General features: G+C 40.9%; 2 protein-coding genes across 3 annotated transcripts; both read left to right on the forward strand.

The window, feature by feature from the left end:
- The first annotated feature begins 14926 nt into the window (after positions 1-14926).
- On the forward strand, positions 14927-15775 carry LOC147462251 (uncharacterized). Its single transcript, XM_086509639.1, has 2 exons — positions 14927-15550; positions 15636-15775. Exons 1-2 carry the CDS (start codon positions 15187-15189, stop codon positions 15698-15700), a joined length of 429 nt encoding a protein of 142 aa, XP_086365765.1. The 5' UTR covers positions 14927-15186; the 3' UTR covers positions 15701-15775.
- A 478-nt stretch (positions 15776-16253) lies between these two features.
- Positions 16254-17769, forward strand: LOC147462252 (two-component response regulator ORR3-like). Of its 2 annotated transcripts, none has more exons than XM_086509637.1 (5): positions 16254-16419; positions 16762-16853; positions 16939-17016; positions 17120-17187; positions 17278-17769. In XM_086509637.1, exons 1-5 carry the CDS (start codon positions 16254-16256, stop codon positions 17486-17488), a joined length of 615 nt encoding a protein of 204 aa, XP_086365763.1. In that variant the 3' UTR covers positions 17489-17769. The 2 variants fall into 2 exon arrangements, with proteins under 2 accessions (XP_086365763.1, XP_086365764.1); XM_086509638.1 differs by having other exon boundaries at positions 16774-16853.
- Positions 17770-144179: the final 126410 nt, after the last annotated feature.

Below are 144179 nucleotides of genomic sequence, written 5' to 3' on the forward strand. Positions count from 1 at the left end.
CACCAACTGGGAAAACGATGCACTGTACTCATAAAAACGCATGCCTGGAATACCGAAATCCACCAAAAGCCCATACGCACAGGCATAGTGCTAATCACACTGTATTGTTATACCCAAGGACTCTCATCTAACCTACACATGTAGCAGTATCCTCTCATATACACAACATACACACGCAAGGGGATTGCTACCCGGCTCTTCTCTTACATAGTGCGTAACCTGCACACACAAACACACACACAATCACATACCTCTTGCGTCATACTACCCCATCGCACAAAAGCCAGTGTATCATGATCGGTAGCATCTTTGGGTGGCGGCAAAACAACACATAAAGGTGTGGTGCTACTCCTCATATCTAAAAAGGTAATCAAACAGTGGTTTTTATGTTTTGTTCTTTTAACACTTTCCATTTAATATATTTTAAAGTAGTGTGATAGACATGTCCATAAAATTATGATAAACTGGGAGTATGACTTTGTTCTGCATAGCATTCCTTATACTTGTTGAGTATTTGTATAAAGGCATAAGAAGGGACAACTATTCTAATTTGAAACAAATTTGCATGGTATGAAACACTGTTCGCATGGTCCCGAACACTATATAATCCGCAAGGTACGGAACACTATATAATGAATCTCTCATCTGCATGGCAGTAGACATTAGATGGGGATACATAGTTGATAGAAAAACAGGCAAGTAGCAGGCCAAACTAGCTCTTGATTTTCCAGAATAGAACATTCAATAAGGTAAAGAACACATTGGTCGGAAAACAAAAGTGAAGTTATGCAAAAATGATTGGCATGGTGTAACAAGAAGTAGGATATATGTTGTTAACCCATGAACATGCGTATGATATACCAAGTTTTTTGTTTTTTTTGGTATAATACAAAGTCTGAAAGATAGTAAGAGTTATCTTGGGAAGAACTTGGCAATTAAGTATATACATAATGTTCATACTTAAAGTGAATTTTTGAACATTGTTTGCCTGTATGTCACATAATGGTGAACATCTATCCGCTCATGAAATAACATCTTGTATGGTCTTTTTGGCAGCCGTACATTGGAAATCATTTGTGACGGTCTCAACACAAAGCATAGGGATGACGACCCTGAGATTTCAGGTAGACTTTCGGTCTACTGAGAGGATGTCCAACCAAAATTTGGCATAAGTTCTTTTTAGGTTTTTCTAGACACTATAATAAATAGGTTTGTAAACAAAGTTACTTTTGAGTGTTGGTCTTGAAATAGTGGAAAGGGTTTGCTTTACATTTTTGAAGGTTGACCTAAAAACTTGTAAAGTAAGTTATAGTGGAAATGGTATGCTGGCTGGTATGCGCATTGAAGAAGAGGTTTCCAATTTTTTTATATTTAAAAGAAAATCCTGATGTGAGGCTCCTCAGAGAGGAGGACATGCTTAATTTGAAAAACGGACCTAATTACAAAAAAACTTTGCCAAAATTTTGGCAAAATATAAAAGATAGAAAATATGCTTTTTACTTAAAGGTCAAGTCCTGCATAAACTTTATCCATAAATTGAGATAAGTACTATAATATATTTTGTCAAGTAATTTTGGGTTTATCATTTAAATCCTCATGTGAGGCTCCTAAAGAAGGAGGACCTATTTACTTATTGAAAAATGGGTCTACTTACAAACAATACTCTGCCAAAATTTTGGTAAAATAAAGTACTTCTAGATTAAAAGGTAATATACATCTTATCCTTTGAAAAGATCACCCACAGATTTTATGTCCCCAAACTTGATTTTTTTCCCCTCTCTCTCTATCTTTCTTCCTCTCTATAGTCTCTCAAAGTTCTCACTCTTTCTACCTGTGGGGTGGGTTTTCTAGTTTCACATGTAAGCTCGATACATAAATGCTACTTCCCTCCATATCTATTTCCAGCTATTCTTAGAAGTTATTATTATTAGCATAGACCACTAATAGACAATAATTGGTTTATGGAATTGTAATACAAGGTATGGTGCTTTCTTATCGGAAGCCCATCTACGGGGGATATATCGTCCTTTGAGAATGCAAGCCCAAAAATTCGCAAGTGATGTTACCTTTCCAATGGAAAGCCACTTCCTTATGCTATATGTAACTTTTCAAAAGGGTACAAACCACTTTTTCTCATCAAACCAAAAACAACCATCGTACCAATTGAAACTATGATAGAGAAAAATCTACCAAACAAGCCTATCGTAGAAAATGCCATTACAGAATAGATCATGCCCAATAGAGAAGCAAAGAGAAAACTCCCTTGAAATGCGTATAAGGAGAGTCAAGGGGTTTAAGGCTATGGGATAGCAATAACAAGCAGAATAGACTATTTGGATACCTGTCTTCCCATTGATATTGCCCATGTGCTAACTGGCTGCTTGTGTTGGATGGTGATAGGTATGGATTTTGAGGCTCAATTAGTCTCCTACAAGAACCGGATGTACCAGCATAATTAAAGAATTTTGGCTGATGTCTATTTTGTCTTTGTATATTGTCTACTGTCTTTTATGTCTTGTCTATTTTGGTCAAATATCAATATATGGTTCTCTAAGAGGGGATATCAAATTTAATCTCTCTCTCGCTCTCTCTCTACCGTCCCTCCCTCTTTCCTCCCTCTCTCTCTCTCTCTCTGCCTGCCCCTCTCTGTTTTCCGTCTCCCCCTTCTCTTTCTCTCCGTCCCTCCATCTCTCTCTCTCTCTCTCTCTCATGCTCTCTCTGGGATGAGAGGGAAAAAATGGTGGGTGGGTGGGGAAGAGGAAGAGAGAGAGAGAGAGAGAGAGAGAGAGAGAGAGAGAGAGAGAGAGAGAGATTGATTTTATTATCATCCTCAGAGGTCAAATATGACCTAAGGGACCAAAGTTACATGTGATGTAGTATGTGTCTGGCTGATGAGTGACTCTCGATGCTCCAAAATTGTGGTAATGAGAGTCGCAATGGAGAGCCCACAGTGTGGCTGGGAGAGGAAAGTGTGTAGGTCTAAGTTATGGTTAAAAATGTGAGAGAAGCAAGTTTGGGTGTGACCAAAAGTTGAGCAGTCTAGTAGTGTGTGGTATTCAGACTCTCGAACTTGCTGTGAGCATAATGTACAGAGTCAATTTGACTCTTCTCCATTTCCCCAACACCCTATCTCACATCGAAGGAAATGGGAGCTAAGCCAAATGGCTGTGATAGTGCGTATCGCCAATAAGGGGATAGGCTCAAGCATATAAGTGTGAGGACGGTTTCCTCTTTCAATGAAGAACATGGTTTTGTAGTTGGGGGCAATATGGGTGGTGTAATGTATGAAGCGTGACCCACTGGATTTCTCCCAAGCCATAATACATTGGCGTTGTAGAAAAGCTTCATTCACTTGGGAATCAATTGAAGCATCTTGTAGCAAGTCTAATGCATCCCATCTCCTAAACCACTTCTTTATGTCTTGCATCCATCCCGTGCTCAAGATCTTCCTTTTATGCGTCTTTTGAATTTTTTTGCTTGCTTCCCATTCAATTGTAGGAAGTTGATGTGAGGGGTTTTGATGCATCTTTATCATGTACTCCACAACCCTTTCCATGCCCATAACCTTAATTGGAAGAGATCCCGACTCAAGAAGTAGGAGCATATATGGTGTTTGTTTCTTAACTTGGAGAAAGTTTGGAAGAAAATGCTTTTGGACATTCTCAAACTCTTTCCAAGTAGAATTTGAAATACTCCCGCCCCACACTTCTATTACCATATACATGTGGTAGTGATATCTGTGAACACACTAGGACCGCCGGGGCATTTTTTCCCTCTTTAGGAGGTTTTTTCCCCCGTGCATTGGAGGCTATCTATCTTTCCATTGCACACTAAGAAACACACTCTCTATTGTGTGCTTTGAGCTTCCTTCGTCTTCTCCAAGTGTGTGCATTTCTCAGCAACCCTAATTCCAACAGTTTGTATCAGAGCAGGTTGCATCCTCCCGAACTTAGTTTCCAGCTCCTCCAACACACGCGTGCTCACTTTCTTTGATTTTTGTGAGCTTTGGCAAGCGTTTGCAGGTATACAAAAGATTTGGGAGAAGTCTAGAGCTTAGTCTGCTCATATTTCTGATTTGCATACAATTTTGGCATTTTGTGTAGAATTTTTTTCCAGTGCCAAATACTGCATAACACATCCCATACAATCTACTACGGGTTGTGCTATATGGCACGTGCTGGTCTCAATCAGCTTCTCCTCATTTTGTGCAATTTTCACATCAGGTGCAAGCATTTTCCATGGCTGACAACAACACATATGTTCAACAAAACCTGCACAACAGGCTTGGGATATTCTAGTGGGTCTTTATGCAAGTTGCAATGAGGCTAAAATTGCTTTGCTGCGTAAAGAGCTGGAATCAAAGATTATGCATGAGGAAGATGATATGGACACTTTCCTTGTTGGTGTCAAGGATATCAATAAGCACCTTATTTTTGCAGGTGAAGTCATTTCAGACAGTTCCCTTGTGCAGACTGTTCTTAATGCCTTACCAAATTCTTACCAGACTTTTGCTAGTACTTGGAGACTTATGACCCAAGGAAATCCTGAAGTTGTAAAGTTTGATGCATTATGCACAATGCTAATGCAAGAGTCACTTTTAAGAAAAAAAAGGACTAGGAAATGTGCAGCTGAACAGGCTTTTACTGCTTCTCAAAGAAAGTGTGGTAACAATAATGCAGCCACTTCTTATGGTTCTGCTGTGAGTGGAAAAACATATGTTCCTAATGCTTTTACTGGTAGCAATTCGTCTAGAAATTTTGGTGATAAGGGCAAAAAGAAGATATGTTGCCGTTATTGTAAGCCTAATGATCACTTGATCACGCAGTGTCCTAAGTTGAAGGCCAAAGAGGCTAAGAAGAAAGAGGGTGGCTCCACTGCAAATGCTGGTTCCACTACAAATGCAGCCGTTGTTGAGTCTTCTGTGAAAGGAGACTGTGATGTTGATGTTGATGCAGAATGGGCTTTTAGTACAGAGTCCACCTACAATCCTGTTGTCTATGATGCATGCATGTCAGTTGCTGCAGATTCACATGTGTGGTATTTTGATAGTGGTGCTACAAAGCACATTACCTCACATAGTGATTTGTTCACCTCTCTTGAGTCTATCCCTCATGGGAATTTAGTAACTTGTGTCAACAATGCCTCTTATCCGGTTTAGGGGGTTGAAAAGCTTGTGCTTATTGCTGCAAATGGTAGTTCTTCTACACTTGTTGATGCACTTTATGTACCTGGGATCAAGAAGAATCTTTTGTCTGTATCTGCACTTGCTAGACTTGGACTTGTAGTCAAATTTGTGAATGACAGATGTACAGTTCATGATCTCAGTTTTGGTGATAAAATTGTTGCATCTGGCCTTTTGTGCCGTGGGCTGTATAAGCTCACTTTGTATGACAAGTGTGGATAAAATTTTGCAAATGCAATTGCAGATTCAAGGACTATTTCAGATGCAAAACTGTGGCATGCACGTTTTGGGCATATGAATTTTACGAGTTTACTGTGTTTGCAAAAATATGATATGGTTGCTTCTTTGACGCCTCTTGAAGCACATGTCAAACATGTTTGTGAAGGCTGTAATTTGGGTAAGATGTAGCGTTTGAAGTTTCCAAAGGATGGTTCAGTTAGGGCCACATGTAGGTTGCAGCTTGTGCATAGTGATTTTTGTGGGCCCATACAAACTCCATCCTTGGGAAATTACCTTTACTTCGTGACTTTTATTGATGATTACTCCAAGCATGCATGGGTATTTCCGCTTAAAGCGAAGTCCAAAGTTTTTACGTGCTTCAAACAATTTCTGGCTATGGTTGAAAACGTATCAAAATGTACTATGGACATCCTCCGTTCCGATCGAGGGGGGGAGTATATGTCTCATGAATTTAATGCATTCTTGGCTAGTCATGGGATAAAACACCAATGTACAGTGCCTTATACACCTCAGCAAAATGGTGTTGCTGAGAGAAAAACAGGTCACTTACAAAAATGGCACGATGTATGGTCAAAATTCAAGCTTTGCTGCATTCTTTTTGGCTTGAGGCTATCATGTGTGCCACTTATGTACTTAACAGTTGTCCTACGAAAGCTTTGCAGTCTATTACTCCATAAGAAGCATGGCATGATAGAAAGCCTTCTCTTAAGCACATGCGTGTTTTTGGCAGTTTGGCATATGCTTTGGTGCTACAAACACAACACAGAAAATTGGATGATAAGGCTGTCAAATGTATTTTTGTTGGTTATAGTGCTGAAAGCAAAGGTTATGCGTTGTATCACATGCAAACAAAGTGTATTTTGGTTTCATGGGATGTAGTGTTTGTGGAAGATTCTGTTCAGCCCTTGCTATCATGTACTAGAGGCAGTAATGTCAGCTCACAGGACATCTATGACACTTTGTTGCCTCTTTTCAGTGGTGGAAGTTTGAAAATAGATTCCAATGAGGAAAATGTACAGCCTATGGGGGTTACATATCAGGTTATTACCGATGCAGATGTACATGATGTACTTGATGAGGAAAGGGCTGAAAATGATCAGGCTAGAGGTATGCCAAAATGGCTGGTCCATATGTTGCTTGACAGTAAATTGGATGCACTTTTGTCTAGTTGTACTCATTTAGGCTCTGGCCATGCATCAGATTGTTATGCTTTGGCAGTGTCTAGCTTACATGATGCTGAGGAACCTCTATCTTTTGATGAAGCACATTATTTAGAAAATTGGATGACTGCCATACAATCAAAATATGATGCACTTATAGAAAATGACACATGGACTTTATGTGATTTGCCTCTTGGCAAAAAGACCATTGGTATGAAGTGGGTTTACAAGTTGAAATGCAAGCCAGATAGTGAAATCGATCGTCATAAGGCTCGACTTGTTGCTAAGGGTTATGCAAAGCAAAAAGGCGTAGATTATGAAGAGAATTTTGCTCCCACTGCTCCCACTTGTCGTATGACTATTGTGCATTTTCTATGTGCATTGGCAGCTCATTTTGGTTGGGATGTACATCAATCAAACATTGTTACTGCTTTCTTGAATGGTGACATATTTGAGGAAGTTTATGTAACGCAGCCTCACAGTGTTGTCAAGAAAGGACAAGAGGACAAAGTGTGCAGATGTAAGAAGGCTTTCTATGGGTTGAAGAATCTCCTCATGCTTGGTATGAGAAAGCTCACACTCATTTGGTCAAACGAGGCTTTTGTAACAGTCCAACAGAATGCACATTGTATGTAAAGCGTGAGGGTGATGTACTTCTCATTGTGGTTCTTTATGTAGATGATTTACTGATCGCTGGACCAAATGAGAGACATATTGCTGAATTTAAGGCTGATTTGAATGCTACTTTGAAGATGAAAGGTTTGGGGCTATCGCATCATTACTTGGGCATACAATTTAAGCAGTGTGATGGTAGTATTGCCTTGTTAGAAAAGTTACATAGAGACATTGCTATGTAAGTTTGGACTTGAGGATTGCAAACCTATTGCCACTCCCATGGAAACAGGTTTAAAATTGAGTCTTCATGATGCTGGTGATCTTGCAGATGTCACTCTTTACCAAACTGCTATTGGATGCCTCATTTATGCATGTAACACAAGCCGGATATTCAGTTTGCAGTCTCATAGGTCAAAATATTTATGCATAGTTCAGGGTCTAAGCATTGGCAGGCTGTGAAGAGGATTTTGTGCTACCTTAATGGCACTTTACATCTTAGATTGTTTTATCCCAATGGGGGATCATTTCCACCAGACTTACATGCTTTTTTGGACTCAGATTAGGCTGGTTGTTTTGACAGACAAGTGTCCGTAAGTGGTTTTTGTTTCATGCTTGGTAGTTCAAGTATATCATGGTTGAGCAAGAAGCAACCTAATGTGGCCACTTCTAGTTGTGAGGCTGAGTACAAGACAGTCTTCAGAGCTACGGTTGAGTGTGTATGGCTCAAACGGCTTATGGATGATTTGGGTGTTGGACAAGACACTGTGAACAGTATCTACATTGACAGTTACAGCACATTGGAAGTTGCAAGGAACCCACTTTTTCATGCTCACAAAAGTCACATTGAGGTGCATGACCACTATGTTAGGGAGAGGCTCTTAGCAAGAGAGATTAGGTTGGCTTATGTGCCAACACAAGAAAACCTTGTAGACCTTTTCACAAAGGCATTGTCTTGTAAGAAGCTCAAAGCTTTCCACAAAGCTTTGGGCTTACTCCCCTTTGTGGAATGATCATGTCCTCAGGGCATGGCACTTCCCTTCACTCATGTGCCAGCTCTCGTTCACCGCATCACTCCAAGGGGGATTTGTTACCATATACATGTGGTAGTGATGGGTGTGAACACACTAGGACCACCATGACATCTTTAGGAGGGTTTTCCCCCCATGCATTGGATATACGCCCATCACTCTAGGGCTATCTATCTTTCCATTGCACACTAAGAAACACTCTCTCTACTGTGTGCTTTGAGCTTCCTTCATCTTCTCCAAGCTGTGTGCATTTCTCTTTCAACAACTTCAACTCCATAAAGAAAACCGGTGTCACCAATGCATCAAAAAAATACTTCTTAAGAACCCAACACTCGATGTTTCCCGCATTACACATGTTCTCAAATGCATAATATGCTCTCTTTCCCGCTTTCCAATGATGCATAGCACATTCATTCCACTTGTGATTTGACAAAACCTTAAGGCCAAAGTACTTAAAGCTCTCAACAACTTCAAGTGTCTTATTGTTGTACACAATGCATGGCGACCTCTTTAATGCCTTCTCTTTTCATAAAGTCAAATACCATTTGTTCCAACTGATCGATGCATAGACCAAAGAGATTTGGTGACAATGGACATCCTTGTTTAACCCCAATAGTGCTTACAATTTTTTTTTGCAATTTCTCTTCCCATGCGCAATTGACAAATCACCTTCTCATAGATTTGAGAAATCGCAAGCATAAACTCACTTGGCACTTGGAGTTCTTCCATCCTTCTCCACAAATTGCTATGTGGAATAATATCAAAGGCTTTCTTAAAGTCCACAAAACAACAATACAATCGCTTGCCTTTCAACCAACTTTCCTCCATGAGAACACAAAGACTGACAAGATGATCAATGGTGCTATGGCATCGACAAAAAACCGCTTGTCCCTTTGCACACTTGTCATTCTCTTCAACCCAATCACTCAATTTCATCTCCATTATGCACCCAAATAACTATGCCATAAGAGACCCAATCATTTTAGTCTGGTAGTTGTTTACTTTCTTTACGTCCCCTTCTTTATGCAAAGGCTTAACCCAATCAGTACTCCAATCATAAGGCATACCATGTTGAAGTGCAGGGTTGAACATATCACACATCTACTCATGGGTAAAATCTCTCGTCAATTTGATCATCTCTGACTTGATACCTTGAAGGTCTCCCGCTTTGCGAGTGACCAACTTTTCAAGCCCACCACATATATCCTCACTGATAGTAGAAAAAGAGGGCATACATGGGAGTGAACCATAAAATGGCATTATTGCAGCATTTGCTTGCTCATATAATTGTGTGTACATATCCACATGACTCAACTTACCAAAATTCTCAACCCGCTTGCCCTTCAAGTTTCTTGCACATGCATGTGCTTTTTCTTGGACTTGAAAAAGTTGTTGCTTTACCTCCCATATTCTTCTCTTCTTTTGAATCAATGCCTTGTATGTATACAAATGACTTTGATAGTTGTCTTTGTCCATAGTTGCATCAAGCTTTATCAAGGACTTGTGAGAATCTTGACATTCTTTATCAAACCACCTTTTGCATGATCTATCTTTGCTAATACCATGGAGATGCTTATGGCAAAGCATTCTTCGGCACAAGAACATATAAATTTCTTAAAAGCTTCCCATTTGGTTTCCAATGGTGCATCACATTGAAGCTTTGTCATCCATAATTTTTGCTCAACCATTTCAATGTACATTGGTGCCCGTTTGAAATCCATACATAGTAATAATTTCTCTTTCCTTTGGCTGAGATTATCATGCTTAGTTGCTTCTCCACATGAAAGGTCAATACACATAAGGTGCAATGGTCGGATTCCAAGGTCCATTGGCCAAACATAAAACTCTTTATGAGAGAGAGAGAGAGAGGAGAGAGAGGAGAGAGATGAGGGGACAGAGAGAAAGACAAGGGGAAGAGAGAGGGATTTCTTGAGAGACAGATGTAGGGGACATATAAAGAGAGAGATAGAGAGCCTGAAGAGAGAGAGAGAGAGAGAAGAGGAGAAGGGGGAGTTTTTTTTTGGCGAGCTTTTATTTTGAGATTTTGAAATCAAAATCAATTTTGTGAGCTTTTTGACTTTAGATTTGGAGCCTTTTCTAATGACACAAAAATGTTAACCAAAAGGAGACATTACTCATATGATACACACCCAAAAAAAAATGTAAACTTTTCCAAAAGTCCTAATTTTGAGCTTGAACATTTGGCAAGATATGAGCCGGAAATCATTTATCTATATAGCAAGAGGGATTCAAAAAAAATTTCAAAGGGTGGAGAGAAGTAGTTCTATAGCTTATATACATAAGAAATGACTCCTTTGATGCATAGCTGTAGACCGTTTTCTTAAAGGTTTAGGTTCACTACATCACATGGTTTATCTTGCGGGTTTGCCCCAACACAAATGCGAGGTCCATTGGAGTTAGTGCAGCTTGATGAATGACCATATGCTCTTTTGGTTGAATTCAAGTATGTGCATGTACACATCATACATGTGCTTACATGCTAGAAAGGCTTTATGCATAGCTTCTAAAAATCAGGGCAAATGCAACTGGATCCTACCTTTATGTGTACATCATAACAACTCTCTATCAAGCTGGAAATACCATGTTGCGTTCACTTTCCAGTTTCTCTTCCAAGAACATTGCTACCATACATGCAGTGAACTCCAATCTCTTTTGTGCTTCTTTGGAAATGCCATGCCTCCACTAGTGTTTCCTATTTCTTGAACATTCTTTCATAACACCAACAAACATATTGTTGGTGCTTTGTAGTGGTGTTGCAAAATGTGCAAATCAAAAATCACTTTGCACTAGGCTAGTACTCTCTTGCTTAGTTAAATTTGTCCCAATATCCACTCGCCAAAATGTAGGAACTACAAGTGAGAATTTAACTTACCTCTATATGCTTTGTGTATGTCTTGTGTCATGATTGCATAACCATATCCACCATGCAATGGTCTTGACTTTGAAGGTTTTCTCGTACCAAAAACGTGGGTGCAACCAACCCCAATTGACGGCTTTGTAATTTGTTACTACAATTTTTATTCCCTTCCATACCAAAATATTTTTCCACGCAATTGGTTGGCATACTTCGTAAAGTCCACTTTTCATGTGCAACTTTCACATCTCGAATACTCCTTGCTGAACTTTCTCCTTGCTTCATAGGTATGCTTGACTCTTTCTCTTGACTCTCTCTTTGAGGACCATCCCTATCTCTCACACGGACAAAGATTAGTAATTTCATACTTCAAGATTTGATTTGGATTGATACCAGGAGAACATGGATACAATCGACACAGGAGTTGGGCACAAAGATGACTTTCTATAGAGAATATCTTCTCCAACTATTAGAGGATGGATATGTGATTAAAATAGCCTATATGCATATCGTATCGATCCTATGGGATATGATGTGCTATTTATCAGACGTGCATAACATTGCATCAGCTAGAGATTGAGACTAGAAAAAATTATGAGAGTACCAATAGAGGCCAGGATATGCCAGTTGTGTCATATAGAGCCAGAGATAGAGTACACCATAATTGTCATTGTCCGGGATACTATGAGAGACGAGGCCAGTTTTATTTTCTATCTAGAGGGGGCTTGTACCATTGACTAGAGTCATGAGATATCAAGATGAACGGGTTGTTTCTGCTAGAGCTATGTAGACACAAGGAGAATCTCTTGAGGAGATCAGTGAGTGTGAGACATTCATAGAGGGACATCATTGCAGAGACTCGCCAGCCACACAAGCATGCTTCATGACACACTTCAAAGCCCACCTAAAATTAGTTGACAAAGCCATTGAGCTCAGGCGAGCTAGACCCCCATGTCTATGAGGACGACCACGACATGGACAAAGGCTCAATTAGAGTATCAGGACTATTCTAGCACGACATGGGAGATGCACAATACGACTATCTACAAAGGCGGACATTGATGAAGCTCTTCATCCATTGATGCAATACTTTCTCGGAAAACACCCGATTCCAAGCATCCTCGGGCATTGATGGTGATGTTTTTAGTCTCACTTTACTTCATTTTTAGTTTGTACCCAAACATTGGATTAGATCCACCAAGATTGTATCAATTTGGTCTCATAGGTCATTTTTGGCCTTTAAAGACGTTAATATAACATTTTATTTTATTTCATTTCATTTCATTCCTTCTTGTTCTTCTTCTACTCTCGTGCTCAGCCTGGCATGGCCATCCCGTGTGAGGCCCCACCACCCTCCATATCTCTTTTGTGCAACAACTCCTTGTGCAAGCGAGTCGGGAAACCTCTCTCTCTCTCTCTCTCTCTCTCTCTCTCTCTCTCTCTCTCTCTCTCTCTCAATAAAAGAAGAACCACATTATCAAAATACCAGACACAACGCTTCAATAAGAGGGACCCTGATGTCAGTAGTTTTGTGTCTACAAAAAATTGGGCTCATGCAAGTAGGATTGATAGAGCTAACCTAAATATACAAAACAAGGAGGTAAACCAAGTGACTAGAGAGTTAAAGATCTACTGAGGGTTGGAGAGGGGGACTCGGGCATATTGAAGACTCAAAAGGCTCCAAGCATTGATCGTAGAATAGTGAGAACATCGCCAACCAAACTCCACATTACACTAAGAAAGAGCCCACAATGCCAGTTGCCAAATCTTGCACCACGTACACGGTTCTAGTGACCAATTTCAACGCAACCAGTGACGTCTTTGACGAGCTAAATCACCTTGCCCGGCTCTTCTAGCACCACATGCAAGATTTGGCCCATTGCCAGTGTCAAATTCTACAGCGACAACACAATCGTCACCTTCATGGATGCATGATTGAAGAAAGTTACATTGTTGGTGCCCAACCTGCTGTTGTCCATAGCTATCATGGCTAAGAAAAGTCCACACTTCACCATGGCTCTGGCCATTGCACTTAAAGGCCTCCTACACATGACTAGCCCTCCTCTGTCTTGTTCAAGAGCAGCCGCTTTGCGGCTCTTCCTCCCTCCACCATACATGCTGCTCCCTTCTATTCTCTCATGCATTTCCTTGTAGCCAGCTTCCTTTGATATGGAGATGTCCTCCAGGATACTTGTTGCAGCCCTGCTTTCTCCAAGCCAGTGCTTCTCTTGCCTTGAAGCCTGTGGCTCTTGATACTAGCCCTCAGGCACACCAACTCATGCTACCCCTACCCAGTAGGGTTTCTCTTTCATGCCCTTCATATAGTCTGCAAATGACCTTCTAAAGCATCACCCCATATTGATTTTGGTGATTATTCCCTGTTTGCAACCAAGGCCTTCTCTTCTCCAGCATACTTGGCTTGTAGTACTAGTAATGCCCCTTTCCTGCAAGTCCCTACCCCTGTTCAACTCTTATCTTTTTTCCTAATCCCACTCCTTTCTCCAGTCTTTGCGGCCCTCTGACCTTCGATTTGCGGGGTATGGGAGGCCCGTGATGAGCATGAGATTGGATATACAAAAGGGAGTGCCATACCTTCACAGTCAGGAAAGAATGGTACAGCATAGTAAAGAAGTGCCACTCTCTCTCTCTCTCTCTCTCTCTCTCTCTCTCTCTCTCTCTAGTACTCAGAATTGTGTTGCATTAACACCAAAAATAATTTCAATAACGGCCCTGCAAAAAGAGTGACACAACATCCATAGACCAATTCCTATGACCATACAATGACTAGGAACGCGAAAACAGCTAGAACCGGAGCCACCCGATAACATCATATATATAAATCTGTAGAAGAGGGTTATGAAGCTCCATCACCTCAAGCACAAGCCAATAATGGCAAGAAGAGAAAACCAATCGGGGTTGCTAGCTCTACTTGCAACGATGTGTCAAAGGGGCATCCAAAGCTTCAGCCGAAGCTTTGAAAAAAGACTGGAGTATCAACGTCACCACATGAACCAAAGCTTCCGGACCACTAGCTCAATCAAATCATCTCCAAGAGAATAACTAGCAGCCTAGATCTTAATGACCAATTCCATCATTTAGATCCATCACAGTAGCATAAGATAACGTCTGTCAGCGTCACTCAAGGAAGAGAAGCCCTCTTGCCTCTTGCATACCATGCCTCGTTGGGAGGGGTGCTATTGATGCATGGAGAGCATGCATCATTGTGGAGTTTGGAAGATACTACGGATTGTGCAGGTGGCTTCGTTCTCTCTCTCTCTCTCTCTCTCTCTCTACGCTATTGGACGGGCCCTCTCTATCTCTGAGCGTCCCATCTAAGAAAAATGGGGAGGGCTGGTGTCCCCCCATCCTCCGCGCGCGCGCGGACGATGGGGAGGCTCCAACCCTCCCTTTTTTTGGCCTGCCCAAAGGGCAAAGGCTATACCGATGCAATGTCTTTTTGCTGACTAAAATAGAAAAAATAATTGAGTTGTATTTTTAAGCATTTTTTGCTAAGCCAAAAATGTTGATTGGTTGAATTAAGATAGTGATTACTCATTTAAATGAAGAGTGTGTAACTCTAATGATGACATGTCTTGAGTTTTGAAATATTTAGGATTTTGGGCTGCCTCTAATGAAAAGAACGTGGGTTTAGGTGAGTGCTGAAGTGAGCACTCATGAGAAAGTTTGGAGTATCAGTGAGTGGGTGACAATGCCATGTTTTCTCTCAAAAGATATTTATTGAGATAAGATTTTCTTTCAGATTATATAATTGAAATTAGAGCTTGGCTCCTCTTTTCTCATGCAACCTCCACGACGAGCTGTCCGGTTTGTAAAAAATTAAAAGGGTTTTGAGAGTAAAATCTTTATAATACATATATTTTGGAGAGATTGTCTCGTAAGTTAGTGGGCACCGGGCGGTGGGCACAGAAAATGATGCAGCCCCTCTGAAGTTGTTCGTGCACGGCTCTCAATCCAGTTAGGGCTCTCCAACAGGCAGTTAAAGATGTGGTTTGCCACAGAAGGCTGAAGGAGAGGAAATCTAAAGGGGAAGATGAGGAACATGGTAGCTCAGACAGGAGCCCACAGATGTTTAACGAAGCTCTTGCTCCCTCATACAGACATTCTGCGTTCTTGATTTCACCTCCGCGAAGATCAGATTACCCTTCACATAAGGAAGAACAACTAAGTGGAAGCAACTATCATTCTCGGGATGATTTTGCTTGGAAATTCCGAAAAAGAGTGGACGAATTCGGCGAGAGAGATTTTGAGATTGCCAGACGGAAAAGGAGCAGGCAGACAACCTCAAGTGGTGCAGATTCTCTGAGAGTTGCAGAACTACAAGCCATAGCATCTGTAGAGACACAGCTGGGGGAGCCTCTCAGGTGGGACAGTCCTTGCTTGGGCATGGATTTTGATCCTCTCCCACCAGGAGCGTTTTCTACACCCGCTGGTATCCCACTCAAACTTCACTCAGCGCAAGACTCATGATGACAATTTTTGAATCATCTTACATAGCACACTGTGTGTTTATGCAGTTTCTTTTCCACATTGGAAGCCATCACCTCTGAGAGACATGGAGAGTTGGTACCCCGCACTGTGACATTTGCTTGGGGGAAGGTAACCGAAGGTTTGTCTGTGTGTACACACACAGAATTGCAGATTTGGAACTCATCGGGGCCCGGCAAGGAGGTGGAACGTGCTACTCTACGACATTCAACAACTGTGGATGTGGAGGCGCACCAAGGACCCCAAATACACGGACGCCTTTGTCACGTCCAACGGCAGCATCCCCACCTACAACCTGACGGGAGTATAATCTGGACAGCATCCGCTCTGGCACGGTCCTGCTCTTCTTGTGGGAGCAGACGGGCAAGAGCATGTAGCCAGACAGAAGAGCTTGCCGATCTTCTCGGTTTTTTACTTCCTTGCCATTGCAATGCATCAGGGCTCCCAGCAGGTCCCTCTCCGCGTGGCATTGCCATTGTCGAACGTGCTGCTCCTGTCTCTGTGTGGCGTTGCTCCCGTAGCGGATACACCGGCATGATTGCTTCCTTTTTTCCAACAATGAAGCATAAGCCCTCTGGATTCATAGAGAAAGCGATAACTGTTTTCCTGCATCGGAGATTGAAGCAGTGTTGAGGGTTCTCGCAATCATGGCAAGAAATGAGGGCTCATCTGCCTGCAAATCTAAAAGTGGCTCAGGTTCGATGCCCGAGAGCTTGGCTTGTTACCCTGCGGAAGTCCATTTGCTTGCTGTTGATGACAGCTTGATTAACCAAAAAGTGATCAAAAAGCTTCTTAGGATCTCAGCTTACAAGGGTGAGAAGCTTCTTAGGAACTCAGCTTACTATCCTGAATCCAATATGGATGATACTTGTCCATGTCAGTATTGAATGTTATGGATATGGTTGCATGCATGCGCGGAACAGCACATTCATTATTTCTGTGGCTCGAGAACATTCCAACTTATACGCTGGTGATGGTGATCATTAATGAGACAACATCTTGATGAAGTTAATGTATAAACCTTTGTTTGCAATGCTGTTTTTTTTTTGTCTCTGGTACGATACATCAACATCCCGATGTGCGAATTGGTAGTGAAATGGCCTTGCGATTTGCATTTTGTAGGTTATGGTTCTTAATGTCTTATAAGTTTACTAGTTTTGCTAGCAGTGACTGCCGTCGATAGCAGAAGAAGAGCTTTGGAGATTCTTGGGCTCAGTGGAGAAGCCTTCACCTCTGTCAGTGCTAATGTGAGAACTTTCATCCAACATTTGTTCTATGCATTTGGTTTTGTAAAGGTTTGTGAAGGCCCTAATACGTGTTACATTTTTTCAGGCGTTTGATATCAATCTCATCATCACCGACTATTGTATGCCAGGCATGTCTGGCTATGATCTTCTCAAGAAAGTGAAGGTGATATGACGTTCTGCAATCTAGAAAAGAATTAGAGAGAGACACTGTATGTTTTTTTTTGCGTTTTTGTATTGAATATGGATGAATGTATGTGCAAATGCAGGAGTCGTCAGTCTTGAAGGAGATACTAGTTGTAATAATGTCATCCGAGAACGTACCCAATCGGATAAGGTCAGAGGCTTCCATTTTTTTCTGATGCGCTGATGAAACTCTTGCTAACGTTGAGCCGCTTATTGCTAACATGCTTTTTGTTGGGGTCAGGTGCCTTGATGAGGGGGCTGAGGATTTTCTTTTGAAGCCGGTGAAGCCTACAGATGTGAAGCGTCTTCGCGGCCATGTGCAGCCACAATCTACAGCTAGGTGTGATGATGAGCCTGAGGTAGCAAGCTCCAAGAGGAAGTCTCCTTCCGAGGGCTTGCAGGGGCAGTGTTCAGAAAGGAGGCCACGCTTTAGTAGAGCCTTCATGTCTTGATAGCAAGCAAAATATATCAAACTGTTCGGGCTAAGGGCGCGACGCTCATGAGGGGATGTGGGGTTATCTGTCATGTGCTGTTGCATAGAATGTCCATGATATATATGTGATGGGCCTTGCGGTCAAATTTGCCAAAAGATGAGGTTTGTCATGTCGAATGCAGAATGTTGGCAGCAGGCCTTCCTTTGGTTTGTTCCTTCTCGTAAGCCACAAGAAAAAAACGATAAGACGAGGTTTTGAGAGGCTAATAGTATGTATTTTTTACATGTTTTTTTGTGCTAGTTTTTGTGTTGAGCTAATTGTCCCCAATGAGTATAAAAGTTCCTATGACAACATGCTTATAGCATAGATCTCAAAATGGCAGGCCTTGTGATTTTATCACTTGTTTCTTTTTCTTGAGACATTTGCCTGCAGCAATGTTAAGGAAAAATTCAAGGAAAAATATTCCTCTAATTTGTGAAAATTTCCAAAATACCCTTCAAATTTCAATTTTTTTTGAAATTCCCCTAATATTTTGTCATAAATTGCCAACATGTCCTTCAAATTTTCCAAAATTCTTGAAACTCCCTTAATTGTGATATTAAATTTCTCCAAAGCAAAACAATTGTAGTTTTGTATAAGAAGGTTGGCTATCTATCCATACAAGATGCTAAAACTAGAATTTGAGTTTCATTATTTATTTAGGCCTCGTAAATGAATTGTTTCATTATTTTTTTTTAGACACACTAACCTTGGAAATGCCCTCCTTCTCCCACGAAAGACCTCGCTACTCATCCGTGCGTGTGCGGACGAGCTGCGAGCTCATCTGTGAGAGGAGCAGGGAGGGCCTTCTTTATTCAGCATTTTCCAGCTTTGATCATTCGCGTTATTTTCCAGCTTGCTGATTACGTGTTCATCTGATCCACAGCTCTGATCTTTACCGAATTGGGAGCTTGTCATCAAAGCTTATGGTCGTTTTCTGGTTGGCTCTAATCCCATTCAATATTTAAGTTGTTGAATGTTTACGGTGCGGGATGCAAGGAGAATCTGTTGCTTACTAGGGAGATTCCATTTCTGTTCATGTGGAGATTACTTGGGGCATTTTGGGAATTTTCAAAATTTGAGGCAGTTTGCCAAAGTAGTGCTGCTCTGGGGACTTTGGTAGAACTTTGACCATCATGTCTACGGACACATCTTGCAATAAGTTCAGGCTTTTGAGATGGTGCCAAAATTGCATTGGTAGTAAAAAAATGTTTCCCCTTTGTTCCGCCATTGATAAGGCCTGCGTGTTTGTGTGTGTGTGTCTGTACAACCCGAAAATGATGTATGTAGATGCACCTTCAAGCATGGATTCCAGCCCTCCTCATGCAGAGTGTCTAGTCCTATAGATCCATTTGAGGGTGCTCTGAAGACATAAAGCAGCGAACATATCCGACAGGTTGCAGGTGTGAATAGCTTGGGCAGCTACAGTAATGGCATGGACGGAATGCCCTGTACTTCTAGTCATGAGTCTTAGAGGAGATCTAGGTCAAGGACAATCTCAGCAGCACCAAGGAGCTTTTCAAAGCTTGAAGAATGGCCAAACTTCTTTGAAGATGTTGTATAGGTCCATGCTAGTTTCATAGGTTACTTGAAGTAGTAGAAGATGAGATCGTGGTGAGAGGTGCTGTTGAGCATGTGGTGTTTCCTATAGTCATTAATTGGCTCCTAGATTGAACATTTGGTGGAAGTGGCTAGAGCTGTGCAGACACTGTCATGATTGACGACCCACAGCCAGAAGGAGATAGGAGACACATGTCCGAGAGGACTTATGGCAATGGAGAAGTAAAAGGACATTGGCAAAGGGATATGCCTCGTCATAGTATCGAGTAAACTTGAAAACTTGTAACAAACTTGAAAAATCAAGACTTTCTCTTTTCATTTTGGAGTACTTGTGCTAGCTTAGTTTTGTTTAGTTGTTTAACATGTGTCTTTGAGGAAGTCTTGACGTAGTCGATAAGCCTTTCGTCCTCTCATAGCGTCTCCTTCACCCGGTATGTCTTCTGACTAGCAAATTGTTTCTTAAATGCTTTTTTGATTGTACTTTTAGGACCATAAAGTGAAAGTGAAACATTAATTAGCTTAGTTTTTTTGCTTGCTTTCATCTATAATAAAGTAAATTTTGAGCTCTTTGATCATCCGCTTGCATACGGATGATAAAAGAGCTTTTATATCTATAATGAATTACATAAACAATTGATTTGATGCTTTATAGTATATTTCTAATTTTAAACTCCAAGTCTTGAATATTTTTATTATACAATTTCAGTAGTGTATTCAATTGTACCTTCAAACATAGATTAATTTTGTTGCTTATTTTTAGAAATTGTGTTTAAATTAAATAAAACATAGGACTTGTTAAGCTCTCTGATCATCCGCGGATGGTAAGAAAGCTTAAACATCTACTACATATTAAGTACTTATGACAAATTGTGCCTTAAAAAAGTGATTTGAAATGTATTGCTATTTTGAAAAAGAGATTAGTTTTGGTGACCATTTTAAACTATTGCATCAAAATTACATAAAACATAAGAGTTGTTGAGCTCTCTGATCATCCGCTTGAAAGTGGATGAGTAGATAGCTCAAACGCTTACTATATACTAAGTACTTCTGAAAAATGGTACTTTGAAATAGTTATTCAAAGTGAACCATTGCCTTGAAAAAGAGATTAGTTCTAATGGTTAGTTCAAACTATTGCATTAAATTTACAAAAAACATAGTTGGCGTTTGAGCTTTCTAATTATATGCTTTCAAGCGGATAAGTAGAGAGCTCACACACTTACTATATACTAAGTACTTATGAAAAATGGTTCTTTGAAATAGTTATTTGAAGTGAACTATTGCCCTGAAAATGCGATTAGTTTTATTGGTTATTTTAAACTATTGCATTAAATTTACAAAACACAAAGTTGTTGTTTGAGCTCTTTGAGCTCTCTAATAATCCGCTTGCAAAATTTACAAAATACAAAGTTGTTGTTTGATCTCTCTGATCATCCCCTTGCAAGCGGATTATTAGAGAGCTCCAACATGTTCTACATATTAAGTACTTATAGGAAATTGTAACGTGAACTTGTGACTTGAAGAGTATTGTTATTTTGAGAAAGAGGTTAGTTTTGGTGGCTATTTTAAATTACTGTATTAAAATTACATAAAACATAGGAATTGTTGAGCTCTTTTATCATCTGCTTGCAAGCGGATGATTAGAGAGCTCAGACACCTACTATACACTAAGTATTTATGAATAATGGTGGGTGGATATAGTGATTACAGAGCTCCACCATCTCCTACACACTAAGTTTTGAAACGTATTGTTTCCAATTGGAAAATTTTGAACGTCCTTAATCTCCTATGGATGGTTTGTTTATTTTGTGTCATGGAGTTACCAAAATTAAGGAGAATTTATAAAAAAATTGGTGTCTTGATTTTCTTGATCATTGCTTTGCTTTAAATTCCACGTGGAAGCCCAACATAGGGTGGCTTTGATGGTTCTTTTTTGAAAAATGGTCTCTAAAACAAAGGAGGCTCTGTTGAAATAAAGGAGACTTTCTTCTCTCATTACTTCTAGTTTTCCTTGTTCTTTGATAATTGTTATAGGTGGATTTTGCAATATGTTGAAGAGGAAAGATTGGGTGAGATTCTGAAATTGACAGGAGAGTGGATTGATGTCGATGATGAGAGTACTACATGTATTCTCCTTTTCTTCTTGAGAAAAATTTGACACCATGGGAAGCACGGTTATGTCTTTGGTGGCTAGATTATCCGATTGGTGTAATCCAAAGAAAAAGAAGGATCTTTATGAGAGTAAGTTCTTAAAACCTCGTGAAAGATTAATTCATGAATGTATAAAAAGATTTTAAAGCCATGCATATGATGATAGAAACAATGATGCTTGTAGGATTTAAGCAAGAGACCCACAATAGTAAAGAAGTTGATGTACTTACTACACCCTCTTCTATGGAGCATCAAGCAAGCGAAGGAAGTGCGGACATTGAAGCTAGTAGGGATGCCACAAAATCTGCCCAAGGTAAACAGTCCAATGATGTGGGAACTACTCAAACAACCACTAGAGCTACTTATTCCCCTTTTGTTGGCATTCGGGACAAGAAAGGTAAAGAAATTATGGAACCTCCTAGCACCTCGAGTGATCTAAAGTGGATGAATGCGGCTGAGGTCTCTCTAGCGCCTACTATATCCTTTGTTGCAGAGTCCTCTCTAGGTCGAGAGAGTTGGGAGAGACGACCTATGACTCGTTCTATTGGTAAGTTGTCTCAAATGAATTTGATATTAAAGTTGATTGCATGCAAAGACTTTGAGAAAGTTACCACTATAAATTATTTTTGCAAGATTCTAGTATCAGACTTTCGTGATGCTCTACTTGTTGATGTGACCCAAATTGATAGATTTGCTCTAATTAGGTAAATGCAACATCCATGAAACATTAAATTAAGTATGTTTTTCAATATATGACTATGGAATGTTTTTTAAATAGAATCAACAAGTTTTTTGCAACTCAAAAGACACATCTTTATAGCAAAGATGGAGTGCCATGCCGAAAGATAGCTAGATTGATACTTGCAGATTTTTCTACTGGCTTATTGGTGGACTCCCTTGGTCCTATCCCGTGGGGTAAGTAAAATTTTATTATTTTAAAGGGTAATGAGAAAGTAACTTGTCCTAACTTTTATATAGGGCATGACTATTCCCAAGAGGAATACATTCTTGTCGGGTTTGATAATAGGTTGCATGGGTCTTGCTTGTGAGTATTTGACCAACGAGGGCTTCTTGGTCACCATGTGCTTAATTGAGCACATAGGGAAGCTCCTTGTAGATGCAATGAGAGTGTGTCTTGTGCTTCATCGTACTTGGATGATATGTGTGACTCCAAAGCATATCAACATCCTGTCACTAGAGAGGTTATAAGGTCACTAATGTTTTAATGTGATCTTGTTTTCATGTATTCTATGGCAAGATTTTGAATTTGGTAATATCATATTTACAATTTGTGTATTCAAATAGATGCTTGATCTAACAATGTGTCTTTGGCATCGTGGGAAAAAGATTTTGGAGAGGTTGTTTTCAGCATATTGTAGCTATGTATTAGATGATTGTGTTTTTCCCACAGAAGTTGATGGTGAAATCGTTAGAGGTCGTGCGGAGAAAAGTAGTGTTTTTTTTTGTAAGTCACTAATCTTGTATGATGTTGATTTGAATAGTCCTTAAATTAATTAAGTCTGACATATTTTTGGCACTTGCAAGAGTAATGGTGTTTATTTCTATGTTGGTGACATGGTCAGGTGGTTGCTAGCAACATTCACAAAATGTTGCAACGATATCCTAAATGTGTTTGTAGGGTGTGGTGGTTTGGGGAAGGCGAGCATGCATTTTCTCTAGGTTTTTGATTCATATTGTTTACTTTTGGCCTATAGTTTGTGCACAAATTTTTTCTTCAACAAGCTCATTTATTCCATGTTGCATTGCAAAGGAATGAAAAACTATTTGAAGGGTTTTTTGTTAGTATTTTCATTTTTTTGAACATCCTTAATCTCTTGCAGAGGCCTTTGTGATAAAGGTGGAGATGTACTTTTTGAAAATTTTAAGCTAAAATAAAAGAAACTCTGACAATGGTTTTTGCTTACTTGTACTTGAAAATCTGGTTTTGGATTCATACTGTTTACTTTTGGCCTATAGTTTGTGTGCAAGTTTTGTCTTCAATAATCTCATTCAGGCCATGTTTACATTTCAAAGGAATGAAAAAATAGTACTAACTTATTTGAATGGTTTTTTGTTAGTCTTTTCATTTTTTTGAACGTCCTTAATCTCTTGAAAAAAATTCATATTTATTTACTTTTAGCCTATAGTTGTGCGGAAGTTTTTTTTGGGACGAGAGGGAGTGCTGGAGAGAGAGAGAGAGAGAGAGAGAGAGAGAGAGAGAGAGAGAGAGAGAGAGAGAGAGAAGAGGGGAAGGACTAGGAATTGTGAGAGGAAGACAAGGGGGAGTGCCTTGTTTTTTTTTCAAGAGAGAAAGAGTGGGAGTGAAAGGGGTCTTTTTTTAATTAAAAAAAGCCCTCACAAGCATAAGCATTAAAAAAAAACCCCTTTCAGTCCCACTCTTTCACTCTTTAGAAAAAGATATAACAAGGCACCCCCCCTTCTCTCTCCCTCTTTTCCTCCCGCCAGCTCAAGTCCCTTCTCCCCCCCCCCCCCCTCTCTCTCTCTCTCTCTCTCTCTCTCTCTCTCTCTCTCTCTCTCTCTCATCCCTAGCACTCCTTGTCTCATCGACTGCAACCCTTGCTCCCTCAGACTCTAGCTATCTTGTGGGGAGGCATTAAGCCATAGCTCCATCCTCTAACCAACCCACAACCTTGGCCCCCATAGCCCTATAAATTGCACATCCCACTGCCAACAACTTGCACACTACGAGTGTTAACCCTCACGGCTCACGGACACCCCATCAACTACGACGGACGTGTATTATGTATTTGGTAGAGTCAGGTACCGGGCTTGTCGGACCAATAGGAAAAGGGTAAGAGTGATCGCCGATGAGAGGCGCACTCTAACTGGGACATTCAAGGGATTAGTTGGCTAAGCATGGGCGCCCAAGTATGAATGGGGTGAGCTCATATAAAAGCCAACTAAACCTAAAATTCACTCATTCTCTCATTTGTGCAATAGAAGAGTGCTCTTGCTCCATCTCCATCTCTATCTTCTTCTTCTTTACCTTCTCCTGTGTGTGTGTGAGCGGGAGAGAGAGAGAGAGAGAGAGAGAGAGAGAGAGAGAGAGAGAGAGAGAGAGAGAGAGAGAGAGAGAGAGAGAGAGAGAGAGCATTGCGACGGCACGACGGCGACGAGGTGGTTGGGCGCAGCGTAGCGGCGTTTCCTTCTTCTTCGCAGCGAGGAATCCTCTACGGCAAGAGCATAAGGCGGTGAGTGACACACCATTGCCCTCTTTGAGCTTACTAGTGATAGCCGTTTTTTTTGGCTCTCTGTAATTGCCATAGTGAGTTATCTCACCCTATCAAATCACTCAAACACTGTGGTTACCCTCACCCTTTCACTGTATATAGGTGCGTGTGAGTTAGGGGACTTTTCCCATATCTCCTTACTGAAATAAAAAACCCTCAATTAGCTAGTCATTGGGCAAGTTGAGCCAAAAAAATAAAAATAATAAAAAATATAAGTATATTATGGCCCATGCGTATGTAAATATTTCTTTGTATATAGGGCCTAAATAAAAGATTTTTTTCATAATTATTTTGCTATTTATTTAAATATTTCTACCTAGGTGTGTGTTATTTATGCTCTGTACATTGCCTCACCATTACCACAATTTTTCTTACCATTTTTCATACTCTTTATTCCATATAGAAATATTTTCATGTAAGCTTCTTTTATATTTGGTGTAACTCCATCCCGACAAAAATCCAAAAAAAACTAGTTTTATTTATGTGTATATTTTTTCACTATTGTGATTTTCCCTTCCTACATCTATTTTGTTTTTTTCTAAAAAATTAGAACACCAAAAATATTTATCTTTTTATGGTAGCCTCATAATGAGAGAGATTTCTTTTGATCCTTTTATATTTTTTCCACTTATATTATTCATATTTGACATGTACATATTTTTTAGACCCCTCAATATTTGATTTTCTTAGTTGTACTATTCACTTATATCATGATCTCAACAATATCTTCAATTATAGACATACCAAATAAGGTCAAGGGTAGGTGGCATGCATACATGCACTATGGAGGGCTCACTCTTGGAGGTATTCAAAAGAATCATCCAAAGAAGGACCCCACAAGGACCTTGTGCAGTGGAAAAAAACGGTCGGTTTTGCTGAATTTTTAAAGTTCACTTGCTCTCTGAATTTGAAAAGGTGATACAACAAAAGTTGTAGCTCGTGGGCTGAACTTTTGCCTCAAATTTTTTCATATTTTTTTGAGCTACGAGCTGTGAGCTATGATTTTATTAGTGGACCCCAGTTTTCTCATGCTATGCAGCCACACTCTCTCTTTCACTTTATCATTTTCCTCTTTCACACACAGTTCTCCACTCATCATCCCCACCTCTCTCACCACTCCTCTCTGCACCCTACTCACCTTCTCCTCAACCTTGAAGAATAAGAGAAACCATGGTGAATTCATACCTCCCACACACAATTCCATTCCAAAATTGACCACCTAGTCTCATTTTTCCTCCTCCAAATTACCCATATCTATCAAAAAAACCACAAAATTCAGGCTCTTCTCTTAAAACACAGCATCATGGTGGTTGATTACTCAGCTTCAATTACCTTGTCTCTCAAGGAAGGTCAAGAGTGGAGAAAAAATGTACCGTCAAAGTTAGTGGACCGTCAACAAGCGTCAAAATTGGCCCTACTCAAGACACTTGGAGCATCAACCTTGTAAGAATTCCACCTTTTCTTACCTCTTAAGAGTTTTTCTTCCTTATTTGTATCCTACATGGATACTCCCATTGTAAATATCCAATTCCATTTGTAAATTAATACTAACTCTACTAACACTAACCCACTATGAAAAGTCCTATCACCTCCATTTCTCTCTTCTCTTTTTCCCCACCAACTTCTTGATAATTCCAAGCAAAAGAAATTAGATAAATTGCTGAAAATCTAACCCAACCATGGTTAGAGGAGTAACCCTAGCCTTCAAAATTGCTATAAAAGGAGGGTGTAGCTAGCACAAAAGAGGGAGCCATAAGCAAGAGCACTATGCTATAGCTTGAGAAGCCAAGCTCAACCTCTCTAGAAGGAGCTCTTGAGTGGAAGCTCATTGTCTTATGCATGTGCATGTGTTGTAATAGGGGATTAGCAAGGGAACTCTATGCCATTGTAAGAGAGAGAGTGATCATTCAATTGAGACTAGGAAATCTATCATTTCTCCTACTAGTGTAAGCCCAACATTTGCTGAACCAAGGAGGGTGGATTTGGACTAAGCTTGGATACTTTGTCTCACTTCCAACGTGAAGTAATGGGCAACAATGATGCGTAAGTGTCTTGGTGTTTTTTGTTAAGTTCTTGATAGCTTGTCTCTGGTGTTGTCATCAATCTAGCCATAAATCCGACATACTGTAAGAGGGCGACAGGGTGGAGAGGACTCCCCTGGCTTTAAGACAGTGATTGGGGTGGCTTTTCTTGTGATGTGTTGTGGTGAAATTTACGCAAGCTATGTTGAACAAATACTAATCTCACTTTGATTTGTCATGACAGATTTGTAAGAAGGTATTAATGCAACAAACACCCCCTCCCCCTTTCTCTCTCTTTCTTAAATATATAGTTGTGTTTGCTTGATCATTGCCGATACGTTTCAAAGCAGCCCGAGCACTATCTCTCTCCCCCTCTCTCTCTCTCTCTCTCTCTCTCTCTCTCTCTGTCGTGTTTTAGTGTGTGAGAGTGTTCCATTGGTGTTAGGGTTAGTGTAAATTCTTTGCTTGTTTGTGGGTTGCTCTAATGATTCTTCTCTTTTGCGTCCTAGTTTGCTCTTAAACTAGGTGGTGCCCCTTGTGTAGTTGGGATTTGGTTGTGGGTTCGTTGTTTTGGTTTGTGTTGTGTTGTGCCCCAGCCCCATTGAGCAGCACGGGAGCCTTGAAGGGTGTCTAGAGGTTGCTCTTCTTGTTGCCCGCCCCGGACCGCCTCAAATTGGTGCCCTCACTGAGGAACGGCTTGTGTATTTTTGTGTAAAATCAACCTTTAGCATAATCAAGTAGTTTGCATGAATCACGAAAATTTGTATGATCCCTTCATTCCCATTGCAAGGCAAAAGGTACACATAATTGTTAGTACTAAGTTGCAATTTCAACGTGTCATTCGTAGAATTTTAGGTCCTCTTAGGTTGGCCGAGATAAACGCTTCAGTAAATCTTTTTATTTTGCCTCTCATTAGGTACGACCTTACTTTGGACGTCTATATTTTTGTTTTGTTTTAAGCATTAGGTCATGCAGAGACCATGGATAATGGCCCAGGAATAGAGGTTTTCCCCTTCCATTTCACTCCACACATTAGAATAAACATTGCAATTAGTAGGAAAATCCATTTTCAACAACGTATGGTGTTCATGTTTGGTGCCCAAAGAGTAGGAGAAATTCTCGCATCACCAAACCCTGTCATCCTACCTCTTATTGATTATCATAGGTCGTTTGATGTGAATATCTTTATTTTGTTGTAGAATAGATTGCAAGCTAGAAAACATTATTGTGTAAATCTTTTTAAGAAAGAAAAACAAAAACTAGTGCCACTTTGGAATCAATTCAATGGAAAGCCAACGCCAAATGTCTGGGTATCCTCTTTTCTTTGGAGAGCTTGGAGAGGATGCATAATTATTTTTAGCGAATTTCAAGATGTCTTGCCGTATCAAGAGGATAATAACTGATCAAGAACGTGTAGAAATGTTTGAGGTGGTCCTTAGGAAAGATGCTAGCACTTGGTTTGACTCTTTGCCTGAGGAAGTTAAGGGGAATTACACAGAAGTTTTGAATCGTTTTAAGAAATACTTCTTTGATCCCCAAAACACTCAAAAATTATGGCAAGACATTGTTTCTCATAAGCAAAAAGACTTAGATGACTACTACTTGTACAAGCAAGAGTTTCTACGTCTTTGGGCTCTATGGATACGAAATGTTGCTAACCCTGGTGATGGTACAGAATTTCTAAAGAAGGAGAGGTTCATAGCCGGACTCTTTCCTGACCTTAAGGTAAAAGTTGAGGCGGGTGCACCTGCTACCTTTGATGCAGCTGAAACTAGGGCTGCTGAGAAATATAGGAAACTCAAGTGCTTAAGGGGAGAGGTTCCAATAGAAGGTCTTAGACCCAAAGGTAAGTCACAAGCATCAACATTGAGGGAGCTTCCTGAGGTAACGGCGGAAGTAATTGAGAAGTTAAACGAATCTTTAAGCAGCCTGTCAATTCACCTTGCACAAGCTGTAGGTCCAAAGGGACAAGCAAAGAAGTCTGAAGAGCGAGATCCATGACCTAGGAGAGTCTTGCAATGTTGGAATTGCAGAGAGTCTGGACATGGGATGTATAATTGTCCTTGGCCCCGTGGGGAGCCAGGGAGACCTAACTTGAATTACCCAGTGATGAATGCAGGTGAAGGAACTGGTCAACAACCAAGGCTTTTACAAAGACCAAATGGACCAAGACCACCTCCACAAGGGGTAGAAGGAGTTCCACCTTTGCCAGATCCAAATGTGCATGTGGTAGAGGTGACAAACTCAAATGAGGTTGACATGGAAGAAAATGGCATTAAGCGTGGCCGAGGAAAAGGTAAAGAGAAAGAGGGTGTCCCATCACAGAGTGACCATGGACAAGGCAAGAAGGCAAAGGAGACCAAGGAAGCTAAGAGGACTCGACGTCGTATCAATCTCCAAGACTTCCCTCTTGGACATGGTATGGCTCCATACAACCTGTTGGAAGACATGCGAGGTAAGGATCCTGATATCTCATGGCCTCAGTTTCTTGCATTATGCCCACAAGTTAGGAGGGATTTAACAAAGGCAGTTAGCACTAGGAGAAAGGTAAAAGAGAGTTTTCCTGTTGTAAAAATTACACATGCTAAAATGAATGAGGATATTACACCTGTGCTAGATTGTTACATAAAAGGAAGATTAGTTAGGAAAGGTCTAGTGGATGGGGGTGCACAAATTTGCATCATGACAGAAGGGCTCATGCAAAGACTAGGCATGCACATCCATGAGACACTTGAAATCAAAGTCAAGATGGCAAACAATAGCAAGGCTAGGTGTGTAGGCATTTGTAAAAATGTCTTTGTAGAGGCCTTTGGCATTAAGAAGGCAGTGGATTTCTATGTCATGTCTACCAAAGGAATTGGTTGCCCATTTATCCTAGGGAGACCATGGCTAATGAAAATGCGAGCTTTGCAGGATTGGGAGAGTGGAAAGCTAATTTGCATGAACGACAATCATAAGAAGGTTGTCTTTGACATGAAGGAGCAACGCCAAGAGGAGCTCCATGAAGAATCATCTCAAAGTGAGACGGAAGAAGGCTGGACCGATAACACTTCAGAAGACGAAAGTAGTGGCAGCATTATTGAAGAGGAGTCTTCCATCGAAGTCATGGGGGTAAGGTTTAAGCCAACCAACCAAGAGACCTCTTGTCAAGGTTTGGAGGAGGTAGGTTCCCAAGAGAACCAAAAAGTGGAAGATGAAAGAATGCTAGAAGGTATGCTATCTACAACACTTACAAAGGATGAAAGAGAGGAGTTCAAATGTGTGCTAAGGAAATTTCCTAGGCTTTTTGCTAAAGACTACACCGATGTGCGTGGAGTAGATGCTGTTCAACACAAAATTGAGTTGAAGCCAGAGGCCACACCTAAGGCTCAGAAGCTACGAAGGCTAGGAGTTATAAAGGAACAGGCTCTACTCAAGGAGGTAAGAAAGCTTCTAGCAGCAGGTTTCATTTATCCAGTGGAGAATTCAGAGTGGGTCTCTCCTGTTGTTGTCACTCCTAAGAAAAATGGCAAGTGGAGGGTGTGTGTGGATTACCGTCCCCTCAATGAGGCAACAAAAAGAGATCACTTTCCCCTCCCATTCCAGGATGAGATACTAAATGAGGTAGCTGGTCATGAGAAGTACACTGTGTGTGATGGCTACTCAGGTTACTTTCAAATAGGTATCGCATTGGAGGATCAATTGAAAACAACCTTTATCACTCCTTGGGGTTGTTATGCTTTTAGAGTCATGCCATTTGGCCTGACAAATGCTCCTGCAACTTTCCAACGCTTCATGAACATGGTGTTTCAAGCATTCTTTGGAAAGTCCATTAGGGTTTTTATTGATGATTTTTGCATTTATAGCTCAAAATCATTGCATCTACAAAGGGTAGAAGAAGGTTTAAAGAAGCTCTATGACATGGGAGGTCAACTCAACCCCGACAAGTGTCACATAGCTGAGGATGAAGTGATCTTGCTTGGTCACAAGGTTTCTTATAAAGGCATTGAGGTGGATCCTTCAAAGGCAAAGGCTCTTATTGAGCTCCCCTCACCCAAGAATCTCAAAGAGGTCATATCATTCATTCAAAAAGTGAAGTATATGTCACGCTTTATTCACTTAGCTTCGGAGTTGCTTCATCCTTTGCAAAAGTTGACACAACAAGTAGAATTTGCATGGTCTGATGAGCTTGAAGAGTACTTTTGTAACATTAAAGTCATTTTGTCAGAGCTACCAACACTCATGCCTCCATGTTGGGAGTACATATTATTTGTTAGCTCTAGTGTTGGGAAGGAAACAATTGGTGCAGTTTTATTACAACAAGATCCCCACAGTACCAGGATGCGACCCATCTACTTTTCTAGTAGGGTCATGAATGCTTTGGAGAGAGGCTACACGGAGGCAGAACTCATGATGCTTTCTCTCATGTTTGCGATAAGGAAGTTTAGATCCTACTTGCTCCCAAACCTTTTGTAATTCTCACTGCAGAGAATTTTTCCCTTGGGTGTCATCTCAAATGAATCTTAGTACTATGATCTCAAAGTGGATTATGGAGTTGCAAGAGTTTCAATACTCTTTCAAGGTAGAAGATAGTGTGCCTGCACAATTGGCAGGGATTCTCACTTATAGGGTGCATGAAAAGGAGATTAAGGTGCCTGAAGTAAAGACCCTACCATTACCACCACCAAAAAGTATTCCTAATGCTTTTACCTTGTTCTTTGATGGAGCTTTTCGTCGAGCCACAGGAAAAGCAGGGGGAGGGCTAGTGTTGCTCAACCCAAGTGGAGAGGTGGTCATGAAAGAGAAGTTCAATCTACCAAGTTCAGCTAGCAACAATGAAGCAGAAAACGACACACTAATTCATGGTTTGAAGATGTGCATTGGCCAAGGGATACAACGCCTCATGGTAAAGGGAGATGCACTTCTCATTGTTAAACAGATTTTAGGCATTTGGGCATGGAAGAATGAAAGCTTACGGACAAAAGTTCATGCCATTCGTAGATTGTTTAATCAATTTGAAGAAGTGCAACTATATCATATTCCTAGGAAACAGAATGAAGATGCTGATTTACTTGCACAACAAGCCGTTACATGTGTTGAGAGAGAAGTGCAGGTCATCATGGTGGCAGCAGCTGTCAAGCAACCGAGATACCAGGGATTGGAGTCATTGGCTCCCATTATTGGCTACATTTTGAAGGGTGATTTTCCACAAGACTTCACGAAGGCTCAGAAGAGGAGACTCATGAAGAAGGCAAGTTTCTATCTCTTCCTAGAAGGCTCCCTCTATCAAAGAGGGAAGGATCAAGTGTGCAGAAGAGTACCAACTATCGAGGAAATTCCAGTCATTCTAAAAGGTTTGCATGAAGAGGCATGTGGTGGTCATTTTGCCCAAGAATCAACTGTGAAGAAGATTTTGCTTGCGGGGTATGTTTGGCCAAGCTTGCATGTGGATGTTCAACATTGGTGTAAAAGCTGTCACAATTGTCAGATAAATGGAAATAGAAGGTTGGTGCATGGCCCGAGGCAAATAGTGCTTGCAAATGGACCCTTTGAAAAGTGGGGCATTGATGCTATGGGTCCTCTACCTAGGACAAAAAACGGTAAACTCTACATTCTAGTGGCTGTAGACTATATGACTAGGTGGGTGGAAGCTCAAAGTGTGGCAAGAGTGAATGAGAGGACAGTTAGCAAATTCGTCTACACTCACATTTGTTGTAGATTTGGTACACCTTTGGAGATTGTTTCTGATAATGGTCCAGGGTTTAGAAAGGGATTGCTCACGGAAGTCTGTGAGGAACTTCGCATTCTACATCGTCATAGTACACCCTACTATCCCCAATCAAATGGTTTGGTAGAAAAAGCTAATGGTGTCATTGCAGGCAACATTAGAAAGATGGTGAAAAACAAGACAAAGTTGTGGGATGACTTCTTGGATGGTGCCTTGTGGGCGTATCGAACCACATATAGGGAAGCCACGGAGTTCACACCATTTCACTTGGTCTATGGTCAAGAGGCTTTACAGCCAATTGAACTAAACATTCCAACAATGCGACTTCATGGAAAATCAGCACAAGATGATCAAGAAGCATGGATGGATCAACTTCTTACCTTAGCTGAGCTTGAGTGGAAAAGAGAAGCAGCATACGAGTGCTATAAGAGGAAAGCCACACAGACAAAGGAGAAGCTTGACAAGAAACTGAAGGACAGAGGCATCAATGAAGGAGATCTTGTGCTAAGGTATGACAATCGACTCGATAATCGTTTTGATGCCAAATTTGAAACAAGATGGCAGGGACCATACATAGTCAAGAAGGCTTTCAATTCAAGTTACTATCAACTTATGGATTTGAATGGGAAAGAGCACTCCAGGAAGGTAAACGGCTATCGCTTGAAGTCTTACTTGAGTCGCCTTCTACCAAAGGATCTACCAGAGCAAAAGGCAACTATCCCATGTAAGTATTGTTCCATGAAGCATGAGTGTAACACAAACCAAAATTCCAAGGGGCCAAACAATGAAGATCTTGTCAAGGACTCTGAAGCACTCTCTTTGGAAAAGATTCTTTATGATGGTACATGAATATACCATCATCCTAGGGGAGGGCCAATGATAGCCGTTTTTTTCGGCTCTCTGTAATTGCCATAGTGAGTGATCTCACCCTATCAAATCACTCAAACACTGTGGTTACCCTCACCCTTTCACTGTATATAGGTGCGTGTGAGTTAGGGGACTTTTCCCATATCTCCTTGCTGAAATAAAAAATCCTCAATTAGCTAGTCATTGGGCTAGTTGAGCCAAAAAAAAATAAAATAAAAAATATAAGTATATTATGGCCCATGCGTATGTAAATATTTCTTTGTATATAGGGCCTAAATAAAAGATGTTTTTATAATTATTTTGGTATTTATTTAAATATTTCTACCTAGGTGTGTGTTATTTATGCTCTGTACATTGCCTCACCATTACCACAATTTTTCTTACCATTTTTCATACTCTTTATTCCATATAGAAATATTTTCATGTAAGCTTTTCTTATATTTGGTGTAACTCCAACCCCACAAAAATCCAAAAAAAAACTAGTTTTATTTATGTGTATATTTTTTCACTATTGTGATTTTTCCCTTCCTACATCTATTTTGTTTTTTTCTAAAAAATTAGAACACCAAAAATATTTATCTTTTTATGGTAGCCTCATAATGAGAGAGATTTCTTTTGACCCCTTTATATTTTTTCCACTTATATTATTTATATTTGACATGTACATATTTTTTAGATCCCTCAACATTTGATTTTCTTAGTTGTACTATTCACTTATACCATGATCTCAACAATATCTTCAATTATAGACCTACCAAATAAGGTCAAGGGTAGGTGGCATGCATACATGCACTATGGAGGACTCACTCTTGGAGGTATTCAAAAGAATCATCCAAAGAAGGACCCCACAAGGACCTTGTGCAGTGGAAAAAAACGGTCGGTTTTGCTGAATTTTTAAAGTTCACTTGCTCTCCGAATTTGAAAAGGTGATACAACAAAAGTTGTAGCTCGTGGGCTGAACTTTTGCCTCAAATTTTTTCATATTTTTTTGAGCTACGAGCTGTGAGCTATGATTTTATTAGTGGACCCCAATTTTCTCATGCTATGCAGCCACACTCTCTCTTCCACTTTATCATTTTCCTCTTTCACACACACTTCTCCACTCATCATCCCCACCTCTCTCACCACTCCTCTCTGCACCCTACTCACCTTCTCCTCAACCTTGAAGAATAAGAGAAACCATGGTGAACTCATACCTCCCACACACAATTCCATTCCAAAATTGACCACCTAGTCTCATTTTTCCTCCTCCAAATTACCTATATCTATCAAAAAAACCACAAAATTCAGCCTCTTCTCTTAAAAGACAGCATCATGGTGGTTGGTTACTCAGCTTCAATTACCTTGTCTCTCAAGGAAGGTCAAGAGTGGAGAAAAAATGTACCGTCAAAGCTAGTGGACCGTCAACAAGCGTCAAAATTGGCCCTACTCAAGACACTTGGAGCATCAACCTTGTAAGAAATCCACCTTTTCTTACCTCTTAAGAGTTTTTCTTCCTTATTTGTATCCTACATGGATACTCCCATTGTAAATATCCTATTCCATTTGTAAATTAATACTAACTCTACTAACACTAACCCACTATGAAAAGTCCTATCACCTCCATTTCTCTCCTCTCTCTTTCCCCACCAACTTCTTGATAATTCCAAGCAAAAGAAATTAGATAAATTGCTGAAAATCTAACCCAACCATGGTTAGAGGAGTAACCCTAGCCTTCAAAATTGCTATAAAAGGAGGGTGTAGCTAGCACAAAAGAGGGAGCCATAAGCAAGAGCACTATGCTATAGCTTGAGAAGCGAAGCTCAACCTCTCTAGAAGGAGCTCTTGAGTGGAAGCTCATTGTCTTATGCATGTGCATGTGTTGTAATAGGGGATTAGCAAGGGAACTCTATGCCATTGTAAGAGAGAGAGTGATCATTCAATTGAGAGTAGGAAATCTATCATTTCTCCTACTAGTGTAAGCCCAACATTTGCTGAACCAAGGAGGGTGGATTTGGACTAAGCTTGGATACTTTGTCTCCCTTCCAACGTGAAGTAATGGACAACAATGATGCGTAAGTGTCTTGGTGTTTTTTATTAAGTTCTTGATAGCTTGTCTCTGGTGTTGTCATCAATCTAGCCATAAATCCCACATACTGTAAGAGGGCGACAGGGTGGAGAGGACTCCCCTGGCTTTAAGACAGTGATTGGGGTGGCTTTTCTTGTGATGTGTTGTGGTGAAATTTACGCAAGCTATGTTGAACAAATACTAATCTCACTTTGATTTGTCATGACAGATTTGTAAGAAGGTATTAATGCAACAAGCACCCCCTCCCCCTTTCTCTCTCTTTCTTAAATATATAGTTGTGTTTGCTTGATCATTGCCGATACGTTTCAAAGCAGCCCGAGCACTATCTCTCTCCCCCTCTCTCTCTCTCTCTCTCTCTCTCTCTCTCTCTCTCTCTCTCTCTCTCTCTCTCTCTCTCTCTCTCTCTCTCTCCCCCGGCCAATCTCGACTGCACTAGCTCGCCCACACACCTCACGAGCACGAGCTTGCCCACACACATATCTGTTCACAACTACCCAACTCACTCACGAGCCCCTGTCATACCAACGGGATCTCTTTGCTCGGTGGCTCGGTGAAAAAAAAATCGAAGGCGTCAACTGAAAACAAGCGGCAAATAAAAACAGAGAGATCTGTCGAGCACAAGGGCTGCGGCACCACATTGGAAACTCCTCTTGGGTGCGTCCTTCACACAACAAGCATGGCCACTCGAGCCTCATCCTGAGGGAAGTTGACCTTTGCCGGGGTTGTGGCAACACCCCCGAAGATGGACAGCACAACCCGCCTTCAACATGAAGTCGAAAGACTCCGAAGGGAGAACGATGAGCTGAAACAAAGATTGGTGGTCATCGAGGCTAGGCTCACTGCAATGGAGAACTCCAAGACGGAAGAGATGGAACAGGTGGAAGTCAAGATCAACAAAACAAAAGCAGAGGTGGAGACCTCTCTCACCAAGATAGTCAAGAATCAAGTGCAAAAGGTCATCCTTCACAAGGTCGACGACCGTGTGGCATCCACGCTACTCGAACAACAACGACAAGATGGTCTAGCTCTCAATGTTCGCATTGGGGGGCTCTCGAGCAATTGGCAAGGTGAGGGGGAGCTTAACCACGAGTCCTTTGCTTGTATCCAATCAACCACCCACATGATACAGTGGGACCCAACCACAATCAGCTCCATTGCGCACGAATATCGTACTAACCATGCAATCATCACTTTCAAGACCAAGGCGGATCGAATCAATCTCCTCGAGCAATCAAGGCTTCTTAAAGACACCAAAATCTGGTTTGCAGAAGACCTCACTCCCACCCAACTCAAGCAGAAGAAGGCAGAACTACAAAAGATGCGAGAGGCGCGCACTGCAGGGAAATGGGCAGTTTATCGAGGAGGCAAAGCCATTATCCAAGAGTTTCGAACTCCCAAACCAGCTCCCTCCCCATCTACCCCTCCTTAGGCTTTGTTCATTTTACCTTCTCTTTTTGTTCACTCCCCGTCGGACCCTCAGTCCATAACTGAGATGTATCTTGACAATGTATTGGTTTTGTGCTCGGTCCCATAGGTCATATCTGACCTCCGTTGGACGATAATTCAATCTATCTATCTATCTATCTCTCTCTCTCTCTCTCTCTCTCTCTCGTGTTTTAGTGTGTGAGAGTGTTCCATTGGTGTTAGGGTTAGTATAAATTCTTTGCTTGTTTGTGGGTTGTTCTAACGATTCTCCTCTTTTGCGTCCTAGTTCGCTCTTAAACTAGGTGGTGCCCCTTGTGTAGTTGGGATTTGGTTGTGGGTTCGTTGTTTTGGTTTGTGTTGTGTTGTGCCCCAGCCCCATTGAGCAGCACGGGAGCCTTGAAGGGTGTCTAGAGGTTGCTCTTCTTGTTGCCCGCCCCGGACCGCCTCACTAGTTAAACTAGTTGTGTGCTTGGAGCTGTCTGCGGCTCGCACACGGTGCATTGGCAAGTCCCTTGCTTCGACAGTGCGGCAAGGAGCGCACATTTTTGGCGCCGCTACCGGGGAATAGCCCTGCACTAAGCCCAAGAGGCACTTTGTGCTTCTTGTATGAGTGGTTTGCAGTAGGAAAGAAGAGGGAGAGGAAGGCGTATTTTTTCTGCAAGTTGTTAATTCTGTTTTTCTGTTGCGCACAGTTTGCATTTTCTGTTTTTCTGCTGCGTACATTTAGTATTAATTAGAGAGTTAGCAAAATTTCTGTTTTTCTGTTTGCACACAGTTAGCATTAGTCACACAGTTAGCATTTCTTGCATTTTTTGCATTTTCTGGTTTGCATTGCACAGTTCTGTCAAGTTTCAATTTTTTGCATTTTTTGTGTTTAAAAAAATTAAAAAAATAAAATTTGCAGAAACAAAAAATTCAAAAAAAAAAAACCGAAAAATAAAAACGTGAGTGGGGGAGGTTAAATTTTCGAAAAATAAAAACGGAGGTTATAAAAACGGACGGGTTGGTTTGTATAAAATTTATGATCGGGATCATTTCCCCAAGCCCAAGCCCAGGCCCAGGCCTCAGTCCTCAATCTTATCATATATACTGGACTCACTCTTATATATATAACCTACTCCCTCAAGAGGGATTGAGAGCATGTGGGGCAAGTCCTCCACTCTCCTCCCTTCTCTTCCCACTCGCACCCTTAGACTTGCTATTTGGAGCCTAGTTTCCCAGCTAGGAAAAGACTGTTTCGAGCTTTTCTGGAGCAAAATAGAACCAAACGGTGGACTGTAAAGCACAGCGCGTCCCTCCTAGCGATACGCTCGTTTCGAGCTATCACACGGCCCATTCCACGATACGCTCTAAAAAATCTAGCAAAAAAACAAACAAAAAACACGCAAAAAACTAGTCACAAGGCCTCCTAGAGCAGCTTTTTGACACCTTAGGGTATCAAAAGCACATGCACTTACGCTCTGGGCGGGTGCTAGAACACGAGCATATTGAGGGTGCCTCTGTTCATACGGACACCCATTACCCATCCACGATAGGCTCTAGACCCTCAGCGGGGACACAAGGTAGCACCACCCAAGACCCTAAAATAGCCGCTAGTGATTCCTCCTCCGACTCAGAAATCATGGAAGCATACCCTACCCAAAACATTGAGAGAGAAGGCCATGCACCTCCCGAAGCTCCACAGCCTAGTACTAGTATGTTTAGCCGTCTCATGGAAACATTAGGTAGAGCTACTCGCTCGGAACCTGATGCAAATGAAGCACACGAAGGGGGTGGGGAAGTGGACTCTCCTTTCACATCGCACGTGGACCCCACACCCCCAAAGAGTGTTCATGTGGATATCCTGCCAACTTCTTACCAAGAAGGCCCTGTTGAGCTGCCTCCTTCAGAAGTTCCCTCTAGAGTACCGTTGGTGACAAGTAAAACCACGGGGAGCAACATTGCTTCCACCTCACAAGAAACCGTTAACACGTCGACTCTAGAAGGATTGTTCATTAACGATCATTGGACATACGACCTCCACACTGAGGTGTTGACGGATCTACACTCTGGCCACGCCTACCATGTAGGATGGATAGAGATTGTACAATCCACCTCTAGTGCCACGAGCATCGAAGATCAACAGAAAATGATCTGTAATGTTATCCATGGCATTATTCAATCAGAAAGGCAAAACCGAGGGGTAAATATACTCTCAACTGGCCCCATGAGATTTCTGGATACGAGCAAGGCTCAACAGCCTACTCTATCACAAATGGAGACTCTAAGGAAGCTAAGAGGACTCGACGTCGTATCAATCTCCAAGACTTCCCTCTTGGACATGGTATGGCTCCATACAACCTGTTGGAAGACATGCGAGGTAAGGGTCCTGATATCTCATGGCCTCAGTTTCTTGCATTATGCCCACAAGTTAGGAGGGATTTAACAAAGGCAGTTAGCACTAGGAGAAAGGTAAAAGAGAGTTTTCCTGTTGTAAAAATTGCACATGCTGAAATGAATGAGGATATTACACCTGTGCTAGATTTTTACATAAAAGGAAGATTAGTTAGGAAAGGTCTAGTGGATGGGGGTGCACAAATTTGCATCATGACAGAAGGGCTCATGCAAAGACTAGGCATGCACATCCATGAGACACTTGAAATCAAAGTCAAGATGGCAAACAATAGCAAGGCTAGGTGTGTAGGCATTTGTAAAAATGTCTTTGTAGAGGCCTTTGGCATTAAGAAGGCAGTGGATTTCTATGTCATGTCTACCAAAGGAAATGGTTGCCCATTTATCCTAGGGAGACCATGGCTAATGAAAATGCGAGCTTTGCAGGATTGGGAGAGTGGAAAGATAATTTGCATGAACGACAATCATAAGAAGGTTGTCTTTGACATGAAGGAGCAACGCCAAGAGGAGCTCCATGAAGAATCATCTCAAAGTGAGACCTAGGGTCTCTATGCAATCGGAGCCTCCGAGCGATAACTTTATGCTCCCATCTTACGTCATTTCACCTGGGGTCTCTATGCAATCTGAGCCTCCGAGTGACAACTTTAGCTTCCCTAACTTGGCTCAACCCTCTATTAAGGAAAGCACAGTGCTCACTCCAGGGATAAGCCTGACAGAGAATGTACCGATGACATCTACGATTAGCGCAGTGCCACTACCTAGTGTCGTAGTACCTAATATGGGGCCTCGATCGTATGTGCCTCTAGCCCCTTATGCACACATGGCCCCCACACCTCCAATTGTACCACTTGTTCATGCTCCTCGAGTGCCGCTCCCTAGCCCTTATCCGAGTGGACCTATGCCCAGCTATGTTCCATATCCTGCATCATCCACACATATGCCAAGACCGGTACCCGTCCCTCTCCCACGTATGATTCCAAGAGTACCTCCACCGGCCCTGCCTCCTCACATAGGTGACTTGGCAGTGTTTGCTCAAACCATAGGTCGATCTATCGCGGAAAATATGCATCATGCATCTGATAGAGAGCCTAGAAGTAAGGCAGTACAAATTGCCAAACTCACACAAAAATTCAATGGGGACGAAGATGCTAGAAAACACATTGAAGTTTTTGAACAAGTATGTGATTCCTTAGGGGAACGCAACGAACTACATAAGTGCAATGCCTTAAGCTTGACATTAAGTGGGAAGGCTGGAGATTGGTATAGAACCCTAAGGGTGGACGAGAAAACAATCTACCCTACCCTTCGAAGGTTGTTTCTAAAGGAGTACATACGAGAAGGTGTGCTTTGGGGTGTAGCATCTCAGCTACAGAAGGCCGAACGTAAGGAAGGAGAGTCAGTAAGGGACTTCATTAGTCGTCTAAAGCACTTAAACTCTTGCTGCCCTGTAAATGAGCGCTTCAACAATAACCAACTTCTTGATCGATTCATTCGAGGGTTGAGGAATGAAGGAATCTATAATGGACTAGTGATTAGAGGTATCACAACCTGGGAAGATGTCACTGCCAATGCAATCCAATTAGAGGACAACTTGATGATAGCAGGCATGAGGGTGTCTACTGACACGAGATCCACTAGCTCACAAGCCATTGAGTATGAACCCATGACAGCAAAGCCCATTGCCAATGAGCCTAAGGTATTTGAGACATTCTTGACAGACCTCACCAAGGCAATCCAAGATTCTCTTAAGGATAATCGGACCCCTCAAAATAGTCACATGTATCCAAGAAGGGAGCAACAATGGTGTTCCATTTGCTTAGGTCCACATAGCACTAGTGAGTGCCCTACGTTTAGAGTAAAATTTAATGGAACTTGCAACGCATGTGGTAGGTATGGTCACCAAGCTAAGGATTGTTTAATGATCAAACGTATGATGGCAAATAGACCACCTGTAGCCTGGACGGATGCACCTTGAGCTCCTGTATTGATGCCTGCTCCACCTGTTGAGCAACTACCGCAACACATGGTCCTTAGATCTCAAAATGTTGTACAAGCTACACCGCTACCACCTCCTGTGCTAGGACCGCAGCCCCCGCATCCAAGAGTCGCCCCTATGAACCAAGTGGGTTGCGAGCCATCAAATGCTTATGCAGATGGCTGTGAGGAGGAAATAGACACTAGTATTGCCTACGGACTTGATACATTGGAAGAGTGTCCTATATACTACATGGAAGATTGTTGGGGGCAAGTCAAGCCGGTTTATCAAGCTGCTGCTCTCGCATCCAGAGGTCAAAATATCAACACCCTGGCTAGGAGGCCACCTCTTCAATGCTACGAGTGTGATGGACCACATCGGGCAGCGGAGTGCCCTATTAGGCTGCAAAAGAATGCTGCACAGATGCAAATGAATCAAGGGAGCACGTCTGCAATGCCAATACTCACATGTAATCGTTGTGGCATAGATCACTTGATTGCCCAATTCCCCTATAACCCAAATGTGCCTAAAATCACACCCCTAAATTTGGTCGAAATTGCTAGTGTGACATCGCCAATACCACCCGTCGCATCCGCTTATGCGATTACACGGTCCATGCTTCAAGGGCCAGGCCATATCCTCGAAGAGAGAGATACCGCATCAGTTATCCAAGCAAAGAAAAAGAAGACACGAAGGAAGAGGTCGCAGAATACGGGAAATTCAAAGCCAAGTTCCAAAACAAACATAGGAACAGGAGATGACCCCGTGTATATGAATGACCTCGAGGATGATTCAGATTCAGTCGAGACAATGGAGACTAGAACCAATACCACAAAGGGAAAGACGACAAAGAAAACCGTAACATGGAACCAAATGAAAACCGAATAAGAGAAAACCATAAAGAGCCTCTGAAAACACCACAAGTGTTTCCAATCCAATCCAAGACCCCCAAGATAAACCACAGGGGCAAAAAGGGAAGAATCGTAAAAAGAAGATTGGGACGTACCCAAACCCAGTAGACGAGATTGAGCAGGTGAAACAACTAAGAGGTTTAGTGGAGGAGACTCAAAGGAAACTAGAACCAGAACCCATGCATGTCAAAATTCATGACACAGTGTTTTCCACGCAAGTTCATCCACCCCACATGAACCATAGACCGTTAGCCATATCTAGTATCATCCAAGAAGGGAGTGAGGACGGGACATCAAAAAGTGAGCATACACCTTTCTTGTTGGAAAGGATGTTTAACGAAGGAATACCTGATCCCATTGAGGAATATGAGATTCCATCCTCACCAGTTCCTAATCAAGGACCTACACCCTGCAAAATGCCAATGAATGTTGCCAAACTAGTGGACTTCATGTCTTCTGAGGTCTGAACCACGATCATAGCAAAGCTGTATGGAGATCCTGAGTTATTCCTTGTACTTCGAGCATTCCTTAACGGAGAGCTACGAACGGGATTACCACAGTTTGCGTAACCAAATAGGCCTGACTCGATTATGATTGATGAGGAAAATCATGTGCAATCACTTGACTTAGATGGACACGAGTCTGTGATCGAGGTACCCATTAACGAATTAGGGCAGTATTTTGAAGGCGACGAGTCTAATGCGACCCTACCCATCACTACCAAGGGATTAACTATAAAGGGAATTCTTGATGGTGGTGCAGGAGTTAGCATCGTTACAAAAGATTGTTGGGAATCCATGGGAAAACCCCGCCTCAGTGTTACTAACATTGTGGTAAAGATGGCAAATGGTACCATAGCCAAACCTATGGGGATACTCAAGGATCTTAAGATCAAAGTTCTAGGACACAAGGTACAACATACATTCATTGTAATGGATTTCTCTAAACACCTTATGTCATATGAAATGATTTTAGGACGACCATTCATGAGGGAAGCACAAATGGTTCATGATTGGTCTAAAAATCATGTCTATTTGCAATTCCAAGACTCTGTCCTTAGAGTGGATTTGGTGACTGGTAAGGTACACCCCTTAGGGAGTAAAACCATTATTGATCATCGCTCTGACACCACAGTTCACTCGGCCCCACTACAATATTGTTACACTTGTAAGAAGGATACATACATTGGCCAAGATTCTCCTTATATGGATATCCTACATGGGATGACTGAGTCGGACAATGTGGATTGGGTCCACCTAGCAGCAACCATAGACACTTGGGGAAATAGGGGGACGACCGGGGTAACACCTGAGGGGGATGAAATGCCTGTACCCTTAAATATGCTACAAGTAATGCATATCGCTTCCGACAAGACTCATCCTAATGTAGCGAAGAAAACATACAAGTGGGTCCCTAAAGCTTCTTTAGTGACCATAGCTAGTGCTAAAAAATAGAAGCCTTGTAAGAAACGTACCACTCACTCCAAGAAAAGTAAGAAAATGTTGCGATGCATCCCTAAATGACTATTGGAAGTCCAAGGCTACTATCAAGGAAATGATCAAATCTGGGTGCCAAAACGTAGATTGTGCTCTTACCTATCACCTGACCCAAGTGAGCCCAATCCCGTAGCTCCAAAACGAATCAATGATCATGGAAAGAAAAAAATCACAGAATGCTACACACCCGCTCCCGAGCTAGTTTGGGTACCAAAGAAAGAACGATTTGTTCCACCTAGCTCAGGAAGGGGGGAGTCCCATGAAGCTTCTAGCTCCTCATGTAATACATCCATAGAGGTAAAAGATTCTACACAGCCTCCATCTATAGTAGTGGACCTCCATGAAGCTACCAAAGAATCCACACCTCCCAGTGTTCAAGAATCACCTGATGAACCACTTCAAGTTCGATCCTGGGAGAGTACCTTACCACCCTTGCAACTTGACGAGGCACCTAGGGTAATAGAAAACTACTGGCAAAAATCCTCACCTATTACCAACTGGAAAAATTGGTTTCAAAGGGTGACAAGCTCATTTCAAACGGTATGATCTACCCAGGAAGGAGGGAGTGTTTGTGGACATCCATTATTCACTTGCTTCCCTCTCAACCTTTCTCCCTGACCTCTATACCTCCCAATCTTAGGGAATGTACATATAAAGCTTTATACTCACAAAAAAAAAAAGAGCAAGAGCAATTAGCAAACGAGTATGCACATTAAAAGTCAAAACATTGACTCAGACCTACACATGTCACATCTGGTACAGTGAAACAGAAACCTATGCCATAAAACACCTTTGATCCTCATCACTTGAGTGATGGAGGGTAGGTAAGATTAGTACGATAGGAGTGTTTCTGTTTTAGAGTTGAGAGATTAGCGAAGTTCTCTTTTCCCACTAATGTGCCTCCTGGAGGTATTCCTTTTGTTTCCTAGTGTGTACAGGAGCGTGTTGCTATTGATAGGATTTGGACCTTCATGGAACCTTTCTCTCGTTCACACTTCAAATCAAGCGCGACCATCAACACAAACAGGTGTTTTATGTACATTAGCATTGCCCTTATCTTTTTGCATCCATATTTGTCTGCTTTGATTGTGATTGGTAGCATAATATTCAGCGCATTTGCTTAGTATCAAACATTTAATTCAATGTAATGTTTTGTCATAATCAGTTGTCTAGGTTTAAAACTCAAGCAGTTCGACTAAGCTAGTTTGACCAAGCTAGGTATTAGAAATCTTCTCTTAATACCATGGGGAATGCCTTCCTAATAAGCAATGGTTACTTAGGTTCTTAATCCGATTTAGGCAGCATTGTGTGAAATGTACTAGGGCTTTCTAGTGGGCTTAACCCTATCGACCTTTAGCTTAAGTATTATAAAGGGAGTTTACTAATGTGATGAGCCTGGGGAGGGTAACAGTGTTATATGACCCCCCAAAGTTACAAAATTAAAATGCTGAAAATGAACAAACAAAAAATCAAAGTGCCACAATGTAAAATTTTAAGCTGGAAGAGAAATCCCTGCTTAAATTGGTACTTCACTCACATGTATCGCCTATGGTACTAGAGCCCTAGAGGTTCCCAGTGTGGGCGCTTTTCCTTGAAAAGCAAAAAACCCAAGGCATACAAAATAAGCACACACATCATAATTGAATCAATGTGAAAAGACTTTGGGGGGTCAAAGAAAAAGTAATCAGTCAGGCGATGATTTCATGAGAAATTCCTTTTATGGTAGCTTAACTACAAAGTCTTCTAGATATAGCCTCTAGTCAGCCCTTGAACATGAATACTTGGCTCTCGCGATTAAACAACTTAATTGACCACAGATAATTAAGAAGCTTACCCATGGTATTAATATTCGATCTCTAGTGCCTTTCGACCGTCAAATTAGCGACCCTAGACTTGTTTATTTTTTTACCTTTACATCTGTTTATGCATTTGATTACATTGCAATTTAATGTTCATTGCTAACAAATTGTTTGAAATTCTTTTACCAATCAATTGGTCTACCTAAAACTACATATGCTTTTTAAGAGAATGCAATTACTGTGCCAATGTTGTTTGATTTTGCAGTGACTGAAGAAGGCTAAGGACAATCATCTCAAATGCTCTTCCACCTCGACGAACGAGCTTCAACTCAATAGCTTCCGAGGACGGAATCTACATCAGGAAGGGGGGCATGTTAACCCTCACCGCTAACGGACACCCCATCACCTACGACGGACGTGTATTATGTATTTGGTAGAGTCAGGTACCGGGCTTGTCGGACCAATAGGAAAAGGGTAAGAGTGATCGCCGATGAGAGGCGCACTCTAACTGGGACATTCAAGGGATTAGTTGGCTAAGCATGGGCGCCCAAGTGTGAATGGGGTGAGCTCATATAAAAGCCAACTAAACCTAAAATTCACTCATTCTCTCATTTGTGCAATAGAAGAGTGCTCTTGCTCCATCTCCATCTTCTTCTTCTTCACCTTCTCGTGTGTGTGTGTGTGAGCGGGAGAGAGAGAGAGAGAGAGAGAGAGAGAGAGAGAGAGAGAGAGAGAGAGAGAGAGAGAGAGAGAGAGAGAGAGAGTATGAGCAATTGAGCATTACGACGGCACGGCAGCGATGAGGCGGTTGAGCGTGGCGTAGCGGCGTCTCCTTCTTCTTCGCAGCGAGGAATCCTCTACGGCAGGAGCATAAGGCGGTGAGTGACACACCATTGCCCTCTTTGAGCTTACTAGTTAAACTAGTTGTGTGCTTGGAGCCGTCTGCGGCTCGCACACGGTGCATTGGCAAGTCCCTTGCTTCGACAGTGCGGCAAGGAGCGGACAACGAGCTACTATGTTCAATGCCATTTCAAGCTTCTCCACAACGAGGTTGCAACCAACATATTTTGTAGAGCTACAACCGACATATTATGTAGCCCTGCAACCTGTGTATCCCACCCCCACAACTTACGCATCCAGATACTCAGTTTTGACACCATTGCAAACTACAAGAAAGTAATCATAGCCACAACTCCTCCCTCTAACCAACCCACAACCTCTGGTCCTCCCAACCCTATAACCTGCACACCCTCCTGCCAGCAACCTACACACTATGAGCTACTATGTTAGATGCCATTTCAAGCTTGTCCACAACGAGGCTGCAACCAGCATATTCCGTAGCCCTACAACCTGTGTATCCCACCCCCACAGCTTACTCATCCGAGCTGCTCAATTTTGACACCGTCCCAAACTACAAGAAAGTCACCATAGACACAACTCTGCCCTCTAACCAACCCACAACCTGTGGTCCCCGCAACCCTATAACCTGCACATCCTGTTGCCAACAACCTGCACACTATGAGCTACTATGTTTGATTCCATTTCAAGCTTCTCCACAACGAGGCTGCAACCAACATATTCCGTAGCCCTGCAACCTGTGTATCCCACCCATAGCTTACGCATCCGAGTTGCTCAATTTTGACACCGTCCGGAACTACAAGAAAGTAGCCATAGCCACTTGGGCCTCATCTTGAGGAAAACTCTGTTTTGCTAGGATTGTGGAAACACCCACAAAGATGGACAACATCACACATCTTCAAATCTGGACAAAAAACGAGGCATTAACAGTATTGCTAGTGCCTTTTTTGAAAAAAGAAGAAGAAGAGAAGAGAAGAGAGAGAGAGAGAGAGAGAGAGAGAGAGAGAGAGAGAGAGAGAGAGAGAGAGAGAGAGAGAGAGAGAGAGAGAGAGAGAGAGAGAGAGAGAGAGAGAAGAGGTGTGGTGGGGGGAGAGGAGGTAGTGGTGGTGGCATGAAAAAAAAAGCTCACTTCATTGATGCTCCATAACTGTCCCCCACTCTCTATTGTGTGCCTTGAGCTTCCTTCATCTTCGTAAAGCTGTGCGTGATTTCCTGCAATCCTAATTCCAACAATTGGTATCAGAGCAGATTGCATTCTCCTGAGCTTAGTTGCTAGTAGCTCCAGCACATGCTTGCTCACTTTCTCAAATTTTTGTGAGCTTTGGCAAGTGTTAGCAGGTCAACAAATATTTTAGGAAAGCTCGAGGAGCTTGGTTTACTTAGAATTTTCATTTGGGCTCATTCAAGCCTTCGTTTCCACTACATGCAATATTGCACATGCTATGTCGTCATTTTGTGCAAAATTTTTGTCAGTGCCATTTTTTGCATAACAAGTTGTTTGCAGTCTTCTACAAATTGTGTTATATAGCATGTCTTGTTCTCACCTTGTTTCTCCTCTTTTTGGGAAGTTTTCACATCAGGTGCAACATTTGCCATTGCTAACAACAACACAGATGTGTTCAAGATGTTTGCTACTGAGGATAGACTGGATGGCGAAAATTATTCTGTGTGGGATTATATGATGCAACATGTCCTTGTGTCAAAGGGCATTTGGAATATTGGGCAGGGCATTGATATACATCCTGGTTCTGAGAATGTAGGTGATGTTGAGAATGTTGCAGGTTTTGGTGGCAGGATTGCTACTACCAGAGCTATTTTTCCTACAACTGACCAAACTCGTTGGGATGTAAAAGATGCATAGGCTCATGCCTTGATTGTATTGTCTGTGAAGTGCACTATTATTCCTCATATTGTTCAACAAAAACTACAAAACAGGCGTGGGATATTCTAGCTGGTCTTTATGCAATTCACAATGAGACAAAAATAGCATTGCTGTGTAAAGAGATGGATGTCTCAAGGATATAAATGAGCAACTTATTTCTGCAGGCGAAGTCATTTCTGACAATTCCCTTATGCAAACTATTCTTAGTGGTCTCCCAAATTCTTACCAGACTGTTGCTAGTACTTGGAGACTTATGAGCCGAGGAAATAAAAAAGTTGTCAAGTTTGATGGATTATGCACATTGCTACAAGAGTCACTTTCTAGAAAAAACAAGACTAGACAGCGTGCATTTGAACTTGCCTTTATTGCTGCTCAAAGAAAAGGTGGTAACAGCAATTAGCCACTTCTCATGGTTCTTCTGTAAGTGGAAAATCACCCATTCCCATTGCTTTTGATGACATCAACCCCTCTAGGAATTCTGGTGATAAGGGAAAAAATAAGATGCATTTCCATTATTGTAAAGCTAATGATCACTTGATCAAGAAATGCCCAAAATTGAAAACAAAAGAGGCTAAGAAGAAAGAGATTGGATCATACAGGGTCCAATACAAATGCATCTATTGTCGAGTGTTCTCTGAAAGGAGATTCTGATGTTGATGTAGATGCAGAGTGGGCTTTTAGGGTAGAGTGTACTCATGATCCTGTTGTCTATGATGCATGCATGCCATTTGCTACAAATTCATGTGTGGTATTTTGATAGTGGTGCTACAAAGCACATTACCTCACATTGTGTTTTGTTTACCTCTCTTGAGTCTGTCCCTCATGGGAATTCAGTCACTTGTGCCAACAATACCTCTTATTCGGTTCAGAGAGTTGGAAAGATTGTGCTTGCTGTTGAAAATGATGGTACTTTCACACTTGTTGATGCATTGTATGTACCTAGGATCAAGAAGAATCTTTTGTCTGTATCTGCACGTGCTAGACCTGGTCTTGTAGTCAAATTTGTGAATGAAAGATGTACAATGCATGATCTCAATTTTGGTGATGAGATTGTTGCATGTGGCATTTTATGCCATGGGTTGTATAAGCTCACTTTGTATGACAAGTGTGGGTAGAATTTTGCAAATGATATTGTGGATTCTAAGGCTATTTCAAACGCAGAACTTTGGCATGCATGTTTTGGGCATCTAAATTTTGCCAGTTTGTTGTGTTTGCAAAAATTTGATATGGTTGCTTCTTTGCCACCTCTTGAAGCACGTGTCAAATATGTTTGGTAAGGCTGTATTTTGAGCGAGATGAAGCGTTCAAAGTTTCCAAAGGATGGTTCATCAATTAGGGCCACATGTAGGTTGCAACTTGTGCATAGTGATGTTTGTGGGCTCATGCAAACTCCATCCTTGGGAAATCACCTGTACTTTGTGACTTTCATTGATGATTACTCCAAGCATGCATGGGTATATCCTCTTAAAGAAAAGTCCACAGTGTTTATGTACTTCAAACAATTTCTTGCCATGGCTAAAAATGTCTTGAAATGTACCATACTACCCTCCATTTAAATCGAGGAGGGGAGACTATATGTCTCATAGATTTTAATGCATTTTTGGCAAGTCGTGGGATAAAACACCAATGTACAATGCTGTATACACCTCAAAAAAATGGTGTTGCTAAGAGGAAAATTAGATTTCTTACGGAAATGGAATGATGTATAGTCAAAAGCCAAGCTTTATTACATTTATTTTGTCTTGAGTCTAATATGTATGTCACTTATGTACTTAGTAGGTGTTCTACAAAAGCTTTGCAGTCTATGAATCCATATGAAGCATGTCATGATAGAAAGCCTTCTATTAGCACATGCATGTTTTGGTTGTTTGGCATATGGTTTCGTGCCACAAATGCAACACAAAAAATAAGATGATAAGGCTGTCAAATGTATTTTTGTTGGTTATAGTGCTAAAAACAGAGGTTACAGGAGGATGTATCATCCACAAACAAAGAGTATCTTGGTCTCACAAGATGTTGTGTTCGTGAAAAACTTTGTTCAACCCTTGATGTATGTACTAAAGTCATTAATGTAATCTCACATGACATTTATGACACTTTGTTACCTCTTTTTAGTGGTTGAAGTTTTAATGTAAATTCAAATGAGGAAAATTTACAGCCTATGGGGGTTTCTAAAGATGTTACAAATCAGCCTAGTATTGATGTAGATATACATGATGTGTACTTGATGAGGAAAGAGTGGAGAATTAGCAGGCTAGAGGTGTTCCAAAATGACTGATGCATACTTTGCGTGACAGTAATTGGATGCACCTTTGTCTAGTCCTACTCATTCAAGTTATCACCATGCATCTTATGCATTAGATTGCTATGCTTTGGCTGTCTAGCTTATGTAATGTTGAGGAACCTCTATCTTTTGATGAAGCACAAAATTTAAAAAATTGGATGGCTACCATGCAATCAGAATATGATGCACTCTTAGAAAATGACACATGAAATTTATGTGATTTGCCTCCTGGAAAAAAGGCCATTTGTACAAGTGGGTTTACAAGTTGAAATACAAGCCAGATGGTGAGGTGATCGCTGTAAGGCTCAAATTTTGCAAAGGGTTATGCACGTGTCACAAGTCTCCTCATCCCTCATAGGCATTACTTGTTTTGTAGACTGCTCATCTAGCTCCACCATCATTAATCTAGCATGATATAATTTAATACGCAATCAATTTACCCTTGACTTATGTAGAATCCCGTCCAGGTTAGCCAGTTGATATGTACCATTCGAAAAACACTCAACTACCTTGAAAGGGCCTTCCCACTTAATTTGAAACTTCTTTTGGAATGTTTTGTCTAGCTTACTCTTATAGCACAAAACCAAGTCATGTTTCATTTATCTTTTCTAAAGCCTTATCTTGCATATGCCCATAATGTTCCAATGCGCTCATCCTATCCACCTGAACCTCTTGTAATTGTAAGAGCCTCTCTTTGAATGCATCAGTGGACTACCCAAGCAACTTTTCTAACATCTTGACCGTAGGCAGCTCTACTTCCGTAGGTAATAGTGCTTTATTTCCATATAGCAAATGAAATGGAGTATACCCTATACCTGTCTTTATCGAAGAAGGGTAAGCCCATAATGCACTAGTCAATTCCAAATCCCAATTCCGTTAGGAAATTTGGACTCATTTTTGGGCCCTCGAAGAAGTGCCACGTCGGCTTAGAGAGAGAAAATGAAAATGTTAAATTGTGGATTTTATGTGATACTTTTCTGTACCAGCAAAAAGCCAAAATGACATTCTTTGTTATGTAGCCACCGTCTTTATCATTCTTATTCTTCGTTCTCTTGTCAAGAATCCAACTGACCGTATGACTAATGATTTGAAATGCCAACTTACAGGCATTCCCTCCAAAAACATAATCCCCACGAACTCTATCAACTCTAAACTTGAGAATATGGTCTTACCTCCCAAAACCTGAGATATTTCATGAGTTTTGAGTGTCCGTCTTTTTCTCTATCAGCTCTAGAAATGGAGAACGCTTCTTTGCTGATGAAAACACCAAGTTGAACTTGAAATCCTCAGCCCCTTCATCTTTAACACTTACCCAAAGAAAGAACACACATCATCTTCATATTGATGTATTGCAAGAGTACGCACCATTGCAGAAACGTAGGAGGGAGTCTTTCTTATCTCAACAGGAGAAAGAACTTAGAAGGACAAACAAGGAACATAATTTGGATTTGTGGACCGATGGGTCTATTTATCCAAAGGATCCTACGTTAAATGCACCACCTCCCTTTGCTAATATCACTAACCTATTACATTTCATAGGCGATGGCAAGGATGGGCTATTGGGATACACCAAACATTTTGAAATGAGAGGATTGAATGCAGAAAGTAAAAGAAACTTCTTGGAGATGGAGAACATGCAGTTGAAGAAACTTAATGAAGCATGCTCCCAAAAGATTTCATCAAACAAAGAGACAATCCAAGGCCTTGAGAAGAAGATCACAAGTTTGCGAGAGAAAGATACCGTGCTTGGTAGTCAAAAAAGAAAACAAGATCTGTGAAACATTGAGAATATGAAGATTGGTAGTGGTGGCCTGAAAAAACGAATATGAGCTTTAAGGTAATTCAAAGTTTGTTTCTTCTTTTGTATCTTCAATGTGCTTCACTAAGAAATGGATATACTTTCCTATACATGATCATAATGCATGATGCTTTCTTGGCAGGTCTTTATTGCATCCAAACTCAAACGGTGCAGGCTTCAATGCCATACTGCATTATAGCCGTCTAGTTCCAAAAGAAGTAGTTGAAGAGATGATAGCTCAGAAAAAATTTTGTAAGTTGAAAGGGAGGCTCCTTACCTCCTTCATGAACGAGAATCAGTTGGAACCAATGGAAGTGCAAGCAATACTTGATGAGAGTGGTATCTCGCAGATGGGATACAGGGCACTCTTCAAAGAATTAGCTAAAAAGTCTCAAAATATACTATGAAGAGGATCATTGCTGCCAAAGCCATCACATGTAAAGGCTGCTCTCCGGCAAGTAAACAATGAGGTGTTTGAGAAACTTGGGTCACCATTCCATATATAAGCAACATTCTTAGGCAAGTGCGGCAGAGAGGTACAATTTAACGAGCACAACAACCTCTTCGTTGATCTTGAAGCATTGCAAAGGTATGCAGTTCACTTCTTTGACATCAGTCTAGAGGAGTGCGGTGGGATTCTCAAGTTTATTTTGAAGCTTGACAAGTGCGAGGTCTTGGAGAACAAGTAGTTGGAGAGAGTCACTATTACCCTCATGAACAGAGCTCTGGATCCATCAATAACGAAAGACGATCCACGATACTTCAGCGTGCAATCCGAAAACAACATTCTAACTCTAGGATCATCTCAAGTATACTTTGTTCACTCTATAATAACAATAATATTGATTATTTGGTTGTTGATTTTGTGTTTCTGTTTTCCTCTGCAAGTTGATAAGGAAAATTTTGAAATCCTCGATTGGGTTTTTAGTCAAACCCAAATTCATTCTATCATCTATGAACAAAGAAATGGAACCGTTGTTTCAGTGGAAGGATTTGGTGGCTATACAGTGGAATGGTACATGGTAGGTGACCTAAATATTCTTAAGTGTATGTACAACATAACACACGGAGAAGCTATGGAAAATCCATGCTTATATTGCATGGCTGATGCACAATCTCTTGAGAGTTTGCAATGGAATGGAGCTCCGATAGACATCGTCAAGATAAAACTTTTAGACCAATGCTTGATATTCCTCTGAGTAGAGTTCACGTTTGTACATTTCATGCACTCTGTCGAATAACTGAAAAGGTGGTTCATTTGTACATATGCTTTGCATGGAAATTAAAGCCAGAGAGTGAGTCAAAAAGAGTGATCAAAGCATTAGAGGGAGTGCTCTCAGACATTGGTTTGCATGGAGGCAATGTCAAAATCAAAGAGGACGCTAAGATGTCTCAAAGTCGTTCCAAGGTACCTAGGAAAACATTGATAGGTGGCGTGAAGGCAAGAAGGTTTCTTGGGTTTAGCCTCAAAGATTCAGATAGAGAAGAAAGGAAAAACCTGCTCAACAAATGGAAATAGCTACATAAAGTGGTTAAAGAAAATGCTAGTGGTGGGGCAATCTAGAATCACAAGGTGAACGTGTGGAAATCACTAGATAAAAGTTTCCACTATATTGAGCAGCATTCTTGGGACCAAAGTAAGCTCACATCATTTCGAGCAGCCTTGCTAGATTGGAAGAAGGCTTACATTACAGAGTGGGGTGGGCAACATATCACACATTACATGGTGGGTTAGCATTCAATGTATACAAAATAAAATTTTAAATTGTACTCTACTGACCATTTTGTTTTATTTCCATGCACCATATATTGTTCAACCAGGGTCCATATTTCGCCAAGACATACGGCTCACTATCAATATGGTCCACACAAGGCATGGAAAAAACCCACTACATGACAAGAACAGGTTATTTTAAGCACACTAGACATGGGGGAGGAAAGGATAAGGCCAATAGCCTATTAGAGTTACACCAATGGACTTATAGATGACTAAGTCATAGAGCAAGGCAGAAGGAGCTTCTTAAGAGTTCAAGAATTACACAATCTTTACAACACATCCACAAAGAGAAGAAACAAATGGCTTGGGGAAATTCAAACGCGAGGGAGCACCATGTGAGATGGAGACAGTCACGAGTCAGGAGAGGAAGAAGATGGACTTGAGCCCGTCATTTTTATCCTCTTCGATGCACCTCCTTCTTCCTCACTTTGTACCTCTTTGATGTGCAAGCTTTGTAGACGAGCTCATTCCTCTGTTGATGGTAGCATCCCCATGGGCATCAGGCGTCTTCTTTTCCTTAGAAACAACCACTTCTTGTATGGATCTAAGCTCTTCGGGTCCAACCCCTGTAGCTAGAGCCTGAGCTATGTAGGACATGAAATAGGGGGCTCTGAGTGCTTGGCACCCATAACTTTCTGGTTTTGACTTGTTGTTCTTTTCTTTTAGCCTTCTTTGATTGTTATGGAAGTTGCAAGTGATGCTGATGACCTAAGTTGCTGGTAGGGAATTTCATAAGAATCATCATTATTGCTACTATCCTCACCAAGGTTGCATTCTAGCACTTTCCCTTTCAACGCCATCTCCATCTCCAAGTAGAACAAATAGAACGGCGTTGCCTTTGCCTTTTCTACGCTCCTCCCCTTATGGTTTACCTAGTTATGGAAAGCTACTATTTGCTTGCTCTTGGGTTGTTATTTCTGGGATGAATTTGGTTTCCACTTGATTAGAGCATTGTTATCCCGTTGACATGGTTGTGTTCTTCTCAACCGAGTCATTTCTTCATGTATAGGATCCATATATGAGGATGCTTGTTGCAATTGCGTTTCAACCAAGGATTTTGGAATCCACTTTTGATGCACTTTATTTTTGTAGCGATGACATTGTTTGCTATGCAAGGATGGGGATTAGTATATTTCCCCCATCCTCACAAAGTTTCATGGACATCCGCTCTTGTGTTGTCAGCTCAGGGTGACACAATCGATAACTTTTTGGCTTTGGGCTCGCCCAGGGCCAGCAGATGGGAAAAAGTTGGTGATTGTCCTGCCGTATACTGTCAAGACAGATTTTGATGCCCATGAAACATTGCAAGGGTGGGGATTAGTACGCTTCCTCCACCCCCGCAACGTTTCTTGACCATGTGCTCCCGACTCATTGGTCTAGGGTGGCACAATCGCCAATTTTTTGGATTTGAGGTCAACAAAGGCCTAATGGGAAAAAGATTGCAATTATGCTTCCCTACACCATTGAGACGTATTGGGATGCCCATGAAACTACGCACGAACACTGACTAGTATACTTCTCCCAACCTTGCAAAGTTTCATGGCCATCCACTCATGTCTCATCGATCCAAGGTAACACAATAACCAACCTTTTGGCTTTGGGCTCGTCAAGGGCCCAATATACCATCGAGTCGGATTGTGATGCCCATGAAACTTTGTAAGGGTAGGGATTAGTGTGTGTTTCATAACTTGTAGAGTTTCATGGACATAGGCTCCCATCTCATCAGTCCATAATGGCACAATTGCCAAATTTTTGGCTTTGGCTCGCCAAAGGCCCAATGGGTAAAACATTTGTGATTGTGTCGCCGTAGAACGTTGAGTCGAATTGTGATTCCCATGAAACTTTGCAACTTTATGGATCAGTGTGATTAAACCACACCTACAAAGTCGCATGGCCATCCACTCCCATCTCGTCAACCCTGGATGGAAAAAAAACCAATTTTTTTTGCTTTGGCTCGCCAAAGGATGAATGGACAAAAGTTGGCAAATGTGCTGGCAAATGTGCCACCGTAGACCATCGAGGTGGATTGTGATGCCCATGAAACCTTGAAAGGGTGGGAATAGTATTCTTCTTCCACTCTTGTAAAGTCTCATGGCCATCCTCTCTTGTCTTGTCGGTCTAGGGTGGCACAATCATGAATTTTTTGGCTTTCGGCTCACCAAAGGCCGAATGGGCAAAAGTTAGCGAGTGTGCCGCTGAGACCATCGATATGGATTGTGATGCCCATGAAACTTTGCAGGAATACTAGTTAGTGTGCTTCTCTTGCCTCCACAAAGTCTCATGCCCATCTGCTCCAGTCTTGTCGATCCAAGGTGGCACCGTCTCCAATTTTTTAGATTTGGGGTCGCCAAGGGAAAATTTGGGATTTGGGATTGCCAAGGCAAAAGTTGGTGATTGTGCTGCCATAAACCATTGATTCAAATTGCGATACCCATAAGACATTGTAGGGGTGGGGATAAGTATGTTTCTCCCACCCTCGCAAAGTATCATGGCCATCCTCTCCCGTCCCGTTAGTCCACTGTGCCACACCAATTTTTTTGCTTTGGGCCCCAATGGACAAAAAATTGGCGATTGTGCCGTCCTAGACCATGGATACATATTGTGATTCCCATGAAGCATCGCAAGGGTAGGGCTTAGTGTGCTTCCTCAATCCTTCCAAAGTTTCATGGACATCTACTCCTATCTCATCCGTTCAGAGTGGCAAAATGGCCAATTTTGTGGCTTCGCACTCGCCAAAGACCCAATGGGAAAAGTTGATAATTGTGCTGCTGTAGACAGTCGAGACAAATTTCCATGCCAATAAAACCTTGTAGGAGTGGATTTTAGTGTGCTTTTGCCACCCTTTCAAAGATTCATGGACATCCACGGCCCAACTCATCGGTCCAGGGTGGCATAATCGTCAATTTTTTGGCTTGTGGCTCCCTAAAGACCCAATGCGCAAAAGTTAGCAATTGTGCCACCGTAGAACGTTAAGACACGTTGCGATGACCATGATTTATTGCAAGAGTGAAGATTAGTGTACTTTTCCCACCCTCGCAAAGTTTCATGGCCATCAGCTCGCGTCTTGCGGTCCACGGTGGCACAATCACCAATTATTTGGCTTTGGCCTCACCAAGGTCCCAATGAGCAAAAGTTGGTGATTGCGCCACGCTACACCATCAAAACGGATTTGGATGCCCATGAAACTATGCAATAGTGGGCATTATTGTACTTCCCCCATCCCCACAAAGTTTCATGGCCATTCGCTCCCTCCTTTTTGGTCTATGGTGACACAATTGCCAGCTATTTAACTTTGAGGTACCAAAGAGCAAAAGTTGACGACTGTGCCATTGTATATCCTTGAGTCGGGTTGTGATGCACATCAGACATTGCAAGGGTAAGGATTAGTGTGTCTCCCCCACCCTTGCAAAGTTTCATGGACATCTGCTCCGGTCTCGTTGGTCTAGGGTGACACAATTGCCTATTTTTTGAATTTGAGCTTACTAAAGGCCCAATGGGCAAAAGATGGCAATTGTGCTACCCTACACCATTGAGACGGATTGGGATGCGCATGAAACTATGTATGTGTAGCGACTCCTATATTTTCCCTATCCTCGCATAGTTTCATGGCTATTTGCTCCCATCTCGTCGCCCAGCGTTTTGGCTTTGGGCTCGCTAAGGGTCCAATGGGGAGAAATTGGCAATTGTATCATCGTATACAATTGAGCCGGATTGTGATGCCATGAAGGGTGTGGATTAGTGTGCTTCCCCAATCCCTACAAAGTTTCATGGACATCAGCTCCTATATCCTCGGTCGAGGGTGGCATATTTCCCAATTTTTTTGTCTTTGGGCTGGCTAAAGGCCCAATCGGGAAAAAATTAGCGGTTGTGTTGCCGTAGACGATCAAGACAAATTACGACTCCCATGAAACTTTACACAGGTAGTGATTAGTATGTTTCAATCACTCTATGGGATGGGTGTATAACCTCACTTCTATCTTATTGCAGATTTATCGAGAACCACAATTAAATTATCAATCCGTGGGACGAAGGTGACTTGACTAGTGCATAGAGGCTACAAGAGGTTGTCAATCTCTCAGCAAACAACAAACAACTTGCATCTAGCTCAAGCTACACTCAAGTGATTGAAATCACCAAAAGCCAATCACTCATTGGCAAAAAAATCACGTCTGTTACAGCATCAAATGACATCCAAACGCAAAAGAAACTTCTCGGACAAGTTTTTAAGACCTAAGCACACATGCTTATGATCTCAAATCCCACTTTAGGTCAAGTATCAAAATCACGATTATTAACAGCAATGGATTTTTATACTAGTCACTTTCGATCCAAAATGCACCTAAATGCTTAGCAATGATGCCCCAATACCCCGCCTATGCTTAGTTTTTGATTTTGAAGTGTAAATTCCTACTTATGATGAAATTAGGTTGCGGGTTGATGATGCCAAAAGCTACAAAATACTGTGAAGTGTTTACGTCAATGCATAGAGCTCTTACCTGTGGTTGCAACGCAACAAACGCAACTGCAATGTGACAACTGGGGAGAGAGTAGGAAGCACGAGAAGAAGAGAAGTGAGTGTCGTTAGCTCACATTGTGTATTTTCACTATCCAAAACTTAATAATAACTTACAAAAATTGGCTTTTATACCTAAGCCAAGGTTTTGGTGATCAAAAGTAATAATTTGGTAGCTCTAACTAAAGACACATAATGATAAGTTGATACAATTTGGAAGCTTGTAGCCTTGGCTCATCTATTACAAAGTTTATCTAAAAAATAGGAGTTACAAAATTCACAATTTATCAAAAATAATAAGTGTTGTTACAATAAGAGCTCCAAAAAATGGTATCCGAGTTAGCTTGTTGCTAACATTCCTCCCTCCTCGCCTGTGTCGTCCCTTGACACAACTTTATGGGCTGATGTAGTCTTTGGGTTGACGATTGGCGAAGCAGTCTTTAGCGTATTTAGGACCTTTTCGTATCTGATCTTTCTCTCTTTATTCGGCACCTACAAAAACTGCATAGTTACTCTGTTTTTAAGCTCCACTGTTGAGTAGCCTACAAATCTTGAAGTCACGTTGCTAGTCATTGGCCCAAATATCTTTGTTTGCCAAGTGAAGAACCCTGTGTAGAACGCTTCCTCAAATGCCAACATATTGTGAGAAGGTAAGAACATACATCTAGCGTAGAAGCCATAGATGAATTTTGCGGAAGGTTGGCCACTGAGATTGTAGCATAAACCTTTATTACGCTCGAGGAATGACATCCACGGGGTGCCTACTTGCTTTGGCTCATGAAATACTTCAATGCAGGTGAGAAGTATTTGGAAAATTTTATATAGCATCACACATGATAGATCCGGAAGACTTTTGAAGAAGGACATGGCACCCATTAGGGTTTTCACCATGTACTCTTTTGTCAGCGGCTCCTTTTGTGAAGCAGACAATCTCGGGTAGTTCAACAAGGTTAGACATTTCTTTGTTATTGCCTCATGTGCTTGCCAGGTCGTTACTCTTGGTACATGACAAAAAATGGGATCCTTTTGAATTGCCACAGGTGCTCTTGTGAATAGAATCAGAAAGCCTCTCTTTGACTTGGAGCAATTACACCTTTATCAAAAGATATGGCAGGGATTGCTGATGTCATTGCACATTAATTTGATTGGGAGTGAGTTGAGTAGCATTAATAGAGTGAAGAACTCTCAACTCCCAATCCATTGTTGCCTTCCACTGCACATCTACCTCTTGTGTAATCTTTTCTTTCAGTGCATCTTCCTCAGGTTTTGACAGCTGGACCATTGGCACTGTATCAATTTTTTTTATTTGTACCTGGAATTACTCCTCGCCACCTAGCCCTTTTGCTGGTTGTGTCTCCATCTTAGACCTAAGGGGATGTCTATCTGTGGCTGTTTTGAGGTTCCTACTTCTTCTTGAGTGTCTGGCCTTCCATCTCTCAACAACTGTTGACTCTTTTAAGCTCAGCTTTTTCTTTTAGCAACTGTTCTTCTCGCTGCACCTGCATTAGATCCAGGTCTCTGTGTTGAGACTGCTCAAGTTTAAGCTCTAGTTCAAGGTCCTTGTTCTTTTTCTCTAATGATTTCTAGTCCTTGTCTATTCCTTTGATCGAGGCTACTGCGGGATTTTCTTGTTGTTTCCACAAGAAAGTTGCCTGATCATTTATTCTCTCCTCTGAGTATTGCAGGGAGGTATTCTCTACATCTAACTGCACTTGAATTTTTTGAATTGAGAGGGTTGTAGTTATAAGTCTATTTTTGGTAACTTTTGTTAGTTGTTCATCTTTTGCTTTGTAAGCATTTGACTGCTTCATAAGTAGGTCACCAAGATCCTCCATCTCCTTTTGTTGTTTATCCCTTGCTAGCTGATGTTTTCAATTCCTCCACTTGCTTTTGTAGATCAATGATGGAATTTAATATGTCATCTAGCTCTCCTTGGAGAGTGTCAATCACCATCTCTAGCTCTTTAGCCTTTGTGTTGCGGCTAACTGCTTCTGATGAAAGTCTTTTTGTCATATCTTGCATTTGCCTTGCATATTTGTTGACTTGTGGGATTGCCTCATTGTTTGATTGCCAATCTGCATTTCTTGCTAGATGCCTAGATGTCTCAGAAGTATCGTGTCTCTCTTTGTTGTATCGTGGAGGCTAGTTGTTCTTGTGCTTGAGACTGTGGATGGCCTTCTTTTGCTTTGTCATCCTGAGGCTTTATGGATGCCTTGGCCATTTCATGATGTATAGAGGTAGAAGGGGTTTCTTCGGAATCCTGTTTTCTTGTTTGTTCAAACTTTGTGGTGTCCTCTAGTGCAGGACTCACTACCCTTTCCGGCTCTAGTTCTTGCTCTTCGTGCTGCTCTTGTGTAGTTGCTGCCTGCTGTGCAGATTCTGCTGCTTCTTTTTGTTTAGCCTTTGTCTCCTTTGTAGGCTCAGTTTTCGTGGCTCTATCTGCTGGGGAAGGTGGTGGGCTTGGCATCGGGTGATCATTCTATTCTGAAGCAGGTGAAGAAGGTCGGGGAGACATGTCACCTTCTTCACATCGTGCTTCTCTTTGTGCAGTTGCTTCTTCTTGTGTGGCAGCTTCTGTGTCTTATTTTTGCTGCTTTGCCGTCTCTTTAGCATTTTGTTCTGCCTCTTGGGCTTCTTTCAGATTCAAAGCTTCTACCACCTGATACATTTTTTCCAGTAGTTTTGTGGGATCGTCAGCCTGTTTCCCAGCATGGTGCTTTGTTCTTGGTCCTTTCAATTTGATGGGTACCCACTTGTTGGGTCCTTGCCTTGAGCTTGGGGGCTGCGTTTGTAGGAGTTCTTTTCTCTTTCAAGCCTGGTTCGTTTCTGTTGCGGCTCCTCTTGATGTGTTGCCAGGGATTTTCTTTTCATTTCCTCGACATGTGCTCTTCTTTCCTCATTATCGAATCTTTCACTACTGGTGATCTCTAAGCAGACTCTTCATCAAACTTATAGGTTCTCTTGGTAGATCTTGTGGCTCAAGGGGAAGGTTGTGTGGACACTATCCAAGTGTTCTGATCCGGGGCAAGCAGGGCAGGCGACAAGTTTTTGGCCATGCCAATAGCATGGTAGGCAATTCTGGTTAGAACCTCTGGTGCTCCCAAATATGTTATTTTTTCCTCTTTCTTTGTCCCCTTCAATGTGGAAAACACGTACTGTGCATGGTCAATTGGTTGCCTGGTTGGTGATTTGAGAACTTGTGTAACCGCATGATTGGGTGTTGTATACCTTGGCGGTCTCTTGGCGAGGAAGTGGAAGTGTTGATAATACAATCTGGTAGGTTCTTCCACCTGTTTCTGGATGAGATCGGCAAATGTCACAACGGCGGTTTCCTTGGTGAAGGTTTCTTTTGTCTTTCTATCTCATGCCCTCATGATCATTCCCTCTATTGGAAGTTTGAGAGCTTCTGCCACTATCTCTTTTGTAATCACCACTTCAACTTTGTTCCTTTGTTGGTCAGCGATTTGGGCGGTCCCATCCTTTTTGATCATGGACAAAAGCTCATAAGCTTTTTGAAAACCCACTCCACATGGCTCTTGCTCATAAAACTTTCTGAGCCAAATGCCTTATGTTGGCTTCTTTTATCTCGGGCTTTGTGACGACATCATAAACTTATTTTGGTAGAAGTTGCAATTCTACCTGATGTCCTTCTTTGTTCTTGCATCTACCTGTGAACACTGTTGTGTTATTTTCTTCAAGCTGTTCTTTCGACAGATAGGTCGTTTTGGCGGTTTTGACTAAATTGGGGTCTAGTTGGTATGGTGGTAGCTCTTGCAACTTTTCCTTTTGAGTGAGCTTCTTCTTGGCCTTCTTTGCTGCTTGCATGGATCTTGTTGAGTGAATAGAGTGTCAAAGTTAGCAAATTTGGGAGATTTTTCTCTAAATTGTCCTTCAGTCTGAAATGCTGACAAATTGAGTCCAATTTGCTTCAAATCAAATTTTTAACATGCATAGATGCATAAAAACATATAAAGAGAAAAATTATGAAGGTCAAACAAAAAATTGCAACAAAAATAAATAATCGGGATTATTTACAGTTGAGTAAGTTTTTCAACTTTTTGCAAACTTGGCATTATAGGCTTGAAGTATATACCAAATAGATACTTTGAGTGAATTATGGGCTCATTTGGGTGCACAGGGTGAAATTGGTGCTAGATTTAGGCTTTTAGTCTCTGAAACAGTAGATGTAAAGAGATTTTGAGATTCTGAGCTCGAAATTTGTTCAAACTTGGCTAATGGGCTTAGGACATCATGTACTTTGGTCCTATGATGGCATAGTTGAAAATTTTTCTACTTTTTCATCAAAATGAACATTTTTTGGTGCAACATGGTTCTAGGCATGGTATAGAGCCTATGTATGTGATATGAGGTGATTTGGATCAAAAAATGTGGCTCATAACTCAAATTTGGCTTGCAAGGACTTCTTTGCGTTTTTTTGGCAATTTTCCAAGTTATAAATGATCATTTTGGCTCATACTTCAAATTTGGCATGTAATGGATGTGTACAAGTGATAGGTGAGGTGATGATACAATTTTCAAGCCAGAATATTACAAAAGTAAATAATCGCGATTATCTACAACAGTCACGTTTTTCTTGCAAAACTTGAAAACTTTGACCTAAACACATTCTATACACCTAAAACAAGTCCTAAATTAAATTTGGTAAACTTTGGTCTTGCTGGCATCACTCCGTGCTTTGTCGACTCTAAAATCTTTGATTTTTGTGACTACACAGCATGTAGGGTTGGTTAGTCACTTTTGAGGCTATGGACTTGTCCGCAACATAGTCGTGAAGCAGCTCATCCAATTTTGGCCCATTTGGAGTCGGTTTGACCTCGTATTTTGAATTTGATGCTTTGTAGTCTTCGAGCCATTTTCTGCTTTTTGAGGGCTTGGCTTGATTGATTTTATGAAACCAATCATATACATTGTATATAGACCTCATAGGTCAGTTGTTTGTGGAGTCAGAATCCAATTCTGGCATCTGTCGAGAACCTAGCTTTTCTACTTGGGACCCCCTTGACCCTTGTCGAATGATCAATTGTTGCTATAGAAGTGTTCTATTGTGTTGGGACATGCTACAGTTCAAATCTCATCCAATCTGGTTGAGCTGACAAGCCGTTGTGGTCATTTTTTTATCCTAGGTCTTCGTGCATTTCTCTAATTCTAGGGTTTTTTCCTGGGGTTTTGACTAGCTACCGACTGTACAAAATGGATCATTGATAAGTATAGAACTTATCCCTCATGTCGCGTGTGAGACGACGTTGAAAACAGGTGACAATGGACTCCGGAAAATACGCACAAGAGCGTCAAAAGGCTCTCTCTCTAAAGGCAAGAAGTGGAAATGAGGTGATTTTAGCCTACCTTTGGTATCTATACTCGGACTTCCTGAACCATTTTTTCCCAGATTCCCTTGTTAGTCCCACTAGGCCGTGAAATCTATGTTAGACTCAAAAATTTCCCCAATCGGATTCTTGTAGCTCATTCTGCAAGAATTCCACAAAAGTAGGTCTAGCCGCCTAATATAGGCTTCCCGCTTCCATCTCCCGATTTGATTGAAATTTTTTGTGCTTGTCTACCTTGTCTTATTTATCACCATCGTGTCTTCAGTTTTTTCAGCTGAGCTCCTTTGCTATTTATTATTAATTTTTAACCTGTTTATTAAAAAGATCGAATAAAATAACAAAATACACTAAAAAAAAAGTGAAAATCCAATAATTAACAAAATCCAGTGAAAAACACAATTTTATAGTTTTTTGTTGGATTTCTCCATTTTTAAGTTTGAATGTCGAGAAAAATGATGAAAAATAACCGAAAATGACTATTTTTGATGATTTTCTCATTGTATGTACTCTATTTACACTCATCGGGGAGATATTATCAGTTAAATTTTTTCCTGTTAATGATTTATAAGGGCATTATTAGGTAATTTGGAAAAAAATCACACGTTAGCATCAAACTTTTTTCTCTCTCTTCGAACGTTGCCCTTAATTACTTAGTACTTTTCCACCCCTCCTAGATGGCGTACTCTGGGAGGACTGCGTGCATGGGTTGAACAATCATGTCTGTGCATAGCCTTGGTTGGCTCTACCAAGCTTTGAAGATCAACGAAGTTCAAACCATTATCCTGTGCAAGAGTTGGGTCTTGAGTAATTAACTCAAGGGTTTCTGATGTCGAGGCTTGTTAATGATGTCTTACAAAGAGCAAATCTTGTAGCCTGTGTGCTCTTTGCTTGATTGTACTATCAGTATGCTTTAGCACGCTGATTTCCAGAGCTTTTGGTATCAATGATGAATGTTGTTGAGCTTTTACTCGCCATTGATATCTTGGTTTGTCTTTGTCAGAATGCTGTGGTTGAGACTTCTGAGACTTAACTATCCATTGCTTGATTGGTTTTCCAGTTTGCAGAGAAGATAAGTGCTCTTTTTTCTTACAAATCCATTTCATGTTAGTTTCCTTTCTTGGAGATGCTCGTCTCTTTGTTTTGACCTTTGGAACCATCTTTGGTATTGTCGATGATGTTTTGGGCACCCAGATTTGAATCGGCTTGTCCTTAAGCTGTGCTTTCGGTACCCGAATTTTCCCGACTCCTTGCATGCTACTTGTAGAATTTTCTTCTCGATAGGATGGAGAAGATTGATTACTTCGTGGTTTGCTTTGCTGGTAATTGCCTTTCCATTCCTCCTTGCTTGGTGCAATTGGAACAATAAGTTGTCTTCCTTTAGGTGATAGCTTGAGCTGATTGGTATCCCAATCTGGTACTGCCTTGTATGTCCGCATCCAGTTAATTCCAAGAATCATCGTCTCATTCATGTGTTCATCTAGTAAGCATACAAACTGACGAGGACATGAACATCCATGTACTATCACATTGAAGTTGACTCTCTCAATGTTGGTGTTGGGTTCTTGTTGCATCCCTTGATAGTCGTTATTCCTACTGTTAGAGACTGACTTGTTTCTTTCTTGTACATGGAATAATTGACTGCCTTTACTCTAGCTCCTGTATTGACCAATTCATTTGTGCTATGATTGTGGAGCTATACTTTGATGCAAAGGTCTATTCCATCTAACCATTCATCATCTATTGGCACTACATCTCTCTGCAATTTTCATTATCGGCCATATATGTCCAGTGTGTTGATGGGAATAGGTTTTGGTTGATTCTTGAGAGCAGCCTTCCTTTTGAGTACCCATAGCCGAGATTCCTCTTGGGCTTCATCAATAACCTACTGTCATTTTATCTTCCTTTGCTTGGCTGCATGCATTCTTTCTAGCAATTCATTGGTTAGCAGAAAATTGTACTTCTTTAAACAACATCCACTAATCTAATTAGCCATTGGTTCACCATCTATAATGGACAACTTAACTGCTCCACTTGGAGATACATTAGGAAATTTTGGAGGTCATTTGGAGGGCCATATGAAGAGAGAGAAAAATAGAGCGCGTCCAATGAGCATGAAGGCTACGTTACGTAGAAAAGTACCTGGAAAAACTCAAAAAATAGGAAAATAGCATAAAACTTTCACGAAACTAGGATTGTAGCATAGTAATTTCTTTACTTTTACCGAGCTTTTAGGTGCTTGCGTGTGGTCCCACTTCTGATATTCTCTCATGGTCATTAACGTACTGGAGGGTGACCATTAAGCCCGCACAAGATATTGGAATTTTGAAACACTTTCCCTCCATTAGAATGCTTTCAAAGTGAATCTCCCTCCACTAAAGCTTTTCTCTGAGAGTTATGGCATCCACGTCTTCTCGCCCAAGAGCCTCAAGGTGTTTACTGTCTCTCACACCAACAAACAACAACGGCACTTTGCCTAGAAGGCCAAGTAGTAGCATATCCTCAATTACAATACCAGCTTCAATAAGTGCAGACAACCAATGGGTTGGACAAAGGATAAACAAAGGTTCATGGGTCCTCATGCAACCAAGAAGACCCAAGAGGTTTAGTGGTATCAACGTTTACCGCTCAGCATGGAAAGCCAGGGTGTTGGATTTCAAAGTTGAGATCGGCAAAAGATCTGTAAAGGAAGTTCTTGTTCAGCATGTGTTTACCCATCCAGAGGTGATAGCAAACGGTGGAAATGTATCAAATATACATCAACCACGTTGCAATTGTAAGTACTCTTGACATGTGAACTTACTGATACTCTCATTATAACTTTTCTTATATATTTTGCAATGTTTTCTCCCGCTTGTTATGAGTAATGTCTCTACTCTTCACAACTCAATTACATTAGATTTGTCATTTGTACTTATTGATACTCTTAGTTTAACTCTTCTTTTATATATTGCAGATGTTTATCCCTCTTCTTATGAGCAATGGGAGCCTGTGGAGTGCATAATAGGCCTCTTCCATGGTTGTACATGCCCATATGGTTTCTACAGTATTCAGAGAGGAGCACCAAAAGATTGGCTGATGAGGGAATCTTTTTTTATGACCACTTTTACCAACTCAGCTCAGGCAATAAGAATGGCATGTTGGTGAAACTACCTCTACCGACTGATTGGAACACTGTGGACTGGCCAGTTCCCGAGGAAACAATGGTGGAGGCAATGCGAAGTAAGCTCTACAAGGATATACAAAGGTCTCTGCGTAGCTCTGTTCCTACCAAACTGGTTCGAATTGCAAACTTTTGTCCTGTTGCACTCTTCATAGAGCTGTTTCATAGCTACAACATCAGAGTTACAAAAACTATGTTCATGTGCAAGTCATTTCAGCAGTCATCCTGTGACAAACTTCTTGACAAAGGATGGTATGCAAAGGAAGAGATTGGTTTACGGTGCGAGGTCGCGCTTGATACTCTAGTTGTCAAGTACATGATTGCAAGCCAATCACTATTACTCTCATTTTGGTATATGCGATCACAAATGCTAAACGGTAAGTACATTCCTATGGACCAAGTTTCTGCAGGTTTGGAAGATAATCCTACTGTGGATGTGGAAGTGATTGATAAAGAGAATGGCCTACTATTGGTGGTTACAATAAGGGAGCTATGCAGTCTTCAGCATTTGCGAAATGACATCATTGAAGAGTCAATGGACAAGGAACTATCAGATTTTTCCTTTTTCTTAGCTGGCCGTAAGGTGATGCGGCGAAGAGAAAAATATATTTTGTGCAAAGAGTTGGATGGTCGGGTTGAAGTAGTGTCAATGTAACAGATATTCTTGTAAACCCAAGTGTATACAAATGACTTTCAAGACATGAAGTTTATTGATCTCATTTTTCAATTGTGCCCTGTGAAAAAGTGTGCTTGAAATACATTTGTTTACCACGTCAAATCTCTCTCTCTCTCTCTCTCTCTCTCTCTCTCTCTCTCTGTCTATATATATTAGAAAAACACAGATAGAAGAATCATCTTAATTCATTAGAAAGTACAAACTCGTCCGTGAACAATGGACTGAGATACAATTTCTGTAAGTATGGAATCAGAATATCTTCAAGGTAAAAATCGAAGGAATGCCCCTCGAAAGAAGGTGGTGAGATGGTTGTTCCCGGCGGATTTAGTTCTCCCTTTTCGGGAGTATCGTCAATTAGTAGTGTATTAGTTGCATCAAAGGGTACACCGATTTGGCTAAACGGTTTGTACAAAAGAGGTAATCCTGGTTTTTTAGGGTGGTAGTGGCCCTCAACAGTAACGCATTTTCTTTGATCATACAAAAAGGCAAAATCTGACGTGTGAGCTTGGCATACACTGCAAACTATTGCAACTAGTGGCGATAAGTTTTGCCTTTGCATTGAAGACCATATGCCAACTCTGAAGCACGGAAGAAGAAACTCAATAAACTCCTTGGTTCCTGGACGAACCACGACTCGACAAGTTCCCATCCGAAACGTTTGCAAATCATCAAAGGGTCCTCTGTCACCGAGAGGCACCCGCATCAGCAGCAATCCATTGACGTCCAAGATAATCAACCTCTGTAAAAGTTGACAAGTACATATAAGTAGTTAGAAGCTGAACATATTTTGCCATACTTGAATAGACATTACCGGAACAACCGTATCTACAGGTAGCAAGGGTCCATACTGGGTCTCTGTAGTGTTCATGTCATTGTTGCTCTCCTCCGCTTTATCTTCATAGTCATCATTCAAAGCTTCATCAGGGGTCTCCCCCATGGCCCTTTCTGCCTGATTCAAGGTTGATCGGCTTGCCTCATACATCCTTTCCTGATCCATATCATTTTGCTCGTCCCGAGGCCTGCTTTCCTCATCCATATCCTTTTGCTCATCTATAGGCCTGCTTTCCTCATCTTCGGTTTCAGCCATAGGCTCTTTTGGCTGTTCCACAGGCTGACTTGCCTCTTTTATTGTCTCCTCCGGTTGAACCTTAGCTGCTTCCATATGCTCATTTGTCCTTTCCTCATCCTCGACTCTTTGATCTTCTGCTGATATGACACCCTCGGCCCGATGCGATTCCACTGTATCGGATGTAGGGGTTTGTCGTGGTGGCACGTCATGTTTTGTAAGATCAATAGTGCGCTCATCCAAGCCGCTATCTTCAAGCTCTCTAGGGCTAGACATAGTAAGCAGGTGTTGTATTAAACTTACCCGGTATCTTTGCAAATAATCATATGTGTAGTTTTTTAAAGCACTCTGCAAAATTGAAAGACCACATGATGAGAATTCTTTTATAGACTAAACCAAAACTAACTGAATGCATTGCAAAATGGGTACCTTAGTCATGAAAGGTTTTAATGCAAAGTAGCTTTGCAGGACATATTCTGCATGGAGAAGACATCTCCAGCCGCAAGAATTCCCATCGGTTTGATTTGGGACAGGTACTTCTTTGATTGTGGCCTTGTATAGTTCATACCTTCCACATAGCTTGCCATAGGCAAGCAACAACCTCTTTATACAACTGCATTAGGCAATGTCAAGATGTTAGCATGAGGCTTCAAATTTACATGGATATCTATAATAAACACTTTCTGACACAAAACACTTACAGCCTAACTTCAGGGTGGGTTCCTTTTATTGAATTGAACACCCACACTGCTAGTTGGTCAACATCAAGGCATATGAGACTCCAGTGATGGTTGTTCTCATATGAAGATGATCACAGTAACTTCCAGCATACAACCTTGCGGAACCAGCTCTCAAATGTCCACCATCAACTATTCTTTTGACTAATTACACATTTGTGGATCAATCATTACACTCAAGAGAAACACCACTGTGTGAGTGTGCAGTGGGAGTTGACCTTTGATCAGGCTGCAGAGACCTCAGCTAGCAACTCTAGCTGAGTTAAAATTATCTGAATACTAAAGCAAGATAATAACACTTACTGAAACACAAGCATAGATAAATCTCAGCAAATGGATGTCCACCTTCTGCATTTCAAAACCTTTCCCACCTTACCATGGTTCTCTACAAAATGGTTTCATTCTGCAACAAACCATTCTTCATTGAAAGAGTTTGTTCTTCATCATTGCCTCTATAGACTCATTTCTTCTCTGTTGTTTCCACCCTCTACTTTTTTTGCTTTCTCTGAAGCTCTGCTTCCATATTTCCTCTGTTTGGCGAGTAGTCTCTGCCTTTGCCCTTTATTCACATCATGTGTGTGACATCTACTGTGGCTGAGGCATCCGGGGGGTATAACAAAATTTCTCTCATTTTCTTGTCCTTGCACACATTGGGGACCAGCAGTTTGTCATACCTCCACCTTATTCTTTTCAATGTCTCACTATCTTTGTCCATTATAGTAACCCTGTGGGAATGGGCTGCAACAATGGTCATGTCACTGAAGTACTCCAGTAGAAAGTCCTCAGCTGCTTCCTGTAGAGCCATCAATGCCACCACCTTCCACCTTTTGGTGCTCCAGGTAGCTTCATCACATATGGACCTCACCATCCTCTGGAAGGGCAGTTTTGGTATGCATAAATCTACACATTTTTGTGCCTTTCTGATTTCTCTGAAAAGTCCCATGCAGGTTTGGAGCTTCTTCATCCTTGGCCCTTTCAGAATTTTATTTGGTTTTCCAAGTCTTTTCTTTGGGGTTGCTGATCTACCACTTGCTTTCGATGCTAATCCTGGACCCTTGCCTGCCTTCCTTGCAGTGGCTTTTGTTCTAGCCATCTTACTGTACACCAAAAGAAGAGTCTCAATCCCCTTCTCTCTTTCTATGAATCTCTCTCTCCCTCTCTCTCTCTCTCTCTCTCTCTCTCTGACTCTCTGTGACTCTCTCTCTCTCTCTCTCTCTCTCTCTCTAGCTTAGCATATATAACTAGAGAGAGAGAGAGAGAGAGAGAGAGAGAGAGAGAGAGAGAGAGAGAGAGAGAGAGAGAATCCACATTACTAAAGGCGCGCACAGACCACTGTTTAACCTCAACAAACACGTCCGCGCGCCGTTAGTATAGGTTAAAATAACACACCGATACTCTCTCTCTCTCTCTCTCTCTCTCTCTCTCTCTCTCTCTCTCTCTCTGCTCAATGGACTGTACTAACGGCGCGCATAGACACATGAACTACGGGTATGACTCTCTACGCGCGCCGTTGGTATAGAGAGAGAGGGAGAGAGGGAGACAGAGAGAGAGAGAGGGAGAGAGATTGTGTGTGTGTGTGTGTGTGTGTATTTTAAGATGTGTGTCTGTGTGTAAGTGTGTGTGTTTGTGAGTGTGGGTGTGTGTGTGTGTGTGTGTGTGTGGGTGTGTATATGTGTGTGTGTGTGTGTGGGTGTGTATATGTGTGTGTGTGTTTGTGTGTGGGTGACAGAAACAGAGATAGAGAGATTTAGGCAAAGCCAGAGGAGAAGCAGACCTTCTTTATCTCGCTGCGTGGGGTTGCTGTCGGAGACGCAGGCAGGCTTTGCTCTTGCACACTCTCTATCACTCTCTCACACACACTCACTCTCTTTCCAATTTTTTTTCTCTCTCTCTTCACGCTTTATACATATACGAAATAAATAATTATGACCACCGCTGCGACCGCATATATTTTAATTGATTGTGACACGTGGGGCGCCGCCGTGTGTATCCGTTAAAGGTGTGATTTTGAGAGAGAGAAAGAGAGAGAACAATAGAGAGAGAGAGAGAGAGAGAGAGAGAGAGAGAGTCTTAGAGAGACAGAGAGAGAGAGAGAGAGAGAGAGAGAGAGCAGATTGTCACAAAGAGAGAGAGAGAGAGAGAGAGAGAGAGAGAGAGAGAGAGTCTTAGAGAGACACAGAGAGAGAGAGAGAGAGAGAGAGCAGATTGTCACAAAGAGAGAGAGAGAGAGAGAGAGAGAGAGAGAGAGAGAGAGAGAGAGTCTCAGAGAGAGAGAAAGCGTGATGAGCTTGTCACAGAGAAAGGGAGCGGGAGAGACACAGATTGAGAGAGATAGAGAAAGAGGGAGTCCTTACTCTCAGAGGGAGAGAGAGAGAGAGAGGGAGGGAGAAAGACAGACTCCGCTTGACACAGAGAAAAGCAATGGAGGAGACACCTCCCTTTGAGTTCCTGCAAACCCCACCAAAAAAAGGTGATCTCTCACTCTTTCTCTCTGTATATCTAGCAGTTGGTGTGTGTGTGTGTATGTGTGTGTGTGTGTGTGTTCTTCAACACACACACACCTCAATACCCATAGTTCCATATACAAATACACAGACACATCCTCTCTCTCTCTCTCTCTCTCTCTCTCTCTCTCTCTCTCTTCTCTCTCTCTCTCTCTCTCTCTCTTTGCATTTGTCCATTGGACTAAAGGGCGCGAGGAAGGGAAAGTTCCTTTGGCTACTCTCTCCGCGCGCCGTTAGTAATGCTATTTCTCTGGCAGTTGTACTTAAGGCGCGCGGAGAGGTTTGCACAAGGCACATTTCCTTCCTCGCGCGCCTTTAGTCCTATAGACAAATGCAAAGTGGAGAGAGAGAGAGAGAGAGAGGAGAGAGAGAGAGAGAGAGAGAGAGAGAGAGAGAGAGAGAGAGAGAGAGAGAGAAGAGAGAGAGAGAGAGAGAGACTAGGTGTGTTTCTGTTTTGGTGAGAGACAGATATATTTATTTATTTATTTATTTATATTTATAGATATATTTATATCTATAAGGGGAGAGAGAGAGAGATCATGATGGTTTGGTTTTGGCAGAATTGTCATGTTTGCTCATGGTTTTGACTTGTTATGTTTCTTGAAGATTAGGATTAAGGTCCAGTAGGCAGAAGAGGCTGAAACCAGATCCAGGGCTTGTGCCAGGATTTCAAACCTTGCAGGCTCAGTTGCTTAATGTATCTGCCAAAAGAACTGTTGACTTTTGTCAGGACATATCTGAGGAAAAGTTTCTTGGTGAAGACCAATCAGAGAGGTCACCAGGGCAAGAAGATTCCTCACCCGACAAGGGTGTGGTGCCCTGTAAGGTACATCTCAAGAAAAATACCAGAAAGAGAAATATAGACTTCTCCGATGATGCAGATGTGCTAGAAAGTACAAAATGTAAAGAAAAGGAGGATGTAACTTCTCTGGAAGACCCAGCTGCAACTGATGAGAGGCTGTTTGATTTTGCAGCATCTTGTGGTGCTGGGGACAAGTATGATCTAATTCATTCTATGTTTAATCCAAAGTTTGACATTGAAGACCTATTAGCTCAGCACAGTAATTTCTTGCAGTCCTACAGAGATAAGTTTGAGGTGATGGTGCAGGTAGGAAGGGTTGTTCTGCCTACTATGACTCTTGTGCATTTAAATGACTGTGGTGGAAAGGGACAGGGAGTGAAGAAGTATAGGGAATTACCACCCTCTTGCCGACATTCAGTCTGCCCTTTGCACCAAAAAGAATGCAAACTCATTCAGGAAGCCTTTGGCTTTATGATTTACCTCAACAGCCTGTTTGGATTCCTCATGCAGAATCCTGATGAGGTGTTAGAGGAGCAGGATGCAGCACCAGAAGAGGAATGCGAGGAGACAACTCATATGCAAGAAGTCGAGGAGGTTGAAGACACAGTCGACCTTGAGGTTGAGGCAATTGAAGTACAAAGAAGTAAGATGCTCTCCGTGAAAACCACAGAAATCAAACTTCCATTGGATGTCAGTAACTTCACTGAGAAGCATGCTCATATGATGTTGCCAGCTGTGCCTGAGTTCAGGATTGGAGACAGGACCTATATCTTCTTACATGATGTGCAAAGTGTGTTTTATTTAAGGGAGGATTTCTCCCTGGCTATTATTTCCAGAGTCCAAGAGGAGAGGAGTGGATTTGTTTCAGAGGATAGTAGTGATGATGAGGCAATGGAAACATCCAGCAATCCAATGGAATGCCTTCGAAGATGCTTTGAGAAAGCTGAAAAATACAAGGAGACACTACCTGATGAAGCCACCTTCCAAGCAATAAGACAAAGCCTAAGACCATCGAAAAGTAACAAAGAAGTGGAGGATTGGTTTAACCATTGAGGTCAGGGGTCAACTACATCTGTAGACCTGTGGCAAGAAAACCTCTTTCTGCAGGATGAGAGCTTCATGGTATCTCTCTCTCTCTCTCTCTCTCTCTCTCTCTCTCTCTCTCTCTGTTTGTGTCATTTCTGACATTGTATGTGCAGTCTTGGATTGCTGACAAGGATGACTTCCTTCGGCGCCGGACAAGAGAGTATCGAGGAAGGGATGCGGCCCTAGCACAGTACCTTTCAAAGCTTTGTGAGTCACCGATAGTAGTTTTTCACAATTCCATGTCACAAGAGGGTTCAATAGCAACTTACACATTCAAGACACTATCACGCTTCTTGGGTGGACCGGTGCTGCCCAAAAGTGCAGATAAAGTCATTCTTATTGACAAAGTGTTTGCTAGAGATTGTTTTGGTTACTGCCCAGGCTATACAGGTGGTCGGGCAGCGTATTACTACACGTACACAGCAATGGCACTAGCTCTTGGTAGACAAAACCCAGATGAACTTTTAGAGTATGGCAAACATCTCATGATTCGTTACAAGGGTGACGTGCCAAAAAACAAAATTGAACCTGCAAAATCTTGATACACTTCAAGTAGCAATTGTATAAGATCATGTATTACATAAATTTTTTACAATGCCATCCACTCAGAGTATCTTTCTCCACTTGTGATTCACATACACCATTGTCTCTCTCCACCTTCGTTGACTTTCACGAGCTCCGGAGTTGTTGTATGCCATTGATCTTTTAGCTTTTTGTTGTTGTAAATGTCTGATTGCTTGTGCTGTTGCTGAATTTGCCAAGACTTCTTTTGCCTGCATTCGATGAATGATTCTACGATAGAACCATTCAAATAGTTCTCTCAAACTGTTAGCCTTGATTCGAGAGCCACCATGTCGTGTGTGCCTGAAATAAGCATTTCTCGCCATGTAATGAGACTTTTCCATCCCTTGGGTATTCCATATTGCCGGGTTCCCATACTTCTGTATAAAATATGGCAAATGATTGAAGATGATGTGCTGGATATGAAAACAGATTAGTTAGAATGTTTTACACTCACATATTTGCACATAAGAGAGAAAGAAAAACATGATAATACCATGTAGTGAGTAATCTGGGTGTCTGTCCATGCTGTCTTGAATGATTTTTTCAGAAGGTTGAGATTTTCCTTGAACTTGTTCATATCACCTTGTGACCAGTCATCTTTGTCGCACATCAAAAATAGGATGTCTATTGATCGCCAAACCTCAGCCTTCGCGTTACGAGTAGTTGGTTCGTGGTCTTTGACTGCAATATGTAGCTTTTTCCAGCTCTGATACTCTACCTTGCTAACATAAGATGTGTTATATATTTTTCCATGTTTTGTTAGCTTTGGATCTCTTGTACCTTGGGGCTTAGATAAAAACCTCCGTGCCTTCACCCCACCGATGGATGGTTTGCATGGGACATCCTTCTCAGCAGTTGATCTCTTTTCATCCCGCTGGATTTTCACATTGCCACCATGAAGCCCCATATCCGACAGTACCATTTCTAAGCACTGCAAGGCTACTTGTCGTTCTGCAGAGTTCTTAATCTTCCAAGCAAACCCGATGTATAAGTAGACCAATTTCTCTACAATTCTACAAAGGGCATGCATTGTACAAATGTGAACATTCACAAGTGGTATTTTCAAAACTGGTCGAAAAGCAGGATCCTCAATGTGACGTGTTGGAGCTTTTCTCCACCACTTTGGGTTCATGACCTTTGCAGGCTCCATGCAGAACAAACACGGTGACTTTGCCATTGCACCCATTCCACAATTATACATACACTTTAATGTTTTAAGGTCACCTGCAAGATGCCACTGAACTTGAAAGTCTCCCCTTCCATCTAGACGTAGTACCTCTCCCTGGTTAGTCTGTCGATCAATCAGCTCCGGAATATTAGTTCGATGGAACACCCAATATAGAATCTCATGATCTTCTTTCTTTACCTGCAACACAAAATAAATGAGACTTAAGTAGATCTGAATATTTGAGCTTACTTGAGAATATCGCTTACCTCAAACGCACCAAGCCACCATATGTTAGATTCTGATTGAACACTAAAATATAAAGGATCATCACTGGGACACTTTGAGAGGGCTCTATTCATTAAAGTAATAGTAACACGCTCTAGCTTTTTCACTTTAACAAGCTCACACTCATCCAGTTTTAACACAAAATGTAATAGTCCACGTGACTCTTCAAATGTGATGTTGTAAAACTCCACCATTCTCTTCTGTAGTATCCGCAGGTCCATAAAAATATTGTTGAACTCATCATATGCCACAGTGTTGGCTCCATGGCCACTGTAAGTTGCTTTAATATGAAAGGGCTGTCCAAGATAGTCTCCCTGTGCCTCGTTAAGCTGAAGCCTCTCTTTCCAAACACTTGAGGCTGATGGTAGAAGTTTGGATTTTATACCCTTCCTAACAAAGATGGATGAGACAGACTTTTGGATAGCCGAATATCCTCTTTTGCTTACACCAAGTGAATCAAGTGTGCCTTGTATCTCTTTTGCAGGCACTGAGTTCTCTGAAATAAAGCGGTCCACTACATTTCTTTGTAGAACCTTAAACTTCTTGTCATGTACTATATCTGCTGCCAGGCTTCTACTTATAAGTGGCTTCAATCTCTTTCCTATATTGGCTTTGGGGTCAATGTTTTCCTTGTCAGGATAGATTGAGTCTCTACATGAAGACAATGCATAAGTAAATAACAGAAAATTTGCTTCACTAACACTATTTAGGCACATGAAAACAATGCATAACAAGAAAAAACAAAGAGATTACTTAACTAAGACAATGTAGCCAACCAAGAAGCATCACCTTAATGCTCGGATTCTTTTCTTGAGACCTCCTGATGCAACCTGCAATGTTTCAAGATTGCGCAATTTCTTCTTTCGGATACGACCACCCAAGATGGTGTCCTTCATTTGACAACTTCGCACCTTTTCTTTCAGTTCTTGTACCTCTGTTTTATGTTGCAAAATGGTAACCTGATCTGTAGAATGTAAATGTGAAAGGCGAACAATCTCACATTGTTGAGATTGGAAAATGCTCTTGTAAGTTCCAGCTTCTCTTGTAAGTGATTTACAATAACCCAGAAGGCCGTTTTCTCCATCACCAGCAAAGGTCAATAAGCTTGTAGGATTGACAAACGGTGGAGACGCATTAGTTATTGGATTCTTAGGGTAGAGAGAGCCTCTCGTCCAGATATCTATGTGTTTAGCTCCTTGAGCTCTGAGCGTGTCTATGGAGGTGGGAGGTATATGTGTGTTTGTTTTACTGCGCTTAATCAATGGTTGGTACTCATTGTCCAAATCAATGTGAAGGTGATATTTGGCTCGTTTGTGGGTAACATTTGTGCCATTTGAGGAGTGCGCCATTAGCCAAATGTGCAGGTTTAATGGAAAGTGAATAGCGGCTGCGGATTTGTCCCTCCATGTTAGCCTCATTCCCTCCGTATTGACGTTGTTCATTCAATACAACTAAAAAGAGTATTATCCCTCAATCACTACGAACGAATGTTCAGAGGGGTAAGGAATCTACTTAAAGTACACTTTTTGAAGTTTTACTATGAAAGACCCAGCTCTTTTATTTGTCATTTTTTCTAGAGAGAGAGTGCAAAAAATACATTTTCTTAGAAGGCCCTCCAAATAACCTCCGAAATTTCCTAATGCATCTTCAATGATAATGGTCCATTACCTTTTTTCTTAAACTTGGGAATGTGTTGCTTAAGGGAATAGAATAAAACTACGTCCCTTTTTTTTAATATTTTTGTAATTAGATGGGAATCAAAAAACAACTTTTGTTTTTTCTTTTGTGCATAGATGTGAGCTATAGTAGTTAACCTTTTCTCATCTAACTTCTCTAAATCTTCAAGTCTCTCTGAAAATTCATGTCCAGTACACTCAAGATCCTTAGCTACCCTTAGTGTCGGCAATAGAAACTCTATTGGCAGTATGACATCAAGACTATAAACAAGGTTAAAGGGTGTAGCATTTAAAGTTGTTTTGAATGAAACTCAATAAGCCCATAGAGTAGCATGGAGATTCATTTCACAGTCTGTCCTTCTAACCACTTTAGTCATTACCGAGCTAAGAATCTTATTTGCATGCTGAGCTTGTGCATTTTCTTGTGGGTGATATCCTTTTTTCTTAAACTTGGGAATGTGTTGCTTAAGGGAATAGGCTAAAACTAAGTCCCCTTTTTATTTTTGTAATTAGATGGGAATCAAAAAACAACTTTTGTTTTTTTGTTTGTGCATAGATGTGAGCTATAATAGTTAACCTTTGCTCATCTAACTTCTCTAAATCTTCAAGTCTCTCTGGAAATTCATGTTCAGTCCACTCAAGATCCTTAGCTACCCTTAGTGTCGGCAATAGAAACTCTATTGGCAGTATGACATCAAGACCATAAACAAGGTTAAAGGGTGTAGCATTTAAAGTTGTTTTGAATGAAACTCAATAAGCCCATAGAGAAGCATGGAGATTCATTTCACAGTCTGTCCTTCTAACCACTTTAGTCAATACCGAGCTAAGAATCTTATTTGTATGCTAAGCTTGTGCATTTTCTTGTGGGTGATATCCCTTTTTCTTAAACCTGGGAATGTGTTGCTTAAGGGAATAGACTAAACCTAAGTCCCCTTTTTTTAATATTTTTGTAATTAGATGGGAATCAAAAAACAACTTTTGTTTTTTCTTTTGTGCATAGATGTGAGCTATAGTAGTTAACCTTTGCTCATCTAACTTCTCTAAATCTTCAAGTCTCTTTGGAAATTCATGTCCAGTCCACTCAAGATCCTTAGCTACCCTTAGTGTCGGAAATAGAAACTCTATTAGGAGTATGACATCAAGACCATAAACAAGGTTAAAGGGTGTAGCATTTAAAGTTGTTTTGAATGAAACTCAATAAGCCCATGGAGCAACATGGAGATTCATTTCACAGTCTGTCCTTCTAACCACTTTAGTCAATACCAAGCTAAGAATCTTATTTGTATGCTGAGCTTGTGCGTTTTCGTGTGGGTGATAGGGACCTGATTTGTTATATAGATGACCATAAATTCATTAAGCAGATACTCAATTACTTCACTGAGGAAATGAGTTCTCCTATCACTGGCAATTTCTATTGGCAGTCCATATCTTGTGAATACATACTCATATAAGAATGCGGCAGTGGTTCCGGCATTATTCTTTTGAGTTGCTTTATCCTCGACCCACTTGGTCAAATAGTTTGTAGCTACAATGATATATTGAGCTTGGGTTCTATAAGCAGGTGGTTGTATTGGCCCAACAAAGTCTATACCCCATTTTGCAAAATCTCTAGCTCCCATAATTGTTCTTAAGGGCATGCTATCTACTCATGTTGGCATTTTTACTCATTAACAAGCATCACACCTTTGAACATATTCTTTGGCATCTGCAAAAAGTGTTGGCCCCCATATGCGTGCCATTAAGATTTCTCTTGCAGTGGTCTCACTAGAAAAGTGACCTCCAGCTAATCCAGCATGTGCTTGTTCTATAATCGGAATATATTCATCTTCATTTGCAAAAGACGCAAATGTTGATCCTTACCTCTTCGATACAATTGGTTTCCAATAAGAGCATATTTTCTTGCTTCTGTTTCAATTGCTCTTTGAAGGCGTTTACTCATATCCTTAGAAAATGTTCGACTCGATAAGTAAGTAACTAGATAGTTACTCCACTTAGGAACAAGCGACATTTGGAACAATGTCACATGAGGTATGGCTGTTTGTTTTTGACATTAAGGACAATCCTTTACAAAAGAGCGAACGCCACTCCTCATAGTTGGCCAAAATACTCCAAGTCTCAAAATCCTTTGCATAGTTTGGTCTTCCGCAAAGTGAAGTCCTACTATGGTAATATGTTCTTGACTTAGGTATTGGGCTTTCTCTTCAGAATTAATGCATAAGAGCAATATTCCATCTCGGTTTGTTTTGTATAGCCTATTAGCTAGTAATTGATACATAACCAACTGCTCAATTAATTTGATTGTAATAGGAAGTGGTATTTGTGAATCCACTTGAGCTATGGTCGTCAATGATACCATATCTTCCGACCATCGAGGTATCATTTCCACGGAGAACAGATATACATCTGGTAGATCATCATCTACTCCTTTAGGTGGTTCCCTTAAAACAATCCTAGATAAATGATCTCCTCTTTGATGAGTGGTGCCTTTTTTTACAACTACAGTGAAATCAAATTTTAGAAGAATGATGAACCATCTTCCTATTCTTCATGTGTTTCATGGCATGTTGACCAAGTACTATAAGGCTTGGTGGTCCACAAAGAACACAAATTTTTTTGCTAATAGGCAATGTCTATACTTTTTTTACGGCATAGATCATCCCTAATTTTTTCCTTTCTGTGGTATTATAATTCTTTTTTGCCATATTCAATTGTTGGCTAGCATAAGAAATAGGACAATAGATTTTCCCGTCTCCTAGTTGAGCTAGTATACAACCAATGGAAAAATTGGAAGCATCTACATGTATGTGGAATGTCTTATTCCAATCTCGTTCTTCAATATTGGAGCTGAGGTCAGAGCTTTCTTAATCTTCATGAATGATTCTTCACACTCATCAATCCATTCAAAGTGTGTAATCAAGATATACATGGGTTTTTCAATTACAGAGTACATGTAAATGAACCGTTTGTAATATCCACAATGTCCCATGAAGGCTTGAACCCCCTTGATTGTTTATGGTCTAGGAAAATTAGAAATAACATGAATTTTATTTATATCAGTAGCTATGTCATATTTAGACACTATATGTCCAAGAATTTTTCCTTGTCTACCCATAAATGTGCACTTTTCCACGTTTAAGCAAAGCCTATAAAGTCTACAATTTTCGAATACCTTTTTGAGGTGTTCAAAATTATTAGCCCGGATAGATGAATGCACGCATAGATCATCCATATATACTTCCAAGAACTTTCTAAGATATTTTTTAAAAGCATGGCTCATCAATCTTTGAAGGTGGCAGGATCATTACTTAACCCAAAAGGCATAAGCCAATAGGCAAAAATACCCCATTCCGTTGCAAAAGCAGTTTTATGGTAATCTTTTGGGTCAACCAAAAGTTGATTGTATCCTGAAAGGTCATCTAAGAAGCTATAATCTTCTTTACGTGCAACTCGTTCTAAAACATGCTCAATGATTGGAAGAGGAAAGTTGTCTCTAATGGTAGCTGCATTCACTTTCTTAAGGTTGACACACGCTCGTAATTTTCCATTCTTCTTGGGTACTACCACAATTGGAGATACCCAATCTGTGTGTTCAATTTCATAAATGAATTCGGATTCCTTTATATTTTCAATCTCTTCTTTGATCTTTCTGGCGAATGTATCACTATATGTGTATGGCATTTGTCTACTTGGTTTTGCATCATCTCTCATTGGTATGGTATGCTAATAGATTTTTTTATCAACACCCTTGAGATCCTTGTAAGACCAACCAAAAATATCTCGCTATTCTTTCAGTTAGCGTAACAAAATCTCTTCTTCTTCTTCTGTTAGGTCATTTGCAATGTAGGAAGGACTAGGCTCTTCTTCTGGCTCAACCAAATCTATATTTTTTGCGTTTTCAGGCCCTTTGTAGGACTCATTCTGTTTTTGTAGTTCCCTAACAGGTTGTTCGACTATGATTTTTTGACCTTCGAGAGTATATTTCTTGCAATGGGATGGAACACTCATTATATCTTTACGATCTTATTCCGTGGTTTCCATTTCGATCGTATATATCTCCTTAGAGCTTTTTTCAACTCTTGATATTTCTTTTTCCGCTCAACTCTTGTCATGGTTGACGCCTTGTCTTGTTTTCTTGGCTTTGCTTGAGTATCATTCCTTGTTTTTCTTGATGTTTTTGAAATTTTTGGATTTTTGTTTGAAGGATATCTGCCAGTGATTTTTTCCTTGACACAATCATGTGCATCTATCTGCATTAGGAACTGTGTTCTACTGGAGACTGATGGCGTACGTCTAGCTTTCACATTTTTTGGTGTCTCTTTTTTGTCTATACAATTTATGTCTTCTCGATTTTGGGTTTGGAAAGTCAAAAAACTTTTCCTCCCCTCCTTTCATGAGTAGCTTAGCTCTCACATGTTCTTTTTCCAACCCCGTATCATCTGAGATAGCTGAATGTTCTTCTAACTCATCTATTGCATCATAGTAGAGGTCTATAAAGACTTGTTGAGCTTTCATCAAGCCCTTGGGTTCCTTGATTTCCTCTTAATGTGGAGGGTTGAGATCATTTGGATGGGAATTATGTCGTAGCCGTCCTCATTGCAAAATTGAGTAGGAACAGATGTATTTACACATACATCCAATGTTACTAAAATTTGAGTCCACTTAAATGGCTCAAACAAAAGCTCTGGAAGGGGTTCAGGTACATAGGCTTTGTTTGTGCAATCCCTTTCTAAGATACATTCTGCTCTTTTTAAGCTTCCATTTTTTGAAGCTCCGCACATCCAAATAGGAGTGTCTTTGTTCAACCAATAGGGAAGCTTAGTTTCAGCCGAAGAGACTGAATCAAACTCTTGTATGGGGGTTTTCATGACATCTCTATAAGTGTGATCTTTTAGATTAACCCTTGTTATAGATCCCACTTGCTTCAAGTACAGATAGTTGTTTTCCCAATCTTGGATGAACCGTACCTGTCACATGAAAGGTCTTCCCAATATGATTTCATAATTGAGTTTCTTTCCAAAGTCTACTATGGCAAAAGTATGCTAATATAGAATCCCATAGGAATTAACTATCACTTTTTCAAGAAGTCCTAAGGGTCTTTCAATATGTCCATCAGCCAATTGCAATTTCATTTGAATTTGTCTAATGGCAGGTTGTCCCCAAGATTCCCATATTGCTTTTGTGGCTATGGCTATGCTTGACCCACTATCCAGTATTGCCATAAGGCTTCTCTGTCATTATATTTCACTGGAAGGGTTGTGTTTCCTTCTTCCCCTTCATAGTATTCTCCGACTTTGTTCATTGGAATAGATCGAATCTCTTTTTTTTCCATTTTATGTTTCAAAATTTCCAGATTTTTTACGACTAGCCCCGTTATTCCCACCTTCTCTAGAGTTTTTTCTAGATAATTTCATAAACATGATCTGATTTTTAATAATTCTCCCAAAGTAAGAGTGCATTGAATGGGTGTAGACATGATTGAATGAATGTTGTCTAGTTCTAGGGGTCTGTTCTTCTCTTTTTACTTTAGTGGTTTACACACTATGGATTCATCTTTTCTATCTCCCAAGTAAGAGGGTAATGTTTTCAAGGTTAATGGTTTAGACATTTTGGAAGTTGTAGATCTGCAATCCCCATACAAGGATTGTACATCTATGTCCATATCAAGAGGTAGGTTGTCTAACCAAACTTCCTCTATAGGAGCTGACTTTAGAGTTAGGATCCCATCATTGATCCCTCTAACTTTTTCCCATAAGTGTCCTGGCCAGTCTTCCTCTACTAATGGAATTCCATTTAAGGCATCTTCTTTGTCCGACACTACACGTTTTGGTTCATAGTGGGATTCTATTTATACTTTGGATTTTTCTTGATTGTCTCTTACCACAAGCTCCTCAAGTTTTTCCATAATTTCGAGCTTGGGTTTTTGTTTTTCCAGCAACTCCTACGTGATTCTTACCAAATTTTGATAAGATTCAAGCTTAGCTGCTTCCATGTTTGGAGAATGATAGTTTTTCCATATTTTTCCAAGTTTTGGCATGCATTAAGTCCTGCTTGGTAGGCTTCCAAGGCTGGATTAATAGGCTCAAAAATTTTATCAACCAAAGTTGATCCTCCAGATTTCACAGTCGTCTCTTTGATTTCACTTCCAGTTTCTTTCACCTTTTCCTAGAATAGTTTTTTTGCTTTTTTCTTGATTTTAGCTCGTTGTTTTTGTTTTCTCATCTCATACCTTTTGCTTCTGCTTCTTTTGGTCTTTTGAAAGGCAATTTTTGTATTCTTCAAATCATCAGAGGAGTTATGTTTCTTTTTCTTAGCCTGGGCTCTAGTGGTTACCTTGATTGGAACAATTGGTTCACTCTCAGATGAGCTACTAGGTATCACTTGGACTACGTTTACTACTGTTTTATCCTTGTTTAAAGGATTTTTAGGACAATCTTTTGGGAAGTGTTCTCCCTTTTTGCAACATTACATGCAATAAGCTTCAACCAACTTGAGGTTTTTGTCAAGCTCTGGGCATTCATTTTTCCAATGATCGTCTGCACCACAGTTATGACAGTTTCCTGTTCTTGGCTTAATCATGGGTCTTACCATAGGAGGTCTAGCACCTTGATTAGCTACATAATACATTGATGCAAGATTTGGTGGAGTATAAGTCACAGGTTCTTTCATTAGTGGTGGATGTGAGCTATATCAATCTCCCTATACCATTATTGTAGATGGATTAAGCTCAGCGTAGGGTGTAACAGGCACTAGTGCTTGTTCGTCTATGAGTCCCTCTGAATGCATGTACTGTACAGGCACTACATTACGTCTCGGATATGGAGGTTTTTGACCCGACATGGGTTGAGGTCTTTCCATACCCACGGTGGTCTTTGAGCTAGTGCCATGTTAGGCTGGTATCTGTACATAGGTTGTCATTGTGGCCTCATGGGCACGTATTGAACATTCCCATCATACTTTGGTCGGTAGTAGCATTCATTGGTCTCATGGTTGGTAAATTTACACTCAATTGCACACCATTTTTGTGGTCTAATTGGTTGTTCTTGTTGATCTATCCCTTGCCCTAGTCCCCTCATAGGTGTTTTTTGCATGTTATTCATCATGTCATTCATCCTTTTGAGCATGTCTTCTATGGCTGAAAGTGGTGCAGCAGCAGCTGTTCCCACTTGTGCTGGTTGTGGATGTTGTTTTCTCACTTTGGTTATCCTTAAGGACATCTTTTTTGTTGAAAATATCACAATTGTCTCCTAAGTCAATCGCATCTGACACGCACTCTTCTAGGTTTGTATGCTTCTTGCCATATAATATAGCATGAAGCTCTTTGTTTACCAATCCCTCTAGAAACAATGATACTAGTCGTTCTTTTGCAGGTATCTCTAGCTCTAGGCATCTGACAATGTATTGTTTTATTTGAATTACACAATCCCTAACAGACTCACTTTGTTTCTGTTTAAAGCTGTAGATTTGAGCTATCGTATTGTGTTTGATCCATGTTTTGGAATAAGCAGCTTCAAATCCTTGATCTAATGTGTTTACGTCTATGATTGACCTTGGTAGAATGTTTTGGAACCATGTCAATGCTTTTTCTTCTAATGTCATTCCAAACCCCTCGAATTGAGTATGGAAGTCAAATATGCGTTCTACTCTTAGCACTTGCTTAAAGCTTGCTAAGTGGTGGTATGGATCCCCTAATCCACTATATTTTTTGATCCATTTTTGAAAATCAGATGGTCTGATGCATCTATTTGGTTCAACTCCCAGTCTCCTAGAAATTGGTCAGGTTCCGAGTCCTTCAAACCAGTCGCTTGGAAATAGTGACTCATGTAGCTCTGGAATGACTTTAGTGTCACCCGGTTTTCTGCGTGATGAGGTGGTTTTTGGTTTCTTTACATTACTCTCAGAAGATCTCTCATGGTGTTCATCTCTTGGAACAGTTTCTGGTCCTTGCCCCTATATCCAATCCCTTATTGAATACCCTTGATATGTGGTTTGTTCTACCTCCTCAGGAGTCATTGTAACAAAGTTGTTGTTATAACAATCCCTAAATAGGTAGGTTGGTAGGTTTGCCGATCCCTTATCCTTGATGTTGAAGATATAATCGATATTCATGGACATTAATTGTCCTGATTTGGCATGCGAAGTCCATAGAAGATCTTTTACATTTCTATCCTCCCAACAATAGACTCCGATCCTAGGATTATCCATATTAAGCCATTTCAAAGGCTTCAAATCAACTTGATAGTATCCCTCAAATTCTAAAGTTGGTGGTACTTATTTTTTGACCATATCTGGAATTATGGTATCTAGTTCTAATCCCCATTTGTCTATCATGTTAAGGTTTTCAAGTTGTAAATACTGAGTTCCGTTTCTATCCATGCACCCTTTTCCTTGTTTGTTTGCCCTGATCTCTTCTTCAAACTCAAGACCATGGTCATCAATGCGAATAGCATACTCTTTGTTAGAATCCAGGTAAATCAGCGCTCCATGGCGATTAGTCTTATAAAAAGAGATTATATGCTTATAGTGCACTGTCGTTCCGATTTCTAAGTGAGTTGAATAAGAAGACATTTCAAATGTTGAATCGGAAAAAGTGTCTGAGACTCCTTCAGGGATAGTGTCACGCTTTCTTCGGTGGATAATCTACTAGAGGTTTCTCCAAATATGCTTTGATTTCCTAGTACACGACCAGATCTAAGGTTCATAAAGACTTGTGAAGCCCTGGATAGAGTACTTACCGTTGGATTGACTTGTTGTCAATTTCTTTCAAAAAACTTGAGTTGATTGCAACTTGTGTCAAGCAGCCGATTCCTCGTCTACAATCTGATTCCTATATCAATTTTGATCAAGTTAGCAATTATTTTACAAAGATTGTGTAGTTTTTGCTAGCTATTGTGATTGGTCTATGTATATCACTTCAAATCGAGCTAATTTAGCCAACAGTTGAGATTTTTAGACTGCACTTTGACAAAATCAAAGGATTAATTTGCAACCTGGAAACTAAGGGAACATGTACCAATTTGGATCCGATTGAACCCAAAATTTTCCGGTGGCTTTATATTATACTGGTCTAACACTTACAAGTTCAAAAGTTAAAAATGGAATCTCTATGTAGTAGTAGTAAATAATCACGATTATTTACTTTTGTCAGTTTTTTGTATTTTTTGGCTTGGTTTGCCAAGTATACAACCTGTTAAGGTCCTTGGACAAGTTTCAACAAGTTTGGACAGAGTCTGTTCAAGTTTATCAATTGTTTTCTGTCCACAGACTCAGATTTCAAGAATCTGTCTTAAGTCGATCACTTTTGTGATCCAAATTTCACAAAAATTGATTTGTGTGGTCTACTTGATATCCTTGACCTTGCAAGATTGTCATTTTTTGAAGCAGATGTAAATAATCATGATTATTTACTCTAGCTAATTTTTTACAAATGTTTGTCCCAATCTTGACACAAATCTGTTAAGCACCTCAACTTAAGGTCCTCTAGCCAAGTTTCATCAAGTTTGGACAATTTTTGGTCAAATAGTCATCAGTTTTGTCCGCAGACTAACTTTGCAAATTTGGTCACAATTTTTAATCCAATGATCCAAATCTTACCAAATTTGGTTTGTTGGGCATATTACAACATGGTAAAACTAGTGGTATGCTAGCTTGGTCAAAAAAGTTGAAAAATAGAGCAAATATAAATAATCACGATTATTTACTTCTGACAAATTTTTGCATCTTTTTGGTCAACTAAGCATATACACATGTCTATCACATCAATATAAGCGTATGAATCAAGTTTCATCAAGTTTGGACTAATGTTTTCCCAATTTACACTCAAGTTCTTGAAACTCAATACAAACTTTAGTTTTTTGCCAGTTTGGTGATCTAAATCTAATTTGCCTTTACAAAAGTTGTTTGTACACATGCAATGAGTCACTGGTATTAACCTTGGAAAATTTTGAGCTGAAAGTAAATAATCGTGATTATTTACTTCAGGCTTGAAATGAACCATTTTTTGCACTTTTTTCATGGACAGCCTTTCCATGAGTTATTTTAAGCCTAGGAATCAAGTCAAAACTAAATTTGGCCTAAAATATCAAGAAAAAGTAAATAATCCGAGTTTTTGCAAGCTCTTGAAATTTTTACCTCAATGTATCCTTGAGCTTACCCACTAGTCCATATAACTTTTAAGCATACTCTCCAGTCGGATTGAGTGGTTTGGAGTCTTTTCATGCTATTTCTAGCCATAAACCTGAAATTTTGCAACTTCAAATAACAACTCACAATGATTCTCTCGGAGAGAGCAATGTTCTGAAATCCACCTCGGATTCTACTTACCCTACTCCTATGTTCTCCGGCAATGGGGTTGTAACACTCGTTTTTATGTTTTTAATGGTTTTTTAAGCATTGATCTTAAAACTTGTCTTTTTTATCAATCATTCTCAAAATTCTAATCTAGTTCTACAATCCTACAATCCTACAGGAGTACAACCTACCTCCAAGCTACCTCTACACAGTGACGGGAGCAAAGCTAACCCCGAACCCCGACGGCCTCTAAAATGTTGGGGAGTGAATGGCGCGCCTCGAACCTGTCACGGTAAAGCGAACAGGGGGCACCACCTAGCTTTAAGCGGCTAGGACACAAACCACAATGATATGAATACCGCAAACTTACATACGGAGAGAGAGAGAGAGAGAGAGAGAGAGAGAGAGAGAGAGAGAGAGAGAGAGAGAGAGAGAGAGAGAGATTTGCAAATGATGAAAACCCTCGGGGGTGTGAGGGAGAATTATTTTTGCAGTATTTACAAATGGCACGCTGTGGTGATAGAGAGGTAGGGAGAAAAGATGGTGCAAACTACTTGGTGCGCTCTCTAAGATGACTCAATGATTGTGAAGCTTTCTACCAAGAGCGTCTATACATGTGTGTATCGACCATTGGAGTCGAGAGATGGACGTGGTTCCCTTCGCATGGTGCAATTCCCAAGGAAAACCCAACACACAAGGCCCCTCCCCGTGATGGTGACATTGTCAACTCTTTTCACTACACTCTACCAAGTGCTGACTTCTCATGGACTCCCCCCCCCCCCCCCCCCCCCCCTCGATAGTGACCTCTCAGTGCCAATAAATAGGTGTTGGCTGCTTGGATTATGGTAATCCTAGTGTGATTAGGGTAAGCTTAACCAGGGAGACAAAGCAAGTGATGGGCCCGGTGTGGTTGACTCTTGCTTTGTTTTGGGAGGTTATTAAAAGATGAGAATCTCTAGGTGGGCCTTTGTGACCATCACCTAGAGAGAGGAAATTTACAAAGTGAGATTTTACAATGGCTTGGGTGAAAACTAAAGAAATGATGAAAATAACCTATAAATTACTGAAATTGGTGTCGTGGTTGTGTGTTGCCGTTGCGTCGGTGTTAAGCGTTCTTCTTTTCGAGGTCGGCCAGGGCATGCCTTCGGCGCATTTCTCTTTTTGGTTGTTGGCGGCGCGTGCTTTGGGTCCTCCTTCTCTTTCATTGTCATCATAGTCGTGGAATCCTTCGTTTTTTTCTTGTATTTATGTGCGTATATGTGTGTGTGTGTGTATGTATGTGCATGTGGACGGGTGTGTGTGTATATATAGGTGTGGGTGGTGTGCGTGAGTGTGTGTGTGTATTTGTGTGTGTGCGCAAGCATGCGGTGGGAATGGGGCTTATCTATATAATGAATATATATTATATATGTTTTTATTTTTTATTTTTTTCTCTTTGTTGGCGGCCAACGGCGGCAGCTATGCGAAGATGGGGGGTGGAGAGGGGATGGTGTGTGTGTGTGTGTGTATGCGTGTGGTGTGTGTGTGTGTGTGGTGTGTGTATTGAGAGAGAGAGAGAGAGAGAGAGAGAGAGAGAGAGAGAGAGAGAGAGAGAGAGAGAGAGAGAGAGAGAGAGAGAGAGAAGAGCTCTGTGCTGCACCTTCTACAGGCCGAGAGGGAGAGAGAGAGGGATTGTGGGCAGGGTGGAGCCGAAACAGAGCGCGAGAGAGGGAAAGGGGATTGGGGGTGGTGAGTGAGGGATAGGATGAGGGTGTGAGAGGGTGAGGGTGAGTGAGTGTGTGGTGTGGAGGGAGAGTGGGCTCCGACTTCTTGCGTTGCGCCTTCGGGCTAAGAAGAATAAGAGAGAGAATGAAATGAGGTGGCGTGGATAGGAGAGAGAGGGGGTCTCTATGGCGGGTGCCCACCATGGGGGGAGAGAGTGTGAGGGGGGGGGTGGAGTTGTCCTATTCTCTGCCTTGCATGGTGTCTCAAGGATGAGAGGAGGGGGAGAAGTCAATGGTGTGGGGGGGGGGGGAGAAAGAAGGTGGGGATAGCGGGCCAAGGGGGTTTAATGAGGCCGAGGGGAGGGTGAGGCGAGCGGGTGGGGAAGAGAGGGGGGGGGGGAGAATATAAGAGGGCCAAGGGGGGGGGGGGGGGGGAATGAGAGGGTGGTGGGGGTGTGGTTAAGAATACGGGAGAGAGGGAGTTCACATGCGGCTCGACACGGAGGGAGCGCGAGAGGGAAAGCAAGAGAGGGGGTTGGGGTGAGTGCTCGAGGCTTGCGCCTGGCCGAGGGTGGCCAGTAAGGGGGGGGGAATGGAGGGTGAGGTGAGAGAGAGGTATGTAGGGAAAATGAGAGAGAGAGAAGTGGGGGGGGGGGGGGGGGATTTCATTCAATGCCTGTTAGGGAAATAACCATAGGGAGAGAGAGAAGGGGTATCCGAAACCGAAGGTGGCCGGCTAGGCTGGGGTATAGACAAGCGTGGGCCTGAGGGTGATAAGGCCGGCCAATCGAAGGGGGGGGGGGGGGGGTGTGCCATGCCCATAGAGGTGTCATGAGGATTTGCCAGGCGTTGCCGAGCCTTCCAAGAGTGTTGCCAAGGCCCAACAGAGGGAAAAAAAGATTTTCTTTTCTTTTTTTCTTTGATTTTCAAAAATTGGCCATCAACAACAAAAGACGACAATCTTAGGTTATTCGGTTTCTAAAAGAAAGTTTTAACTCAAGGAGATCCTAGAGGAAGTTAAAGGATAACTTCACAAGACACTCGTGTTTTTTCCTAGTTTAGGTCTCTTCGATCCCCGGCAGCGGCGCCAAATACGGGACGGGTGTCTAACCTCACTCCTATCTTATTGCAGATCTAGCAAGAACCACGATTAAATTGTTAATCCATGGGACGAAGCTGACTCGACTAGTGCATAGAGGCTACAAGAGGTTGTCAATCTCTCAAAAAACAACAAGCAACTCACATCTAACTCAAGCTACACTCAAGTGACTGAAACCACCAAAAGCCAATCGCTCATCGGCAAACAAATCACATCCATTATAGCATCAAATGACATTCAAACGTAACGAAACTTCTAGGAAAGGTATATAAGACCTAAGAACACATGCATATGGTCTCAAATCCCACTTTCGGTCAAGTGACAAAGGCACGATTATTAACGGCAGTGGATTTTTGACCTAGTTGTTTACGATTTAGAATGCACCTAAATGCTTAGCAATGATGCCCCAATACCCTGCCTATGATTACTTTTTTATTTTGAAGTGTAAATTCCTACTTATGATGAAATTAGGCTGAGGGGGTCGGCAATGCCAAAAGCTATGAAATATCATGAAATGTTTACATCAATGCGTAGAGCTCTTACCTGCGGTTGCAATGCAATAAACGCGACTGCAATGTGACAATCGGGGATGGAGCAGGAAGTGCGAGAAGGAGAGAAATGAGCGTTGTTAGCTCACATTGTGTATTTCATTATCCAAAACTTAATAATAACTTACAAAAATTGGCTTTTAAACCTTAGCCAAGGTCTTTGGTGGTCAAAACTAATAATTTGGGAGCTCTAACTAAAGACGGGTAATGACAAGTTGATACAATTTGTAGCCCCGTCTCATCTATTAGAAAGTTTATCCAAAAAATAGGAGTTACAATATTCTCAATTTATCAAAAATAATAAGTGTTTTTACAATGAGAGCTCTGAAACATGGTATCCGAAATCCATGCAAAGTCTTAAGGCCATCCGCTCCGTGTTGTGTTAGCAGCAAGCTAACTTGGATAACTCGGATAACATTTTTTGGAGCTTTTATTGTAAAAAAATTATTATTTTGATGAATCAGGAATGTTAAAACTCTTACTTTCTAGATAAACATTGTAATTGATGAGTAGGGGCTACAAGATTCCATATTGTATCAATCTGTGTTTAGTTAGAGCTCCCAGATTATTAGTTTTGACCACAAAAACCTTGGCCAAGGTATACAATCCAATTTTTGTAAGTTTTTGATAAGTTTTGGATAATAGAAACGCAACGTGAGCTAACGGTGCTCACTTCTCTCCTTCTTGCACTTCCTACTCCCTTCCTGGTTGTCACATTGTAGTGCAATCTATTGCATTGAAACCGCAGGTAAGAGCTCTACACATTGACGTAAGAATTTCATGGTAATCCTAGCTCTTGGAGTCGCCAAGACCCGCGGCCTAATCTCATCATAAGTAGGAATTCAAGCTTCAAATCATAAACTAAGTATAGGCGGGATATTGGAGCATCATTGCTAAGCATTTAGATGCATTCTGGGTCAAAAATGACCAGGTAAAAAACTCATTGTCTGCTATTAATAATCGTGATTTTTTCACTTGACCTAAAGTGAGATTTTAGACCATAAGCATGTGTGCTTAGGTCTTGTAAACATATCCTAGAAGTGTGTAACGTTTGGATGTCATTTGATGATGTAACGGTTGTGATTTGTTTACCGATGAGCGATTAGCTTTTGGTGATTTCTGTCATTTGAGTTTAGCTTGAGTTAGATGTGATTTGTTTGTTGTTTTCCAAGAAACTGACAACCTCTTGTAGCCTCTATGCACAAGTCGAGTCAGATTCATCCCATGGATTGACAATTATATTTGTGGTTCTCACTATGTCTGTAGATAGGAGTGAGGTCAGGCATCCGCCCCACATTTTGTGCCGCTACCGGGGATTGAAGAGACTTAAACTAGGGAAAAACACGAGCGTCTTGTGAAGTTATCCTTTAACTTCTTCTAAGATCTCCTCTTAAGATTGTCGTCTTTTGTTGCGTAGAAGTAGCTTGGAAGTAGGTTGTACTTGCTAAGTACCTTTAGAACTATAGGATTGTAGGATTAGATTACGATTTTGAGAATGATTGATGGACGAGACAATTTTTAAGATCAAGGCTCAAAAAACCATTAAAAACAAGAAATAAGTGTTTGTGGACACTTTCCACAAACTCATTGCAATAGAATCTAGGAGTAGGGTAAGTAGAATCCGAGGTGGGATTTTAGAACATTGCTCTCTCCAAAAGAATCAATTGTGAGTTATTTATGTGAAGTTGCCCAATTTCAAGTCTACGGCTAGAAATAGCACCAAAAGACTGTCCACCATTGAATCCGACTGGAGATTATGCTTTAAAAGTTGTATGAACCAGTGGGTAAGCTTAAGGACGCTTTGAGATAAGAATTTCAAGAGTTTGCAAAAACTAAGATTATTTACTTTTTCTCGATATTTTAGGACAAATTAAGTTTTGACTTGACTCAGAGGCTTAAAAATAGCTCATAAAAAGACTGTCCACTGAAAAAGTTGAAAAAAGTGTTCATTTTGGGCCAAAAGTAAATAATCACGATTATTTACTTTCAGCTCAAAAGTGACCAAGGTTGATACCAGAGACTCTATACATGTGTACAAACATCTTTTGTAAAGGCCCATAAAGATTAGATCACCAAACTGACCAAAAACTTGGTAGAAACTAAATTCTGTACTGATTATTGAGAACTTGAGTGTAAATTGGAAAACTTTTGTTCAAACTCAGTAAAAATTGACTCATAGGCTTATATTGATGTGTAAAACAAATGTACATGCTCAGTTGACCTAAGAGATGTAAAAATTTGCCAGATGTAAATAATCATGATTATTTACTTTTGTCCTATTTTTCAATTTTTTTTAATCAACCTAGCATACCACTGGTTCTACATTTTATCTTAAGCCCACAAACTAAATTTGGTAAGAATTGGATCATTGAAGTGAAAATTGTGGCCAAATTTGCAAAGTTAATCTGCAGATACAAAACTATTGAGACCATTTGAACAAGAATTCTCCAAACTTGAAGAAACTTGGCTAGGGACCTTAAATTAAGCCGATTTACAATTTTGTGTCAAGATTGTGGCAAAAACTTACATAAAAATAGCAGGAATAAATAAGCACAATTATTTACATTTGTTACAAAATTTGACATTTTTGCTCATTTGAGTATACCACAATGTCAAGCATATCAAGTAGACCACACAAATCAAATTTGGTAAAATTTAGATCACAAAAGTGAGACTTAAGCGAGATTCTTGAAAACTAAGTCTGCGACGATCACGAAACAGCTGATAACTTGAACAAATTTTGTTCAAACTTAGTGAAACTTCTCTAGAGACCTTGACAAGTTGCATACTTGAAAAATCAAGCCGCAAAGTACAAAAAATTGAGAAAGGTAAATAATCACGATTATTTGATATTGACACACAGAGAGACACCATTTTGGAATTTTGAGCTTGTACAATCTTAGACCAATATAATACAAGGCCACAGGGCAATTTTGGGTTCAATCGGATCCAAATTAGTACATGTTCACTCAGTTTCCAGGTTGCAAATTAGTCTTTTGGCTTTTTGCAAAAGTAGAATCTAAAAGTCTGAAATGCTGACTCACTTAGCTCAATTTGAAGAGATACACATAGACCAGTTGCAATAGTTAGCAAATATTGTACATTCTTTGTAAAAGACTAGCTAACTTGACTAAAACTGATATATAAATCAGGTTGCAGACAAGGAATTGAAAGCTTGACATAAACTAATAACAAGTCAAGCTGATAGTAAGTACTCTATCTAGGGCTTCACAAGTCTATATGAACTTTAGATCTAGTTGTATACTAGCAAATCAAGGTATATTTGGAGAGACCACTAGTAGAGTATCCACCGAAGAGAGTGTGAATCAAGGCGAGCACTTGGACACTATCTTTGAAGAAGTCTTAGACACTTTTTCAAAATCAACATCTAAAATGTCTTACTATTCGACTCGTTCAGAACCGGGACAACAGTGCGTTATAATCACGTACTCACCTTATATAAGACTAATCGCCATGGAGCTCAAGTTTACCTGGATCCTAATGAAGAGTATGCTATTTGCATTGATGACCATGACATAGAGTTTCAAGAGGAAATCAGGGCAAACAAACAAGAAAAAGTGTACATGGATAAAAACAGAACTCGGTATTTACAAGTTGAAAACCCTAATGTGATAGACAAATGGAGGTTAGAATTAAATATCATAATTCCAGGTATAGTAGCAAAAGAAGGACGACCAACTTTAGAATTTTAGGGATACGATCAAGTTGATTTGAAGTCTTTGAAATGGCTTAGCATGTATAATCCTAGGATCGGAGTCTATTGTTGGGAGGATAAAAATGTCCAAGATATTCTATGGACTTCTCATGACAAATGAGGACAACTAACACCCATGAAGATCATATATATCTTCAAAATCAAAGATAAGGTATCAGTAGATCTACCAATCTACCTATTTAGGGAATGTTAGAACAATAACTTTGTTATGATGAGTCCTAAGGAGGTGGAAAAAACCAAATACCAAGGATACTACATAAGGGATTGGATATTGGGCCAAGGAGCAAAAACTATTTTGAGAGATGAACTCCGCAAGAGATCTTTTGAGAGTAATGTTAAAAAACCAAAAACTACCTCATCACGAAGGAAATTGGGTGACACTAAAGCCAGTCCAGAGCTACATGAGTCACTATTTCCAACAGACTGGTTTAAAGGACTCAGAGCATGACAAACTGCTAGGAGACCGAGAGTTGGACCAAATAGACGTATCAGACCAGCTGATTTTTAACAATGGGTCAAAAAGTATAGTGGATGTGGGGATCCATATGACCACTTAGCAAGCTTTAAGAAAGTGCTAAGAGCAGAATGCATATTTGATTTCCATCCTCAATTCGAGGGATTTGGAATGACATTAGAAGAAAAAGCATTGACATGGTTCCAAAACATTCCACCAAGGTCAACCATGGACTTAAATACATTAGCTCAATGATTTGTAGCCGCAAAACGGGGATCAAACATAATACGGTAGCTCAAATCTATAGCTTCAAACAGAAACAGGGTGAGTGTATTAGGGATGCGTAACTAGAATGAAGCAATACATTGCAAGATGCCCGAAGCTAGAAATCCCTGCAAAAGAAAGACTAGTATCATGTTTCTAGAGGGATTGCTAAACAAATAATTTCATGCTATATTGTATAGCAAGAAGCATACGACCTTAGTAGAGTGTGTGCCAGATGCTATTGACTTAGGAGACAATTGTGATGTTTTCAATGAAGAAGATGTCCCTAAGGATAATCTAAGCAAGAAAACAACATCTACCCAACTAGCATAAGTGGGAACGGTTGCTGCAGCACCTCTTACAACTATAGAAGACATGCTCAAAAGCATGAACGAAATGATGAATAACATGAAAAAAGCACAACTATGAGGGGACCAGAGCAAGGGATACCTCAACGGGTACAACCAATTAGGCCGTAAAAATGGTGTGCAATCAAGGACAAATAGACCAACCATGAGACCAATGAGTGTTAGTATTGACTGAAGTATAATGGGAATGTTCAATACGTGCCTATGAGACCATAGGGACAACCCATGTAGAGATATCATCCTAATATGGCCCCAACAAAAAGACCACCGATGGGTATGGAAAGACAACCTATGTTGGGTAAACAACCTCCATATCCTAGACACAATGCAGTGCATGTAAAGTACATGGATTCAGAAGGAGTCATAGATGAACAAGCATTAGTGCTTGTTACACCCTATGCTAAGCCTAGTCCATCTACAATTATGTTAGAAGGATATTGGTATAATTCACATCCACCACCAATGGAAGAACCTTTGACTTATACTACACCAGAGCTTGCACTAATGTACTATGTAGCTAATCAAGGTGTTAGACCTCCTATGGTAAGACCCATGATTAAGCCAAGAACTGGGAACTGTCATAACTGTGGTGTAGATGATAACTGGAAAGATGAATGCCCAAAGCTTGACGAGAACCTTAATCCAGTTGAAGCTTACTGTATACAATGTTGCAAAAAAGGAGGACACTTCCCTGAAGATTGTCCCAAAAATCCTTTAAACAAGGAAAAAACAGTAGTGAACGTTGTCCAAGTGATACCTAGTAGCTCATTTGAGAGTGAACCTATTGTTCCAATCAAGGTAATCACCAGAGCCCAAGCTAAAAAAAGAAACATAACTCCTCTGATGATTCAAAGAATACTAAAATTTCCTCTCAAAAGACAAAAAGAAGCAGAAGCAAAAGGTATGAGATGAGAAAACAAAAACAAAGGGCTAAAATCAAGGACACATGAAACAAACTAATTTAGGAAAAAGTAAAATAAATTGGAGCGAAATCAAAGAAACCACCGTGAAATCTGGAGGATCAATTTTGGTAGACAAAATTCTTGAACCAATCAATGCAGCCTTGGAAGCTTACCAAGTGGGACTTAAAGTGGGCCAAAACATGGAAAACAAATGGAGAAACTATCCTTCTCCAGATATGGAAGTAGCTAAGCTTGAAGCTTATCAAATTCTGGTAAGAATTACTCAAGAGATGCTGGAAAAACAAAAACCCAAGCTAGAGAGTAAGTCAAAACCTGAGGAGCTTGTGGTAGGAACTAGTGAAGAGAAATCCAAAGTGGTGGTAGAACCCCACCTAGAAACAAAAGAGCCAGAACTCATAGTGCTTGCCAGTGAAGATGCTTTAGATGGAATTCCATTCGTAGATGAAGACTGGTCGGGACACTTATGGGAAAAAGTTAGAGAGATTAATGATGGGAGCCTAACTCTAAAGTCAACTCCTATAGAGGAAGTTTGGTTAGAAAATCTACCTCCTGATATGGACATGGATATTACGACTCTGAAGCTTCAGGAATTTCTAAACTGTTGAATTTGAAAACGCTACCCTCTTACTTGGAATATAACAAAGATGAATCCATAGTGTGTAAAACCAGGTAAAAATAGCATAACAGAATTCATTCAATCATGTCTGCACCCATCCAATGCACTCTTACTTCAGAAGAACTATTAAAAATTAGACCATATCTATGGAATGATCTACAAAAAACTCTAAAGAAGGTGGAGATAACAGAGCTAATCATGAAAATTTTGGAAAAGTTGAAACACAAAATGGATAACAAAGAGATTAGATACGTTCCAATGAACAACGTTGGAGAATACTACGAAGGGGAAGAAGGAAACACAACCCTTCTAGTGAAATATAATGATATAGAAACCATGGCAATACCGGATAGTGGGGTAGGTATATCCATAGCCACGAAAGCAGTATGGGAATCATGGGGACAACCAGCCATTAGACAAACTCTAATAAAATTGCAATTGGCTGATGGACACATTGAAAGACCCTTGGGACTATTTGAAAAAGTGATAGTTAATTCCTGTGAAATTGATTATCAACATACTTTTGCAATAGTGGACTTTGGAAAGAAACTCAATTATGAAATCATCTTGGGAAGACCTTTCATGCGATAGGTACAACTTATCTAGGACTAGGGAAATAATTATTTGTACTTGAAGCAAGTGGGATCAATAACAAGGGTTAATCTAAAAGATCACACTTATAGAGATGTCATGAAAACTCCCATACAAGAATTTGACTCAGTCTCTTCGGCTGAAAGTAAGCTTCCATCTTGGTTGAGCAAGGACACACCTATTTGGATGTGTGGAGCCTCAAAAAATGAGAGCTTAAAACGAGATGAATGTATCTTAGAAAGGGATTGCACAGAAAAATCCTATGTACCTGAACCCCTTCCGGAGCATTTGTTTGAGTCATTTAAGTGGACTCAAATTTTAGCAACAATGGATGTATGTGTAAATACCTCTATGCCTACTCAATTTTGCAATGAGGATGGCTATGACATAATTCCCATACAAATGATCTCAAACCTTCACATTGAAGACAAAGTTCAAGAATCCAAGGACTTAATGAAAGATCAACAAGTTTTTTTAGACCTCTTCTATGATGCAACAGATAAGTTAGAAGAACATTTAGCTACCTCAGATGATTCGAGGTCAGAAAAAGAATATGTGAGAGATAAACTACTCATGAAAGGAGGGGAGGAATTTTTTCTTGACTTTCCAAACCAAAAACCAAATGGAATAGAAGGAAAAGAGACACGAGAAACTTGAAAGCTAGACGTATGCCATCAATCTCCAGTAGAACAATTTTTTTAATGCAGATAGATGCACATGATTGTGTCAAAGGCAAAATCACTGGTAGATATCATTTAAATGAAAAACAGAAAATATTAAAAACTTTGAGAAAATGAGAAAAGAAACTTAAGAAAAACCTAAATACCAGAACAAGGATTCAACCATGACACGAGTTGAACGGAGAAAGAAGTATCAAGAGTTGAAGAAAGCTCTAAAGGAGATATATACAACTGAAATGGAAACCACTGAGGAGGAAGGTAAAGATGTAATGAGGGTTCCATCCCACTACAAGAAATATACTCTCCAAGACCAAAAAATCATAGTCAAACAACTTGTCAGAGAACTACAAAAACAGGGTGAGTCCTACGAAGGCCTGAAAACACAAAAAACATAGATCTGGCCGAACCAAGAGAACAACGTAGACCGACCTACATTGCAAATGACCTGACAAAAGAAGAAGAAGATCTTTTTTTAAGCTTACGAAAAGAATACTGAGATATTTTTGCTTGGTCTTATAAGGATATTAAAGGCGTTGATCAAGAAATCTAATCAACATACCTATGAGAGATGATGCATAACCAAGCAGACAAAGGCCGTACACTTATGATGAGACATTTGCTAGGAAGATCAAATAAGAGAGAGAAAAGCTAAAGGAAGCTGAATTCATTTCTGAAATTGAACACACGATTTGGGTCTCTCCAATTGTGGTAGTACCCAAGAAAAATGGAAAATTAAGGGGGTGTGTCAATCTCAAGAAAGTGAATGCAGCTACCATTAGAGACAACTTTTCTCTTCCAATCATTGAGCATGTTTTAAAAGAATTTGCAGGAAAAGAAGCTTATAGAATTTTTAGATGGCTTTTTGGGATACAATCAACTTTTGGTTGACCCCAAAGATCAGCATAAAATTGCATTTGCAACTGAATGGGGTATTTTTTCCTATCGGGTTATGCGTTTTGGGCTAACTAATGCTTCAGACACCTTTCAAATATTGATGAGCCATGCTTTTAAACAATACCTTTGGAATTTCTTGGAAGTATATATGGATGATCTATGTGTACATTCATTAATCCGGGATGATCTAATTTGAACACCTCAAAAAGGTATTCGAAAAATGCAGAATTCATAGGATTTTCTTAAATCTTGAAAAATTGCACATTCAAGGACAGACAAGGAAAATTCTTGGACATATAGTGTCTAAAAACAGCATAGCTACTGATATGGATAAAATTCATGTTATTGCTATTTTGCCTAGATGGGCAACAGTCAAAGGGGTTCAAGCTTTTATGGGACATTGTGCATATTACAGACGATTCATTTACATGTACGCTATAATTGCAAAACCCATGAATAGATTGATTACACTCTTTGAATGGACTGATGAGTGCGAAGAATCCTTCATGAAGCTTAAGCAAGTTCTCACTTCAGCTCCAGTATTGAAAGCACTAGATTGGAGTAAGATATTCTACATACATGTAGATACTTCCAGTTTTTCCATTGGGTGTATCCTAGCTCAACCAGGATATGGGAAAATTGATTTTCCTATTTCTTATACTAGTGAACAGTTGAATATGGCAGAGAAAAAATATACAACCACAGAAAAGAAAGGATTGGGGATGATCTATGCCGTTGAAAAGTATAGACATTACCTATTAGCTAACAAATTTGTGTTCTTTGTGGACCACCAAGACTTATTGTACTTAGTCGATAAGCCATGCAACACAGGAAGAATAGTGAAATGGTTTATCATTTTTTTGGAATTTGATTTCACTGTAGTTGTCAAAAAGGGATCCACTCATCAAAGAGCAGACCATTTGTCGAGGATTATATCAGGAGAACCACCACAGGGAGTAGACGATGATCTACCAGATACACGTTTGTTCTCAGTTGAAATGATACCTCGATGGTCGGAAAATATGGTATCCTTGATGACCGTAGCTCAAGTGGATTTGAAAATACCACTTCCTATTACAACCGGATTAATTGAGCAATCGACTATGTATCAATTACTAGCTAGAAGGCTGAACAAAAGAAATCAAGATGGAATATTGCTTTTATGTATTAATCCTAATGACAAAACCCAATACCTAATTCAAGCACATATTACCATAGTAGGACTTCACTTTGTGAAAGAGAAAACTATGCAATGGATCTTGAGACTTGGAGTGTTTTGGCCAACTATGAGGGTGATGTTCACTCATTTGTAAAAAAATGTCCTCAATGCCAGAAACAAGTACTCATACCTCATGTAACATTGTTTTGAATATCACTCATTCCTAAGTGGAGTAGCTATTTAGCTATCTGTTTATCAAACCAAACATTGAGGATATGAGTAAACATCACCAAAGAGAAATTGAAACTGAAGCAAGAGATTATGCTATTATTGGAAACCAATTGTATCGAGAGATAAGGATCAACAATTGCGTCTCTGTGCAAATGAAGATGAATATATTCCCATTATCAAACAAGCACATGTTAGATTAGCTGGAGGTCACTTTTCTAGTGAAACCACCATAAGAGCAATCTTAATGTCATGCATATGGTGGCCAAAACTTTTTGCAGGTGCCAAGGAATATGTTCGAAGGTGTGATGCATGTTAGCGAGAAAAAATGCCAACCCGTGTAGATAGCATGCCTTTATGACCAATGATGGGGGATAGAGATTTTGCAAAATGGGTTATACACTTTGTTGGGCCAATACAACCACCTGCTTATAGAACTCAAGCTCATTATATCATTGTAGCTACGAACTATTTGACCAAGTGGGCCGAGGCTAAAGTAGATGAAAAGAATGAAGCCAGAACCACAGCCGCATTCTTGTATGAGAATGTATTCACAAGATATGGACTACCAATAGAAATTGTCAGTGATAGGGGAGCTCATCTCCTCAATGAGGTCATTGAGTATCTTCTTAATGAATTTATGGTCATCCATAACAAATCAGCTCCCTATCATCCACAAGCAAATGGACAAGCTGAGCATATAAATAAAATTATTAGCTTGTTATTAATTAACGTGGTTAGTTTAGGCCGGACAAATTGGGAAATGAATCTCCATGCCGCTCTATGGGCTTATCAAGTTTCATTCAAGACAGCTTTAAATGCTACACCATTTAACCTTGTTTATGGTCTTGATGCCATACTGCCAATATAATTTCTATTGCCAACACTAAGGGTAGCAAAGGATCTTGAATGGAATAGATATGAATTGTCAGAGAGACTTGAGAATTTAGAAAAGCTTGATGAACAGAGACTAAGAGCTGTATCTCACATCTATGCACAAAAGTGGAAACAAAAATAGTTTTTTGATTCCCATCTAATCACAAAAATATTAAAAAAAGGGGACTTAGTTTTAGTCGATTCCCTTAAGCAACACATTCCCACATTTAAGAAAAAGGAAAACGGATTGTTTATCATTGAATATGTATCTCCAAGTGGAGCAGTTAAGTTGTCCACCCTAGATGATGAACCAGTGGCTAATTGGATTAGTGGATGCCATTTAAAGAAGTTCATTTTTTTTCTAACCAATGAATTGCTAGAAAAGATGCATGCAGCTAAGAAAAGAAAGATAAAATGACATCAGGTTATTGATGAAGCCCACGAGGAAGCTCGGATTTGAATACTCAAAAGGAAAATTGCTCTCAAAAAATCAACAACTACCTATTCCCATCAACACTCTGGAACTAAATGAACGGCTATGGGAACTACAAAAGGATGCAGTGCCAATGGATGATGAATGGTTAGATGCAATGGACCTGCGCATCAAAGTACAATTGAACAATCATAGAACAAATGCATTGGTTGATATAGGAGCTAGAGTAAATTCAATCAGTTATTCCACGTACAAGAAAGCAACAAGTCAGTCTTTGACAGCAGGAATATTGACTATTAAAGGATGCAACAAGAACCCAACACCCACACTAGGAGTAGTCAACTTAAATGTGATAGTACATGGACGTTCATGCCCTAATTAGTTTGTATGATTACCAGATGAACACTTGAATGAAACAATAATTCTTGGAATCTCATGGATGCGGACGTACAAGGCAGTACTAGATTGGGATACCAATCAGCTCAAGCTATCACCTAAAGGCAGACAGCTAATTGTTTCCATTGCACTGATGGGGGCTTTTCACAAGCCAAGCTCCCATACCCCTCTTCTCTCGTCCCCACCCCATGAAAACCCCCTCTTATGGAGGGAGTGAGAAAAGGCATTGGAAAAATTAAGAAAAAAATAAAGTATGATTATGTAAATATATAAGAAAGGTAAAATAGGCCACCTCATGCCTGCGGGGTAGCCCATCCCCACCTTGCCTCCTTTTTCTTCACTGTTGCCCCGCCGGGTGTCCCTTTTCCTCTCCTCCACTCAAAAGGTCAACCCCCTCTCTCTTCCCCTTGTCCTTTCTCCTCTCTCTCCCCCTCAAGCTACCTCACCTCTCACCAATAATGCATTATAACTCACCAATAATGCACCCTAACTCACATGCAACTTACCCTATCTTCCAAAATAGTATACCCCACCCCCTCTTTCTCTCTCCTATCATATCCCATGACCCAAATACCCCCCGCTCTCTCTAAAGGGAGCCATGTCTCTTGTCTTGTAGCTAAATAACCTCCCCCACACTCACACACACTCAGTTTCACTGAAAAAAGGTGCCCACAGACCCATCCCCACCCGGTGGTTACCTGATTTTTCTTGTGTTCACACAGATTCACCTTTGAACACACTCCCCTCTCTCCCCTCTTGTAATTACTTTATTCTCCATGTCACCTCTCACTTTTTTTCATCAACCCATCTCTCTCTCTCTCTCTTAGTCTCTCTCTCATGAGACTGCTGTTCTGGCACATATACACACAGCCAGACAAGTGGGGCTCACAGTCACATGGCCTATGTAGATAATGATTTCTTCATTTCTAAATTCTAGAATTTCTCCCCCCTCCTCCCCTATATAAAGAGGGGTCACCATCACACTAAGGACACACAAACATCACCAAAGAACACACTATGCACTGTGTGTGCGTAGTGCACACACACACACACCCACACCATCACCATCACCGCAATCACCATGCTTGTCTTGAGCATGACCTCTACACCCTTGGCTATGGAAGATGAAGGGCAACTAAATGAAGGATGATGGCCATAATCCTCGTGTGAGTCTTCGCCATCAACTCCCACCTATCCGCCATGTGCTCTACCACTCTCTCCCTTCTCATTCCCCTACCCTATGCTCCCCATTTCATCGCCTTATTCTCTAAATAAAGATTGAGGTTTTGTGAGTATGTTTTCTTGCAATGTTTTGCCCATGTGAGGTGTGCGGAATCGCCACCTAGTCTTGTGTTTTGGAGTGAGCTTGTGTATGTGTGAAGGGTGTGCGGATTCGCCATCCTTTTGTGGTGCCTAAGTACTAAGCCGCTATACCCCCTCACTCACTCTCTCTCTCTCTCTCTCTCTCACTTGATCTCATTCCCTTTCCTCTTCATCATTACTCCCAAGCATCCATCTCTCTTGGATGAAAACTTTGTTATGGTGGTGTGTTGTTTGCGTCCTAGCCGCTGAAGTTAGGTGGTGCCCCCTGTTTGCTTTACCATGACAGGCTCGAGGCGCGCCATTCGGTCCCCAGTTTTTTAGAGGCCGTCGGGGTTCGGGGTTCGCTTTGCTCCCGTCATTTGGTGCCCCCATTGAGGATTTTTTCATGAAACCCTTTAGTTTACAAGACTGAAACCCCTAAACTATTGTGAATGGATGAATGGCTAGCAGGATTTTCTAATTGGACGACAGAAGAAGAAGAGCTCCAAGCACAGCTAGACGAACTCCGCATCTCCATCGAAGCTTGAGTGCTAGACGTAACGATAATCGATTTGCAGTGAGAGAGTCAACCAACACGCCAAACCCAGTGGATATACATAGGCCAAGTGCCAAGAAGAAGAAGGAGAAGGTCGAAACCATGTCCGCAACCTACAACCAATCCACAACAACAAAATGGAAGGAGCTCTACACAATAGAGAATCAACACTATTCTACTTTGAGAATCGGGTAACTCAAGTCACCGAGGTAATTATCACAGTCAGTTTTCAAGTCGCACCTGATGCTGCAGCACAGATAACGGAATCATTGGCTCACACTCACACTAGAGAAACTAGAGATCTACTAAGTTTGTTTCAGGAAAGAACACCACCCTCTCCCACAAGCTTGGACAGTGACTAAGCACCTCTAAGCTTCACATGAATCAGTACAACCTACCTCAAGACAGATCACACATACCAACACGTGTACGCTCAATCAAGATAATACTGGATTTGAAGGCTCACTACCAGCACGTCATTGACACCATGCTGGGTGGGGAGCGATTTTTTGAGGTTCTGACATCAGATCAACCATTTGTCCTACCTTTGGTACAAGGCAATGTACCGTTTGAAGTTTTAATCTATGTCCTAGTATAAGAGGGTATACACGCCTCCTTGTAAAGAAGAAAAAAACTTTTGCAAGTTAAGCAGTGTGTCTTTCTAGCTCTCTCTCAGTAATCATGGCAACTGTAGCATTTCCAACATTTAAAGGAAAGAAGGGGGAGGATTTGGTAACAGACTTCCTAGATGACTTTGAAGTAGCATGTGTAGTGAGCAACAAAGATACAGATGAATCCCGGGTTAGAATCTTTAAGCATCTCATGAAGCTAGAAGCTAGATCATGGTACAATGCACTTCCACAAGCAACCAAGGATGACTGGGAACCCTTAAAAACCGCTTTTAAGAGGCGCTTTGGGGGAGGTACCACTTCAGAAAAGTTGTGGGACAAGTTGAGAGACTTGAAGCAGGAGGGTCTTTTAGAATATGCCACCTATGAGTCCAAATTTGTGGATTTGTGGGAACGGTGGGTTGAGTCACTGGCAAGGGGGGAAGCCGCACCCGATTTCCTAAAGAAAGATCGGTTCACGCATAGCTTATGGCCGCTTCTCAAGGAGAAGATGAAAGGTAGATTCCCGGCTACATACGAGTTAGCCGTTGAGATTGCTTGCCTTAAGGACAAGAAGCTGCGAATGAAAGCCAAAGAAACCGAGTCAACAGAAGTAGGAACATCACGTCGACCAGCAACTACGACAACCACTATACCACCACCATGGGCTCTTGGAGTAAGAGATGACCAACAAGATATGTTGGCCCATATTACTGACCAACTGCAGAATTTGTCTGTCCACTTAATACAACAAGGGAGAAGTCAAGAAAGAGATCAAGACCCTGGAAGAGCACGGCAACAAAACAGGGAGTATCATTGCTACAAATGTGGAGAAGAAGTTCACGGTATGTACTACTGTCCCAAACCACGACAAAACTATAATAGAGGAGGTAGGAGAAACCAATTGTCACCCCCTAGAGAAAGAACACCCCCACCCCGAGCACCACCCCCACCAACACAAATTCTACGTCCACCCCAGACACCACTACAAGAATCCATCCCACCTCTTCCACCAGCCCCACCACCTGATCGCCCTGTAAACATCATAAGGCTAGAAGAGAAAGGAAAAGCCGTAGTAGTGGATCCACCGAGAGCAAAGGAGAGGGACAAGGGTAAGGAGAAGGTAACCTTTTTAGAACCACTTGAAGCCATGACTGTGAAAAGAGCTAGGAGGGAGAAAGCTACACAATCAGATGATGAGAGAAGCATGAGAGGAGAAACTAGCAAGAGGCCATCCAGGCCACGACGGAAATTGGGCATCACCGACTTCCAGCTAGGGGAAAGTTGTAAGCCCTATGATCTAACATTGGATGTGGCAGAGCAAGGACCCAAGATTACATGGCCACAGCTGCTACATCTTGCACCAAAAGTAAGGCGACAATGGTCTAAAATGGTAAGTACAAGACGCTCCAAAACAAAGGTAGCCGGAGCAATTTCGGGATGCAACATGGATGACATCCTTCCAATTGTTGACGTAAACATAAAAGGAAAGAGGGTTGGAAACACCTACATTGATGGAGGTGCACAAATCTGTGTAATGAGCGAAGCTATGATGCTTCGATTAGGGCTCGAGGTTGACAGGCCTTCTCCATGCAAGGCAAAGATGACAAACAACGCAAAAGTAAAGTGTGTGGGTGTGGTAAGTGCCGTGAAAATCAAAGCTTTCAACACTGAGGTAGAGGTAGATGTTTTTGTAATGCCTACAACAACTCACTCAAAGATCAACTTTCACTTGGGACGAGGAAAGCGAACATCACTACAACAAGGTAAAGGAGGTCTTAGCCACTCTGCCAACTATCTCACCACCTAAGTGGGATGAAAAATTCTATGTCACCTCAAGTGTTGGTGATGACTCAATGGGGGTTGTGCTACTCCAAAAGGATACGACGACATCTTTCATGAGGCCAATCTACTTCTCTAGTCGAATGATGACAACAGGAGAGAAAGGTTTCACCCATGTGGAACACTTAGTCCTAGCTCTTAGATTTGCAACTACAAAGTTTAGGTCATATTTGCTACCTAAGCAGTTTGTGATTCTAACCACGGATGAAATATTTCCCTATGTTGTACAACACATGGATGTGTCTGCTAGAATTACTAAATGGCTAGTTCGTATGCAAGAGTTTGACTACACGGTACAGGTAGAAAGCACGACAAGGGCAAGTTTGGGGGGACTCATGACCTACCAAGTATTTGAAAGGAAGGAGAAGCAATCCAAGGAAGGAGAAGTCCGATTACCTCCAGTACCACCAATGGTAGAAGAAGCATACTCTCTCTACTTTGATGGAGTCTACAAGCGAGCGTCCGACAAAGCAGCTGCAGGCATAATGGTCTTTGATGACAAAGGGACAAAGGTATTTTCGTTGTGCCAATTGTTAGATTCACATTCTAACAATGAAGCTGAGTATGCAGCACTAATCAAGGGTCTACAATGGTGCGTCTCACAAGGTGTACAATGCCTTAATGTATTTGGGGATGCTCTACTTCTGGTAAGGCAAGTAAATGGAGCATGGACATGCAAGAATCCTAGTTTAAGGACTCACTTAAGTGGTGTAAAAACCTTGTTGGGTAAGTTTGAAGAAGTTCAAATACACCATATCCCAAGGGCTCAAAACCAAGAAGCAGATGCCCTAGCAAGTAAAAGACTACAGGAAGCGGTGGTTGGAGCAACAAAACTAAAGCTCCCTCTATTTCGAGGTAGTGATCCCTTGCCTGACATCATGCATTTTTTGGAAACAGGGGAATCCCCATCAGATTTAACAAAGGGACAGAAGCAATGGCTGACGCGGAAGGCCACAAGGTATCGGCTCATCAATGACGGTTTGTATTGTAAGGGTAAGGACCAAATACTCAGGAAGGTCCCTCTCTCTCAGGAAATCACGGGAGTAATTGCTAGCTGTCACGACGGGGTTTGTGGTGGTCACTTTGCCCTAGACATAACAAGTAGGAAAATCTTGCAAGCAGGCTTCATATGGCCTAGCCTGAACCGTGATGTACACCACTGGTGCAAAACGTGTAAGTTGTGTCAAAAGGCCGGCACTAGGTCACTTATGCCTGAACCACAGACACCTATTCTCTCATATGGCCCATTTGAAAAATGGGGTATCGATGCCATTGGGCCATTACCTAGGGCCAACTCAGGAAAATTCTACATTATCATGGGGGTTGACTACATGACTAGATGGGCAGAGGCTACAACCACCACTAGAATCACAACGGTAGAGGTAGCTAAATTTATCTACGAGCACATATGCTGTAGGTTTGGCACACCTTTAGAGATCATCTCTGATAGAGGGCCAGGTTTCAGAGCAGACTTGGTAGGAGAATTAATGTAGAAACTGGGCATTACAAGGAGGCACTCTTCACCATATTACCCTCAATGTAATGGACTAGTTGAAAAGGTAAATGGAATGGTTTCTAAAATTACTACCAAGCAGGTAAACAATCATCCCGGAGACTGGGATAAGTATCTACTACCAGCTTTATGGGCCTACAGAACTTCATTTCGTACATCCTTGGGATTCACATCGTATCATCTAGTATTTGGTAAGGAAGCAATCTTGCCCATTGAAGTGCAACTACAAAGTCTCAGAGTAATGGCAAGCCAGCTTAAACAGCCCAACATGCATTTGAGAGATTACATCATCAACTTGGAAAGACTGCAGCTGGACAGAGAAGAAGCAATAAATTATTATGCAGCACAAGCAGAGCATAGACGGCTTAGCTTTAACGAGCATCTCCGGAAAAAGGAATTGAAGAAAGGAATGTTGGTGCTCCGCTACGACAATCGCTTCGACACACGCAAGGATAAGAAACTCCTACTCTGATGGGAAGGTCCTTTCATCGTCAGGAAAAAGTATGCCAATGGAAGCTACCAGCTTATGGCGGCTGATGGAAAACTTCATAAAACCAGGGTAAATGGTCGGCGACTTAAACCTTATTTTCTTCGATTTGACCAGGCTCCACCTATTGACATTCCAGATGATGACACACCATCAGCCGCCACCTCCGACGATAATGATCAAACAAAGGAGCTAGAGACATGAATGCCTCTAGCCAAAAGGGGAGGGCTAATGATGGGGGCTTTTCACAAGCCAAGCTCCCATACCCCTCTTCTCTCGTCCCCACCCCATGAAAACCCCCTCTTATGGAGGGAGTGAGAAAAGGCATTGGAAAAATTAAGAAAAAAATAAAGTATGATTATGTAAATATATAAGAAAGGTAAAATAGGCCACCTCATGCCTGCGGGGTAGCCCATCCCCACCTTGCCTCCCTTTTCTTCACTGTTGCCCCGTCGGGTGTCCCTTTTCCTCTCCTCCACTCAAAAGGTCAACCCCCTCTCTCTTCCCCTTGTCCATTCTCCTCTCTCTCCCCCTCAAGCTACCCCACCTCTCACCAATAATGCATTATAACTCACCAATAATGCACCCTAACTCACATGCAACTTACCCTATCTTCCAAAATAGTATACCCCACCCCCTCTTTCTCTCTCCTATCATATCCCATGACCCAAATACCCCCCGCTCTCTCTAAAGGGTGCCATGTCTTTTGTCTTGTAGCTAAATAACCTCCCCCACACTCACACACACTCAGTTTCACTGAAAAAAGGTGCCCACAGACCCATCCCCACCCGGTGGTTACCTGATTTTTCTTGTGTTCACACAGATTCACCTCTGAACACACTCCCCTCTCTCCCCTCTTGTAATTACTTTATTCTCCATGTCACCTCTCACTTTTTTTCATCAACCCATCTCTCTCTCTCTCTTAGTCTCTCTCTCATGAGACTGCTGTTCTGGCACATATACACACAGCCAGACAAGTGGGGCTCACAGTCACATGGCCTATGTAGATAATGATTTCTTCATTTCTAAATTCTAGAATTTCTCCCCCCTCCTCCCCTATATAAAGAGGGGTCACCATCACACTAAGGACACACAAACATCACCAAAGAACACACTATGCACTGTGTGTGCCTAGTGCACACACACACACCCACACCATCACCATCACCGCAATCACCATGCTTGTCTTGAGCATGACCTCTACACCCTTGGCTATGGAAGATGAAGGGCAACTAAATGAAGGATGATGGCCATAATCCTCGTGTGAGTCTTCGCCATCAACTCCCACCTATCCGCCATGTGCTCTACCACTCTCTCCCTTCTCATTCCCCTACCCTATGCTCCCCATTTCATCGCCTTATTCTCTAAATAAAGATTGAGGTTTTGTGAGTATGTTTTCTTGCAATGTTTTGCCCATGTGAGGTGTGCGGAATCGCCACCTAGTCTTGTGTTTTGGAGTGAGCTTGTGTATGTGTGAAGGGTGTGCGGATTCGCCATCCTTTTGTGGTGCCTAAGTACTAAGCCGCTATACCCCCTCACTCACTCTCTCTCTCTCTCTCTCTCTCTCTCTCTCACTTGATCTCATTCCCTTTCCTCTTCATCATTACTCCCAAGCATCCATCTCTCTTGGATGAAAACTTTGTTATGGTGGTGTGTTGTTTGCGTCCTAGCCGCTGAAGCTAGGTGGTGCCCCCTGTTTGCTTTACCATGACAGGCTCGAGGCGCGCCATTCGGTCCGCGGTGTTTTAGAGGCCGTCGGGGTTCGGGGTTCACTTTTCTCCCGTCAGCACCAAGCAAAGAGGAATGAAAAGGAGGTTACTAGGAGAGAAAAACATGAAGAAATCAATCTTCTCCATCCTATAGATAAGAAAATGTTGTCAATAGCATGCAAGGAGTCAGGAAAATCTAGACCCCAAAGGCACAGCTTTAGGACAAGCCGATTCAAATTTGGGTGCCCAAAACATCATCGACTGTACCAAAGATGGTTCCAAGGTTCAAAACACAAAGAGGAGCATCTGCGAGCAAAAAAACTAAAACAAAATGGATTTGGAGGAAAAAGGAGCACTTATCTTCTCTGCAAACTGTAAAACCAATGAAGCTTGGAGGGTTAAGTCTCAAAACACTCAACCACAACATTTCATTGAAGAAAAACCAAGATACCAAATGGCGGGTAAAAGATCGACAACCACCAATACTCATACTGACAACTTAAAACATCAGCGTGCCAAAGCATCCTGATGGTACAATCAAGCAAAGAGTACACAAGCTACAAGACTTGCTCTTTAGGAAACAGCAACAGGAAACCTCGACCATAGAAACCCTTGAGTTAATTACTCAAAACCCAACTCTTGCACACCATAATGGTTTGAATCGCATTGATCTTCAAAGCATGGTAGATCCAACCAAGGCTATGCATAGACACAATTTTTCAACCCATGCACACAGTCGTTCTGGAGTACGCCATCTAGGAGGGGTGGAAGAGAACTAAGTATTTAAGGGCAATGTTTGAAGAGGGAGGAAAACGTTTGATGTTAACATGTGATTTTTTGCAAAATTACCTAATAGTGCCCTTAACAAGTCATCAATATAGAAAATTTAACTCATAACATCTCCTTGATGAGTATCAATAGTGTATATACTATCAAAAAATCATTAAAAAATGGTCTTTTTTGTTATTTTTATCATTTTTTCTTGAGATTGGGACTTACAAATGGAGAAATCCGAAAAAAATACAACAATGTTTCTCAATGGATTTTTCTAATTATTGATTTTTCACTTTGCTTTTTTAGCACATTTTGTTATTTTCTTTTATTTTTTTAAAACATGCCAAAAATAAATAATAAATAGCAAATGAGCTCAAATGGAGAAACTGAAGATATACTAATGATCAGAAGGACAAGGCACACAGGCACAAAAAATTTCAATCAAATCGATAGATGGAAGTGGGAAGCCTAAATTAGGTGGCCAAGACCTACTTTTGCAAATTCTTGCAGAATGAGATACCGGAATCCAATTGAAGACATTTTTGAGTCTAACATTGATTTCACGGCCTAGTAGGACTAACAAGGGAATTTGGGGAAAAATAGTTTGAGAAGTCTAAGTATAGATATCCAAGGTAGCTCAAAATCACCTCATTTCCACTAGTCACCTTTGGAGAAGAGAGCTCGCTACCTCTTCGTGCGCGATTTCCGGAGTCCACAGTGGCCCTTTAATAGCACAGTCTCATACAAGACATGAGGAGTAAGTTCTAAGCTTATCAATGACCAATTCTATATGGCTGGGTAGCAAGTCTAGGCTCAAAAAAACAGTAGAACCCCAGCAATTCACGAAGTGCTACGACCAAAAATTGACCATAGCGGCCTGTCAGCTCAACCAAATTCAACGAGACTTGAATTGTAGCATGCCCCTATAGAATAGAACACTTCTATATCACCAGATGACCATTCGGTAGGGGTTGAGAGAGGTCTAGGTTTTTGCCAGATGCCAGAATTGGATTCCGAGTCCACAAACAAAATGTACATGGATAGTTTCATGAAAACGGTCAAGCCAAGCTCTCAAAAAGAAGAAAAAAATTCGAAGGCTACGAAGCATCAAATTTGATATATGAAGTCAAGCTAACTCCAAATGGGCCAAAATTGGATGGGTAGCATCAGAACTATGTATTGGACAAGCCCATAGCTTCTCCACAAGCCATCTATTCACAAAAATCGGTGATTTCAAAGTCGACAAAGCACAAAGGGATTCCGACATGACAAAACTTTACCAAATTCAATTTAGGACTTGTTTTAGATATATTAAATATTTCTAGGTCATCAAATTGTCAAGTCTTGCAAAAAAATTAATTGCTGTAAATAATCTCGATTATTTACTCTTGTACTTTTTTGGCTTGAAAATGATCCCTTCACTTCACCTATCACTTGTAGACATCTATTACATGCCACATTTCAAGTATGATCCAAAATGATCAAGAAAAAAAACTTGAAAATTGTCAAAAAACACAAAGAAGTCTTTCTAATCCAAATTTTGAGTTATCTATCACATTTTTTAATCCAAATCACCCCATATCTCACACACAAAGTCTACATCATCCCTAATAAGCTCCCCTCCAAATAACAAATACAAGCATAGACCCTCTACTTGAAGGCAAATTTATTATATGGCTATAAACACATTTTGTCTTTACTACCAATACTCTTGTAAATTTTTTTTTGTACAACCACTTTTTTTTTTTTTCTAATATGTAGTTGTTTTGTGCTTGGCAAGATTCATCTACTACTTGCATATCTCATCCATAGTGCTTAGAGACACTTTTCTTGAAGAGATGGATTTGGGCAAGGAGTCTTGTAGCAACAATGGCAAGTTCAAGCTCCATAAGAGGACAAGAATGAGCTTGAAACTAATGAGAAGGTCACTTCACAAAAGAAGAAGAAGCCACTTCTACCTTGACAAAAGTGGTGTTCTCAAACAATCAAACAAGGTGTGGGTAACCTTTGCTTTTCATGCTCAACCAAGCTTTGGGCCCTTTAAGACTCTAAACTAACATATTGGGGCCCTAGGGACCTTTGTAGGTCTCCAATTTTTTGACCCATAAAAAAGATAAGCATGGCCATTTGATAGTGGAAGCCCCTTCAACCAAAGTGTCTTTATCATTGGGGCAATGATTAGCCAATTGGGTACCAAGTAAAGTTCTACTAGCCTTAATGATGGAAGCCACTTGTGTGTAAGCATTCTCCACCAAAGTTAGCTTCCAAAATAAGAACTCTCCAGGTGTTATATATTCTCACCTTATAGTAAAAATATGATTAAATGTGTAGTGCTATACAACGCTCACACATCCCAGCTTGAAATTTCCTGTGTATAGATCATATTCATTTGCACCCTATACTAGAGTAAATTTCTCGATTGAAAATATAAATTGCCAATTGTAACTCCATTGAACCTTTATTTTTAGTGGCCAAAATTGGAAACTTTAGGTATAAATCTCGGCAAATACCCTAGATTTTGGCATAAATCTTGCATTTGTTTTGACTAGTTTTCCCTTATAGATTATGGCCAAGAAGATTGTTATTTATCGAGCAACAATGTTATACACTTCTTGATAGCAAATACAACTCCACAAATTACTATTATGTATCTAATTAGTAGGTCGTCTAATTTATAAGTGACCAAATATAGAAGCATTGCAAGTACCATGGATTTTTCTTAAAAAGGAACCACATAAAATCTTTGGGGTATGAACATGGAACAAATCAACAATCCAAATTACTAACATATTTCTCCATAGAACTCTTTTAGGTGCAATAGCAAATCAAAAATCCGTGTGAGAGTGTGAGAGACACATAGATGAATCTACCCATAAGAAAATGTTATGATTTACCCCCCTTCGTGTGGTGGGTACCTTAAAATGACACTAAGCTTGTAAGGAGTTTATATATGTGGTAGGTAAAAGGCAAGACTCAGATGATTTGCTTAAGGCGATCCCTTGCCATCTGGTCGTGGGTAAAGGATTGGACTTTTGGTAATAGTGTGCTTTTAGGTGCTTTTAACTAAGCTCTAATGTAACCTTTTGTCCCTAGAAGCTCGGCTTGAGCTTGAGGCCGATTTGTATATTTCTTGGTGACATTATAATGCAATCACTCACAATTGTGAGTTTTGTAAAATAAAAAAGTTAAAAAAATGACACTAAGCTTGTCTTTGAACCACTTATGTGGCTTCATCAGCAATAGGAGCTTGGTACCTCATTTGGCCATAGAGGCACTTAAAGGTCCAAAGTATAGTGCCAGTTCAAAATTGTGCAAAAGCCTTCTCTTTCTTATAAAGTGACTAAGGGGCCTTAAAATAGGCGTCTGGGTTCTTTAACAAACCCTAGATGCATATTTTCTAATAGATTTCTCAAGGCTAGGACTAAAGAAAATCTTCTTCTTTTCTTAGAATTGAAATTATATTAAGAAATACAATGTGCAGGACTAATGTGATGCACGAGCTAATTATTCATCATTTATTGTTATTGCAATCCCTTGCTATTCACCCTCAAGTCACTCCAGGAGACGCTAAGCTATTTACTGGCTTTTCTGGCTCGCCACAACCCCTCCCTCGCTCCCCAGACCCCTCTTGCCTCTCTTTGCTTGCTCGCACGGGACCCACCCTCTACATCCTCTGTTGCCGCGAGGAGGGAAACACACACACACACACACACACACAGCCTATCTCCACTCCTGCTAGGCTCATTCCTCTACGTGCCATACCATCCCCTCAGGAGGAGATGCTGCGATGCCTCGATTGTTGAGAGAGAGAGAGAGAGAGAGAGAGAGAGAGAGAGAGACTACACCCGGGCCATTCGCAACACCAACTTCCACTCTACACTGCTGCTGTTGCCTGCACGAGTCTACTCTTGCACCTTCTCGCAATCAATCACTCACGCGCCATTCATCTGTGGCAGCCCTCGTCATCTCGCCACCCGTAACCTCCACCTGGCTAGCTGTCGACCTCCCACCTGGGTTCTGTCCAACGCATCCCCCTCAAATTTCAAAAATCCCCAAATGAACTCGCAATGTAAATTCCCAAAAATATCACAAGAAGACTGATTGTCTATCAATAAAATGATAAAATATTTGCAAGGTAATTCGAGACAAATTACATGCCAGGCACTCAGAAACGGATGTCAATTGTCAAAAGAGGATAAAGATTAAAAAATCCTAGATAAATAGTATTTTGGGAATTTTCACAAATTAGAGGGGTGTCTTTTTCTCTCTCTCCTTCCCTCTCTGTCCTCCGCAAAATACAGAAGGAAACGGCAGTTTAAAACCATTTGGTTTTCTTTCCTTGTCTTAAACTGTTTAGTCTTACATGGTATCTTGTAAGATACCGCTTAATAAAGACGTTGGCAACACGTATTCATCCTTTATTCTTCTTCTCTAATAGCGCTATTGGGTCTACAAAAAGTTTTCATTAATTAATTAAGATGCAAGATTCCTTGCACTCCAAAAGGTTAATGCACTTTGGCACTGACATGTAAGCTGGACGCGATGCACACGCCACATTCCCGTCCCTCGCATCCTTCAGTGTCCATCGCCTTGCAGCCTGCAATTGCTCATTCTGCTCGCCGTGCTGGTGAAATCCCGTAGCAACTACCTAGCAACACCATACCGTCGCCATGAACAAGGGAGAACAGGAGGCGCCACTACTTCGCGTAGGCACATGAGCCGCGAGAACAGATATATATATGTATGTATGTATGTATATATATATATATATATATATATATATATATATATATATATATATATATATATATATATATATATATATATATATATATATATATATATATATATATAGAGAGAGAGAGAGAGAGAGAGAGAGAGAGAGAGAGCACCCCTTTGCCACATCCTGGCCTACGCACAGCAGCCTCTCTCCCTGTTTCTGGCTCACGTTACCCTCATCGCCCTACCTTGCATGCCGAGCACACCAACACGACCATTGTCCTGCTCGAACGTCCGCCACTGTCTTCTGCGCATCCTCATCTTGCTGCCAGCTTGGAGCGCCACAACACCCCCGTCAGCTATCTCCGTTCGCGTGCACACTGCAGCTCCTCCTCAGTTCGTCAGGCTCCATTTCGCAGACGCAAGCGTTCTCTCTCTTGGGATAGTTTTCTATGACGGTTAAAATTCTCTTCTTCTTCTTCTTCTCTCTCTCTCTCTCTCTCTCCACCACGTGCCCCCCACCACTGTTTTCCCCCAAAGTCTCAAGAGCATCTATCTAGATTCCCTTTAATTCACCCACAAAAAGTCGTTTTTGGCACTTACTGCTTCCTAAATATGGTGACAATGTCATCCTCTTGCCATATCACTTTCTAGTTTACAGTACAACTAATTATCTCATGGAATGGAAAATAGACTATGACCATGAAATATGAACTAAGTCTAAACATTTGTTGAAAATGAAGAGTTAGGCAAAATATCTCCTCTCTCTCCCTCTTGTGTGTGTGTGTGTGTGTTTTGGGGGTGGGGGGGGGGGGTGTGTGTGTTTGACACTGTCCCTCCCTCTGATACATATAAAGCATTTTCTTTTTGAAGATATAGAATGACCTAATGGTATTGTGTATTTGTAATTGTTGTTCAATTACATTTTCTCTAATACATACAAAACCATGATAAAGTTTTTTGGGTTACACTCTTTGGTGATGTTAAGAAATAAATTAAAATTAATCAAGGCTTAGCAAGGAGAGTGCATCCATGCGTCATACAAGGAGACGAGCGGGAAATCAAGGGTCCGCATGATAGCGGGGTATGCATAAGAAGTTTCACATGCACATTGAGCAATGATTTTACTATCCCAATCATACAACAACAAGGTTTGAAGAGTGTGATGATAGGGCTGTTTATGTCAAAAACTTTGGAGGAACTATATGTGTAGGTAATGCAATGAGGAGTAGGGTAAAGGAGCCAGTTTAGAGACACTCAAGAAAAAAAGTATAAGTTTCAGCCGGATTTTCCAAATTTGATCATATTTGAGTTTGAAAATTGCATGAGATTCTTCATGCCAAGACGGATTAGGTAATACCAAGATTGATATTTTTTTGATTTAATTTGGGCATTCAATTTGAAAAAGTTTGAGGTCTTTTAAGGATTAGAGACACCCAAGGCCCAATAGTGAGACAATTTTCAACAAATCACAAGTTGACACATAAACAAGATTCCTAATATATTCCAAATTTTTTGTCTCTAAATTGAGGCATGTATGAATTTTAAAAGGCACCCGAGTTACAAGAGGCTCCTTTACCCTGGATGTTTTTGTTGAACAACCTTTTTGGGTGTCCTTGTGTAAGTGACTCACCAAACAAATATAGGGAGCATAAATCCTTGATAGCTTTGTGTGCTAAGGAAGGTTGCACAAACAAACAAGAGACCTACAAAGGCATCCCATGCTAGTAGACAAGTCTTATTTATTACCTATAGAAGCCATGATTTTGTTGTAAAAATTAGAAACCCACAAAAGTTACATAAACCTACAAGGTTATAAGTGATCTAATCGGCATCATGCCTCTACTGGGTCGACAGTCCCATTAACTGGAATCTACCTAGATTCCCCCATCCCTCTCTCTCCTCTCTCTTCCACCTCCGCCCTCTGCCGTACCTACGTGCCCACTGTCAGACCCTGCTGTAGCTCCCTCGTTTTGCCCTCTGTCCTTCCTGCTCAGCGCCAGACCCTGCTACAGCTCCCTCGCTCTCTCTCGCTCTCTCCCTCTCTCTCTCTCTCATCCATCTACACACGATGGCACAAATCCATCTATGCGATCGCCCTCGTCTCCTTGGAACGCATCGAATACACTCCTGCAAACACTCTCGCGCTGCTACACACTCTCCTGCACAGACGATCGCGCCCCTACGGTCTCCCTTGTGCGGCCTCGCAAGACCGACCCTACCCCCAATCCTCAAAAAGAATCAAGATAAAAAATTCTCGAACAATTCTCTCTCTCTCTCTCTCTCTCTCTCTCCACTTGTCATCGCTCCAGGTCTTCGCCTTTTTATCAACTTTCGCCCTCAAGCTTGCCCTTGGGAGGATCTTTCTAGATTCCCCTTAATCACCTGCTTCCCAGAATTGGGCACGCCTACTCGGTAAGGTTCTTGATCTCAAGCTCGAAGGCTGAAGCATCAGTCGGAGGCGAAGTATGGCATGCATGATTTGATGTGTCTCTGTGTCCCCACTAAATTTTGTTAAAACTCAAATTTTCAAGAGAAATCCTCCCATGTCAAGCAACAAAATCTCTTGTTTTTCCTATTTAGATTTGGAAGGCTCTCCCACTGAACTTGAAGTTAGTTCAAGAAATATAAATATGTTCAATGTATAATTTTTCTTGAAGTCCAAATCCTTGGTAAATTATTGATCCCGTTGATCAAAGGCATGCAAAATAAAGAATGATAATTATGCATTTACATTTGCAACAACTAAATTATATATTAATTCTCTTTATAAAGACTTATAGTACAATAATGTGTATTTGCAAACCCCCTTATTAACAAATACTAAAAAATGAAATAAATTTATTAAAAGCTGTCTATACTGTGTATTGGCAAACCCCCTTCTTAACAAGTATTAAAAATTGAAATAAATTTATTATAAGTTGTCTGTAAAAGAGAGCTATATATTCATAAATATTTCAATTTAGAATGTTTAGAAAAAATGTTTAATTTTTAAATCCTTCATAATTGAGTGCACTGTAAATGAGATGAATTGTGAAGTTAGGAGTATCAAACACAAAATCTTGATAGATTAGAAGCGATTAGACATGTCACAAAACATGTTTTCTTGTGTAGACATTGAAATTTCACTATATGGCACATTTCTTCTTGTTGATGACAACTCCGCTATTTTATTCCACCAACACCGTGCATCAAGCCGGGCACCCCAGACAATCATTTGGCTTGAGATACCACCAAGGGCGCTTAGTGGGGGTTGAACCCACCACCTTTGTGATTCAAGTCCAACCCTCTTCCGACTAAGCAAGCCCTCTTGAGTAATTTTTTTGCTCATTTTGAAGAAGGATCATTACCTCACACATTTTTTAGACAAAGAAATATTCTGGCCAGTTTTCTAATAGTAAAATTACGTTTGAATTGGATAATGTAGAACCATGTTGAGAATGAATATGTCCCTCTGATTTTGGGAAAATCCTCCCTGAGATTCAAGAGGAGCCCCCATGTGTAAAGAAATGCTTCCTTCTCAGCTTTTAATGATAGAATATTTTGTAAAGTATCCTTCGTTCAAAAGCGCCATGAGTCATGACTTTGTTCTCATTTGAATACTCTCTTTACTCTACCTCTCTCTACCGAGGGATATTTTTATTGTCGGCGGGTCACGTCAAATCGAGTCAGGCGTGGACTGTTAGCAGCGAGACCTCTGAGGAGCAGTGAAACCCATGTGGCAAATTCACTGAGAGCTCTGCAAGGAGCGGGCTGGAGAGCGAGAGCAGCACGCATGAAGAAATGCTTCTCTATCTCCCTCTTCCTGCCTCTCTCTCTCTCTCTCTCTCTCTCTCTCTCTCTCTCTTCGCTGCTTCGAATCCGAACGCCTCTCTGTGGTGGGCTAGATCTTTAAGGTCTCTGGGGATGGGTTCCTATTGAAACTCTCTTCTTCTTCTTCTTCTCTCCTTGTGTTGGACCTGCAGATGAGAGGGGGAGGGCGGGTGGAAGGCGGCACCAGAATATTGCCACTACAAGCTGGAGGGTTGGCGCAAATAGGAGAAATGTTCGATGCAAAGGCATGGTGGAAGAGGACCCGACGTCGAAGGAGGGACGTTGGACCCAAAGAGCAGCATGCTTGGATAGGCATTGCAACTGAATGAGAAGCCCTGGCTGCAATCATTTCTCTGCAGCCTGTCGTGCAGAGGCGATGGTGATGAGAATAGGAGGGGATAAGGAGGGGGCCGATAGCGGAGCAGAGTGCACTATGACACTCAATCGAGCGACGAGGGTGTTTTTCTTTTTTGCAGGTCAAGGCCTGGTTGGAGCGACGCAATCTCTCTCTGGTTTCCTTGCAGGACATGCTTGCACAATCTGTGTCTCTCTTGCTCTCGTTTCCTTGCAGGGATTCATGGATGCATCTCCCTCCGTCCCGTTTCTATCCAGGGCAGGGTTGCGCAATGTGTGGGCAAGGGAAGAGTGAATGCTCCGACATGAGGCACAAAGTAGATGCAGTCACTTTAGGTTGCGACCTTCTTGCTCAAGTCAAAGCTGCATGCATCAAGGAAACAACAAGGACGGGGTTGGACCATACAGAGGTGGTGATGGCGCCTGTTTCAGACGGGCCGATGGGGGGGCGGCGGTGGCGGTAAGGTGAGGTGAAGGCCACGTGATCATGGGACTTTTGCTTTAGCATTGCAAGATTCCCTCAGAATCTTAAGTGGAAATTAATGGGTTTGTGACATTCGACCCAATATGTGCCACAAAACAATGTGCATTTTGATGAAAAAGTTAATAATCGTGATTAGTTACTTTGTTGCCCACATGGATGAAATATGCAACTTTGACCTTATGGGACCAAAGAACACAATATCCCAAGTCCATTGACCAAGTTTGAGCAAGTTTGGAACTCAAAAACTCAGAATCTCAGTATATCTACTGTTTCAGAGTCTCAAAGCCTAAACCTGGCACCATTTCCACACAGTACACTCAAATGAGTCCACACTTCACTCAGAGCACCTAAATACCATATGTTTCAAGCCTATCATGTCAAAATTTCAAAAAGTTGGAAAAAATCCCAAGTAAATAATCACGATTATTTACTTTTGTTGCAAATTTTTGCTTGAGCTGTATGATTTTGATCTCTACATGTTTTTAGGCATCTATGCATGCTCCAAAATTGATTTGAACAAATTGAACTCTATTTGTCAGCAATTCAGACTCAAGGCATTTTATAGCGGAATTTGCAAAATTTTCTAGCTTTGGTACTATATTCCCCTAGGAGCAATGCAAGCTGCCGAGAAGGCCAAGAAAGGGTTTCCCAGAAAGAAAAGTTGCAAGAGCTGCCACCCTACCAACTGGACCCAAGTTTAGTAAAGACGGCAAAGGCATTGTAATTGTCTAGAGAACAATTAGAAGAAAACAACACTATGGTTTCATCCCTTGGTAGTGGTTGGTATGGTTGCATTGGATTCATCGCCTTCAAAGTGTTGTCCCAACTTGTTAATAGGTATCTCAACAACAGAGTTCTCATCTAGGTTGAGTTGTGGATCTAAGTGTTCCTCCTTTATTGGCACCTCCCTAACTCCATCTATCTGTGCAAATTGTGGTAGCCTGACTTTCAGTTCTCCATTGAGGAAAGCTCAAAGAGCTAGGAATTGCTCGAGGTCTCCATGTAGTGTAGACATGATGGAGGTTCTATCTTCTGAAGCCATGAAATCCATCAGTTTGAAAATATTTAACGACACTTTTTGGGCTTCAGCCCCTTGACATGGGAAAGATGGGATTTCCATTTCTTAGATAGGGTCAGATAATCCCTCTGTAAACATTCTCTCCATCAAGAAGGGAGTATGCCCACTTACCAATGACTAAAAGTCACTTTCTTCTTGTAGGACACTAAATATGGCTAGTAGTCTATGGGCCATTGATTGCTTAACTCTCTCTATCTTCTCTATAGGGTTTGGGTAAGTTCCTACCTTCTTCTTGGGTTCCTTGGGTCTTCGCCTCTATAACACATGATGATCTTCCTTGTTTTTATCTTTTCTAACGGTTGTTTTTGTCTCCATGGTCTCACCTAAATCAGAATCCTCTTCAACGTCATTCATATATACGAGGTTGTCACCAGTAGCTATGTTGGTCTTTGAACTGGGGTCTGACTTTGTTGCTTTTTGCGATCTCTTCCTTTGTATTTTCTTCTTCTTATCAGATTGGGCAATTGATGTTGTGTCTCTTTCTTCAAGAATATAATTTTGGTTTTGGAGCATCAATTGTGTGAGTACATTTAATCACTCCCTCTCGTATGTACTCTTTCAAGGACAGTATCCTAAGAGTAGGGTAAATTGTTTTCTCTTCCACCCTTAGGGTTCTATATCTATCCCCAACCTTCCCACTCAAGGTCAAGCTTAAAGAATTACTCTTATGCAGGTCATTGTGTTCTCCTAGGGAATTTCATATTTGTTCAAATACTTTGATATGCTTTCTGACATCCCCGTCTCCACTAAATTTTTGTGTGAGCTTGACTATTTGTACTGCCTTACTTCTAGGCTCTCTATTAGACGTGTTACACATATTTTCAGCAATAGATCGACACATAGCTTGAGCAAATGTTGCCAAATCACCGAAGTGAGCACGCATAGTAGGGAGAGGTGCCCTTGAAACTGCATGTGGAATAGGGATTGACATTGGGTTTGGCATATAGGCAGTCCTTGGGTTCCAAGTTTGGTACGGTGTTGTGCCATGTGGTGGCCCAAAGTTCATATGTCATGTGGTGGCCCAAAGTTCATATATCTGGCCCTAGGGATGTGACATGCTAATGCTACCTGGTCCGGTCTCATTGAAATAAGGGCTTGGATGTTGTGGTTGTGGAGCATAAGTTGTTGAAACAATGGGAGGTCTAGGAGCTACATAAGAACGAGGGTCCATAGGTGCATATGATTGATACACACTTGTAGGTATGTTGTAGGCATTAGGCTACCTTGTATCGGTGCTTTACTAATAAATGAGGTCCATGGCATGTTTTATGTCATGCCCATCACTGGGGTAGCCATGGTAGTTGTGGTGTCACCAAGAGAAAGATGAGCTAAACTCAAAAAGGTAAAGCTATTTCTTGTGAGCTCATGTTGTATTGAGACCCCTGGAAAAACAACATATGGAGGATCCATCGAGCTTACCGAGGGAGTCTCCATTTGTGATAAAGTTGGTTGATTAGCCTTCCTTGTATCCAAGAATCTCATGAGACCTATTGAAGGCATATGGATCCCTTTGTTCTGTCTCTCCAACTCAATAACCCTATGAATGACATCACAAACTCTTTGTTGTTGCTCCTCTATGGTGCTAGCACACGATGTGGATTGTAGGACATCTAACCAACCCACGTGATAGGTATGAACTATCTATAGGACACTTAAAGTTTTTATTTGTAGTTCATACTCCAAGTTTTCATTTAAAAATGTTCCATCTAGGATTGAGGTGCTAGGGGTATCCTTTAAACTAGATGCAATATGGCTCTTTATGGGTCGACCCTTAGTGGTTGCTAATTCAGGAGCACTCAATTGCTCAACTAGCATGAATGCTGACATAGGGGCCTTTTCCTCTAGCTCTCTTCATCGAGTTGCATTGCATAAGCTCTCAATTTCCTTTTCCCTAGCTGCAATGATATATCACTCAACCTCTTACCAAAGACTTACACTTTGGCAAGGCTTCTACAATCAGGTAATATAACCTCGGAAGGGAATATCTCTGAAGAGTCAGGGAGTGCAATGAATGGAGTATTCACATACACACTCTTCAGGATCATGGGGTCTACATTGGTCATGAATGGTGAATCTACTTTCCCACCCTCTTCATTTTCATCTACGTTCGGAGCAAGTGGCTTTACCCAAAGTCTCTTTCAAGCGGCTAAACACGCTCGGCCCGGACAGTGGGCCCAAGGCATGCATGTCTTGGCTTGAACTATCGAGATTGGTGGTCGGGTAACCTTCCATGATGTTGTAGTCATAGGAAGAGTCATTAGATGCAATATGTGGGTCCTGAGTGGTACTACCTAAGGTTCCCCCATTGAGGGTCTAGAGCCTAATGTGAAGGAATATTGGGTGCACATGTAAACAGAGACACTCTCTATGTGATCGTCCTCTAGCACACAAACAGAGCATAGGTGCATGTGACGTCAATACCTTAGAACTGCTGGTGAGTGCTCGTGAAATCCGCTCACCAAGTTTTTTTTGGGTGTTTGCAACCCAAATTTACCCTCATTTTTTTGTTTTTTGGTCCTTTTTTCTAACCAAGCCACATAATATGGTGTGTGATAGCTTAAAATAAGTGTCTTGGTTAGAGGGATGTGCCATGATTTACAACCCCCAATTTGGTTACTTAAAGCCATAAATGCTAAAAATAGTCTTTTCCTAATTGAGAAGAAGGATAAAATTAGTAAGTTCAAGGGGTAAGTGTGATTGCACATTGTAGTCCACTAACAGATCTAACAAAACTTGCTAAAACCTGCACATTTAAAACCACTTAATAGATATAACAACTCAAAAAAAGTTGGAAATGACAGAAGTGAATGGCTTCATGAGGTAGCACTGAGTGCTCCTCCAGCATAGTGCAAGGCAGTCCCCGGTAGCGGCGCCAAAATTGTGTGTGTTTGGAGGTGATAACAACATACAAGTTCCCACCTAGCCAAGGCGCCCGTTGAGTCAGCCGGCCAAAGTTTTGATGTGGTCACATTATTTTTCCGATGTTTAATACATCAAACCCTATAAAAGCCTAATGACAATTGTCTATGTCAAGTGTAAGTCAAAGATGTAATTTTTCCAATGATGTATGTAAAGGTCCATGAGAAGTTGGCCGCCGGCCACTTTAGAAAACCCTAGGTATATAATACACTAAGGTTAGTGGGAAAGGGGGATTATTTTTTTGAAGATAAGTGACTATTGTTGTACGCATAGGGAGCGACCTCTTGGCTCCAACTTGTAATCATCACTAATGTGGCTACGGTAATCCAAATTCAGTTTTGTTGATTGCATTGTGTTCTTCTTGCTCTGCTCTTTCATTCAAGTGTAAGCATTCAAGATTTAGTGTAGGTATCAAACGCAGCCGTTGTGGCCTTCAATCACTGTTTTGAGTGTTTATATTCGTATTTTATGTTGTTGTGACCCTAGGAGAGGCTTTAGGGACGCAAAAATGATCCTTTAGGATCATCCGTTTACTGTTTTTGCGTACTTTGGGATGAACGATCGCGATCCGTGTACCCATCCAAAATGCTGTGACAGTGATAGGATATGCTCTTGATAGTCCCCTGTAGCCTCCCTTCAAGTTTCGTGCGAATCCTATATGATTTGCATGGTAAACATGCGTGATGACTGTAGAGCTGTGTAGAAGGACATAGGCAGATTACTTGGCTTTAGTGCATTTGATTTGCTGGTAGAGTTAGTAGTTGCATCTCTTCGAGTTCACTTCATTAGGATTGACACCCTAGTGAGTTTCCATGCCTCATCCGAGTCGCTTCCCTGGTATTGATATTTATGCTGATGCCTGAAGGCTATGCTATGGACGTCCGTCGCGTTGGTCCGCAAACATTGGCACCGTTGCTGGGGAGTGAATCTTAGGTGATGAGTGACCGAGTGCGTATTCAGAGTTTTCATATTGTTCCAAAAGATAATTTCCATTCCATTTACATTTTAGTTAAGCATCTAGACAGGGGTTTAGTGCTTAGTGGAGTCTAGGGTCGGTGGACTGGCTAGATCTACTCTTGAGAGATATTGGGAGTTGTGAGTGAGGTTGCTTTAAGCATTTTTTCTCTTCAAATTTCTTTGTATTGATTGAGTACTGATCCATCATCCGTTTTTTATCCTGTTTGTTTTGTTTGATTCATTTTCTTGTGTTCTTTCATTTCTGTACTTAGGAGTAGGATAAGTAAATCACATTCCAGTTAGATTTGGGGCAAAAGATAGAGTCAAAAACACCAAAAAACCATAACTTTGGCAAAAGGTCCATAAGACTTTGAAATTAGAAAATCTGACCAAACAGAGATGCAATTGATTCAAATCACAAAGTGGTAGCACCAAACACTGGGAAATACTTGTTAGAGAGAGCCTGTAAAATTTCATCAGATTTGGCTCTAGTACTACGATCACAATCGGTGTACCTCAATATCAGAATTGTACAAGATTTGACATGTGCCTTCCTGATAAGATTCTAAACAAGTTTGTCTAAAGCAACCACACCCAAAAACATCAAGAATCAAGGAAATCAGGCCACTTGGGTAAAACTAGCCTGACAGACCCAGAAACTGAAAAATCTTGACTTTTGGTGATCCAAATGCAAAAAGACTTGGGGGATAGCCTTAAAACATCAGTGTCTACAAGCATGCCAAATTTGGTTGAATTTGGGCTCAGAACTATGATCGTGATCGGTGTACCTAGACCTTAGATTTGTACCAGATTTGATGAGTAGACTCTTCAAGGATATACAAACATAAAAGTCTAAAGGAGCTAGGGTCAAAAACCACAAAAAACTGGTCAAAACCACTGAATACAGATCCAAGTTAAAAACTACTAAACTGGCATAGAAATTGACTTTCAGTAGACCAAAACACATCAAAACTAGAAGAAACCATGCAGAGGAGTAGCCTGTGCATAGGACAAGCCTAGGTATCTCTCAAATCCCAAATCAAACATCAAAATCAATCAAACCTGATAAAATTGGAAAATCAGGCACTTCAGACCATAAAACTATAAATTCTTGACTTTTCTGAGTCCAAATACAAAAGTGTTTGGCAGGTAGTCTTAAAATAGCCTAGTGAACAAGCTAGTGAAGTTTCATCCAATTTGGGCTCCAAACTACGATCACGATCGGTGTACCTCAATCCTAGATCTGACCCAGATTTGACCCACACATACACCTAGGTTATATAAGATACCAGGAGATGTCAAAATTCAGAAAAAGTCACCAAAATAGCTAAGAACAACAGACAGACAGAAAACCACTGCAGCAGACCAATATCTGGTAAAAACTTGACTTTTTCTTGTCCAAATTCAAAAATATTTGAGGAGTAGACTGTACACATCATTGTCTACCATATCCACAAGTTTCACTTGAAAAGGAGCTAGAACTACGATCGCGATCGGTGTACCCCAATGACATTTTGAGTTGAGACTTGGTCAGTAGGTGGCTGAAATCTAGTGCAACATATTCTCCAAAAGGAGCAAGGTCAAAAAAGCAAAAGAAAGTGGTCAAAGTTCCACTTACACAATCAAGCCAATAACCGCAAAACCACCTGGGATTTGGGTTTTCATTGGTCAAAACATCTCCAAATTCAAAAATACAAAGACACTTGGTATCAAGACATCAAGGGCTAGCTACTGTGCAAAAATCCTCCAAATCTGTGACATGGGGTCAACGATCGCGATCTGTGTACCTCTACATAGTAAGGGTATTTGACTTCATAAAAATGTAGATCTACTTGAGTACATCCCAAATCTCAAGTTTGAGTGAAAAATACCCTGTGGAAGCCAAGATACAAGCACAAAATCTCTTTGTGTCCTGATCCTGAAACTGTTTTGAGTGCTGTTTCAAGTGCAGTTTACCAAAACTGCTCAAACTTTAGACACACATCCATACTCCTAAAACTTGAGCTATGCTACCTATAGCTAGAAGACTGAACCTCCTGTGAAGATTAAGATACTATCCCAGTGGATGGTTTTTATTGATTTTAGACTGAAAATTTGCTAGCCATGTCTTATGCCCAGAGTTTGGACAAAACTTTTAGGGTACTCAACCTAAACACCAGTATCCAAAACCAAAAGTGTTCAAGTGGGGCATCAACCAAAGCTTGACTTTTTAGAGACTTGACCGGGGCAAAAAGGGATTATGTGCACTAAGCCAGAGTGTTCTTCTATCCAAGGACCAATCTCTGAGAGTATTGAGTGATGGCTTTGAAACCTGGAATCAAATACCTCAATACATCATTGAAGGAGTTTCCTACTCAGACAAGTTTGAGTTTGGAAGAGCAAAAGTGGAAACTGCTGGAGACTTAGAGGAGAAGCATCCTCTAATCAACAAACCCAATGTGAGGTTCGTCAAAACCAATGAAGCCACGAGAGTTCTAACGGATTACACTTATGATGGCCTTTATAGGTTACCTATTGGGGATCAAAACAACTTCTATAGATGTTTAAATTTCATCATTGAAGAGTTGACAGACTACAAGAACCTCTATGCCTTCACATACATAGATGACCAGGGAGTGCAAGTTCTAATGGTAGATAAGTATGGACGAGAGTACAAACTTATCAGCCCAATTGAGCTAGAAATATATACATACATGGATACTCCAATCTCTGCTTACTACTTTCAATCGAGTGTAAGCGTACCAGGGTTTTTTGAGACTGATTTGCAAGAAGCTAACATTGAAACTATGGAATCAAATGGACCTCAAACATCCAAAATAGCTATTGACGGGAGTGTAGCTCCTACTTCATTGAGTGGAACAAAGAGACCACCAATTAGACTTACAAATCCACAACATTTCCAAAACATGTCTCAAAGGGGATTCCACCAGGATTTTCTCCAAGACGAGAAGAAGGAACGAGGGATGTCTTTGTGAGAGACCCCAACATGCTAAGATACGTGGTTGAACCAGAACCAATGAGACCATATCAATTGGCCAAATGTTTCAAGAAGAATTATGATGGATAAAGGGATCCATATGTTCATGCATCCTTGTTTGAACAAGTGTTAAGAGTCGAACAAGTATTTTATTCTCATAAACAGTATGAGGGATTTGGCTTAAAAAAATGCCTTCTCAAACGTTGAACAACTGTTGCAAGAATTTGTTGTGGAGTTCTCTAAAAGGGGAATCAAGCATAACATAGTGTCCCAAATCTATGCATTCAAGCAAAAAGAAGATGAGAGAGTGAAGGAAGCATCGTTACGCTTCAAACAATGTATAGAGAGATGTCCGGAATGCGAGTTACCACAGGATGAAAGATTATCAATTCTCTTCATAGAGGGTTTGAAAAATGAAACTCTCAAGAAATATTTCCACTTAAAAGTATGTACTTCCTTTGAACAGGTCACGAGAGAAGCGTTATACCTAGTTGACAATTGTAAAGCCTATGGTGAGGAAATTGGTGATACAAAGATCACTATGTAATGCTCCTTTATCATCTAGTGAAACCAACACAAGGCAAGTGGTTATGTCTCAGTTAATGACCAACCTAGATGAGCTAGCAACGCAAGTAGCACAATGAATAAAATGGTGTGCCATTGAGCAAAAATGGACCAATCATGAGATGAGTGAGTGCTACTATAATCAAACCTACATGAGGGGGATACTATTTGGACATCAAATAGAAAAAAAATTTCATTACCAAATCATCCATTATTTCAAAATAGGGTTGTATCAAGGGCTTTACAAAGATCTGATGTTCATAGCCAATCAAGAGCGTAGACCAGAGACCATTCTGGCTAAGGAAGAACAACCATCAATTGTGCCACCAGTGACTCAACAAGATGGACCATGCTACAAGTGTGGAGGTAATCATTGGGCCAAGAATTTTTCTCGTGTAGAGATAATTGGATATTGTTTGGAGTGTGCCATTACACACGTTTTCCTAATTTTCCAAAACACCCAAACAAACAGGGGAAAAGAACAATGAATGTTGTGGGAGTGTTACCTTCTCCAAGTGGGTGGATCAGAGGTAGAACCCAAAATTCCTGTGAAGGTGGTGACTAGAGCCCAAGAAAAAGCAAATGCTGAGGACCAAGCTAATGAGGAGAAAGATCAACAACCCAAACAAGGGGAAACAACTAGTGTGTCAGTGAGGACTGGGAGAAAATCCTAGAAATCCAAAAGAGATAGAATTAAAGCAAAAACAATTACAAATCAAATTGCACTACAAACAAAATTACAAGAGACAAAGGAGCAGTTAAAACAAGAACGGGAAAACAAAACGGTGGTGAGCGATAAGAAACCAAGGAAGGCGTATTCCAGAGGATCTGTGTTGGTAGACAAAGTCCTAGATCCATTAGATGCTGCACTGGAAGCATATGAGGCTAGATTGAAACCCAACCAAACCCTAGAGCAACGAGGGATGAAATATCCTCATGCTGAGGTAGAGACTGAGAGGTTGAAAATATGTAAGGAATTGGTAAAAACTACACAGGAAATGATGGAGCCTGAAGCACCAATTCCACCTCCAGAAACAAAACCAGAAAGTGTTGGATTTGAAATGCCTAAGGCAAAGGTTGTTTAAACATTAACTCAAAGAAACATCGAGCTAGAATCACAAAAGGATGTGCAAGCGAAGACTACAACACAAGAAACCAACAACCTAGAAATTCAACTAGATGATCAAGTAGTGTCCAACACCACTAATGATGCAAGGTAAAGATCACAATTTATGGCGCCTATCCCGGAGATAGATGATCCATGGCCAAATTAATTGTGGGAAGCAATTAGAAGTGCAAAAGATGGAAGTGCGACTTTCCAATCTGCACCCATAACTGAGGTCAATGCAAGGCATGAAGTCTATCAGGGAGACATTCAATCTCTAAATGGAGATGCAGGGATGGAAGTCTCAATTGAAAGAAAACCAGAGTCCTTGAAGACCTTACCCTCATACATAGGATAACATGAGGCAGACTCAGAGACTAGAGTGATGCCATCTCAGAGGAAAGCCATATCCAAGATGATGGATACAAAGAGTATGCAAGGGTTGATGTCAGCTCCAATACAGTGCACCATTACTCTATTTGAACTGCTTAAGATTAGACCACATGTATGGGATGAAGTAGGCAACAACTTGGGGAAGATGGGATTAAAGATACCTCTTCAAGATCTACCCTCAAATGAACAATCAAACAAAACTCAACAAGAAAGTGCAAACGCTAAACACGTTCCAATAAACAAGGTGGGGGAATATTGCGAAGGAGAAGAAGGAAACACCACCTTACCTGTGGAATACAAAGGAGTTAAAACATTGGATATACTTGATAGTGGGGCTGGAGTAGCCATAGCCACAAAATACATTTGGGAAAAATGGGTTAGAACAGCGCGTAGGAAAACTAGAATGAAGCTGCAACTTGCATATGGATACATGGAAAAACCTCTGGGTATCCTAGAGAAAATTATTGTGAATTCTTGTGGAATTGAATATGAACATACATTTGCAATAGTAGATTTTGGAAAAGGGAACAAGTTTGATATCATTTTAGGAAGACCTTTCATGCGTCAACTTAAGATGGTTCAAGATTGGGGCTATGACTATATCTACTTGAGACATAAAAAGATCACCACAAAAATAAGCTTAAAAGATCATAGCTATAGAGATGTGAATAGAACTCGTTTAGAAGAAATTGACTCTACTATAGTCAATGGGAAAGAGATACCTGCGTGGCTACAAACCAAACAAGAACTTTGGATGTGCGGTGCTTCGAAGTGTGGAAGCTCAGTGAAGGAGGATTGCATCCTAGAAAGATCAATGGACGATGCAGCTTACATACCGGAACCCTTTTCAGATAAATTATTTGAGCCATTTGGATGGACTCAAATATTGGCAACCTTGGATGTGTTTGTAAATGAGCTAACCCCAACCAAGTTTTTTGATGAAGAAGGCTACGACCTAGTTTCATGTTTTATGTTGAAAGTGCTGAGAAATGCTAATGAGATTTGTGAGAATGAAAATAGAGGGACAAATAGCTATGTCATGGAGGATGCTGCACAAACACAAACTAGGAGAGCAATACAACCATGTGGAGATGTCATCATTGACATACTTGAAGAGTCAACACCATGTAATCCAAAGAAACTAACTTCAAATGATACAGAGTTGAAAGTACAGGAAGAATCAGATGTGCAAAGCTCCACATCAACAGATGTTCTACAAACTCAAGATCAAAGGAAGAATGAGGAAGAAGCCAAAGATGAAAAATATCCCACATTTATCAAATTCAATTTATGCGAACAAACAGGGCTCAAGGTTACATGTTCGGCCGCAATTGATCATTATGCTACTAAGAATATAATGTCATATGGCACGTGGATAATGATGGGAAAGATGACAATTAAAGAAGTGGAGGAAAGAGTATACACCAGTGCTAAAACACCAATCCCAAGTTTTGGCATAGCGGAGGCAATACTCAAGTTGAGTCATGGGGAGTTCAAAGACAACTTCAACATAGTTGACTCACATCACATCAAAGAAAGTCTAGTCCTAACAAAGAGTTGGAAGAATATCTTCTTCAGGCAACAACAAAAAGCATCAACAACAACAACAAAGACGGTCCAAGAGACATCAACAAAAAAGACACAACCATCTGCAACAGAAAAAGCTAAGGCCAAACTAAATATTGAAGAAGATCATCCTCGCAAGTCAGTTTTACCTTTGACAAGCCCACATCAAAGCTCAAGCAAAGCCTCTATGTGAAGAACAAAAGCTTCAATAATGCAATGGATCCCTAAACAAAAGGTTTTGCAATCTAAATCTCCACCGCAGCAAAGTCTCCAAAAGAAGCAAAGAAATGTCAAGCAGGTGTTGGTATCCAAGGAACACATTAAAGTCAAAGATCCAATTTGGATACACTCTCAAGAACAATCTCAACAACAAAAGGTGACAAGGTGGGTGGCCTCAAATGATGTTTGGGCCAAAAAGCCCAAGGTAACGGCATGGAACTTCTCACCCTTACAAAAAAACCCCACAAAGAACAAGCCGAGCATTCAACGCAAGACAACCAACTCAACTAGGAGAAAGAAGAAGCAAACAAAACAACAAATATGGGTACCAAAGTCGGAGATTTATCAAGCTACCCAGCAAGGCCAAATGAAGACAAAGAATAGAATGGTTCCCGTCAAGCTACTTGAAGCACAAGGATTCTATGAAGATAACACCCAAATATGGTTACCCAAAGTAGTTGCTCAACCTAGAGCCACTAAGACCAACCAAGTAGCAAAAAACCCCACACAAAGATAATCAACAACAAGAAAAATCCAATGGAGACTAAGCACAACCAAGGGAGAAACAACCTCAAAATGGATCCCTCGTCTTCTACTACAAAAGCAAGGCTTTTACAATGGTAATAGCCAAGTATGGATACAAAAGCCTAGTGTCCATCAAGTCAAGGGAGCAACTCATGAATCAAGAACAAAGTGGGTCCCAAAACCATTGTTGAAAACTCAGGCTCCTCATAAAGAAGAAACAGTAAAGGTACAACAATGCGGTCTCCTTACGGAACATCCCATTCAACAAAAGAATCTAGAGGAGTCAAAGTATGCCAGCTTACTTGAAAAGATGGTGGCATCCAAAGACCAAAGCAATGATAGAGGCCTTAATCTCAAGAACTCATGATGGAATTGGGTTTCAAGCCATCAACAGGTAAGTGTAAGTCGCCATTAAAAATACATGGCATAAAAGTCAAGAGTCGGGTAGCTGAGCCACTAAATGAGCAATGAATTAGCCCCAAAGCTTCAAGTAATATTTTATGTGGTCTAAGAGTCTTAGATATTCTAGGTACTGCTCAAGGTGGAGGAGTTGAGCATATTTATGTTGTGTCGCTCATGCTGGTATAGGTGAGCATAAGAGTCCAAGTCTATGTATTTTAAGTTTGGTAACGTGAAGAAGAGAGTCCAAAAGACACTCACGCACTATGCATACTGAGTAATGAGTGGAGAAGCTTCAACATCAAAAACCCTTCTTGGGATTTTGGAGGCTATTGAGATGTCCTTAGATATGACATGTTCTATATTTGTTCCTTGAAGCACCCAACAACTCATTTTTCACACCGCATGATTTTCTTGAAAGAACTCTTGTGTGCATATAGAGTGTCCCATAATTGGCAATTGCATTACACACTCTTACTTTATTTCTCCCAAGCACTCACCTTGCATGAACAGATACTCAACTTCCAAGTGTTCAACCCCAATAAGAGCGTATACCAAAGGCATTTTTTCCCACTGGGTTTTTCCCTTTGGTCATTCAGGTTCTAGACCCTAATTTATAAACACCCATCACTATTATATTGTATATATTCCTTCCATCAAATGAAACCAATAAAGAATTTGTTACACGATCTTCAAAGAGATAAAGTGCGGCCACATTTTTCTCAACTACGCTTCGACACCTATCTTTGTAGTCCGCGAACCATAACTCTTTGAAGAGTGCCTCTTCATTCGCTGGAGGAGATAGGTGGAAAATTTCCTTTCCATCTTGTGATTTCCATCAAATTGTGTATATTCTCATCCTTCTCTTACTTTCTATCATTTTATAAATAATATAATGCACTTTGAGTGCATATGCAATGTGATTTTACCCCATCCTACTAACTACAAAGTACTAACACTAATGACTAACCCGTCTTGTAAATTGCACCCTCTACTATCTACTAGAGTAGGCAACCTCACACAAAGAATCACTCACCTCTCTAGAATCTTCTCTATTTCACATCAATAATTCTCTCCTCTTGAGTCCACATCCATGTGACTTAAAAGACAAGAGAGCCTCACTCTCATAAGAACATATAGAAAATTTCATAAACATGGTTTTCTATGTAGATGTTGATCAGGAGACAATCCTAATAAGAGCTCTCCTCACCTATAAATAGAGCCCTTTTTCCTTTGTAAAGAGCATGATCTCTACACTATTGCTCACTACTTTGAGCATACCATTTGCCATCTTAGTTGTAGGGAGAGAGAGTGAGCTCTCTATGCACCATTACTTGTGGTATATTGCAAAGCTTCTTTGAGCTAGTTGTAGCATTGCAAGGGAGTGAGTGATTCATAACTTCCAATCAAAGTTGTACCTACTCTTGTGCATCAATTGAGTCAGTAAGTTGGGTGAAACCATGGTTCAAAACTCTCTTGAGTCTCTTCAATTCACTCTTGTCAACCTCACCCTGTTTGGTTTAAGGTGACGTGTATTCATTTTGAGATTCTTTTGTAGTATTTTCTTGTATGTGACTCAAGAGATTTTGTGTTTGTTTTGTTGCTTGGGAAAACAGTATAAGAGGGTTGTATGGTGAGAGGGCTCCCATAACCCTAAGATAGTGTGTAGATTGCAACATCATCAAACTTAATTGTGTCTCTTGACTCTCCTCCAAGCTGTTTATACACCAGCATCAATCATTTAATTTGAAGCTTAATTCTTGCACAAATCTCTCTCTCTCTCTCTCTCTCTCTCTCAGTGTTTGGTGTGTGTATTTGTATCATTGATATTAGTGATAGTACCTTCCTTCTTGCTTGTATTGCTCAAGGATTATCCTTTGTTACGTCCTAGTTTTCTCTATAGCTAGGTGGTGCCCCTTCACTTGTTTGGTTGTGGGTTTGTCGTTGTTGTTTCTTGCTTGTGGTTGCCTCATCTCCAATTGAGCAACAAGGGGGCCTGGAGGGGTGTTTAGAGGTTGCCTCTCTTGCTGCCGCCGGCCACATACCACCTCAATAGGTATTTTCTAGATCTTCTGGATATATGAAACTACCTAGACCATACTCTGATCAGAAGGTGCTTCTATAGGTTGAGAAATCCTTACCATGGCCCTATTTTCCTGGGGTAAAGGAGGTTGATGTCCCAACACAGGTTGAGGTTTTTCATGCCCTTGGATTGCGCTATTAGACCCAACTTGGTACCTTACTGCTGCCCTCCATGTGGCCTGTATTGTCTCTCTCTAACATAGTTTCTATTATAGAAACATTCGTGGGTTTCATTGTTTGTCCATTTTTGTTCAGTAGCACAAAACTGCTACCCTTCATGGATTTTTCTACTAACATAATGTCAATATGCAAGGAAGCGACTCGGGATGGGGCATGGAGACTTAATGATAGTGTCAATCTCACCAAAGTGAACTCAGAGAGCTACTCATACTATGACAAATGCAATTCAACCACTTCCTACTTAGAGAATCAGAATGCATCTAATCTCATTGCTCTAGGTCGTCACGCCTTTTTGGCATCCAAACAAATTTGGAATGTAGTGAAACTTAAGGAGAGGTATTCAATTACCTAGGGGCACAATCCTACCAAGTTTTGCAACTATCTAGGACAGTGCATAAATCACGATCCATCACAAAAAATGTGCAAAAACCTGAAATAGAACTATACAAAAAGGTCCCTTTTAAGCATAGAAACGCTTATCCATGATCAAAACATCAAGAAACAATTATTTTACCCTTCAAATCAATGCATCTAGCTCACAAGCATTGCGTCGTGAACCACATCAGAATTGAGAATGGTTATACTTCAATTGTAGAGCAAGAGACAAGGAACACAATGAGCTATTCAAAAATGAATTTGATTACTAGTCCAGGAGAAAAGAGGATTACAATTTGTAGCAGCAAGAGGCTCTCACAGCGAACGTTCAAAAACTCCTCCAAGCTCATGATACCTCCTTTGTCTAAAACTAAGGGTTTTGACTTAAAGGCTAAGGGAACTTTCCGATGGCCATTTGGCCACTTACAAGAGGTGTAGACTCAGAGAGGCTGAGAGGGTATGCCAAAATATATTACAATTACAAATCTTCATGGACTGAATTACACCACTTCGTTTGAAAAAATGAGCGAGTATTACAGGGTTTGGTGTACATCCGCCTGTTATGTGTCAGTTCGTGGTGTCCACCAAACATTCCCCCCTTTCTATTCATTGCATGTCCTCGTGTAATCTATCTCTGAGTGTAATCTATTGTCTTTTCTCTAGGATTACAACGATGTGCATGAATTTTTGCACTCTGGCCTGGATCTCCACTTTTGTTGCTAGCTCTTTGAAAGCGTTATTGTTGAGAGTACTTTGATATGCTATATGGCGGTTGGAAGATCTTTTGTCATGGGATTGAATATGGAGGAGATACGATGCACTATTGGAAACCAAATGGGAAGCTTTCAAGAAAGTTATATGTTCTTGTGCCGAAGAATGCTTTGCCATAAAGCATCTCCATGGTATTGCAAAAGGTGGTTTGATAAAGAACGTCAAGATGCTCGCAAGTCCTTGATAAAGCTTGATACAGCTATATACAAAGAGAACTATCAAAGTCATTTGTATACATACAAGGCATTGATTCAAAAGAAGAGAAGAAGATGGGAGGTAAAGCAACAACTTTTTCAAGTCCAATAAAAGGCACATGCATGCGGAAGATTTTGGAGGAACTTGAAGGGAAAGCGGGTTGAGAATTTTGGTAAGTTGAGTCTTGTGGATATGTATACACATTGTAGGCAGTTATATGAGCAAGCAAACGCTGCAATAATGCCATTTTATGGTTCACTCCCATGTATGCCCTCTTTTTCTACTATGAGTGAAGATGTATGTGGTGGGCTTGAAAAGTTGGCCACTCGCAAAGCGGGAGACCTTCAAGGTATCAAGTCAGAGATGATCAAATGGACGAGAGATTTTACCCATGAGTGGATGTGTGATATGTTCAACCCTGCACTTCAACATGGTATGCCTTACGATTGGAGTACTGATTGTGTTCAGCCTTTTCATAAAGAAGGGGATGTACAGAAAGTAAACAACTACCGGACTAAAATGATTGGGTCTCTTATGGCAAAGTTGTTTGGGTGCATAATGGAGATGAAATTGAGTGATTGGGTTGAAGAGAATGACAAGCATGCAAAGGGACAAGTGGGTTTTTGTCAATGCCATATCACCATTGATCATCTTGTCACTCTTTGTGTTCTCATGGAGGAAAATCGGTTGAAAGGAAAGCGATTGTATTGTTGTTTTGTGGACTTTAAGAAATCCTTTGATATCATTCCACGTAACAATTTGTGGAGAAGAATGGAAGAACTCCAAGTGCCAAATGAGTTTATGCATGCGTGCGATTTCTCGAATCTATGAGAAGGTAATTTGTCAATTGCGCTGTCGGGGGATATGTGTTCGCTACGTGAGCCGGGCAGGTGTCGGGCCTCTGGCTGTGGGAGGTGTGAAAGAGAGAGAACAAGAACAGTTGATAACTTTGGCAATCACCGCAATCATCAATTAATCGATTAATACATCCGAGTACAACTTAATCGTTAGCCAAGGTGGGCTATTAACAACGCCGTCAATTGAATCATCTGCTAGCTAGGAGTTTAAGCTCCCATTTACAAGACTAACCGGGCCGTTAACAACACTGGACTTAACAGAATATTAAATCAATCTCTAGCTGATGACGATGCAACCTGGTAACAAGACCTCGATGAAAGCTTTTAAGGCCTCTAAAGCCTCCTCCTCTTCTGTTCTCCAATTTGCAAACTCCCACGCCATTCGTCCATGTTGTAGATTGCACATCTTCATTGCTAGTGGACTGAAGGTCTGTGTAGCCCTCTTCAATGGGGGCACCAAAATGATGGCGGGAAAAAGAGCAGTGCAATCGGGTGGCCTCTGTACTCGTGCACACTCCACAAACCACGCCTCATGCAAACAAGCAAAGAACAAAACAAAGGGGGCACCACCCTAAATTAAGAGGTTTAGGGACCTCACACATAGTGCACATAGGCAAGTGAGACTTCTGGCATTATGATGGCATCAAAACATATGGCAAAACACATAGAAACAAAGCTTAGGGACCTTATGTAGCATATATATACACAAGACATCAGCTTAACAATACAACGGCATTTGATCATACATAACAAGGATATAGAGAAGCAAGCCAAGGATGGCATAATCCCTTGTCAAAAACAATCAACCTAGCAAGTAGGTATGATCCTACTAGCAACACATCAATACCTTAGAGAATGATGGCAAGGATGGTGGCCATGGAGCATGAGAGAAGACTCCTTATTTAGGTTTTAGGGCTAGTAATGTAGCATACTAGAGGGAGAGAGAGAGAGGGAGAGAGAGTAGAGCTCCATCCATAGCTCCTCGTTGTGAGCAATGTCGTCATAGCTTCGTTGCTTGGTGAAGTGGGTGAAGTGTTGGTTTTGAGTGAGAGAAGGCCTCCTTATATAGGTTTCTGAGAGGGTTTAGGATTAGGGATACACATGATTAAATCCGCTGATTGGGGTTGCTTTTTGCTTAGGGTGGTCAACAGATTGAGGTCACTTGATATGTCACCATCAAGATATTCTCTAGAGTGATGTGAGAGGGGAGGATAAATGCTGATTTTTCTGATTGTGACACATGGGGATAAGGCCTTGAACAGCATTTAAGAGCAGGTAAGGTGGTTGTTGAAACTGGAGGTTCTGCACATGTCAGGGGGGGACCTGCGGGGGAGAGGTGGCAGCTGGGTCCTCCTGAATATCAAATTCTCAAAAAATCCTCAACCATGGCTTCTTTTGACATGTGTTCTTTGAAAAAATCAGCATGTCTCTTTTCAACTCAAAAGTATTTATCCCTGTTGACTCACCTTTACCATAAGATTTTCCCCTTTTCTCCTCTTGTAACTGCATTGTTGATGCCCAATCACTGCTTCTAGTAACAGTGAACTGTTACCTACCAAATACTTATGGTGCAGTAAAAAATATTTACCATGGGTAAAAAAAGTTACTGTAGGTAAAAAGTGATTTGTATTTACCATGTAGATGAAAAATATTTACTGTAGGTAAAAAATATTTACTGTGGTAAAAAATATTTACTGTCGGTAAAAAAGTGAAGACGGAGTATGCTGTGCTGTGAGTCCACACGAACATCCTCGTGTAAATTTCACTAGAAATTCACACATAGAATGGGCTATTCTGTAAGATATAGGTTGTAGGCATGCATAAGAGCTCGTTCCCACGTATCTTCTGTCCATGGCACTTTTTACTCTTTGGTGCTTGTGAAGTAGATTTTTCTTCACTTTCGAGATCCCTTGGACTAGAGTATCCTCATCTCCCCAACAACTGACTGTGCCTTTATTGCATCTTCAGAAGGGGTCCTAAAAACCATGCATCATGTGGTCACTGCAAGCATACTCATTTTTTGCATCATTGAGGCATCTGTTGGCCCTTCTAAGCCACATCTCGCATACATTAATCATTAAACTTGTCTTGTTAACAAGCCCTCATCACTGACCATTAATCAAGTAGGCTTCAAAGAAGCTTAGCTTGCATTTCTCTTCTCTTTTTCTCATCATGACAGCGGAGCTGCACGACAGCGCATGGGAAGAGAATTTGCAAAAAAACTTGTAAGCACTATTGGGGTTAAACAAGGATGTCCATTGTCACCAACTCTCTTTGGTCTATGCATCAATCAATTGGAACAAATGGTATTTGACTTTATGAAAGAAGAAGGCATTGAAGAGGTCACTATTTTGAATGTTGTAATCATGCTTTTGTCACACACTTTAGAAGATGTAGAAAAGCTTATGGTTGTCCTTGAGAACTTTTGCTTTCATAGTGGGATGATTGTGAATGGATCCAAAACAAAGGTTATGCTTGTGAAAACCAACCATAAGGAGAAGCCATGCATTGTGTACAACAATAAGACACTTGAAGTTGTTGAGAGCTTTAAGTACTTTGGCCTTGAGGTTTTGTCAAATCACAAGTGGCATGAATGTGCTATGCATCATTGGAAATCACAAGTGGCATGAATGTGCTATGCATTTGAGAACATGTGTAATGCGGGAAATATCAAGTGTTGGGTTCTTAAGAAGTATTTTTTTGATGCATTGGTGACACCGGTTTTCTTTATGGAGTTGAAGTTGTTGAAATAGAAATGCACACATCTTGGAGAAGACGAAGGAAGCTCAAAGCACACAGTAGAGAGAGTGTTTATTAGTGTGCAATGGAAAGATAGATAGCCCTAGAGTGATGGGCGTATATCCAATGCATGGGGGGAAAACCCTCCTAAAGATGTCACCACGGTCCTAGTGTGTTCACACCCATCACTACCACATGTATATGGTAACAAATCCCCCTTGGAGTGATGCGGTGAATGAGAGCTAGCACATGAGTGAAGGGAAGTGCCATGCCTTGAGGACATGATCACTCCACAAAGGGGAGTAAGCCCAAAGCTTTGTGGAAAGCTTTGAGCTTCTCACAAGACAATGCCTTTGTGAAAAGGTCTGCAAGGTTTTCTTGTGTTGGCACATAAGCCAACCTAATCTCTCTTGCTAAGAGCCTCTCCCTGACATAGTGGTAATGCACCTCAATGTGATTTTTGCGAGCATGAAAAACTGGGTTCCTTGCAACTTCCAATGCACTCTAACTGTCAATGTAGATACTGTTGGCATTATTTTTTCCAACACCCAAATCATCCATAAGGCGTTTGATCCATACACACTCAACCATAGCTGTGAAGATTGTCCTATACTCAGCCTCACAACTAGACGTGGCCATAGTAGGTTGCTTCTTGCTCAACCATGATATACTTGAACTACGAAGCATGAAACAAAAACCACTTGCGGACACTTGCCTGTCAGAACAACCATCCTAATCTGAGTCCAAAAAAGCATGTAAGTCTGGCGGCAATGATCCCCCATTGGGATAAAACAATCCAAGATGTAAAGTTCCATTAAGGTAGCACAAAATCCTCTTGATAGCCTGCCAATGCTTAGACCCTGAACTATGCATAAATCGTTTGACCTATGAGACTGCAAATTGAATATCCGGCCTTGTGTTGCATGCATAAATGAGGCATCCAATAGCAGTTTGGTAAAGAGTGACATCTGCAAAATCATCAGCATAATGAAGAATCAATTTTAAACGTGTTTCCATGGGAGTGGCAATAGGTTTGCAATCCTCAAGTCCAAACTTACATAGCAATGTCTCTATGTAACTTTTCTAACACAAGGAAATACCACCATTACACTTCTTAAATTGTATGCCCAAGTAATGATGCAATATCCCCAAATATTTCATCTTCCAAGTAGCATTCAAATCAACCTAAAATTCAGCAATATGTCTCTCATTTGGTCCAGTGATCAGTAAATCATGTACATAAAGAACCACAATGAGAAGTACATCACCCTCATGCTTTACATACAATGTGCATTTTCTTGGACTGTTACAAAATCCTCGTTTGACCAAATGAGTGTCAGCTTTCTCATACGAAGCATGAGGAGATGCTTCAACCCATAGAAAGCCTTCTTACATCTGCACACTTTGTCCTCTTGTCCTTTCTTCACAAAACTGCGACGCTGCGTTACATAAACTTCCTCAAATATGTCACCATTCAAGAAAGCAGTAACAATGTCTGATTGATGTACATCCCAACCAAAATGAGCTGCCAATGCACAAAGAAAATGCACAGTAGTCATACGACAAGTGGGAGCAAAAGTCTCTTCATAATCTATGCCTTTTTGCTGTGCATAACCCTTAGCAACAAGTCAAGCCTTATGACGATCGATTTCACTATCCGGCTTTCATTTCAACTTGTAAACCCACTTTGTACCAATGGTCTTTTTGCCAGGAGAAAAATCACATAAAGTCCACGTGTCATTTTCTATAAGTGCATCATATTTTGATTGCATGGCAGTCATCCAATTTTCTAAATTCTGTGCTTCATCAAAAGATAGAGGTTCCTCAACATCATGTAAGCTAGACACTGCCAAAGCATAACATTCTGATGAATAAGATGGATGGCCAAAGCCTAAATGAGTATGACTAGACAAAAGTGCATCCAATTTACTGTCAAGCAACATATGGACCAACCATTTTGGCATACCTCTAGCCTTCTAATTTTCAGCCCTTTCCTCATCAAGTACATCATGTACATCTGCATCAGTAATAACCTAATCTGTAACCCCCATAGGCTATACATTTTCCTCATTGGAATCTACATTCAAACCTCCACCACTAAAAAGAGGCAACAAAGTGTCATAGATGTCCTGTGAGCTGACATTACTGCCTCTAGTACATGACAGCAAGGGTTGAACAGAATCTTCCTCAAACACTACATCCCATGAAACCAAAATACACTTTGTTTGCAGGTGATACAACCCATAACCTTTGCTTTCATCACTATAACCAACAAAAATACATTTGACATCCTTCTCATCCAATTTTTTGTGTTGTGTTTGTGGCACCAAAGCATATGCCAAACTGCCAAAAACACGCATGTGCTTAAGAGGAGGCTTTCTATCATGCCATGCTTCTTATGGAGTAATAGACTTCAAAGCTTTTGTAGAACACCTATTAAGTACATAAGTGGCACACATGATATCCTCAAGCCAAAAAGAATGTAGCAAAGCTTGACTTTTGACCATACATCGTGCCATTTTTGTAAGTGACCTGTTTTTCTCTCAGCAACACCATTTTGATGAGGTGTATAAGGCACTGTACATTGGTGTTTTATCCCATGACTAGCCAGGAATGCATTAAATTCATGAGACATATAATCCCCCCCTCGACCAGAACAGAGGATGCCCATAGTACATTTTGTATATGTTTTCAACCATAGCCAGAAATTGTTTGAAGCACGTAAAAACTTTGGACTTCGCTTTAAGCGGAAATACCCATGCATGCCTGGAATAATCATCAATGAAAGTCACAAAGTAAAGGTATTTTCCCAAGGACGGAGTTTGTATGGGCCCACAAAAATCACTATGCACAAGCTGCAACCTACATGTGGCCCTAACTGAACCATCCTTTGGAAACTTCGAACGCTGCATCTTACCCAAATTATAGCCTTCACAAACATGTTTGACATGTGCTTCAAGAGGTGGCAAAGTAGCAATCATATCAGATTTTTGCAAAGACAGTAAACTGGTAAAATTCAGATGTCCAAAACGTGCATGCCACAGTTTTGCATCTGAAATAGTCCTTGAATCTGCAATTGCATTTGCAAAATTTATCCACACTTGTCATACAAAGTGAGCTTATACAGCCCACGACACAAAAGGCCAGATGCAACAATTTCATCACCAAAACTGAGATCATGAACCGTACATCTGTCATTCACAAATTTAACTACAAGTCCAAGTCTAGCAAGTGCAGATACAAACAAAAGATTCTTCTTGATCCCTGGTACATAAAGTGCATCAACAAGTGTGGAAGAACTACCATTTGCAGCAATAAACACAATCTTTTGAACCCCCTAAATCGGATAAGAGGCATTGTTGGCACAAGTGACTAAATTCTCATGAGGGATAGACTCAAGAGAGGTGAACAAATCACTATGTGAGGTAATGTGCTTTGTAGCACCACTGTCAAAATACCACACATGTGAATCTGCAGCAACTGACATGCATGCATCATGGACAAGAGGATTGTAGGTGCACTCTGCACTAAAAGCCCATTCTGCATCAAGATC

This window comes from Adiantum capillus-veneris, chromosome 3 (assembly GCF_014529385.1).
Source record: "Adiantum capillus-veneris isolate H3 chromosome 3, ASM1452938v2, whole genome shotgun sequence".
Taxonomy (NCBI): domain Eukaryota; kingdom Viridiplantae; phylum Streptophyta; class Polypodiopsida; order Polypodiales; family Pteridaceae; genus Adiantum; species Adiantum capillus-veneris.

Coding starts and splice junctions, on each gene's coding strand:
- LOC147462252 (XM_086509637.1), top strand. CDS start 16,254: ATGGCAAGAAATGAGGGCTCATCTGCCTGCAAATCTAAAAGTGGCTCA. Junction 16,420..16,761: donor TAGGATCTCAGCTTACAAGG/GTGAGAAGCTTC, acceptor TAAGTTTACTAG/TTTTGCTAGCAGTGACTGCC. Junction 16,854..16,938: donor TCACCTCTGTCAGTGCTAAT/GTGAGAACTTTC, acceptor ACATTTTTTCAG/GCGTTTGATATCAATCTCAT.
- LOC147462251 (XM_086509639.1), top strand. CDS start 15,187: ATGTTTAACGAAGCTCTTGCTCCCTCATACAGACATTCTGCGTTCTTG. Junction 15,551..15,635: donor AGCGTTTTCTACACCCGCTG/GTATCCCACTCA, acceptor GTGTTTATGCAG/TTTCTTTTCCACATTGGAAG.